The 132,223-nt window shown below is 38.1% G+C and overlaps 1 protein-coding gene and 1 pseudogene across 4 annotated transcripts; one reads left to right on the plus strand and one right to left on the minus strand.

The window, feature by feature from the left end:
• The first annotated feature begins 426 nt into the window (after positions 1–426).
• Positions 427–91,960, plus strand: SLC25A12 (solute carrier family 25 member 12). Of its 3 annotated transcripts, none has more exons than XM_081243068.1 (18): positions 427–508; positions 1,458–1,511; positions 19,189–19,331; positions 29,472–29,587; positions 37,686–37,825; positions 48,427–48,573; positions 50,732–50,870; positions 51,550–51,643; positions 53,475–53,559; positions 64,286–64,367; positions 65,651–65,809; positions 68,857–68,909; positions 69,156–69,236; positions 84,483–84,623; positions 86,673–86,811; positions 89,617–89,775; positions 89,875–89,979; positions 91,274–91,960. In XM_081243068.1, the coding sequence occupies exons 1-18, from the start codon at positions 497–499 to the stop codon at positions 91,507–91,509; spliced, it is 2,085 nt and encodes a 694-aa protein (XP_081099194.1). In that variant the 5' UTR covers positions 427–496; the 3' UTR covers positions 91,510–91,960. The 3 variants fall into 3 exon arrangements, with proteins under 3 accessions (XP_081099194.1, XP_081099195.1, XP_081099196.1); XM_081243069.1 differs by having other exon boundaries at positions 89,889–89,979; XM_081243070.1 differs by lacking the exons at positions 427–508; positions 1,458–1,511; positions 19,189–19,331 and adding an exon at positions 34,188–34,291 and having other exon boundaries at positions 29,547–29,587.
• LOC308621770 (small nuclear ribonucleoprotein E-like) lies at positions 59,990–61,192 on the minus strand (annotated as a pseudogene). The gene is made up of 2 exons: positions 60,311–61,192; positions 59,990–60,085 (listed from the first exon to the last, which is right to left on the minus strand). The product of its transcript is annotated as a small nuclear ribonucleoprotein E-like (transcript).
• Positions 91,961–132,223: the final 40,263 nt, after the last annotated feature.

Here is a 132,223-nt window from a genome sequence, read left to right on the forward strand (position 1 = left end):
TTTTATTGTCAGTATTTCCCTTTAGTTGTCATCAATTCACTTACTGTTATTCTTTTAAATGGGACGTGTTCTTTGATCCTTCGAAATCTTGCTCAATCTAGGCCCCAAGTGTTGCTCTAAGTCTCAGGAGAAAACGACTTTGGCTGAAGTCGGCTCCCAAAGCCACACCCACTAAGAGGCCTTAAGAGACCTGGGGCTTTCCTGGCGGATACTCAGCTGCCGGCAACCACGCGGCACGCCGGAATCCCACGGCTTGGTCCCCCAGTTTCCCTGGCGGGAGGTGCGTCCCCCTCCGCGCCGCGGGGTAGCTCTTTCTAGCCGAGACGCCGGGCCTTCTGCCGGCCCCGCCCGCCCCGGGCTCATTTGCATAGAGGCGCGCGCGGCGCCGGCGAGCGGGAGGGAGGGCGGGCGGGCGCGGCCGGGAAGGCGGCGCGCGCGTGCCCTGACAGCTCGGCCCTGCTCGCTCACTCGCTCGTCCCCGGCTTCTGAGCACAGCATGGCGGTCAAGGTGACTCTAACGTTATCTCTGCTGCTGCCTTTATTTCATAAGAGACATTCCGGGGACTGTGCCTGCAGCCCCTCACCTCTTCCTATTTACTTCTTTGCCTGGTTGTTAGATAGCGTGTCCTGGGGTTCCAGGGAGAGCCGTGCGGGGCTTGGACCGGAGGGAGAGGATGCCTGGCCGGGGGAGGGGAAGGAGGAGGGATTGTGAGTTGGAGGGGCTTGTAAGGACCACAGGTCGGTGAAGGAAGCGTAGTATCCTGCCCTGGGTACATGGGATTGTGAGCCAGGGGTTGGAGGGCATCAGAAAGGGAGTGGGAGGAAGTGGCATATATAGCCGGGGATGCCTAAGGCATCTGTGTACCGCGGTGGGGGAGGGGGTGGGTAACAGGATTTTGGGGCCTCTGGAGCCGGGGGCAGTGGTTGGCATTTGAGCTGCAGGTGGCAGGATGGCTAAAGAACTTAGAAACGTTGCAGCAGTTTTCATTATTTTAGGTTGGGTGGAGAAAGAGAGGGGCGTGGAGATAATTATATTCTGGATTGCTTTCCACGGGAAGAAAGGCCAGTAGGCCATGCGATTAATTTGGGAGTTTCAACTTTCCTGTTGTCTCTTACTCTTAATGGCCTCTTGATTTGAAGGTGGGTGGTTGCCAAATGTGTTGCCGGTGAATGTGGAGTAAGGTAGGGGATTGATTCTCATGGCCTTCCCTTTCCAGTCCAGGGGAAATCTATGTGGTAGATTTGCTATATTTTAGGCTCTTCACACCTGTCTTTCCACCTTATGGTCACAGAGCTCCAATTTGACAGTTGTTATCAGTATTAGTGCTTTTGGTTTGTTTTAAGCTAAATGCCCTTATAAAAGATAAGAGCATTGATTGCTGGCATTTGTGAACTGTAATCTCAAGAGATTGCCTGGTCTCTAGTGAAGCATTAACTGGCTTTTTTTTTTCTTACAGGTGCAGACAACCAAGCGAGGTGATCCTCACGAGTTAAGAAACATATTCCTACAGGTAAATTGGCTTACGTGCTGTGCTTTTTCTTGGTGGGGGAGATGTAAGTCTAGTACTTTTTAGGCCTTAACTTTCAGGAATGTTTACTTTCATGTATTCTTAAGAACATGACAATAGATAATATAGATTATAAGTCTCTTATTAAGTTTTTATAAAAAGATTTCCCTCACATTATTTTTTAAACATGACTTAAGACATGTAAAAAAAAAACACTAAAAAGAATTTCCAGCTTCTCTTAACCATTGTGACCAAAATAAAATTTCAAAACATATTGACACTCTTGTGCAATTGATAGGTATGATGATTAAAATTCTTTTTCTTTTCCTTGAAAGTTGTGTGTTTATAAAGTTTTCCTACTTCTAAGCAACTGTGTAATTTGTTACAGAGATAAGAATATTATAGCTGTTCTTAATTTGTGTGTGTTTTCTCCCTCTGTTTATTTATATTATATCCATGGGCATTGGGGGTTGTGTTACAAAATGTTACTGTTTGGGATTCTTGCAAGGATCCACCTTTACTTCTGCTAAGTTTTCAGGATCAGTGACTTGCTGTAGACTTCTAAAAAATTGGCTTAGTTTTTTTGTTTTGCTTTCTTTTCTTAAATTTCAAAAGTTCTGCATGCAGGAAATTGTACCTAAGTACATATAAAGGGAGACAAGCTAAGGTGTTCTACCAAATGTTGTGTTTTTCTCTGAAATCTTCTTTTAAGAACTTTCTATTCTGGGGCTGGTTCTTGTATAGAAACTTTGACCTTGGGCAGGTCCCTGCTGGGTATTAGTTTCCTCTGTAAAATGAGAGGTGATCTCCAAGGTTCCTTCCAACTGCAAAAGCCTATGATTCTATATTAGGAACAGACTCTAACATATACAGATCAGCCTGGAATAGATGACATTTTTATCTGAGACATGTGAGTTGCTTAAGCTATTGTTGGGGAGCACGCTTCACAGATGAACAATTAGTGAAAACGAGAATCTTAAATTTTATAAAATCTGATGAAGGGAAGCATCATTTCCAGAACAAAAGTAATTGTGATAGAAATGCTCTATTTATGGTTCAAAACCTTTATTCCTCACAGTTGTTCTTGAAAATAACCAAAAATATGTCAGTGTTAACCACACCATGTACTCAATTGTTTTATGAGGAGTTCCTGTGATATAGTTAATTTTATTTTCTAAATTAAGTAGGCATGGAAGAAATCATTTGAAATGCTGCAGGAGGTGATGAACAGAGCACTGACCCAGGTGTTAGGAACACTGGGTTCAGTTGCCAGCCCTGCCTCTATCTGGTTGTGGTACCTGGAAGCTAATTATCTGGCTTTCCTGGGCTTCATCTTCTCACGTGGGACTCATTGGGCCATAAGGGAATGTGAACTGAAGTCCTTTCAGCTTTAAAAATTCTATGGAAAAAATCTGTGATTCTGTATGGATTTGGTTTTGGGGGAGCGGGGAGAATGCAAATACAGAGAGAGAGCTGGGACTGTGCCTAGCTTTTTGAAAACTTTTAAATCTTATCTTTTTACACATTATTTTGATGATGCCCTTATTTTTTATACTGAAAATTTGTGGAATTTATAATTGCATGTTTAGCACTAACTGTAAAGCACTGACCCAAGAGTTATTGATAAGAGACAGAGGAGATAACTTACCGTCAAGTAGCTGAAGCAGCTTTAGTTGAATCAGTTTGAGGGCAGTTAGCAAGTAACATAGATTTTTAAATTTCTGTCTGAAATACTTCAAACTATAGTTACTTGAAACTGTAGGACATTATTTAGAAAGTTTTGTTTTAGATACATATGGTTTATAAATATTTTAGAGGTAATAGCAGGCAAAAATACATGCTAACTATGCATTTCTTTACAACTTAATGTTGCTACATATATTTACTAAGGATTATTTGTGTGCCATGTATACACTTGTATTTAGTTTAGTATATTGAATAATTACAGGGGAGGATTGAGCCAAGACTTGAATGGTAATAGACATGTGACTAGCTCCTCTTTGAGACGGGTTCCATCTCCGACAGTTTTCGGTAGAGGGAGTCAAGAATAATGAAGGCAAATGCATAGCCTCTGGTATGACAGTCAAGTTGGTTTGTCCAGATAATTGTGGTCATGTGATAATAATGACAGTGGCTATCATTTACTGATCATTCTGTAGTATGCTGGGTATTGACCTAGTCCTTTAAGGGTATTATATTAATTTTCTTTTAAAAAATATTTAATTGACGTAGTTGATTTACAGTATTTCAGGTAAGGGTATTTTATTAATTTTCATAACAACCTTAGGAGATAGCATTATTGTCCCTGTTAAACAGATGAAGTTAATTGGCTTGGTTAATGTCACTTAGCTCATAAGTGGTAGAGATTTGGATTCAAATCAAACTATAGAATCCATCTTCTTAACCCTTATACTCTGCCACTTGTGGGATCTTGAAATGGGATGACTTTTGAAAGCTAGAGGTATGTAAGGGTCTAACAGCAGCTGTGTTTGTTAAGAAGTTAAAGAAAAAAAAATCCGGTTACTTAGGTGATGAAAAAAAGTACCTTTACACTGTGACTACCTAGAACATTTGGCCAAGGAGTTTGGATTTGCAACAGTAGGAAGGCACTGTGGGTTTCTGAGTGGGCAAACTGATGTGGTGAATTCTGGCAGCTCTTTGTGTATGTTGGATAAAGTGTGGAGAGGTTGGAAGTAGGTAGAGAGATCAGTTAAGAGGCTATTGAAATAATTCATGTTGGAGATGATGACCTGGAGTGGCTGATGGCTGAGGAAATGGAATGGAAGGACAGTACCAGGGACTTTGGAAGGGATGAATCAATTGAATTTGGTATTAAATATGAAAGTAAAGGAAGGAGTAGTGAATCTGGCATTTTTAGAATACATGTTAATTTATAAGGCATCTATTTTGGGAATTTGGGGGGGGCGGTTTGAAGTTTGGTTGCTAAATAAATGTGTCCCAGTAAGTAAAAGTCAGATACAAATTTGTACAGGTGGTAGATGAATCCTTGGGTTAGGGGGATTACTTATAAAATAAAGAAGACAGGGAATAAGGGACTGATTTATAAGTGATATCCTCAATTGAAGTGGAAGGAGGAGGAGGGGAACTAGGGAAAATGATCCCATGGGAGTTTAGAGTTTCACAAAAAGAGTATAGTCAAAGACTAAAATCTAGATTATTCTGTTATTAGTATAATATGGTTTTGGTAGGATTTGGGGGTCACTTGAATTCAGGGTCATTTGAGCTACTTAAAGAGAAGATTTAATTTTGAATTTTAGAATGCAGCTGAAAGCTCTCTTTTGTAAAATTTAGATCTGTGGCATTAACTGTCTAAATTCACAAATAGTCGGTGTGGCTCAAAAAATCATTTGTTTTGTAAACAGCAAAATATTCCTGTTTGAAAGTGCTGTTGTATCTATGTTTAATGGAATGATGTGTGCAAGTTCATGAGAGTAAAGCATTATGGTTCTGAGTATAGAGAAATAGGTTTATTTTGTCTGTGTTCATTGTTTCTCAAATTTTGATGAGCTGTGTTTTCTATTAATTAAAAAAGAACAATAATATTCACTAGGATTCTGCTTTTTCCTGCCACCCAGGTTCATAAAATTGGAGCAAAGCTATGAATTCTTATGTGTTAGACAGCTATAATTTTACAACCAGCTGTCAAGCTAATATTTTACTGTTGCTACCCTTACAACTGTCATTTCTTGATTTATGCCTTCTTTTACCTCTCTCACCCACACACTATCATTTAACCAAATTTGCTACATCAGAGGTATACAGTAGCAAAAGGAGACAATAGAAACAATGAAGAGGGAGGTGAGGTGAGGACAACAGGAATGTCACAGGCTGTTTGTTATAAGCCTGACGAATTTCAAAATGAAGAGTTAATCTGGTTTAGTCTGTGCTTTGTGGCAAAGTAGGTTTATCAAAAAACTGTTTTAAGGGACTTCCCTGGCTGTCCAGTGGTTAGGACTTGGCGCTTTCACTGCTGTGGCCCCCGGTTCAATCGCTGGTTGGGAACTAAGATCCTGCAAGCTGCACAGTGGGGCCGAAAAAACCAAACCAGAACAAAACAAAAAACTGTTTTAAGTGAATGATTTTTCAAGATCTCCGTCTTTTTTTTTAAATAAATTTATTTATTTTATTTTATTTACTTTTGGCTGCATTGGATCTTCGTTGCTGTGCACGGGCTTTCTCTAGTTGTGGCGAGCGGGGGCTACTCTTCTTTGTGCTGCGCGGGCTTCTCATCGTTGTGGAGCACGGGCTCTAGGTGCGCGGTCTCAGTAGTTGTGGCATGTGGGCTCAGTAGTTGTGGCTTGTGGGCTCTAGAGCGCAGGCTCAGTAGTTGTGGCAGACAGGATTGCTCCACAGCACGTGGGATCTTCCCGGACCAGGGCTCGAACCCGTGTCCCCTGAATTGGCAGGCGGATTCTTAACCACTGTACCACGAGGGAAGCCCTCTGTCTTTTTTTTAGTTGATAGATTTTCTGTTGTTCATTTACCAATGTATTCTGTGATAAAAGCAATATATGTTGAGACTGTACCGTTATATATGCTAAACCAAATATTATTTTGATCCTGTTCTTTTTTTCATTATCACCAATGTAACAATGAAGATCATATCCCATATAAAATTATGAAAATGCATTTTTTCTATCTTGTTTATTTTACATTAGAAAGTAGGTATAGAAGATGCTGCTGCTAATGTAAAGCAAAGAGTGATTCTTCCTTAGGGTTTTTATGATAACATAAATTTTTGATTGAAAGAAATGTCCTTTATTCAGTAAATATTTGTTTATATATTACGTATTTATTTACTTTTGGCAGTAACCTGTGGCTGAGAAGGGAATTAAGCAGGGCTTTTAGCAGGAGACTTTTCTATTTTGTTGAAATATGAGTTAGGACTATGTTTTCCAAAGTGTAGAATGTGTACCACAGTATTACAGTTCTAATAAGATTATCAAGTATTGAAAGATGATAACATCTACTGAGGCCAAATGTGGAGAAAAAAGGTGCTCTCATACTGCATTTGTGGAAACAAAGACTCTTTGCAAAGCAGTTGGCAATGGTTTAAAATAAAAAGATACCACTTAAACAAGCAGTCCTACTTTTGGGATATTTATCCCAGAGAAATAAAAATACTCATAAAAATATATATGTACAAGGTTGTTAGTGGCAGCGCTCAATTGTCCCTCAAAAAATAGAAAAAAAAGGGGGGGGACAAATGCTATCAAAGGGAAGCGGTAGAAAAATTATGAAATAACCATAACATGGAAAATTATGCAGATACGAGAAAGAATGAGTTAGACTTATTCCAGCTGATTTAGAGGGATTTCCAGTGTACTATAAATGAGGAAAGAAAGATGTAAAAAAGCTTATGTAGAATGATTCTACTTTTCTAAACATTACTTCATATATGTTGTATGTATATTTAAACATATATATGTTTGATATAATTTAATGGGCATTAAGAAAGGTATGGAAGGATAGATAATGTTAACTTGGTTGGGGAAAGAATTCGGGCAAAATAAAAACAAAATTTCAATGTATATGTATTAAATTTTGAGCAAGTGAATAATTTAAAAAGTAAGAACTTAGTAATTCAGAACCTGAAGTTAAAAAAGGACTTCGCAGTGTAAATTGGGTTGTAGAACCCAGTAAGAGACACACAGAAGGAGATCTATAGTTTTCTTAGCCACACCGATTAACAGGTTTTCACCAGTTTTTCAGACTATAGGAATTGAAGATGATAACCTTTATCTTTAGTTTATAAAGTATTTGCCGTAAACTATGTAGAGTTCTCATTAATAAAAAAGTGTTAGGCATTAAGGGCATACTAGCAACATAGCGAAGACTTTATCCTTGAATCAACTAGACAGATTAAAAAATAATTGAAAAGATGAAAAAATGTGTTATGAAATGCCATCTATGTTCTACTACCAATCAATACATTTTTAATTGTCTTCTATGTGATAGGCCAGCCATATGTGTGGTTCTACCTTTGTAGATAAGATAGAGGAGTTTAGTGAAGGTAGGACCTCACATTCTAGGTAGGGGTGAGACAGACAATAACAAAGCCCACACACTGAGAAACAAATAAACCAAAACCAACTACAGATTGTGACAAGTCCAATAAATGGAATGATGGAAAAGGTGATTGTTTTTCAAGATGGTGGCTAGTGAAGGCCCCTGAGGAAGTGATATTAGGGCTGAGAACTGAAAGGTAGGTATAGAGAGTTCCGCAAGTGCAAGGGCCTAGATGTTGATAGGGTTTGGTATGTTCAACAAACAAAAATGAGGCCAATGTGCCTGAAGCATCAGTGAGTGAGGGGGTGCATGGCCAGTAAGAGATGAGGCTGAAGGAGCCACGCCAAGCAGGGCCTTGTTTGTAGGCCATGAAGAAGAGTTTGGATTCTTCTTATAAAGAGTGTCATGGAAACCGCTAAAGGTCCTTCACCTTGGAAGTGGAATGATTCAATTTATATTTTAAATACATTGTATTTAGATAGATCATATTGAAATGTAAACTTTCTCATACATTTCTGTACTTTCTCGCGGATGACTGCCTTGAGTAGACTGTGATTCTTTCAGTTCAATTTCCTCCTGTCCACAGCATTCTTAGAATATCTTGAGCTGGGCCTTGGTTGACTCCTTTTCATCCAGGAGGCAACAGAGTGTAGCTACATGGGCTTTGTAATCTAACCAGAACTTGAATCCTTATTTGATCCCTTTTTGCTATATGACCTTAGGTGTTTACATTACTTTTGGAGTCTGTTTCCTCATCTGTTTAAGAAAGAGTAACCATATCTAGCATGTAGGGGTGTTATAAAGATAAATAAGGTAATGTGTAAATAGTGCCTGACACATGGAGAATCTAGTAAAGCTTAGTTCTCTGTCCCCTTCCTTTTCTTCTGAGGTGAGGACTTTTCTTTCCTGAAAAGGATCTCAGTCCCTTGTGTTCCCCAGATAACTGTGCTGGACCTATAAAGTGACTAAGATGCTAGTAAGTGTTTATGATTATGTACATTTAATCAGTTAATTACTCACATTCTTCTTTTTTTTTTGGATGTGTTGGGTCTTCGTTGCTGTGTGCGGGCTTTTCTCTAGTTGCGGTGAGCGGGGACTACTCTTCGTTGTGGTGCGCAGGCTTTTCATTGCGGTGGCTTCTTTTTGTTGCGGAGCACATGCTCTAGGTGCGCCGGCTTCAGTAGTTGTAGCGCACAGGCTTAGTTGCTCCACGGCCTGTGGGATCGAACCCATGTCCCCTGCATTGGCAGGCGGATTCTTAACCACTGCACCACCAGGGAAGTCCTACTCACATCCTTGAGATATACATCTGAAGATCTTCACAAATCCCCACATTCAGAAATACCACCGTAAGAGGTAATTTCTCACAAGTCTGTAGGTTCTGAGAAGGGGTGCAGCCATGGTCTAAGACTGGGAGACTGTGGAAGATACATACATGCAGAGTTTTCTTTTGACCCTTCAGTTGCTCTTTCTGAATCAGAGAAGGAAAAATAGTCCAGCCAAGAAATACCAAGACGCAGATGTGAAAGAGAGACTTGTAATTCATTCTTTATGTGTGTAATTTAAAAAAAATCATCATCTCCCTGTTCTGTCCAGCTCTCTTTTACTTAGAGCTGCTGAAATTTCTGAAACATCGTTCACTGAAACCAGTGCCATGGCCAGTATTGGGCTTCTAGAACTGTGCTATTGTTTGCTTACTATTATGTCTTAGGCACTGTTTTAAGTGTTTTATACAAATCATATGCAATCCTCAGAACAACTCTGTAAGGTAGGTGCCATTAATATTCCCATTTTATAGATGAGAAAACTGAGCCCCAGAACAGTTAAGCAACCTCCTCAAGGTTGTATGGTAAATGGAAGAGACTTGCTTTATGTATGTTAATACAACATGCCTTTTTACTTAATATTGTATGGCAATACAGGTATGGTAATAAGTGTAGAATCATCTCATTGTTTTTTGGTAACCTTTTAAAAAGTCTTTTTTATTATGGAAAATTTCAAACATACGAATTTAAAGAAGGTAGCATAATGAATTGCTATGTACCCATCACTGATCTTCACCAACTATCATAGCTAATTTTGCTTCATCTATATTGCAGCTGCACTGGATTATTCTGAAGCAATTCCCAGACTTCCTGTCACTGCATGCATAAATACTTTAGTGTCTGTCTCTAAAAGATGATGACTCTGAAAAACCAACCAAACCACAATACGTTGTCACACCTAAAATTTTTCCTTAACCACATGGATTTCCATTCACTGTTGAAATTTCCATGCTTCTTTCATTTTTTTTTTTAAGATAACTTTTTTTTTTTTTTTTGGCTGCATTGGGTCTTCATTGCTGCCACACGGGCTTTCTCTAGTTGTGGCAAGCGGAGGCTGCTCTTCGTTGCAGTGCGTGGGCTTCTCATTGTGGTGCCTTCTCTTGTTGCAGAGCACGGGCTCTAGGTGAGCGGGCTTCAGTAGTTGTGGCACACAGGCTTCAGTAGTTGTGGCTTGCAGGCTCTAGAGCGCATGCTCAGTAGTTGTGGCACACGGGCTTAGTTGCTCCACAGCATGTGGGATCTTCCCAGACCAGGGCTCAAACCCGTGTCCCCTGCATTGGCAGGTGGATTCTTAACCACTGCTCCACCAGAGAAGTCCCTTGTTTGATTTTTTTTTAAGTTGCTTTTTTAAAATCAGGACCCAAGCCAGGTTCCTACATTGCATTTTGTTGATCTGTCTTTGCTCCCTACCAGGATAAAGGGCCTTCTTTCTCCATGGCAAAAATCTTGCTATTTAATCAAGGCTTACCAACAGTAAAGCATTCTGTACTCCTAGGAGCTGCACCTTGATTGTCAAACGTGATTTGCCCCGGCTTATAAGTATATACGCTCCTTGTATGTTCCCATGGTTACTTAGACCAAGAGATTGAAGTATTTATTTTAAAAACAATGCAAATTAATTATTCAACTTAATCTGCCCTGAGAAGCATTCTACTTCCAGTTATTGACTTGTCTGGGGTCATTATTTTATTTCCAAGGTTTTCGGCCATTTTTAGGGGTTGTTTTGATAGATTTAGTTTATTATGGTAGCTTTAGTTGATTTCAGTGATTAACGAGAATCTTACACCTCCTCATTCTAGAAATTGCATTGTTTAGTAGCTGACAGTAGGACTTGCTGTAATGGACAGTAAAAAATACATATATTAAAGCAAAAAGAGAATAGTATTTCATGAAGCAATCAGAGTGAGAAAGGCAGACTTCTGGAGAATTTTCTTTGCAAAATTAACTAGAAGGTTTTGTTTCTAGTATATGTGAAATATGCAACTGAAAGTGCTAATTAGATGTATAAAACTGCCTTTTCCTAATGCATTTGTAGATTTTAGTAAATATCAGAAACATTTTGTGTCACTAATTAAAATCTCTTTAAAAAAATTAATGTGGCTCAATAGAGTTGTTAAAATTTATGTGACCATATGTGTTAAAAAATTTTTTTCTCATTAAAATATTATTTATGATAGATGAATTCCACATTGTACTATTGTAACAGGGTTTGTGTTGTTGGATCTGTTGCGGTCTTTGCTTGTTGCATAGAGTGCTTGTGTAGTGAAAGGGCATGCATTCCTCACTAAATTTGGCTTCCATTAGGAGTAAGAGCAGTAATGATAGTGAAGGACAGCAAGAGGATTAGCTTCATATGCTCAGCTCTTGCCTTGGTACCTGTCTTTCTCCTCCACTGTTCATGTAATTCGTTTTTCTATATGGGAAATGCTCTACGTGATATTTGTAGTTACTGAACTTTGTGACGCTGTCGTTTGAGAATTACTGAAATCGCAAGGATGTTAAGATCTGAAAATGTCAGATCTTAATGTGTATCTTAATTGGAGCAGTCATGGAGGAACAGTGTGTTTTGACTCATATTACAGCCACATGTTGGCTGAGCAGAGATGAAGCTGCCTAGACCAGTCAGGACTGATTTTCTGGTAAACCCAAGAATAGTGGAAGTCAACCCCAAAGAAACCTTGGTTTGGATAAAGGTGAGGAGTTAGAAGAGTAACTCCTTCATGTTCGAGCAGAAGCAGAAAAATTCAATATGCAAGGAGGGAAACTGGGATCCTCTGCTTTTCTGTGTTTTCTAAGCATTTTAGAATAACTATGTCAATATGCATTAGCTTTACAATTTCCAAGTACTTTGGTGTTCAAGATCTCATTTTCTCCCTTACAAAAATACCTATCTTTCTGTAACTTCTTGTTAAAGAGACTCTGAGAAGCTATGTGTTTGCTCAAGAAATCTCTACTAGTTAACCACCCAGGCTTAGTCCCTGTTTTCTGACCTTAGTTTCAGTGTCCATCATGCCATCCTCTCTGAGCAACTTGAGGGCTGGAGCTAAGTTTTTTTGATCTCTACATCCCTAGTACCAGGCCTGATGCCCAGCACAAAGTTGGTGCTTGATAAATGTTTTAAAAATGAAAACAAAGTAACCTGAAAGATTTGATTTAAGCAGATTTTTGGCTTAATAAGTAGTGCTTCTAGATATATTACCTTGTTTTGGTATTACTGAAAAAAGAAAATCCTTTATCTTGACACACTGTATAATTTTTTTAAAAGTAACCAACTTTCTAGTCACAGCCTGTCAGAATTTTCCTTTATAATCTCTGGAAAATCTTTTAGAAATATCAAACATCAAATAAAATCTGTTTTTGAACTTAAACCATTTAAACAGGTAATTTAATATCATTTAGACTATTTGGGTTTACTCATTCATGTCATTGAATTTTAAGTTAACCTTTTTTTTTTCCTTAATGGAAATTTAAGGTTGTGTATAGACTACATAAAGTCTACTTTATAGTTAACCTGTGATGTAGGTTGCATACATTCTAAAGGTTACTTAAGGTTAAATTTGGTAAATTGCAAAGGAGTTACTGTTACCCACTTTACTACAGTCAAGTGAGGTCTTGATGTGTTGATCTGTAGGCTTGATAGGCAAAACATTTCTGGATAACATGATCTTATCACTTGGTGCTAGAGGTAGTTCAGTGCAAGTACAACATAAATCTGTATATGAAATCCTACTGTCTTTTATCAGCAATAATTTTGAATAAATGTATAAAGATTCTAATTTTTCATTAAGATCCATTTTCTTTCTCAAGCTTCAGAATGTCAAGGCTTTTTCAAACACATATGAACTGTACTCAAAGTAAATTCAAATATTTCTGGAAATGTCAAAGCTATGTGCACTTTTACATTAAAATACTTGCGTTATGTTAGGAAAAAGTTTAATCGAGAGAATAGACTACCTATTTTTATTCAGATACTGTCAGCTACTTCTTGTCTATGTCTTTCATGTGTCCTTGACTTCTTGCCCAAGAGGGATTTATGACTGCTTAAGAAACATATTTGAAATGGCAAATGATTAATTCTAAAGTTATTTGGAGTATGGATATAATATTTGGTTAATTTCATTTAAAGTCAGTTCAGTTTTTGAAATGATAGGAACAAAATAGGAATGATATTGTGGGACTTCCCTGGTGGCACAGTGGTTAAGAATCCGCCTGCCAATGCAGGGGACATGGGTTCAACCCCTGGTCTGGGAGGATCCCACATGCCACGGAGCAACTAAGCCAGTGAGCCACAACTGCTGAGCCCATGTGCCACAACTACTGAAGCCTGTGCACCTAGAGCCCGTGCTCTGCAACAAGAGAAGCCACCTCAGTGAGAAGCCCGTGCACCGCAACTAGAGAAAGCCTGCCTGCAGCAGTGAAGACCCAACACAGCCAAAAATAAATAAATTAATTAATTTTTTAAAAACTTAAAAAAAAAAAAAAGAAATGATATTGTGAAACTACTAAATTACTTTAATATATTAAAATTTTAGCAAAGTGTTAGCCTAGGAGATCCAAAACTTTTTTTTAAATTGCTTTTTATCGTTTTTAGTGTAAACATGAAAGTCATTTTGGTTAGCAGAAAGAGAAGGTCTCAATAAGGCCACTTAACCTTTTCCTATTTCTAGCTGTATGTGTTACTTTAGGCCATGTTTCCCTTTTTTTTTTTTTTTTTGTCTGTTTAAACATTATTATCCAGTCAATTAAAATAAATGTTGGAAGCAATGAAGTTATTTAAAATAAACAGCTCAGTCTTCTTTTAAAAAATACTTTTTGGTTTAAACGTTATCACCTGTTTTTGAGGTACCTGCTTTTCTTTGTTAACATAATACCTAAAATGTTTTAGTCTCTTGACTGACTGAGTAGATTCTAGTTTCAGTTCTAAATTCCCTCTTCTGTTTTGTCTGTTCAGGCAGCAGGCTCACTGACATTGCCAAGTAATTGTCTCTAATTTAATGAGTTAATTAGTTAACTGTCTCCTGCAGAAGTCAAGTACTGACTCCTTGTAGGTGAGAAGACTTGTGTTTTTTTCCTCTGAGCTATGCACTTTATCTTTCAGTTAAAATCAAGTTAAAATAGACTAGGAGAGTTGGGGAAAACACTAGCAAAATACCTCAGGGTAAGTGATTCTCCTGGCATCATTTATAACCTAAGATACTGGCAAAGCCTGTTCCAAGTACATGTCAACAAAAGCATTTGTTTTCCTTGTTGGCCACTGTGTCCTTGGTGATTTGTGCTAAGGCTGCCCTATTTCCTGATAGTTTTAAAGTCAAGAATGTTGTGAAATCCTGGTGATTCAGTAAGTGCAGTATACATTCTGTGTGTGTGTGTGTGTGTGTGTGTGTTTGTGTTCTGTGTATATAGTGGTGATAGTCCTGGCAATCAAATTCAGGTATTAGTATTAGATATTAGACACCTCTGTGACAAAAGAAATGAACAGTTAGTTGCTGTATTTTGTTAATACTAACTCTGAAATGTTTTCATATTGTTTCTTTTGAAAATTGACATCTGCTGATTAAAGAAAGCAACACTCAAATTGTGAAGTGAGAGAACAAAGATCACCATAACCCATCTCTTGTATTTTCTTATTTTATATTTAGTTCTTAATTCTTTTAAATTTCTCGTAAAAGTTGGCCCAGGATTCTTTGTCAAAGAATATGAACATTTCTTTGGTTCTTTATATATGACATGTATGTATATTTGTGTGTATGTACATATATATTGCTAAATCACTTTTTAAAATTTTATTTATTTATTTATTTATGGCTGTGTTGGGTCTTCACTGCTGCTCACAGGCTTTCTCTAGTTGCAGTGAGCGGGGGCTACTCTTTGTTGCGGTGCATGGGCTTCTCATTGTTGTGGCTTCTCTTGTTGTGGAGCACGGGCTCTAGGTGCACAGGCTTCAGTAGCTGTGGCACGTGGGCTCAGTAGTTGTGGCTCGCAGGCTCTAGAGCGTAAGCTTAGTAGTTGTGGCACATGGGCTTAGTTGCTCCACAGCATGTGGGATCTTCCTGGGCTAGGGCTCGAACCCGTGTCCCCTGTATTGGCAGGTGGATTCTTAACCACTGTGCCACCAGGGAAGCCCTAAATCACTTTTTAAAAGGCCTGAATTTGAAAAAGCAAGGTGTATAGAACAATGTAAACAGTATGTTATCATTTGTGTAAAAAAGAAATGGATAAGAATATTCATACATACATATTTGTATGTATATATATTGGCACATATATATATATCTTATATATAAAATTTACTTGTTTATGCACAAAACATCTCTGGAAGTATATGCAAGAAATTGATTGCCCCTGGAGTGAGGAATTGAGTGACTGGGGACAGAGGTGGGAGGAAGACTTTTCACTGTATATCCTTTTGAATTTTGAATGGTATGAACTGACAATATTAAAATCATAAATAAAACAAAAAGCCGCTAGCAGTGGGTGAAAGGTCCCCATTGTTTTTCATTTTCACTCCCGTTGCCTTGGTTCAGGCCTCAGTCTCTTTTACCTGGATCATTGCAGTAGCCACTGCTTGGTCTCCCTGCCCCCAGTCAGTTTCTCTCTTCTCTAGTCCATCTTTTACTTTGCCTCCAGAGAGAGCACAGGTCAGATCATGTCTCTCTCCTGTCGTAAAATTTTCAGTGGCTTCCCATGGCCAGGATAAAGTACAGACTATTCAGTTTAGCATTCCAAGTCTTCCACTATCTGGTCTTAAACTGCCTTTCAGCTTCACTTTCTTCTACATATCTTTGTATACCCTCTCTTTGTTACCATTTCTTTCCCCAACTAACTCCTCCTCCCCCCAAAAAGAAATAAATATATTTTAAAAATTTCTGTATTTGTTTGCTTTTTTTTTTTTAAGCCTGAAATACCCTTTCTCTCCATTTGCAGTTGAAATTAAATTTTACTTTCAAGGCCTATTCTAAACATTATTTTCTTTTCCCTCCCACCAATCCCTTCCCACCTATCCGCAAAATGAATCATTATTTTTGGTTCCCAGTGTATGTTTCTCATACCTTTGGCACTCATTCTAGTTAGTTGTTGACATGTCAGTCTCTTAAAATTCTATTTTTATACTTCCTTGTATTGATCCCTCTTTCCAGTTGCAGTAGTCTCCTTGACATTGTGCCTTTCCCCACTCCTGCCTGTCCTTAACTCTGGTGGTTTTCGTATCTTGGTAAACATGTCAGGGTACACATGTCAATGTATAGCATAACAATGTTATGCTGTACATTGAAGAACTTCAAGGAGGAGAAGAAGCAGTTGACTAGAATTAGTAGAATCCACTCACTATCACTATCAATGCCATTCAGTTTATTTTTTCTTTATCCTGTGTTTGCATGTGTATTGTTTTAAAATTCAAAGATTATTTAGTTTTCATTTTACAGATGCGTGTTTTATCTAGAGGCCTGGGAGGAGAATGGCATCGTTGAAGGACTCACAGCGAGTTAGTGGTAGAGCCAGGATATAAACCCAGGACCCTTTCAGGAATGACTTTTATAGCATGTAGACAGAACATGACTTTATTTTGGGGTGATATTAGTGAGGTGCTTTTGGTAGTACCAGCTAGTAAAAACGTGTCCACCTTTGGGCTGCTTCTTGTGCAGGCTGATAGAGCATTTGTTGTGATAGCCTTTATGGTATTTTTCAGAGTACAACAAAGGAAACATTTAAAAATTTAACTCTCTCCTTATTGAAAGAGCTAGTGGCTTGGTTTAGACAGATTCACAAATGAGGACATTTGAAATGCTTAACCAAAAAGCAGACCAACCGTCCTTTGCTCTTGTCCTTCTTATCTTCATCTTGTTTCCTAGAAGCAACCTCTTGTAACTTTTCTAGCTATTCATTTTGATATTTCCCTTCATATTTCTATTCTTTTTTTTTTTTTTTTGCAGTACACGGGCCTCTCACTGTTGTGGCCTCTCCCGTTGCGGAGCACAGGCTCCGGACACGCAGGCTCAGCGGCCATGGCTCACGGGCCCAGCTGCTCTGCGGCATGTGGGATCTTCCTGGACCGGGGCACGAACCCGTGTCCCCTGCATCAGCAGGCGGACTCTCAACCACTGTGCCACCAGGAAAGCCCCATATTTCTATACTGCTGTTTCTAGACACTATTGACTTTCTTTTATAGCAGTTGAGGACTTAGCTTCTTTATACTACTTCCTCCCCCATTCTTCTCCCTCCATTCTTATGAGCATATTTGTAATTGTTATTAAATTAATGTTTGGTATCTACATTATTATGACTAAGTTCTGTTTATTTTCAGCCAAGTCATGTATTATAATATTTTCTATTTTTATACAAAAGAAGTACTTATTTATAATTTACTTTTTTTATAGAGTTAAAAATTACCTAACTTTTCATTTACTTAGTGATTTGTGTACCTAGTACTAATTCATTAACAAATGTTTACTGAGTGTCTTCCATGTGCCAGGTATTTTTCTTGGTGCTTGGGGATACATCAGTGAACAAACTAGACAAAAATTCCTTCTTTTGTGTTATTTACAGTCTAGTTGGGAGATACAGTGAACATAATAAAGAAGTAAAATATATAGTATGTTAGAAGGTGATAGGTGCCAGGGGGAAAAAAAGCAGGGCACCCTAGGGGAATTGGGAACATGATATAGGCATGGGTGGTGATGCGAAATAGGCTGATGAAGAGTAGGTCTCATTGGGAGGAGGGCATTTGCGTAAAGCTTTAAGCTCCTCCCTGTTATTTTCCACATACCAAATGCCTTGGGTACCCTGACATTCCAGTTTCCCCAGTGGCTTGCCCTCTTGGAGCCCTCTGTCTGCCCCAGCCAGGAATGGCACTCCAGAGACCTGCAGCACAAATGTTGTACTGGGATTTCCCTTGGCCACTTTACGGGGTTTGATTATCTGTTTCCTGGATCCCCTGTCTTTCTCTTACTTGGTCCATGCTCTCTTTTTGATGGAGCGAATTATCTTGTAGCTTCCTGAGAAAGGGTACATAAAGGGAGAAAAAAAATCTTGAGAACCTGGCTATCTCAAAGTACTTTTAACCTACTCTTACAATTGGTTGAAAGTTTGACTCAGTTTAGAATTCTAGGTGAGAAATCATTTCTCTTAGAATTTTCAGTGCCTTACTGCAATGTCTTCAAGCTTCTACTGTTTCTGTTGGGAAACACTGAGGCGCATGATTCATAATTCTTTATATATGACCTGTTTTTTCTCTCTGAAAACTTTTAAGATTTTCTCTTTATCCTGATGTTCTGCAATTTTATGATGATGGGCCAGGCTCTGGTGTGGGTTTTTGTTTTGTTTGTTTGAATTTATTGTGCTTGGCACTAGTGGGCCCTCGTATTCCTCAATTCTGACAAATTTTCTGATGTTACTACTTTGATAGTTGACTGAAGTAGCTAAATTGATCAACTACAACCCAAAGATGAAGGCTTTGGTTGTTCATGTTTGGTCACACCATAGTACATAAAACCCTGAATGTATAAAGAGGCATTTATATGATAGGCAGGTATTATTATTATTTTATTCACTAAAATTATTGACGTAAAAGGCAGAATGTTTTTGTTTTTCCTCGCTCCTGGAACTTAGAATGAGTACCTATGATGGCAGGTCTTGTTTGCTATGCTGTTGTCATTCAAGGTTTGGCAGGTTGTGTCCCCATCCCCCCCCCCCCCCGACTCTTGCAGGCAGGAAGTCTCCAGATGTTATCTTCTCACTTTCCATCTTGCTCACTTGGCTGCCGTTTCAGCTTTCTTCGTCTTTCTCATATTTTTTCATATATATCTATACATACATTTGATTGACATAAAAGTCATTACATAAAATTTACCATTTGAAAGTATGCAAGTCAGTGTTTTTTAGTGTATTTACAATGTTGTATGACTATCACCACTATCTAATTCCAGACCATTTTTATCAACCCCAAAGAAAAACCCCCTACGTAAAGTGGTTACTCTCCATTCACCCCTCCTCCTAGTTCCTGGCAACTACTCTTTTCTCTGAAGCTCTGAATTTGCCTGTTGTGGACATTTCATATAAATGGGATCATGTGGTATGTGGCCTTTTGTGTGGTTTCTTTACCTTACAGTGTTTTCAAGGTTCATCCATATTGTAGCATGTATCAGTACCTTACTGACGTTCTTAACTCAGGCTCTGGGTGTTTGTTTTTTGACCATCCAGAGAAAAATCTGCATTTGTTATTCTTATTTTGATTATGATACTGGCCTTTAATTTACCTTTTCAGAAAACATTTCTTGGCTACAAAATGATATTGAATACTTTTAAGTATACATTATTTATTTATTTTTTAGTATGCCAGTACTGAGGTCAATGGAGAACATTACATGACCCCGGAAGACTTTGTCCAGCGCTATCTTGGACTGTATAATGATCCAAATAGCAATCCGAAGATTGTGCAGCTCTTGGCAGGAGTAGCTGATCAAACCAAGGATGGGTAAGAACCTTTATGCACTTTTTAAAAAAACTAATGTTCTTCCATATTATATTAAAAAATAGGAAAACCATGAATTTACCCATGACCATCTGGAATTTTAATATTAATAAAACATATCTTTTCTTAGAAGTTTATAAAAACTTATTGGCACTTATTTAGTGCCATTATCAAATATACTAGCATTTCTTTCTTTTTTTTCTTTTTTTGAAAAAAAATTACGTGCAAAAGCCGTATTTTATATTGAATAATCTGAGCAGAATGGTTTTCAGGTAACTGTCTTTCATTCATTCATTCATTCATTCATTCGGTAAATATTGAGTACCTACTATATTTTAGGCAGTGTTCTAAGTACTAGAATTCCATCAGTGAATAAATCACAGAAAACCAATAAACAAAATTTAAAAGTAAATTATGGGGCTTCCCTGGTGGCACAGTGGTTGAGAATCTGCCTGCTAATGCAGGGGACACGGGTTCGAGCCCTGGTCTGGGAGGATCCCACATGCCGCGGAGCGACTAGGCTCGTGAGCCACAACTACTGAGCCTGCGCGTCTGGAGCCTGTGCTCCACAACAAGAGAGGCCACAATAGTGAGAGGCCCGCGCACCGCAATGAAGAGTGGCCCCCGCTTGCCACAACTAGAGAAAGCCCTCACACAGAAACGAAGACCCAACACAGCAAAAGTAAATAAATAAATTAATAAACTCCTACCCCCAACATCTTCAAAATAATAATAATAAAAAAGAACTGTTAGTTGAAAATTGGTTAAGTTAAGGAATCACAAGAAAAGTATATATGCCTTAAAAAACGATTAAAAAAAACTAAATTATAACATTAGGTGGTTATAACTGCTATGAAGAAAAATAAATCAGGGAAGAATTTAGAGAGTGGTATTTATTCATTTATCTGTGTACTCATTTATCTGACAAATATTTATTGAACAACCACCATTTGCCAGGCACTGTTGGACATTAGAAATACAAACAAATTAAATGAGGTTCCTGACCATAAGAAGAAGCTCATGGCTTAGTGAGAAAGAGGATCAGTAAACAAAGAAAAAAAAGTAATACTTTGGGAATAAGGTGTTATAGTAGAACCATATGAAACATACAAAGGACACCCAAGAAAGCATGGTTAACTATGTTTTCTGTGGTCAGGAGAGCATCTTAGAAGAAGTGAAATCTGGCAAGACAAAAAGGAGCTTGCTAGTGGTTGGACAAATAGGGAGGAGAATTCCAGGAAAGGGAACAACAGTGGCATGAAACGTCAAGGGCCACTTGCATGTCTCTGCTACGTACACATTGAGGAGGTTGTGTTATAAGTACTTCGGTGCGGCTGTGGCATTACTTTGTTGTTGTCAGAGTAGCGGTTGGAGTGCAGCTGGGGAACCTCATGTGCTAAGCTTTGTATCCTGTAGGCTTGTGACTCTCAGACTTGGAGGTATTTTTAGCCTGGCAGTGTATACATGTGTGCAGTCACAGAAGTTACAAGGTGCATCTTACTAGAGTGTCAGTTTACTCAAATCAAGGGGAAACAGCATTTTTATATTAAAATCAAGTATGACTGTATTATGGAGGGAATGGAATATTTATATGCCTTGCTTTGTGAGCTCTAAGCTACAGCCCCAGGCCTCCAAGGGCCCAGTTTCTTTTTCCTACCTGTAGAGGTGCTTGTGTGAAAAACTTTGAAAAACTAGGCAAAACTAGTTTTAAGTCTTTAAACCTTATTTCTGTTATTACAAATACGATCAGATTTTAGAAAAATGGAAGGTTAGAGTAGGACAAGACTTGTGTGCAGTGAAATTCGTTTAGAAGGCTGTTGTATAGTTAAAGTAGAAGTGTTGGCTTCTAAGTTCTTTGAATCCTGGATTATTGTATTCATTTGTATTTTCTCACAGAATCTAGCACAGTGCATGAAATTTACTATGAGTACTTTATATCTTGGAAAGATTTTGTATAATTTATCAATGGCAGATATCGGGGAACTTGTATACATTTTGTGCCCTGTCTCTTAAAAAAAGTCAAATGAACTGCTGAGTTACTGTGGACCATTCAGTCATTGGGTCTCTCAATAGTGATTAGACAATAAGGCATATAATAATTAATCATATTTAATCAGAATTCCTTCTTCAAATTTATTAAAGCTCTTTTAGAAACTTTCATTAGAGTATTTATTGTCATTAATTTGGCCTGAGACTTGCTTTCAGATATCCATATCTTTTCAGATGCTTCCTTTTGTGACCGTCTGCTCTGATCCATCCTACTTGTCTATCTTATTTGAAGCTTCATGTGGTCCTGCCAGAATCAGTTGTGTTGTTAAAGTGTGGTCAAGTGGAATCAAGTGTTTAAGTTGCCAGAGTAGGATAAATCAAAAATGGGTTTGGCTAGTAAAGAATCTAATACTGTTGAATAGTGTTTACTTAAAAAAAAAAACCGAAAACTGTTTCTCTTTTGAAAAGGTAAATCTGTTCTATTTCAAATTTTAAAAACATCTTAAACTTCCTTTTTCCCCTCTCTCCTTGGAATAAATCAGATTGAGCTTGGGTAGGAAATCTGATTCATAGAGTTAGGTCATAAAAATTATAAATATATGTTTATGAAACATATAGATTATTTCTAAAAGCAGAGAAAGGTGGGATTTTCTAGAAACAGTGATTCTTTGTTCTTTTTTAAATTAATTAATTAATTAATTTTTTGGCTGCGTTGGGTCTTCGTTGCTGCGCATGGGCTTTTTCTAGTTGCAGCGAGTGAGGGCTACTCTTTGTTGCGGTGTGCCGGCTTCTCATTGTGGTGGCTTCTTTTGTTGCGGAGCACGGGCTCTAGGTGCGCGGGCTTCAGTTGTTGCAGCACACAGGCTCAGTAGTTGTGGCTTATGGGCTCTAGAGCGCAGGCTCAGTAGTTGTGGCACACAGGCTTAGTTGCTCTGCAGTATGTGGGATCTTCCCAGGCCAGGGCTCGAACCCGTGTCCCCTGCATCGGCAGGCGGATTCTTATCCACTGCGGCACCAGGGAAGCCCTAGAAACACAGTGATTCTTAACCTCCCATTCTTGGATAGTCTTCAGAGTTTCCTGAACTTGCTGAAATATAATGCAAAATGAGTGAATTTGTATCTGCATTTTTCTGGGGAGAAATCACAGGTTTTTCCAAAGGGTCTATGACTTCAAAAGTTATGAAGAACCTAGGGGCAAGATGGAAATAAAGACACAGACCTACTAGAGAATGGACTTGAGGATACGGGGAGGGGAAAGGGTAAGCTGGGACAAAGTGAGAGAGTGGCATGGACATATATACACTACCAAACATAAAATAGCTAGCTAGTGGCAAGCAGCCGCATAGCACAGGGAGATCAGCTTGGTGCTTTGTGACCACCTAGAGGGGTGGGATAGGGAGGGTGGGAGGGAGGGAGGGAGACACAAGAGGGAAGAGATATGGGAACATATGTATATGTATAACTGATTCACTTTGTTAAAAAGCAGAAACTAACATACCATTGTAAAGCAATTATACTCCAATAAAGATGTTAAAAAAAGTTAAATATCATTGTTAAAGTTTCTTTAATACATTTAAGAAAATCAGAGGCTTTGATAATGTTTAACTTATTCCAAGTAGCCAACCCTTCCTCATTTAACGTTTAAAGAAAATGAGCTCCAGAGAGGTTGATTGACTTCCCCAATAACACAAGATTAAGGTCTCTTAATTAAAAAAAACTATCTTTTCCCCATTGTTCTGTTTCCCACCCCTTTACCCAGGGCAATGATGAAAAGTTAGAATAGTTCAGTTGGTCCGTCTTTCTTCCAGCTCCAAGAGGTATTCCTTGATTCTATTATACTTTTTTTTGATGATGAGTCCTATAGATATATAACTTGAAACAGAATCACATAATATTGTTTATAATTACCCCAGACCAAATCTCAGTTAATAGAACTAGCATAAACAAGTTTGAGTGACTTAGTTAAGGGTATCGGAAAAGGCGGTTTGGGAGTGGTCCAATGTGGCCCCATGCTCTGCCCTTACCCTCCATGTTTTCTTAGCACGTAAACTGCCCCCTTTCTCTTCTTCCCCGCTCCCTTTCCTCCAACAGATAGTAAAATAAGCAGGAGTGTTTTGATACAGGTGCTTGCTATGGAGAGCCATGTAGAAACAGCATTGTATAGTATAAATTGCATGATGGGCTGTCTAAAAGTAAAAGCCATTAGCCAAGCATTATTTGTGAGATTGTGGCTTAAACTTTGAAGTTCTGGCTGTATAATGAAAAGCAAAATGATTTTGTGCATTAATTGCAGATCTCAGGGACCACTATTGTGTGATTTACTCTGAAATATTTAGACAGTTTCTTGTTTGAAACTGTAACTTCTAGAACCATAGTTTCTGTATTTAGCTCTAGTCAGAATTTCATCAGGAGGCCCTATTCTCCTATAATGGGGAAAACTCTAGTTTTCCTTCCTTTCTTTTTCACCAGTGTTTTCCTTTAATATTCTACATGCATATAGAAAAACGTTTAATGAAGAAATCTTGGTTGTTTTAAAAATTACAAAATTATCATATTAATATTTTGAAATTTTATTAGTTTCCGTTCAGTAAATTAAAAAGGAACTCTAGGAAAATTTTAAAACACATCAAATTAATAAAATATATTATTTCAAAGTTATAAAATGAATACATGTTCTTTGAAAAAAGTCAAACAGCAGGTAGGGTAAAAAGTGAAGGTGCCCCCTCATCCTCGTTAAAAGAAGACAAACTATGGGCTCCCCTGGTGGCACAGTGGTTAAGAATCCGCCTGCCAATGCTGGGGATATGGGTTCGAGCCGTGGTCCGGGAAGATCCCACATGCTGTGGAGCAACTAAGCCCATGCGCCACAACTACCGAACCTGCGCTCTAGAGCCCAAGAGCCACAACTACTGAAGCCCACGTGCCTAGAGCCCGTGCTCCACTACAAGAGAAGCCTCCGCAATGAGAAGCCCGTGTGCCACAACGAAGACAACAGCAACTAGAGAAAAGTCCACGCGCAGCAAAGAAGACCCAACGCAGCCAAAAATAAATTTAAAAGGAAAGAAAACAAAACAAACTATTTATCAAAGTGTGGAGTAAGCAACGGTTTCTTCACTCCACAGTTAGTGGCTTGTGGTTTGCCTTTGTTCTGCTGAAGTCTTGATCAGGTTCTTTTATAGATAGGAGAATCCATGGCAGAATAAAGGAAAAAGAGCTTTAAAAATTATTCTGGAACATGTTTGCTTTATCTTGCCAAATAAGCAGACTGTTTCTTGCTTTCTGAAAAGTATTGTTACATTACAATGTGGTATAAAATGCCTGTGGGCTAAAAATAGATAAGGAGCATATCAGAAAGAATAAGTGGCCTATCCCCACTCCCCATTTCCTCCCAATATTTTATTATGAAAAATTTCAAACATTCAGGAAAGTTGAAAGAATTTTACAGTGAACACCCCATATACCCACCACATGTATTCTACCATTAATATCTTTCTCTACTTCTTTTCATGCGTCTGTCCATCTATCTTTACATCAGTCCGTCTTATTTTTTTTACACATTTCAAGTAAATTGCGGACATTGATACACTTCTTAAATATTTCAGCATGCATATTATTAACTAGATTTTAGTATTTGTTTTGAGGTTTTTTTTCTTTAGATGTAACATTTACACACAGTGAAAAATATAAATATTAAAGGTACATTTCCTGAGTTTTGACAAACGTGCACACCTGGGAAACCCCATGTGACTTATTATTTTTTATTGTATTAAAATATATATAACATAAAATTTACCATTTTAGCCATTTTTAAGTGTACAGTGCAGTGGCATTAAGTACATTCACATTGTTGTGCTATCCATACTGAAACTCCATACCCATTAAACAAGTCCCCATTCTCCCCCAACACCCAGTTCCTGGTAACCACTATTCTACTTTCTGTCTCTATGAATTTGTTCTAGGTACTTCATATCAGTGGGACAATACAATATTTGCTCTTTTGCATCTGGCTTATTTCACTTAGCATAATGTTTTAAAGATTCATTCACGTTTCAGGATGTATCAGAATTTCATTCCTTTTTAAGGCTGAATAATACAAAATGACTTATTTTTAAGTTGCTTTTGTGTTTCTAAATTGACTTTTCTTTAAGTAAATCACTGTATAACAAAGGTAACTCTGAGTGTTGAGGGTTGGCTGAGTATTATAATAATGTTCTACTTGCTATAGATACCAGATACCCTTTCTATTTTTCAACTATAACTTTAAATTTGGGGTTGGGGGGCAGGATGGTGAACACTGGATTGAAGGCAGGAGTTGAGTCTTTGACGCAGCCCACTGGGTTGCTGAATGTCTTTGAACAGATCACTTCTTCAGATTTTCTAAGGGTCCTTCTGACTCTAAATTTCATGAATATATGATTTGCCTTTTTGAATATACTGGTAGATAAAAATGTAGATATTTAATAAAGTCCATAGAATTTATATTTTAAACAAAGTGGCACTTAGTTGGAAATCTACGCTGCAAGAGTCTCATATCTGCAGGGGCAGGTGTAGATAACTGGCAGGCCCTGGTCTCTCTGAAGAAGGCAGCTTCTGCTAGGCTCCAGGAAGCTGGTGCTACTTGGAACCAGAAACCTGTTGCCCAGGTTCATAATTTATCAAGAGAAACCAGAAAACTGGATATTTATGTGAAATCTTAGGATTTCCTAATGTTGGCACAAACCTAACTAAAAAAATAATGCTTTACATGCTAAAGAAAACATATGGGTGGGCCAAATTCAGTCTGCTAGCCAACTGTTTATGACCTTTGTTAGTTAAGGAAAAGGTCTTTGAAGTCTTCTCATAAATACAGAAAGTTTTACTACTGAGCATGAAATATGCTTTAAAGCTACATATTCTGTATTTCAGGGTAATTGTATTTTTGATGTCTAATTCCTGAGACTTGTTTTGGAAAAACCAAGATGCTGGGCATTGTTCTTCCCTCCTATAATCAGCCTAGCTACTTTTAATTTTTATTTTTAAAATTAATGTTATGAGAAGAAGAAATAATGCTAATTCTTTATTATAAATATAAAAATTTCAAATGTTTCTGAATTACATAATGTAGAAAGTGAAAGTCTACTCTAACTCATTTCCTAGATCACTATTGTATTTGTGTTATACATTCTCATTGATCTTTAGTTTTGTTCAGAGCTTAAAACCACATATTGTTCATTGCTTTTTAGGAGTGTGTGCATAGTCATGATGATACCTGATATATTGTTACTTCTTTGTTTTTTTACTACCCTAAAATTTGTGTACTGATCATCATACTTTTGAGTTTTACTATATTTTTTAGTAATGCATAAGGTGTGTTATAACATGTGGCCTGATAAACAGTTTCGATTGTTCCTCCCAGGATTCATTAGGCACTCAAGCTCCTAATTTCACCAAGGATTCTTCAGCGTGGGCACAGTGAGGGCATAGTCTTCAGTGCCCTGAATACTACCACCACAAAGCCTTTCTTTCCCTCAAAAAAGGGCAAAGGCATAGTGTACATCGTTGCTTTAGATATAACGTAATCTGTGTAATTTGAACATACTTAAAAGTGTTTTAAGTAATAGAAGATGTAACTTTGAATGTAAAATATGTCTTAGATGAATGAGGGCATAAAATGAAAAGTAAAATGTAGTCACTTTCTTAATACCATGTTGGAAAACAGGTATCTCTAAGAAGTCATGTATTCTAAATTGGGTTTATTCAAGAAGATTTATGAGTTCCTACCCTGAATCAAGCCTGTGCTCTGACAGGCCTACCTTCTAGCGGGGAATTGGACTTTAAACAATGAGTTACATAATTACTTTAACAAGAATTCTGTGAGGGGCACTAAAAAAGTACAGTACTGCTGTAAGGTGTGAAGGGGATGTGAAGTCATCTGGGGACTTTAAGATGATTCTCTTGAGGAAATGATATTTGAGATGAGCTATGTAAAGACTGGAGTTGGGGCTTCCCTGGTGGAGTAGTGGTTGAGAATCTGCCTGCCAATGCAGGGGACATGGGTTCGAGCCCTGGTCTGGGAAGATCCCACATGCTGCAGAGCAACTGGGCCCGTGAGCCACACAACTACTGAGCCTGTGCGTCTGGAGCCTGTGCTTTGCAACAAGAGAGGCCGCGATAGTGAGAGGCCCACGCACCGCAATGAAGAGTGGCCCCTGCTTGCTGCAACTAGAGAAAGCCCTCACACAGAAACGAAGACCCAACACAGCCATAAATGAATGAATGAATGAATGAATAAATAAATAAATAAATAAATACAGAAAGAAAGAAAGAGAACGAAAGAAAGAAGGAAAGAAAGAAAGGAAGAAAGAAAGACTGGGTGGAAATTAAATGGACAGAAGTTTGGAGATGGTGGGATCATTCCAAGGAAAATGAATTGCTGAATGATGGCCCTGAGTGGAAGGAGCATGTATTGTTTTAGGAGCTTAAAATGAATGGCCTGGAGTGCAGAGAGCAGGGAAGAGATATGGAGAAGTCAGATCCTGTGGGCCTAGAAGCTACATTAAGAATTAGGTCTGTTCCTTTGGATAGGGTGGCTGTAAATGTATTGTCCAAATCAGCCCATTTGAGATACTGTTATATGTATTTCTTGGATATATACTGTCACTTGGATACTAGTCACTATCAGTAGCAGCAACATGGTATGAAATATTTGCAGCAAGATTTGTTGTGGAAGATGACTCTAAACTAGCATATGCCTACTCCATAAGATCACTGAAGGCAATTTCAGTGTAGTTTTGGCCACTGGCTAATTTCACAACCTTGAGTATTATGGGATGAAATAAGTTTTAGTTTTCTTCCCTTTGGTTTTGAATTTTCCTTTAAAAATTTTATTATTGACATTTCAAACATATACAAAACAAAGAGTAGTATAATAAATGCAATATACTCATCGCCCACTTTTTTTTGAGGTTAGTTTGTGCTTTTATTTGCCAGTATAATTTAACCACAGTGGCCTGCAAACCTTTGTGACCTAAAAAGTACATTTTACATCACAATCCAACAAACACACACACATATATAATATGTATACATATATAAAAGTGAAATAAAAGTTTTGCCAAAAATGTCTACCCTGAGTGTTAATTCTTTTTTAAGACCTTTTTTTTTTAACCAAGGATGAACTTCACTGACACATCATAATCACCAAAGTCCCCAGTTCATCTTAGGGTTCACTTTAATGAAGTGAATACACCCACTTTTAATAATGATTAAGATAATTATTAAATTTGTTTCACTTATACCTCCATCCTCTGCAGTATTTTGAAGCAAATTCCAGGTGACATATTTCATCTGTAAATATCTCAGTGTGTATTTCTAGAAGATAAGAAAAATTACCAAAAGCGAAACAAAACCTCCTCAAAAACTTTGATGTCTTAATATCATCAAGCATTTGTGTTGTAACAGTATTTCCATTTCCTGATTTTCTTATAAACTAAAAAAAAAGGTTTTTTTACTTTGCTTTAATCAGAATCCAAATAAGATCTGTATCTTTGTAATTAATTGCTACATCTCTTAGGTCTTTAATGAGGTTCTCCTCCGTATCTTCTTTAAAAGTTCTTTTTTTTTTTCATATACAGAATGTTCACTGTAGTTTCCCACAGTCTGCATTTTTGCTGATTGTGTTTCTGTGGTAATGTTTAATTTGAGATGTTCCTTTGTCCTTTGTATTTTTCTGTAAATTGTTGATTACATCTAAAGCAGTGGTTCTCAGTGGGGCGGGTGCTATTGGCATCTAGTGGGCAGAGGCCAGTGATGCTGGTAATCATGATACAATGCACAGGAGGCCCCCCACAGCAAAGAGTTATCCAGCTTCAAATGGCACGATTGAGGGCCAAGCTTTAGAAACCCTGATCTAGAGACTTGATCAGATTCAGGTTCAATTATTTTCAGTCTAGTCTCTTTCTTCTTGCCATGTTAGAGGCTATTGATCATTACCCAGGTCCATTAATGAGTTAAGGGTTTACAAAATGGTAACATTCTATCATTCCTTCTTTCTTTCTTATCTGGAATACCACTATAAAGAGCCACCTCCCTTCATCAGTTATTTGGTTACCCTGAGCTACAATTCATACTGTAAAGGCAGCTTACCAGCCGATAATATTTTATATTTTATTCCAGGTTGATCTCCTATCAAGAGTTTTTGGCATTTGAATCTGTTTTATGTGCTCCAGATTCCATGTTCATGGTGGCTTTCCAATTGTTTGACAAGAGTGGAAATGGAGAGGTGACATTTGGTAAGAAAAAAAAAAGATTATATGTTTAAGTGAAGTTAGTGAGGCTGGTTCAGTTTTTAATTGCTAAATTTAGTAACTGCATATAGATTGCTGCTTATTTAAGAGCTAGTCAAAAAATGAAGTATTAATTTCCTAAAAAGATTTACATAGATAAAATTAAAATGGCTTTATTTTCTTTTAAGCATTAGACTATTGCAAAAAATTAAGGAATTTAGAAATGTTGTTGCTTCAACTCATTGACTCTCTGACACTTTCACATTCCTAAAGTAGGTGGTGTAAACTTACCTTGTTCTGGGCCAGCCTGGGCAACATTTTTTATGAAACATACTGAACAACATGGATTAATCATCTCATACCTTCAGGAATTTGGGGGTAGAGAGTTCAGAGCTTCTCTGGAGCATCTTTGGAAAATTGCTGCTATGTCATTTTAACACCTAAGAATGGAACTGAAGGAGGGAGTTAAGGCAAGAATAGTTAGCATTCTCTGAACCCCCATTTTAGATTTTTGGTTTTAGACAACAAGGCTAGAATATTAAAGTTGCCATTTGAATTGGATGTGAAAATCAATTTAAATCCTTTGGTAGGCACATAATCTAGCACATTGTGGATGTCTCAAAGCATACAAGCTAGGATTTCTATCTATAGCCATGTATTAGTTTTTTGAAGAGGCTTACTTGCAGAAATTAGTATGTGTTTAGTAAGAGTATCAGCTAATTTTTCCTGCAAGAGGCTTTTCAATAAAAATAATGTAGTGTTATCAAGGACCTAGAGCACTCCTCCCCTTTTTTTTTTTAATATTTGGATTTTTTTTATTGTGGTAAAACAACACCTAACATAAAGCTTAGCATCTTAACCATTTGTAAGCATACAGTTCAATAGTGTTAAGTATATTCACATTGTAATGAAACAGATCTCCAGAACTTTTTCATCTTGTAAAACTGAACTTGAACCCCTTTAGTGGTGTGAGTTGGAATCAATATGTGGTAGAGAAACTCTTGAAAATCAGGCTTCCCCTGAGCCACAGTGCTAAATATTTATTCACTGTAGTGTTGGTTATAAAACAAATATCCTCTAGTTAAACCCAAAGGAAGATGTATCGCTACTATGGTGAGAATGGTGAGAAAGTACAGGTATTTGAAAGGACCAGTGGTGCCTTTGCTGTCATCTTAGTGGGCACATGTTCTAGCTTGGCATTGATTGTTTCCTTCCTTCTGCCCACTGACCCAGTTGTCTTCTGTTATCAGAAGATTTTCCCAAATAAATACCTATGCAGAGCTCTTTAGGTGTCTGTGTTTATCTTGGCATTCTCTCTGCTTTGGAGCAAGCTCTGGCTATTCTGCCTCCTAAAGAATGTTGATTTTCCTCAGAAACACCTAGATTTTATAGTTTAAAGCATAAAGCCTTTATCATCTCATCATTTAGCATTAACCCTGTACTGCTGAGAATGCTGCATTTTCTATTTTCAATAGGTATCACGCATGCTCATATACCTTATTTCCAAATGTGATGCACAGATGCTTGGGAAATAACTTGATATAAATATCTGCCTTAGTGACAGATATGCCCGTGCTTCTGTTGTGTCCATTTCTTAAGAATTAGATTTCCCAAAACCAAATTCTATTTTTTGGGTCCCCTTTACCTTGGTATCATGATTCTTTGTGTCTCCTCCATTTGATTGCTTTTTCCAATTTCTATTTTAAAAATAAGTCACTCGAGTCAGTTTATTCAACAGACTAACAATAGAGACTCATGCCATTGTTGATTAGCAGATTAAAATGTGTAGGAAGTAGCTGAGTGGTTTATACACACATTATTTCATGCAAATGAAAGCTTGTAGTAATTAGACTCCAACTTTAGCATTTTATAGATTTAGCATTTTATAGATCTTTTGTTTTTCCCTCAGACTATGATTTATGAGTTAAAATTTCAAGAAAATATAATTAGGATTAAAATGAGAACAAATCAGTTTTAGTTTTTATAGCACCTGTTATGAACTGAAGAGCATATAAACCCTCCAGAATCCTTCATTCTGCTGCTCCATAATCTAGAGTTAGGAAGATTCTTATGGAATGAGATAAAATTGAGCTCCCTTTCGACATTGTTCCTGTGGTCCCTGGCCAACTGGATGGTTCTCTTGATGGTGCTCACCTATTTGCTGGGGACCTTGACCATTTCCCCTCCCTGCCCTACATCCCTAATTTTGAGGATTCATTTTTAGACAAACATTCTTAACTAAAATGAAAAGAATCATAATGAAGGAGAGAAATTTTAATTTTATATTCTTAAGAAAAGAAGAAAAGCATTGAAACTGTTACAGATGCCATTTAACAAAATTTCTAAGGCCCACTCATTTCAGGCTGTATTCGAGACTACAGAATTTCAACATAAGGAAATAATTAACTTGGAGTTTGTTTTAATAGGATTTTGGATCTGTGATAAAGGTCAGTTTTCATGTTTGTACTCACTTAATAAAATGAATTGTGCTTTTGTATTTATAGACGTATGTTTAGATAAAAGGAAAATTTAGATCCATTCTAACTCTAAATCCTTTTCACCAGGTGGCCATAGTTTGGAGCTTATTTAAAGTATAGATTTTTCTTGTGCACATCAGGAGAGAAAGGTGGGAGAGAATATTGGATGCAAGGTGTAATGGAGTGGGGAAAGACTATTACGCCGTCAGTATATCTCATGGACTATGATGATGATGTTATCTGTGTACTTGTGTATATTCTTATCTATGCTTTTTTCTTAGATATGCTTTTTATACACATCAAATTGTGTACTTAAATTGTGTGTATCTTTGCAAATATTTATATATATCAGTATTGAACAACATTTACTTGAATGCTGGACAAGTTTTTTTTTTTTAAATTAGAGATACCTCTGATCTGGGCAAGAGGACTTACATTGAGACCTTGGTCATCCATTTTAGAATGTACAAGCTCAAGAGAGGATTTTGGAGTTTTTAAAAGAGTGAATAAAATCATTAGTTGTTTCTTCTTTGGTGTTCTTTTAGTAAAACTTCTAATGCATGCTGTGGATGATTACTTAATGGTTTGTATATCTGTTTCTGCCTGGTGGCATGAGCCTTATAGGGGCCATTGCATGACTGGTGTGTGCTAGATATCGTGTAAACTTGCCTTGGTCTCACTGTTGTCCACTAGTGTACTGGATATTCTGCTCAATAGAATTAGATTGAGGTACCCTAGATAACCAGCTATTCTACATTGTGTTGTCAATAGTTGCCATGCATTTGTCCCAAGTTAAAAAAAAAAAAAGCCTATTGCTTTAACAAGGATGTAATCATTCTAAAACCCCAACAACACTCGTACCTATTAACTAATAAATGAATATAAAACATGTTATATATTCTAAATTTTCTATTAAAAATCTCATCAACATTGTGTTCCAAAGTGTTTGCCTGGGAATGGGAACTCTCTGAAGAAAACTTTTCCAGGGGCACATCTTTACCCCAACTGTAGAACCCTCAAAAAGTAGGAATTCCTTTTGATTTTGTACCGTGTTTGACCATCATTATGTATAACAAATAAAAATGTGTTCCATTTGTGCCTCTAAAACAGACTCCTTTTCCCTAAAGGGAATAATAATCTGATTGGGCTGTTTCAGGCATGACCACTGCTATTGTTAAAAAGATTTAGGAGATGGAAGTCTAGATATGAAAAATGTCATATCCTCTCAGTGGAAACAAAGCTATAGACCTGGCATAATATGAAATTCTAATGATAATAAATGCCTAGTTTAACTTGGTAAGAATGAGAGCTTCACTTGGGTGTTCAAATTAAATCAGGAATACTTTTTGAGACTGCTTTCAGATATCGCAGAGAAGGTCACATTAATATTCAAGGCTATAGAGTAGCTTAGAATTTGAGGTAAAAAGAGGACATGGTTTTACTTGTTTTTATGCCATTTGGTGATAGATTGTTGAAGCATCTAACTTCTATAGTAATAGATGCTCTTTAAATGTAAACTCATTTTTCCTGAGAAGTGAACCTTTACATATATTTGGCAGCAGGACTACTCTGTTGACTGATTGTACAGTAGTCCCTTTTGGAGGTAGGTAAAGGGTTAATAGAAATACTTTTCCCTCAGTAAAATAGAAGAGGTCACCCCGGAAACTAATGAGCCACCTGGAAATAGAACCTAGAAGTCTGGCCTGACATGCTGGGTTGGCTGGGACTCCTTCTACAAGCTCCTGTTGTTGATCTTTTTGTTGTTGTTTGTTTTCCTTTTTTTTCTTTTTTAGTTTCTTAGTTGTTCCTCTTCTTTCCCCCCAAGTTTTCCCTCACTGAGAAACTCTTTACTTCTGCAAGTCTTGCCACTGTTTTTGTTCAGTTATACAAAAGGATATTCATTGTTCCTGGTGGGAATCCTTCTAAAAGCCTCTCTGACTTTAAGAACTGTGCAGGTGAAACTCAGCTACTGAGGACATTTTTTTTTCCCTGACAATAAAAATGTTTGATCTCAAGCCTATAAGTTTGAAGGAGTGGCTCCTGCTGGGCTGGAATCCTTGAAATCAGGATGTCGTTGGGCTGATGGTAGGTGGGCTGTGTCACAGGGCTGATGGCTTGTATACCTACAGGAGGAGTTCTCTGGCCACACCGTTGGTACAGCAGCTCCTTCCAGGCTCATTCATGGAACAGGCATGGCGGCAGTCTTGGAGAAGAGTGCCAGCCCCGGTCAGAGGTAATTTTGTACTGCAGAAAGGTGAACAAGACCAGTAGGAAGCTCCCATAAGGACCAGGGGAGGGATGAGGGTGGATGAGATGGGGAGACACAGTGTGGGCTGCTGGGGAAATTAAAACCTCTGTTAAGACATATTTACATAATATATATGCTTCGATGTATTTCATCTAGTACAATCATCATAAGTGACTGATACAGCTAAACTGACTAATGTTATATGTCTGTGAACATTTTTACTTAATCACAGTTGTCACCATTACCTGCCCTCCTGACAAATCATTGTGCTCCTCTCCTTTAAGCAAAGAGAACATAATGGCAGGCTACTTTTGTATCTGGCCCCGATTCCCTTTTCGGAGGAATTATAAATCATCTCTTTCATGAGCCCATGCTCTGCAGGAAGTGAAAAAGTGGTCTTTTGTTTTCTATATGTCAGAAAACAAATGGATTCCTATTTCCCTTAGCAGTGCCAACCTAGTATAAAACACTCGATCATGTTCTTGTTGCCAATAAGATGTGACTATCATATCCCTTTCATCCAAGCCAGAACTGTGGCCACTGAAATAGCACTCCTTGGAGAGCTAAAGACCCTTGTTTGCCACTGGAAAGACGGGATTCTCTCTGGGGGGAAACTTGCTGTGTAGTTTCAGTTAGATATACTGGGTATATTTGAGATTATTGGTGCTCCCTTTCATGTCGTACAGAACCTGATAAAACTGGGTAAGATAAGAAGATCATCAGCTCTTTGGGCTATTGCCTCACACAAGTATAAGCTCTCCAGTTCTGGAGCTTTTGTATAACTTTTTTTTTTTTTTTTTTTTTTAGTAAACATATCCTGGTAAAAGTAAAGTGGTAATTATGAATTTGATTTCAAAACAATATTTGTACTAATTATTTCTGTAAGCTTCCTGATTTAGCCTTAGGCAGTTGGTAGTGGAAATAATAACAGAAGGGAAGTGGAATATCAAGAGGTGCCAAAGTAGGTTTGAAATTTTGTAGCCTGTGACATGGCTAAAATAATTAAAAGTGTCTGGGGGTAGTTAATAAACCACAGCATATAATAATGGTCATAATAAAACCATATACAAAGCTGTCAACTGACCGCTTTGGGTGAAGGGAGAAATGTTTAAACAAATATTCATGGAAAATGACACTTCTGTATTTGGGGAAATTATTATGAGTAATTTAAGCCATCATTTTAATTGTTTCAAAGGTATTGTAAGATTTTATTTAAAGGTTGCTAAGTAGTTTACAAAATAAGATTTTAGTTAAAAGTTTTTATTTTAGAACTATTTTTCTGAATGTAAATTATACATTGTAATTTTGGTTTATAAATATCCTTTTTGTGATAACAGAAGACAATTTTCATGGTTCATTAAATTTTCATAAGTTTGAAAGCTTTTTAATCTTTGGCTTTATTTGATATAGTTTTGTACTTGAGATTCTGATATTTTCCAGTCATACAAAGGGAATTCAGTTTTATTCCACTGTTATATAAAACTTATTTAGTTAGCAATACATATATTTCTTATCAAATAGTTGAGTTTTGGGAGTTGTGACCTTTAAAATAAAGGTTATAAAATAACTCATTCCCTTTAATAATTTATCTTAATGTTACTTAAATATATGTAGTAATTTAAGTTATCCTAATATGCTTTCCATTAATTTTTTCATAGTCCCTTAGTTTAACACTTAAAATAAGAAATCAAATTAATTAATTTGGAAAGAGAAGCAACTAATTAATTGAATTAGGAGGATCCTAAAAAAATCTTTGCTAACCGACCATAATACTTTTAACTCTAAATAGTTTTTTGCCATCCTTATTATTTTAATTATTTTGTAAACTTTAACATATCTTACAACTTGTTGAAGTTTCATATAGATTCAAGGGTAATCCTTTGTGTTGGTTAGGATCCCATGACTTGCTGTATTGCGTTAATTCTTTGTTTTCAGAAACAAAAACTCATATTTAATTTGTGTTTATGGAAGATGAAAATAATTGACATAATTTGAAAACTCTGAAATACTGTTGCTATTTAGGCCAGAAATAAATGCTACATTCCATTTGAAAGAAAAGATGAGAATCCCATCTCCCCAGTGACATCCAATGCCGCCTTCCAACTGACGAATCACTGTGACCTATTCAGAGCTGTCATGTTGAGTCCAGACTGGTAGGATTTCCAGTTCAGGATTCTTACACTCCCTCCTGCTCCCCCAGCATAACAATGCTTTTATCAAAAAAAAAAAGTATATTAAAACTAAAGGGAATCCATTAAACCATTTACAATATGAGATTTATATCTTACTCAAAGAATTTGCAGAAATTAGGTAAAATAGCATAGTTGGAGATTATAAAACATTAAGCTTGTATTTACTAATTCTTTAGTATAATTGATAGCTATAGATAGTAAAATCCTTTCACTAATATAATTGGCTTAAATTTGAAAATAATTTTGTTCTTAAGACATCAGTAAAACGGGCTTCCTGCTTTCTTAACTTTGTTAACGATTTTTTTTTTTTTTTTGGCATGAGCTTCTAAATTAGTCTATCCAGTCTATGCTTGTTAAAGTACCAGTCATTTGTGAATTGACTTTCATAGTAAGTGTAGAACGGTGAAAGAAAGCGAATGACTTTGTAGTGCATGAAGACAAGCTGTCAGAGGGTTTTGGTTGTATATTACACAGTGTGACTGGTTCCTATCTAAAAGCTAGTATACTGTGTTTAGTCCTTCTTTACTTAAAAGTGAATCACTAATTTCACTTATCTTAAAATATTTTAATAGCTGAGACTAATAATCATGGTTTTTATGGGGATCTTGAAGCTTTGTGTCAAGACCATATTTTTGACAATATCAGAAGCTTTTAATAAGGTGCTTGCTGCTGAGCTAATGATATGCTTTTGATAGTATTTCTTATACCTATCTTCAATAGACATATTCAGGCTAGTGTGAATGTAATAATCAAGCCTCAATCAAGCCATACTTAGTATGACAAATATTGCATTATACTGTAATTTAGGTATTCATGCTTCTGATAAAGGGCTTAATTCGACTCCTTGAGGAACTGGGAAAACACTATTGATTTTATACTGGAATGCAAAGTAGCAGCCATTTATAATGCAAGATATAAATCACTTCCTAATTAAAATTAAATCAAGAGAAATTAAAAATCTCATGGCCTTATATGTACTGGTACACAATCTTAACTGTAAAATTATATTTTGTATCAATTGTGCTCCTGTGCATGGGTTTCTGAGCACAAAAATTTTGCAGCTAATGTTAGTAGAAGCAGATAATATTGACTTAAAATTTCTCTTAATTTCTTTCTGTAGGAACATTGCAGTGGACTAAACTACTTATTCCAGATATAATTTATTTATTTTTGTTTTCCCTTTCAAGAAAATGTCAAAGAAATTTTTGGACAGACTACTATTCATCATCATATCCCTTTTAACTGGGACTGTGAATTTATCCGGCTGCATTTTGGGCATAATCGGAAGAAGCATCTTAACTACACAGAATTCACACAATTTCTTCAGGTGAGCTTAGTTTTTCATAACCAGCGTAAATATATACCATTCCTCCTCCATCTCCTTCCCTTTTAGCTTTATTAGGTTTATTACAAAAAATAGCAATCCTCTGTGGCATTTCACCCCCATTTTTCATTTCTCACTCCCAGAGGCAACTTGTTTAAATTTTCATAATTGTTTCTTTCGGTGTTTACTTTCATAGCTTTAAATAATAAACATGTGCTGGCACTTCTACTTTTTAATTTTTCACTTTTAGGTATTTTTTATTTAATTTGAACTATGGAAGATTAGGAGCTAGCTTTTTCACCTTTCCCTCTCTATCACAGACTTGGACATTTTCTCTCCCCTCCCTCCTTATAATTATGTCATGATTCTGCTTAGATTGGTAACCATATTTGAATCATCACAATTTTGTAAACACTGTGCATGACTGAAATGATTTTCTTAGCGATTCTAATTTTTATTATTTCATTTTCTGTATATTAATGCCAATTCATTCTCAGACTTGGCTTCAGTTACTAAAATCTCATTTTAATATGTTTAAAACAGAGTAGGTGTTTGGTCAATTTCATCCTCTTGGAGCAATCCAGAAGCTTGCTTTCTTTTTAAAAAAATTTGAGGTAAAATTCACTTAACATAAAATTAACCATGTGAAAGTGCACAGTTTAGTACATTCACAGTGTTGTGCAACAACCAGCTCTAATTATTATTATTATTTTAAAATTTATTTATTTATTTTGGGGCTGCGTTGGGTCTTTGTTGCCGCGCGCGGGCTCTCTCTAGTTGCGGCGAACGGGGACCACTCTTCATCGTGGTGCGCCGGCTTCTCATTGCGGTGGCTTCTCTTGTTGCGGTGCGCAGGCTCTGGGCGTGCGGGCTTCGGTAGTTGTGGCTCGCGGGCTTAGTAGTTGTGGCTCATGGGCTCAGTAGTTGTGGCTCACGGGCTCTAGAGTGCAGGCTCAGTAGTTGTGGCGCACGGGCTCAGTTGCTCCGCGGCATGTGGGATCTTCCTGGACCAGGGATCGACCCCGCGTCCCCTGCATTGGCAGGCGGATTCCTAACCACTGCGCCACCAGGGAAGTCCTACCAGCTCTAATTCTGAAACCTTTTCATTACCCCAGACGAAAACCCTGTACCAGTTAAACAGTCACACCCCATTCTTGCCTTTCCATAGCTCCTGAAACCACCAATTTACTTTCTATGGATTTACCTATTTTGGATATTTCATATCAGTGGAATTATACAATATGAATTTTTGTGTCTGGCTTTTTCTTAGCATAGTGTTTTCAAGGATTATCTGTGTGTAGCATATATTAGTCCTTCATTCGTTTTTATGGCTGAATAATATTCCATTGTATGGATATATCATATTTTGTCTATCCATTCATTAGTTGATGGACACTTGGGTTGTTCTTGCCTTTTGGCTGTCATGAATAGTGCTGCTATGAACATTGGTATACATGTATGCTTTTGAATACCTGTTTTCAAATCTTTTGAGTATATCCCTAAGGTGTGAGATTACTGGGTCATATGGTAATTTTAACTTTTTGAGGAACTGCCAGACTGTTTTCCACAGCCCCTACACCATTTTCTGGAACTGTCTGATACTGGACTTTGTACTTACTACATAGCTGTCAGCTTGTGATCTCCCTTCACCTTCATCCTGGGGAGTCCATCTGCTTTTCTGTTATGTTGAACCTCTCATTTGCTGGATTTCATCTCTTCCTTTATTACGGTTTGCTTCCTCTTTTTTAAAAATATTTATTTGATCTATTTATTTGTTTGGCTGTGTCAGGTCTTCGTTGCGGCACGTGGGAGTTTTCGTTGCGGCGCTCGTTGTGGCGCACAGGCTTCTCTTTAGTTGTGTAATGTGGGTTTTCTTGCTCTAGTTGTGGCACGGGGGGTCCAGAGTGCATGGGCTCTGTAGCCTGCGGCACACGGGCTCTCTGGTTGAGGCGTGCGTGCTCATTAGTCCCGGTGCGCGGGCTTAGTTGCCCCGTGGCATGTGGGATCTTTGTTCCCCGACCAGGGACTGAACCCACGTCACCTGCATTGGAAGGCGAATTCTTTGCCACTGTACCACGAGGGAAGTCCCTGCTCCCTCTTTTTGGTAGAATACTTACTGCAGGGGCTTCCTAAGGAAAGTAAAATAATTTTTTTGTGAGACTTGATATATGAAAACCTCTGCTCTATCATTACCTTTAGTTTGGCTGGGTATAGAATTTTAGTAATTTATTTTCCTCCTAATTTGAAAATATATCTCTTTTGTTTTCTAGCTTCCAGTGTTGCCACTGAGCAGTCCAGTACCATTCTAATCTTGATTCTGTTTTGAAACTTTTTTTTTTCCACTCTGGAGGGTTTTAAGATTTTTTTTCTTTTCAGCATTTTGAAATTTCATGATGATATTCCTTGATGTGAGTTTATTTTTATTCATTGTGCTGAGCATTCAGGGGCTCTTTTAATTCGAAAGCTTATGTACTTCAATTCTTGAAAATATTCTTTCTACTTTTCTTCTATTTTTTTCTTCCTGTCTATAACTAGTAAATGTAATAAATGTATGATCCTTTAGTTTTCTTTTCTCTCCTGTTTTCCTTCTGAACCTTCTATTGTTTCTTTTGTTATATTTCTAATTTTCAAGAGTTCTTTTTGGTTTTCTAAATATTTCTTTTAAAAATAGCATACTGTTCTTCTTTCATGGATGTAGTATTTTCTCTCACTTCTCCAAACATATTAGAGGCAGGGTTTTTTTTTTTTTTAATTTTCTTCTCCCTGCAAAGTGTCTGTTTCTGTCAAGTTACTTTCCTTCTCTTTGTTTGGGTCTCTCTTTTTCATGTTAGTAGCTCTTCTCCTATGTCTGATGGTTCTTGGTCCTCTGCTCATATTAAAATTAAGATTGAGGCTTATTGGGAGCTTTGGGTTCATGGCAGGATTTATTAACTGGACCTTACTGTAAAGTTCTCTGGCTGGGCTCTTTTTCCAGGGACTCTCTAATGCCTGTATGTTCAGGTCTTTTACTTTGGATTGGGGAATCAGAATAATCATTTGGCCACCCATCTGGAGTATTAGATCTGGCTTTTGATATTCTGGTTGCTGAGTAAGACAAAAGGGTTAGAGGTCTGCAGTATTCAGTATGGAGATGGACTTTCATTTAATTACCTGTTTTCATCTGTGCCTGGTCTCCCTTAGTCCGGAGATCCTCTGTTAGGCTCACCTAGTTGTCTTCCAGGGTTGGGAAAGGGCTAGTGGACTGGCTGTGGTGGAGTATAGCAGGTAACTAATTACTGTATAAACAGGCTTCCATCTAAGCCTCCTGTTCTCAGCTTCACCTTCACCATTATTTCTGAGGGTACTAGTATAGCCAATTCACAAGTCTTTGGCAAATTCTGTCATGTACATTGGATTGCTTTTTTGCTTTCCTCACTTCTAGTTTTCTTGGGCCTGCTAAGCCAGTTGTCATTTGCTCTTTTGCCCTCTAATCTTTTTTTTTTTTGTAAATTTATTTATTTATGGCCGATTTGGGTCTTTGTTGCTGCGCTTGGGCTTTCTCTACTTGTGGTGAGCAGGGGCTACTCTTCGTTGTGGTGTGTGGGCTTCTCCTTGCGGTGGCTTCTCTTGTTGAGAGCATGGGCTCTAGGTGTATGGGCTTCAGTAGTTGTGGCACACGGGCCCAGTAGTTGTGGCTCGCGGGCTCTAGAGCGCAGGCTCAGTAGTTGTGGTGCACGGGCTTAGTTGCTCTGCGGCATGTGGGATCTTCCAGACCAGGGCTCGAACCCATGTCCCCTGCATTGGCAGGTGGATTCTTAACCACTACACCACCAGGGAAGTCCCTCTAATCTTAAAAATGTAGTTGCTGTCTTCTTTTCTGTTCTCTTTGTCCTTGAGTTTCTGTATTGTTTTGTTTTTCATTCTTTAGTGTGATTTTTATTGAAGAGTAGAGTTTTGAAAGACAACAGAGCTAAATGTACTAGTTCAGTCTCATCCAAAGCCACAGTATTTCTGAACCCCTGCTATTTTCATCCCATAGTTAGATGAGATGCATTTCTAAAAACACAAGGTCTTTAGCTTTAACATAACTTCCTATATTTACCCTTTCCCTCAGTTCCCCTTTCCCACCCTTTCAATCTAGAGCAGATTTATTTTATTTTATCTTTTATTTATTAGAGTATTTTTATCTCTTTAGAATATCTTTATTTTATCTTTTATAGATCCAGAGTATTGTTTTTCTCATTAGCATGATCACAGTATCTATTCTACCCTGATGTTTTGATTATACTACATAAATGGAGAGCTCTATATGCAGAACGTTTTTCCTTTGGTTGCTTCTTTTTGAAGTCCTTGATTTTAATTTTTTATTTTGAAAGACTTCAAATATATTTAAAAATAGAATAGTATAATGAACCCCCATGTACCCATCAACTAGCTTCAACAATTATTAAATGTTGGCCAGTCTTTTTTTAATCTATACTCTCCACTCTGTTCCCTACTGGAGCATTTGGGAGCCAATCCCATACACTCTATAGTTTCATATGTGATACTTCAAATATATATCTTTAAAAGATACAGGGGAGTCCTTCAGCTTTTGACCTAATAGAAAATAGAAAATCTATTCTTCCAGCATTACTCTTGCATTACTCTTGTAGTGAGGATTCTGCTTTTCTTCAGTACTGAATGTCATTAACAAGGCTTAATCATGCCCATGGTTGCCACTGGATATTTCTGAGAGTCTAAGACGTGCATGGAAAAGACAAAGACATAACAAAGGCATAAATAGGGAGGAAAAAAGAGTGAGGAAGGGAAAGCCTATGTAAGATAGAGTGAAGCTCTCTGTGCTTCTGATGCTGCTTAGGAATATCTTTTCCTTGGAGAGCACTTTCAACCATATTTTAAGGCTGAAATAAAAATAAAAAATTCCTGCTTCATTTGAAGGGTGATGTGGTTGGAGCTGGGGTGATAGAAAGTTGGAGTATGTTAGGGAGAATGACTAAAGTAGACGAGGAGAAAATTTACAAATTGGAGATTGAACAACATGCTCCTAAGTAATCAACGGTTCATAGAAGGAATCAAAAGGAAAATCAAAAAATATCTTGAGACAAATGAAAATGGAAACACAGCATGCCAAAACTTAAAGGATGTAGCAAAAGCAGTTCTAAGAAGGAAGGTTATAGTGATAAACACCTACATTAAGACAAAAGAAAAATCTCAAACAATCTACCTTTATACCTAAAGGAACCTGAAAGAGAATAAACTAATAAGCCCAAAGTCAGTAGAAGGAAATAACAAAGATCAAAGGAGAAATAAATGAAATAGAGACTAGAAAGACAGTAGAAAAGATCAATGAAACCAAGAATGGGTTTTTTGAAAAAATAAACAAAACTGACAAACATTTAGATAGATTAAGAAAAAAAGAAGTCTCAAATAAAATCAGAAATGAAAGAGGAGACCTTACAACTGATAAAGTTCGTAAGAAACTACTATAAACAGTTATACACCAACAAATGAGAAAACCTAGAAGAAATGGATAAATTCCTAGACACATACAACCTACCAAGACTGAATCGTGAAGAAATGGAAACTCTGAACAGACGAGTTACTAGCAAGGAGATTGAATCAGTAAGCAAAAACCTCTCAATGAAGAAAAGTCCAGGACCAGATGGCTTCACTGATGAATACTACCAAACATTTTAAGAAGAATTAATATAAATCCTTCTCAAACTCTTCCAAAAAATAGGAGGGTATACTTCTTCCAAATTCATTGTACAAGATCAGTATTACCCTGATACCAAAGCCAGACAAGGGCACTACAAGAAAATTACAGGTCAGTATCCCTGATGAAGATAGATGCAGATATTCTCAATCAAATATTAGGAAACTGAATTCAGTAGTATACTAAAAGGATCATATACAATAATCAAGTGGGACTTAACTCCTGAGATGCAAGAATGATTCAACATATGCTAATACACCACATTAATACACTACAATGAAGGATAAAAATCATGATCATCTCAATAGATATAGATGCAGGAAAAGCATTTGACAAAATTCAAGATCCTTTCATGATAAAAACTCTTAAATTAGGTGTAGTTGGAATATACCTCAGCATAATAAAGGCTGTAGATGACAGGTCCACAGCTAACATCATACTCAATAGTGAAAAGCTGAAAGCTTTTCCTCTAAGATCAGGAACAAGTCAAGGATGTCCACTGTTGGGCTTCCCTGGTGGTGCAGTGGTTGAGAGTCCGCCTGCCGATGCAGGGGACACGGGTTCATGCCCCGGTCCGGGAAGATCCCACATGCCGCGGAGCGGCTGGGCCCGTGAGCCATGGCCACTGAGCCTGTGCGTCCGGAGCCTGTGCTCCGCAACGGGGAGAGGCCACAACAGCGAGAGGCCCGCGTACCGCAAAAAAAAAAAAAAAAAAGGATGTCCACTGTTGCCACTGTTATTCAAAAAATAATGGAAGTCCTGGGCTTCCCTGGTGGCGCAGTGGTTGAGAGTCCGCCTGCCGATGCAGGGGACATGGGTTCGTGCCCTGGTCCGGGAGGATCCCATGTGCCGCAGAGCAGCTGGGCCCGTGAGCCATGGCTGCTGAGCCTGCGCATCCGGAGCCTGTGCTCTGCAACGGGAGAGGCCACAACAGTGAGAGGCCCGCGTACAGCAAAAAAAAATAATAATAATAATAATGGAAGTCCTTAGAGCAATTAGACAAGAAAAAGAAATAAAAGGCTTCCAAGTTGGAACGAGAAAAATTAAAATTAAGTTAATTAAATTAATTAAAATTAAAATTATCCTTGCTTGTAGGGGACATAATATATGTAGAAAACCCTGAAGACTTTATGCTTACACAAAATACTGTTAGACCTAATAAATGACTTCAGGAAAATTGTCGGATATAAAATCAGTATACAAAAATGAGTTGCGGGCTTCCCTGGTGGCGCAGTGGTTGAGAGTCCGCCTGCCGATGCAGGGGACACGGGTTCGTGCCCCGGTCTGGGAAGATCCCACATGCCGCAGAGCGGCTAGGCCCGTGAGCCATGGCTGCTGAGCCTGCGCATCCGGAGCCTGTGCTCTGCAAGGGGAGAGGCCACAACAGTGAGAGGCCCGCCTACCGCAAAAAAAAAAAAAAAAAAAAAAAAAAAAAATGAGTTGCATTTCAGTACACTAACAAGAAACTATTGGAAAGAGAAATTAAGAAAACAATTTCATTTACAATAACATTAAAAAGAAGAAAACAGGAATAAATTTAAGGAAGTAAAAGATATGTAAACTGAAAACTATAAGACATTGATGAAAGAAATTGAAGACATAAATAAATAGAAAGATACTTTGTGTTCATGGATTGGAATAGTTAATATTGTTAAAATGTCCATACTACCCAAAGTGATCTATAGATTCATTGCAATCCCTATCAAACTTCCAGAGGCGTTTTTCACAGAAATAGAAAAAACAATCCTCACATTTGTATGGAACCACAAAAGACCCCAAATAGCCAAAGTAATCTTGAGAAAGAACAAAGCTGGAGGCATCATACTTCCTGAATTCAAACTATATTGCAAAGGTATAGTATTCAAAATAGTATGATATTGTCATAAAACAGACACATAGATCAGTGGAACAGAATAGAGAGCCCAGAAATAAACCCATGCATATATGGTCAATTAATTTTTGACAAAAGAGCCAAGAATACACAGTGGAGAAAGGGTAGTCTATTTAATAAATGGTATTGGGAAGACTGGACAGCCACAGGCAAAAGAATGAAACTGGACTCCTGTATTAAACCATACACAAAAATCAACTCAAAATGGATTAAAAACTTGAACGTAAGACCTGAAACTTTAAACTCCTAGAAGAAAACAGAGGGAGTAAGCTCCTTGACTTCAATCTTGACAATGATTTTTTGAATTTGACATCAAATTAAAAAATAAAATAAACAAAAGCAAAAATAAACAAATAGGACTACATCAAACTGAAAAGCTACACAGCAAAGGAAACCATCAACAAAAAGAAAAGGCAAGCTATGGAATGGGAGAAAATATTTTCAAACTACATATCTGATAAGGGGTTAATATCCAAAATATACAAGGAACTCATTCCACTCAGTAGCAAAACAAAACAAAACCCCCCCAAAACGCAATTAAAAAATGGGCAAGGGACCACAATAGACATTTTTCCGAAGAAGACATATAGATGGCCAACAGGTACATGAAAAGTTGCTTAGCATTGCTAATCATCTGGGAAATGCAAATCAAAACCACAATGAAATATCGCCTTGTACTCTTTAGGATGTCTGTTATTAAAAAGACCAAAGACAACAAATGCTGTCAAGGATGTGGAGGAAAGGGAACCCGTGTACACCGTTGATGGGAAAGTAAACTGGTACAGCTATTATGGAAAACAGTATGGAAGTTCCTCAGGAAGTTAAAGTAGAGCTACTGTGATCCAGCAATCCTACTTCTGAGTATATATCCAAAAGAAATAAAATCATCATCTCAAAGAGATTATATGTACTGCTGTGTTTACTTTTTTTTTGTACTCCTGTGTTTATTGCAGCATTATCACAGTAGCCAAGGTGTAGAAACAACCTAAGTGTCCATTGACAAAAGAATGGATAAAGAAAATGTGGTGTGTGTATATATGTGTGTGTGTGTGTGTGTATGTGTATATATATGTATGTATATACATATATTATTCCACACTCATACAATGGAATATTTTTCAACTTAAAAAAAAGGAAATTCTCTCGTTTGCAGCAACATGGATGAACTTGGAGGGCATTATGCTAAGTGAAATAAGCCAGACATAGAAAGACAAACACTCCATGGTATCACTTACATGTAGAATTAAAAAAAAGAAGAAGTTGTACATGTAGAAACAGAGTAGAATAGTGGCTAGTGGGTGGGAGAAATAGGAAGAGGCTGGGAAAAGGGCACAAACTTTGTTATAAGATAAATAAGATCTGAAGATCTAATGTATAACGTGCTGACGATATTACTGTATTGTATAATTGAAATTTGCTAAGAGAGTAGAACTTAAGTGCTCTCATCAAAAAAAAAAAAAGATAAATATGTGAGGTGATGGATGTGTTTAATTAACTCAATGCTGGGAGTCCTTGCACAATATATACATATATCAAATCATCACATTGTGCACTTTAAGTGTATTATAATTTTATTTGTCAATTATACTTTAATAAGTTGAAATTTTTAAAAAGCAGAAGGGGTTGGAAAGAAAACTTTGTCAAATCATGCTGGTTGTTTATTTTGTACTCTATCTTTCATACATTTTTACCAGTTGACTTCTAGTTTCTCTACTTCTATTGGTCTTTTCAAGACCAATAGAATATTTGAATATGTATAAATATTTCAAATTCAAATATTTACATGTGTGATGATGGATGTTAAAATGTTTAGATGTTTTCCACAATGTTGTTATTAAATTTTTTAAAAGTTAAGATTATTGAAAGATTTAGTAGGTTTGATATACTTGCCTCTAGCCTATCAACCTGCTAAGAAAAAATATTTTAAAAACTTGTTTTATTGTTAAATAGCATACAAATACAGAAAACCATATAAAACAAATGTATAACTTAATGAATTATGAGACAAACACCTGCTAAGGCAATTTTAATGTCTTTGAATTACTATTGAGATATAGAAAAATATAATTAATTAGTAAAAGGGTGAAACTTCTATCAAAAGCTATTTTAAATGTCAGAAAAGGGTAAATCAACATTGATTTGTAGGCTTTTATAAATGAATGGCAATGCAAATTGCCATTACAATATTTACAATATTAAATTACAATACTTAACTTTATCTGTGAATAATATTGATATATTTAGATAGGAATATTATTTCCAGAGTTGCAAATAGTGTGAAAATGACATCTAATAGCACTATTATTATGTTGTGATAACAGATTTATTTGGATTATGTCCTATGTCCTCAGGGCAGAAATGCTCTAAATTTTGACTTTTATATAGTCAGGGTATTACTGGCACCTTTTTTTTTGATATCACCTATTACAAAAGTCAGCTGCCCAGTAATTTAAAAGTTCAGAGATCTTCTGTATTGTTCTACAGTTTATGAGTATCACTCAAAGCCACACAGAGTGATAGCTGAACAGTATTTATGCAGTTTGTTATTCATAACTTTCACGTTAGAATTTCAAGCTTCAGTTGGTTGAATCTGCGGATGCGGAACCCTCGGATGTGGAGAGCCAGCTGTAATTCAGAAGTACTCTTGGATGATAAGAATGCCTTCAAGCAGGAGAGTTACTAGTTATTTTAAAGGTAGAACTTAAAGCTCTGAAAAGACACTCTGAAAAGTTTTCAGTGATGAAAACTTCTCAAGTAAACAAAGGTTGTTTTTCCTCCCTTTTCTTTATTGACATTCTGTGATTCACTTTTCCTGAGGAGTAACATGTAGTACATTTTCAGGAAAACGTGCTTTTTAAAAAGAAATGAAGAGTTTTGTTGTACATTCAGAGCTGTATATTGTTCATTTTTGTAGTAAATGCATGTAGGGGAAGGATGTCTATCCTTCTTTTCTAAAACATACACTCGGGATGTGCTTTAGTTAACCTAAGGCCCCATTTCTGACTTTCCCTCCAGGAACTACAGCTGGAACATGCAAGACAAGCCTTTGCACTGAAAGACAAAAGCAAAAGTGGCATGATTTCTGGTCTGGATTTCAGTGACATCATGGTTACCATTCGGTCTCACATGCTTACTCCCTTTGTGGAGGAGAACTTAGTTTCAGTAAGTAAAGACAACCACTTCAACTTTCTGTTTCCTTAAAGCTTCGAAACCATTGTCCTGGATTGCATCCCTGGGCCTATCTCACTCTCAACTATTCTAACTTTATGCTTGGTTGGTAGTAGGTAAACGGGTGTGTGTAAGGGAGGTGGGGGGGGTGATAGTGAATAGTCTTTCCCCAGATCATAGCTGCTTTTTTCAGCACCACCATCTTGCTCTCATGTATTTCCAAATTGTTTATTTCCATTTACAGAGTCCCCCTAAAGAAAACAGGGGAGTTTGTAGACAAGGGTGTGCAAATTACTTTTTCCAGTGGGCAGTACTTCTCTCAGACACTACTGCCTTCACCTTTGGCCTCTTTCCATCCCACCAGGCTCCCAAAGCCTTGCTATAAGGATGGCTCCTTCCTTTGTTGCCAGCAGGGTGCTGTTTGCTAGAGGGATCATCACTGGCCTCTACACTGTTTTAATAACCATGGCTGTGGCAGAAGGTATGGAGGACATATGTGGGCGTCAGCTTCTGTGGCTCACTCCTCTCTCTGCCCTTTCACCTGTGCATTCAGTCTGCATGGACCAGACAGTTTTTTGTTCTCTAAACTGCTAATCTCTGTAAAGCAATCATCTGGACCAATAGCAAACTGATGTCATCCACTTCCTCACAAAGAATGGTGAAACTGTCCTCACTTATCAGTTTTCTTGTTCATGTGTTGTACTTATGTATAAGTTTTTGATTGCTGCTTGTTTTAAATGGAGGGAAGCCAATGAGTGCTTTTGTTGTTTCAGCTGAAGATCATTATCCCTGATTCAGACCGGGGGTAGAAAGATCAACTTCTGTTCTTTTTCTTCAGTGAATTTGAACATGGAGCATGTCACTTTCTCCTACACATTTCACCTCCTTGACACCCATCTCCCACTCCCCTACCCTCACCTCGTACCCCAGCCAAAAAATGAAAGGAAGGAAAGAAAGAAAGGGAGAGAAGGAGGGAAGAAGGAAAGAGAATCCTAGAGAGAAGGACTTAGTGCCTTGGGGTGATGGGACCCATTTAATCTTTTCCAGTTGGGTTAGATAGACCTGTTACAGCCTCAGTTTACCAAATGCCATCTCAATTTCTGGAGGAATGTGTTAAATAATTTGAGTCTGGCTTTTGGGTCGCTGGTATCCAAATTCAGGCTAATACAAATATCATATATATTTAGGTTAATGCATGTGTGTGAGGGATGGTGGGGGTGGGAACATATGCCCTGCATTACCTATACTGTCCTTAATGTAGACCTTTATGATTAAGGTTGTCACACTGGTATTTCTATGAGTATTTCTTTTGAGTTTTTAATAGAGAATGTTTTTAATCATCTGGGTTCCTCTGCCTCTTGGCTTAGAAATTAGGCTTTTGCAAGCTATGAAAAATATTCACTTTTGAGTTTATGTCCAAGTGTTGGACAGAGGGAGAAATTACTTCCTCACCCTGTAGAGGTAATGAAGGCCATATTGTCCCCCATCCTTCCCCAGGCATGAGAGAGCCTCTTTAGTGCTATTCTACTAAAGACGTGATTTGTATCCCTAGATTTTCTCCACACCTTTTGGAGCTTTTGGTAGTTGTACCTTTTTGTGATAGAGATTCAGAACCTAGCACGGACTGTTTTATATCTTACTTATAACAATAAGCTTAAAAAGGAAAAGATTAGGAGAGCTGACATAGTGAAATAGTCTTAAAGTTTAAAGTTACCACTGGTTTTTGTATATGTGTGTGGGAAAAAAAGCAAGTTTAAAAAATGCTCCTCATATTGTACATTGAGGTTTGGATTATCCAGAACTAGCAGGAGTTCCATAGTTGAAGGTCTTGGAAATCCTGTTTAAATAATCATTGGTTTTGATCTGTGATAATTGTATTTGTTGTTTTTGACCTTATAGGTAGATGAACCATGAAGTCCAACTTCCAGATGTTGCTTTCTTCCTTAACACCTAAATTACATAGACTTCCTTGAGGGCATGAAACACACTGACAGTGTTTTAGCGCGATACCTTCCTTGTATTTATGGACTGGCTGTTAATCATTTTAGTAATGAAGACTCCTTTGGATCTTCTTTGAGAAAAGTTCAGTGTCCATAAATGTATTTTTTTGGTTTTGTTTGTTTGTTTAACTTTCTGTGTTGTCATTTCCTAGGCAGCTGGAGGAAGTATCTCACACCAGGTTAGCTTCTCGTACTTCAATGCATTTAACTCCTTACTGAATAACATGGAGCTTGTTCGTAAGATATATAGCACTCTAGCTGGCACAAGGAAAGATGTTGAAGTCACAAAGGGTAAGATTTTAAAAGTATACGTTGATTCGAATCTCAGCATTTTCACTTTATCTAGGGAATGAGGTTGGTCTAAGTTTACTACTCTGAAGCCAGATCTAGAAAGTATGTTACCATGTATGTATGCTTCACTTGGGCCATAATGGTCTCCAGAAATCCAGGTGGATTTAATGGGATGCTGAGGTCAGGAATGGAAAAGTGGCTTTGACAGTTTTGAAAAGAACCTTGGCCCAGTCTGTCAAACAGGTTAGTGGCAGCGGCTTGTTTGTATGAGGAAGGAGTTGCCACAGAAAGATGGGCAAGCCTACTCCTTTTGCTGAATTGTAGTGGGAAGTTTTAGGTGACTGGAGAAGAGCCAATTCTTTTGTCTTGTAACTCTGGAGACCAAATCAAATAAACAAGACAAGAGAGAGGATCCTAAAGAGATTGTTTTATCTCTGAAGTTAATTTATCTTTATCTGCTTTTATTTACTGTTTCGTCATCTTAACATTTTATCTTTTGCCAGCTTTCATACTTTTGTGGTTATTTCTATATAATTGAACTTAGATATTGAAATTCAGTTTTAGACTTTTAAAATAATACTGAAATGTTTTTAGCTTTCAAATAATAGTTGGTTAAGGTAGAAGTTTGTTATATGTTAAGAATCTTTTAAGATTTTAAAATATTTTCTTTTTCTTCCAGAGGAATTTGCCCAGAGTGCCATACGCTATGGACAAGTCACCCCACTAGAAATTGATATCCTGTACCAGCTTTCAGACTTATATAATGCTACAGGGTAACTATTCCAATAATTCTTCATGATATTTTTTAGGACAGTTATTTTAACGTGACGCAGTGGTGTTTTTTTAAACAATAGTTTATTCAGTATATACATTTCAAGAAAGAGAGACAGGCAGATATGAGAAACAGGGGAGGAAGGAGAGACAGATGAAGACAGACTAAAGGTAGGGAGAGATGGAGGGAGGGAAAGGGAAAGAGGACAAGAGGGGAAAAAGAGAGGAGGGGAAGAAAAAAGGGAGGGAAGAAATGGAGAGAGAGCGTAAAAAGAAAGGGAGTAAGGGGTTGAAAGGGAGTAAGGTGTGAGAGAGGGAAACGGGAAAGGAAGAAAAATGATAGGGGACGGGGAGAGGGAAGTGACAAAAAGTAAGAGGGACAGAAAAATTGATTTAATCTGGACTCTAGAGGTGTTAGGAATTTTTAGTGATTTGTGGACATTTGCCTAAATTTCTAAAATAAATTGAAGTACATGTTCAGGAATCTTATAATCTTTTTGATTCATTGTGAATGGGGATTTTACTAAACAGTATATACCATTTTGTGTTGGAGAGTATCATTTTCTTGAAATATGCCTGTGACATTATCATCATGGTTATCATCATAGTTAAGCTCAGATGTTTTATGCCTCTGTTTTATAGATTGAGAAAACCCAAAGCACATAGAATTTAATTTGCAAAGTCTCATGCAAATCCAGATGAAAAACTCTTGTCTTTGGGCACGCAGTAGGACCTGTGTGATCTGCTAAGTGATCAGATTTTATTAGTCACCTGTAATAGTTACTTAAGTGTAGGCATATCTGAAAAAAATGGGTTTTAACCCTAGAACTGAAGACTAATAGAAGTTGAGTGTACATAGATGATTTATTACCTTCATGCTACATAATGAATTGTTGAGCTGGAGATGATACTGGATAAGCCAGCCCGTCTTTGGTGATTGACATGAACTATCAGGCCATGTCTCAGCTCTAGAATTCACATTTTTAGTAAAGGTATTGTACCTCCATGATAATAAATGCTTTCAAAAAGTGCTTCTCAAAACTGGATCTGGGCTGCCCTGGTGGCGCAGTGGTTGAGAGTCCGCCTGCCGATGCAGGGGACACGGGTTCGTGCCCCGGTCTGGGAAGATCCCACATGCCGCGGAGCGGCTAGGCCCGTGAGCCATGGCTGCGGAGCCTGCGCATCCGGAGCCTGTGCTCTGCAAGGGGAGAGGCCACAACAGTGAGAGGCCTGCCTACCGCAAAAAAAAAAAAAAAAAAAAAAAAAAAAAAACTGGATCTGACGTGACGTACTAGCTAGTTCAGGGAATGTACTTATTTTAAAGTAAAAATTTTTTGAAACAGTAGTGCATTCGCGTAGTTCAAAACTCTTAAGAGTTTAAAAGAGCATGCCGTAAAAATGTCTCCCTTCTACCCTTCTCCCTTTTCCCCTTAAAGGCAACCGGTATTTATCACTTTTATTTTTATCCTTCTCAAGAGACTTTGCCCTTATGCAATAAATATGTATGCTATAGGAATATATTTAGTGTGTATGAACTGTCGATGTTTATACTTTGCTTCTGGCAAGAATTATTTCTTTAATTTTATTATCTGTCTTTGGAGTCATTAAATTTATGTACTCCACATTATTTCTTTAGAGTCTTTTGCTTTTTGTGTGGCAAGCAGCGCCTGAAGTTTTCTTTTTCTCTCACTAATATGATCTGTGTGAATAGAGAAATACTACTTTTAAACCATAGTTCTTTTTTACCCTCTTGTTTTCTGAAGAAGGATGATCTTAGTATGAGAAGTTTGTTGGTATCTAACAGTCCTTTCTTTCGTGTGTTTTTGCCTGAAGGCGCTTGACTTTGGCAGATATTGAGAGAATAGCCCCATTGGCTGAGGCGGCCTTACCTTTCAACCTGGCAGAACTTCAGAGACAGGTAGGAGGAGTCTCATAAACAGAATCACCTTCAAAAATGCTGAAGTAATATGTACATGACAGCCTCAGGCTCCTGAATCTATGAAAATTAAAAACTGCTTTACAGAAAGACTTAACTTAGCTCAAAGACTACCTTTATAGAACTTTTACCCCTACCCTCACAGAGTATTTTATGGAGCAACTAGATTTATGTTTGTGGTTTTTTTCTTCTAGCTTATTAAGATGAGGAAAATAAGAGTGTAGACATACATGGGCTTGGCTTTCCTCCCTCTAGGAGTAGCAGTTTTTTCCTTTTATTTGTCTAGTGACACTTAAAGATAAGTGTTAAGTTCATTTTGTATCATTAAACTGATATTTATAGGGTTTTTAAAATACAAAACATTCCTTTACTGAAATAAATCTTTCACTGAGAATGTGTCTTATAGATTACAACAATAATACAGGAAAACTATCTACTTAATGAACCAGAAGGAAAACCTTGATTATTATTACATGTTTGATAATATTAGTTTTTGTTTGAGTGATAAAAACAATAGCTCTGAGTCCTATAAAGTTAATGCAGTCTTATTTCTGGTTTCAAAAATACTGTCTTGGTAGGAAAATAAACCTCATGATATTACCTTGAATAGTGGAACGGAACAGTTTTTTAAAAATCTGATTTAAACTGAAGCCCTACTTCTGGAGCATTTGGAGGAAGCCTCAGTTGCAGCAATGGTCATATAGTTTTGGTGGGAGGGGGCGGTGGGGGTTATAGGAGGGCTAGTCCTTGTCTAATACACATGAGACCCGTGTCCCTCATGATTCTTTAGGAGACCGTGATGCCCTATGAGGCTAGGAGAGATGGAGAGGGTGTGGGGAGAGGGGGGATGAAGACAGGAGACAAGAAGAGAGAGAAAAAAGCTACATCGGCGTGCCATGGAAAGAGAGCAAGTCTGCTTTTTCTTTACTGCTACCGCACTGTTGAATAGCCACATGTGCCAGTGAAAGATGTAGGTATATAAGTGTGCTTCACTGTGGGAAGTTTCAGGAGCAAATCTTTCTTCTACTTGAACTCCATGGAATGATGATTCTGCCTCTGAAACAAATTAGAATTTCCAGCTTATCTTTGTATAATACACAAGAACTTTTGTAGTCAGGTAAGTAAATTGAAAATGTAAAATAATTGCTTTTATATCTACATTTTATGTTAATACTTTGCTTGGTGTGTAATAAAGCTTCCTGTAAATTAAAATATATCTGTAACCCACTGTGATTTAGCCTCTTCAGTAGCAAAAAACTCTTATCTGCTGACAACAAAGTTTCTTTTCATTACACGTTCTCAGATCCTTTAAAAAAATAGATGGATTTATTCCAATTCATTGATTTATAGCAAAATTTAATAAAATTATTTAAAATTTGAGATGTATTGAAATATTTAAAGAGTTCTTACTGAATTTAATTTCATATATTGTAGTACACATTTATAAAAATTTATTCTTGAAGTTTGAAAAATTGCATTTCAAAAGGAGATATTTTTTAGTGTTACAGGTCTATTAATAGAGCTTTCCTTGGGGGTGTCCTTAATATTTGTAACTGGGGAATATCTCATTTAGCTTATTAAAAACAATGTGATGAATTTAAAAACCCACTCATTTCCTCCTTTCTAAGCCTTTCTGCCACTCTTTTTTGTTTCACCTGCCTTTCTTGCCCCTAGCGATTTTCCTGGAGGCCATAAATGAAAGTTGCTTTTGTAATCTTTGGCGCCCTAAGTCTGCATCGCTCATATTTCTGATTCCTTAGGAAGGTGATGTAATTCTGATACTGTTGGAAATGGTTTTGAAGACAGATTCGAAGATGATTTGCCTTCAGTGGCAGCACTGGTGCTTTTTATGCTGGCATGGATGGCCTCAAACCTCTTGTCAGATACTTAGAAAATGGGCAGTGATAAAAACCACTACTAACTCTTCTTACCGTTTGTTTCTGATTGGCATCCAGGATGGTGGTAGAGTGCCTTCTCTGCCTTTTCTCTAACAGTAGGATGGCGCAGGGATCTGCAGTCTCCAGAGAGCATGTAGAGATCCTGGGTGTTCTTACATTGGTCTCAAAGGAGGAAGGTCAGAGACTGTATTATTTTTCCTTTCACATATCAGCTAGATTGGGTAGTCTTATTGCTGAGGGTTAGGAATAGAGAAATAAAGTGAAGATTTTAAATCTATTTTTTTCCTGTAAATTAGGGTAAAAACAACACCTGGGAAAATAAAACTCAAAGAAGTCATAAATAATTTTTAGAATTTCTTAGAAATAGATTTATGAAGATTATTTAAGAGGGATTCAAGTTAATATCCCTAGTTACATCCGTTGTAATTCTGACCTTTACTGTCCTTGGCATCTGGTACAAGTTTCTGTGGGCCTCACTTTCTCCTTTAGTAAAATTAGTACCTGCAGGTATTTCTAAGAATCCTTTTAAGTTCTTGCATTCTGCAAAAGTTATGTGAATCAATAGATTTTTTTCTTTTTCAAAAATTTTAATGTATCTTCCTTTTTCCTTGTAGCATTAAAAGCTATGTAAGGAATACAGTAGGCTAGGACCCAAGTAGAATAATATAAAAATATGCCTAAGTTATTATAGCAAACAAAGTAATAAACTTTCTGCAGTTTTCAGTCTAGAAACAGGTTTTTTCAGTTAACGTAGTTTAGATTTATGAGGCATTCTAAGGCAGCCATATAGACTTCAATTTTAGTGACTGACTTGTTTTTGAAAATTCTCTAAGCCACAGAATTACATTAATGCTAACCATAACTGTTTCCATGTCACTTCCAGAAGACATTTTTGATTCTCTTATTTTTTCTATACTACCACATATGAATACATGATTATTTACATTTTGTATGTAGAGTGTTCCTCTATAGGAATTTACTTGAAACTTAGATAAAAAATAGGAAGGAAGGCATGTTTTGTTGTTATCTCAATCTATGAAAGTTGTTACGAAAGCACATGTGCATGATGGAGAATCTGTGAGTTCAGAAATAGAAGAGGCAGACGTTAAGAACTTGGGGACGGATGATGTAACATCTTTCCTTTCTCAGTTTCCTCATTTATTAAGAAGAGCCAGTAGTATCCATCTCATAGGGTTATTGTTAGAATTACATGAGATAATGCACTTACACCTACTAAGCATGCAATAAATGTTAACTGCTATTACAGTTGTTGTTATTGTTGTTAAATATGAAAAAGCTATCTGAGCAAACTCCAAGTTGGGCTCAAATATAGACATGACACAACTCCTTCATCCACCTTCATCCACTTTCCTTAGGTGGAAGGGGATGGGAAGTGAGGAAGAATTATATCTTTGTATTTTCTTCTTTATTGCCTGAAATGTTTTGCTTTTAAAATTTTTGTGCTGGCTGAAATTCTACGTTGTATTTTTTTTAAATTATGACCGATGAATATCGTATAGAAAAAAAATTCCCACACCATACTGTACACAAAAGTACGTTCCAGTTGGGATGTTCTAAACTTGAGAGCTTAGAGAAGATAACATAGGAGATTATATTCATAATCGAGAGATAAGCAAAGATTTCACAAACAGGGCACAGAATACCTGTCATAAAGAAAACGATTAATAACTTGAACTTCATTAAATTTAAGAACCTTTGTTCATTAAAACATATCACTGAAAGGGTGAAAAGACAGGCTACACAAAAGGGAAAGATAAAGGATATCCAAATGGGGAAGAGGAGGGGAGGGGAGGGGAGGGGATGGGAAGTTAGTTCAGCATCATTAGTAAACAGAAAAAAATACACATTAAAACTACAATTAGTTGCTGTTTTATACTATCCAGATTGGCCAATATTATACTCTGACAATGGCAAGTGTTGTTTAGGAGGTGGAGGAATGGGAACTGTCAGAAACTTCTGGCATCACAACTTTGGAAACTATTTGGGAGTATCAACTACAATTGAAGAGACATATATCCTGTGACCTGACAATTCCTCTCCAAGGTGTAGTCCCTAACAGGAATAAGTACATATGTTGATTAAAAGGAATATGCAACAATGTATATAGCAGCATTATTTGCAGTAAGTGTCCATAGTAGAATGGGTAAATATGTTGTGGTATAGAGATGACCAATGAGAAAAATGGAAATTTTCAATTGGGTAAAATGGGTTAACTAAAAGGAGGTGGGTTGCAGAGAGAAGAGGATGTGACATTTTTGAAGCATAAAGTGCTTTGGAGGTTAAAGACCAATTCTATCTAGCCCAATGTGAGAATGGGTAGGCAACTTCTTTTTTTTTTCTTTACTGTATACTACATAATTGCTTTTTCAACTGTATGGGGTAAATTATCTATGATGGACCTGCTTGGGCATATAAATACTTTTTTCTTTTAAGTTTTGTTTCTATGGGAAATTACATTCAAGCTACAGACCACTCACACAAAGAACTTTTGGAATATAAGCTGGCTTGGGTTCTATCAGAACATTATTAGAATGATTTTTCTCTCTGTTTTCTATATAGTATTTCTTAGACAAATAGGAGTTTGTCTCTTTGTGTGTTTTGCATTCTAATGGACCTTCTTGAGAACTTTGTTTTCATGAGTAAAGATAAAGCGTTAAAATCCACTTACTAATTCTTTTCTTTTTTTTGGAACTTTTAACCTCTGTCATCTGCAATAGTTTTACCATAAATGGAAATCTATTCTCAAAAAGGAGGAGATTGGGTTTCTATACTAGTTTTATTTATGTATTTATTAGCCATTTACCTCATTTAAAGTATTAGAATTAAAGTCTTATTACAGTCTCTAACACAATTTAACCTCACCTCTCACTGAGAAAAAAGTATATATCATCACAGCTTTGGGTTTTAATCTTGTTTTATGAGGCCAAGAGTATGGAATTCAAATTCAGGCATATTAAATTCATAGATGTGATTTGCAGACAAAAGAATTTTATTTTCCCTAAGCTTATTTTGCTGTTACAGTCATACATTTTAGTTGATGTAAAGTCTAGCCTTCCCCTCTCCCGTCACAACCCATGCTCAGTATAAAAGACTTCAGCTTTTCCTTCCTTTTCTTCTGTCCATCAATAGCGTGCCATTTGGAAGAGGCAGTTCTCGTCGTTGGGTTGGCATACTCCATGAAGCGGCTTGATTTGGGCAGGGTGCCTGACTTGTTAACTGACATGATCTTGCCTTATCTAATTCTCATTTATAGGATAAGGTACATTTAACAACCAAGTAAAAGAACTTTCTCCTCTCTCAATGAGCTCTCGAGCCATTTCCTCATTTCCTATCATACACATACGCTTAGGGAGCAGGTGTAAAATCATTTAAGATTTTCAACTCTTATTTTGCTTTGAAAAACACTTAATTAATCTTGTTAAATATCACCTTCATGATCATAATCATAACCTTAAGGAAAAGAGTGCCTTTTCCTTTGGCCCATTTGCTCACGGTAGGTGATCTTCTTAGTGCTGAGATTTTCTTTCAGCCTAAATGCTAAAAAATTCAGTAAACAGTCATTAATAGAGATGACAGCTACAGTAGCATTCTACTTATGAATATTCATGAAATGAAATCCATAGCATTAATTATATTAATTTACATACCTGAATATAAGTGAACCATAAGTTATAGTGATAGCTAAGCCTAAAAAAAAAAACCCCTTAGTAACCGTATATTGTATTTTTTTAAAAAAAATAGAATGCAATTTAATAAGGGCAGAGATGGCATTTTCAAAAGGCATTTGGGTATTTATAGTTAGAGATGTTTTTAGCTAAGAATTAAAGACAGTATAATCCTACAGTTTTCACAGGATTTTGTAGGGCTTATAAACATTCTTTAAAGGAAGAGCATATAAAGAAAATATATGTGCTTGAACACAGGAGAAAGCTTTTGTATGAGTAAGGGAATTAGTGGTTACTTGATTCTTTCTTTAACTGAGGTATAGGTGATTTACAATATTACATTCCAGGTGTATAACATAGTGATTCAGTATTTTTATAGATTATACTCCATTAAATGTTATTATAAAATAATGACTATATTTCCATGTGCTGTACAATATATTCTTGTTGCTTATTTATTTTATACATAGTAGCTTGTGTCTCTTAATCACTTACCCTGCCTTTCTTTTTAGTTTTTTAAAAAATTTCATTGATGTGTAGTGGATTTACAACATTGCGTTTAATTTCTGCTGTACAGCAAAGTGACTGTTATACATATATATATTCTTTTTCATATTCTTTTCCATTATGGTTTATCACAGGATATTGAATATAGTTCCTTGTGCTATACAGTAGGACCTTGTTGTTTATCCATTTTTTAAAAATAAAAACAATCCCACAGCATTTATTGTCATCTGCTAATAACATAAAGGTGAGCAAAACAATATGAATAAATGCTTTAGAATTACACTTCTAACAAAGGACACCTAAACAAACTGCATTGCCTTGTCAACAATTTCTCACTTCATTGATCATTTCTAGTTGGAGACACTTTGGAGCAGAATAATGTTATCTCCTTTTAACATGATCCGACCCAGTTGTTTTCTTTTTTTTTTTTGCGGTACGCGGGCCTCTCACTGTTTTGGCCTCTCCTGTTGCGGAGCACAGGCTCCGGATGCGCAGGCTCAGCGGCCATGGCTCACGGGCCCAGCCGCTCCACGGCATGTGGGATCTTCCCACACTGGGGCATGAACCCGTGTCCCCTGCATTGGCAGGTGGACTCTCAACCACTGTGCCACCAGGGAAGCCTGACCCAGTTGTTCTCTTGACTTTGGTTTAGAATGAATCTCTTCTGCATCATCTAATACGAGGTTCATATACTCATCAAAACCAGTGATACAACCCTGTATCCGCATATTCACTTGCTCTTAAAGCCACACCTGAATCCGAGATATATTTTGCAAGTGTCTGAAGATGAGATTGATGGGCTGCACCATCCATCACCTTTTGCACCTTCTGGCCCTGGCCCTGGTACGCCATGGTGGAAGCTCACAAAGACCACACTATCCCACACACTCTATCTATCTGATATATAATAGTTTACATCCACTAATCCTAAACTCCCAGTTGTCCCCCCTCCCCACCCCCTGGCCCCCTTGGCAACCACAAGTCTGTTCTCTATATCTGTGAGTCTGTTTTTGTTTTGTAGATAATGTTCATTTGTTTCGGGGTGTTTGTTTGTTTGTTTTTTGCTGTGCCACACGGTGTGCAGAATCTTATTTTACTGACCAGGGATCAGACCTGTGCCCCCTACAGTGGAAGCATGGAGTCTTCACCACTGGACCACCAGGGAAGGCCCTGTGTCGTATTTTAGATTCCACATAACAGTGATACCATATGGCCCATACCCTTATCTTGCCCCTCCCCAATATTTGATTCATATTTGGGACCATAGCTCTTTTTAGTCAGTGAGTTTTAAATTTAACATATTCTTTTGAAAGAAGTCATGATTGAAAATAATTCATAATCTATGAGAATGGATTTATTTTCACCCAGTTTTGTGACTGAGAAACTTCGATTTCGGAAAAAAAGTTTTATGTGTGCATTTTTAGAAGTTAAAAACATATATACTATATAGGTAGTATAACAGCCGCATTGGTTATAAAAGATTTTAAAATCTAAGCCAAAATGCCATAACTTGAATTTCTTTAAAATATGGACTTGAGGACACGGGGAGGGGGGAAGGGTAAGCTGTGACAAAGTGAGAGAGCGGCATGGACATATATACACTACCAAACGTAAGGTAGATAGATAGTGGGAAGCAGCCGCATAGCACAGGGAGATCAGCTCGGTGCTTTGTGACCGCCTGGAGGGGTGGGATAGGGACGGTGGGAGAGAGGGAGACGCAAGAGGGAAGGGATATGGGAACATATGTATATGTATAACTGATTCACTTTGTTGTACAGCAGAAACTAACACACCATTGTAAAGCAATTATACTCCAATAAAGATGTAAAAAAAAAAATGTGATGTTGAACATCATCTTTACCTCAGAGATACAGATTGCGTTCGTTTTCAACTGGATTGTCTTTGAAACAGAGTATCAGAATTAACTCATTACCCTCATTGTGTTCAATCAATGTTTGAAAAACTAATGGAAGCATATTCAGTTAATATAATATTTTAAAGCGATACCGAGAAGGGTTTTGCATTAATAAATGCAAAATAAAATTTTAAAAAATCATTTTATTTCATCTCATTCTTTTATAATTTCTATTTTTGTATGTTTAGATGTATATTATATGTAATTTAATAATATATATTAGATTTTTATGTATATAATTAGTATAGTAAAACATGCATATAATTTATAAATGAAGTCATATATTGGAGTTAAGTGCTTACAATCTTTGCCTGGCAGGAGTGTTCAGTTATAATGGAGAATGCAGTGGAGTGACAAGGGCCATTGCTCTGCTTATTCCCTATTTCACAGTGAGACCTTTGGCAAGTCGCCTGTTCTGTCCATAGTGTGGCCCTCTTACCTTTGTATGTATAGTGGACTGACTGGCAAAATAGTACAGTGTGGTCTCACTGTGGGTAGAAATTGCTGAGAGTAAGCATCCTTCCATGGTCTCACAAGGGAATTTATTTACAGAAGACTGAAAAACACTGGACCCCTGAGGGCTGCATCAGGGCAACAGTCCTGAGTGCTTGGTCAAGTACTTTCGCCTTTTGGGGGACAACAAATCTCTAAACAGTCTAAAGTTAGTATTATTATCATAGTAATAAATGGAACAAAAAATATCTTTGTGGACGGCATATTTTTGCTGTTCTGTGAATGAGTCAAAATTAGGCTTATACTCAAGGTTTTGTTAAAATATTCTACTCTTTCCCTTATTAAATTTCAAATAAAATGTCAATATTAAATTGTTAATTGCTCACTTTTGTTACAGCATGTAGATCAAACATAATGGATGGCCATGCAGTTGCTTGGGCTAACTTGCTAGGAAAAAATGTATTCCCTACAAAATCATGATTATGTCTTTGTGCAGTTTTTCGCCTTTTTTTATGATGGTTTCTTCCATGTATTAAATTCAGTTTTGGATGTGTTAGATGTATGCTTTCACCTAATCTCATTATAATAAAGTTGGTATATTGGGACAGTTGACATTTATAAAATATGTAGTGATTTTGTTTGAAGTAATGGTGTTTGACTAATTGCCAGATTTTCCAAGGGTTTCTTATTGACTTTTCATCAAACATTACTTATTTTCCTTCACTATAGAATATATTGAACCACAACACTATGACAGGCATAATGAGCTTTTAAAGGTCCCTGCCTACGGAGATCACAATCAAACATTAAATATTTAGATATCACACGCTTTTGTTCAAAGAGAAATGATGCTTACTGTGGTGCAAAATTTACAAAACAAGAAGACAGATAAAACCTTTCTATAGGCTGCTTCCCAAATTGTTTATAAATATCTGGTTTTGCCATATTTAGCTTCCTTAATTGAACTCTGAAGAGATTGTACAAATGAAAGCAAATGAGAGTAGACTAGCTTACTTTTTTCTTTCCTTTAGATTTTAGGCAAGGAGTCCCTCTCCATTAAATTATTCTAAATTATTCTAGTGAGAGTATCTAAACATTTTTATTATGCTGTGTTTTGAAAGCTCATTCAAGTTGCTATTTTTCAAGTTTTATGATAAAGCAGTATTTTATTCCTTCATTTCAGACTGTTTATACACATAACTGTTATTTTCATAATGAAAATATTAAAGAACAAGACTGACACACTACTACAGACAGATTATTTCAAGTCCTTTATGCTGTGGGATACCAATGAAATAACATTCTGAACCACAATAGGTTTTTCCCATTAGCTTTATTTTCAACATAGATTTTATGTTAGAACTACAAATGTGGCTAGGACAGTGGTTCTCAACCTAACTACACAGCAGAATGATTTGAAGCCTTTTAAAAATTTATAAACCCCAGGCCTCAGGGATATATATTTTAAGGTCCCTCAGGTGTTTTCTTTGCGTAGGCAGAGTTGAGGAATACACAGGTCTAGGAGAGCAAATGCTCGGTAGCATAGGTGAGAAATACTAATCTATTGATAACCTCAGTGGTTGAGCTTCAAAGCCACAAATAAAGGGGCAAAGGCTCTGAACCCTTGAAATAGCAGCTATTGAAGTTTTTCAGTTTAGCCCCAAAGAGAAGTCCTTGACCTTGCTTTACATATAATCCTCACAATTCTAGTTATGTGATTTCTCCAGCCCTGACAGATGAGAAGCGGCAAAATCAAACTAGGAGGCTGTTGGTAAAAGAAGTAATAGTTGTCAAGCGTGGGAAGATAGTACAAACAGCTGCGTTAGATCTTGATGCAGAAATTGATGGACGTATGAATATGTTGACCTTCAGTCATTAGAGGTGGAAAATTATGATCAATATTATCTGATTTAGTAATCGTGATAGTTTTTATACATTTTAGAAAGATTTTAAAATTTTAAGTTGGTTAAAGAAGGGGGAAATGATTTTAAACCTGAAATATTTACTTACCTGAAAGATTCACTTCTGTAGAATGATAGTGTATTCCCAAGTAGTAGCAGATAAATGAGGCACTAATAGGCTCGTGCAAATGGTGGGAAAAAGCTACTCAGTCTATTTGGCCAGATATGGTTTTTAAATGCTAATAATAGAAGTATCTATTTCAAAATCTTAACACAGCCAAATTATAGTTTTTTTCATTCGCCATATGCTTTTCCAAAATTTTTTACATGTTTTCTTCTTCCCCACAGCAATCTCACAGTTTAGGCAGGCCTGTCTGGCTCCAGATTGCCGAGTCTGCTTACAGATTCACTCTGGGCTCAATTGCTGGAGGTGAGTGACATGTCTATGTGCTGTTTCAAGCTTGCGTTCATGTAATATTATCTCACTAGACCGGGACAGATCAGCAAAGGTTCAGTTCATTGTTCCCAAGGGTCACGACTGCAGGGCTTTCTGAAGTATTCTTTATTTTTACCTACGATCAGAGGACTTGTCATAGCACGGCCATGCCCCCTCTGGCTCCAGTCTGTCTTCAAGACAAAACCTCTGTAATCATGTGAAAGTCTTGGATGCGTGCTGCACTCCCCTTAATTATACTGGTTAAAGTCAGTACGAAGAAATGGAGAATAAGACTGTGTTTCTGGTGTTAGGAGTGAGGGCAGGTAAGAGATCAAGATTTGGGGTACAAATCCCAGAACCTTATGAAATAAAACAACCTCTCAAAGTGATTCGCTTTTGCTTTTCTGCTTGTTTCCCCCCCTACCTCATCTTTTACTGGCTGAAGAATATCTAGACTTGAAGGTTATTTGTTAAAATGAACCTCTCTTCCCTGCTCCTGGGCAAAATTTGAGAGGCTTTTTTTGCTTAAATCTCTCCATAGAAAATGTATAAAAAATCTGAAGTTGCTTTATTGAGAAGAACCTAGTAGTGTGATTAAAATACTTATGATTTTTCAAAAGAAGCCTAAACTGATGAAACTATTATTTTTACTTTTCAATCTGTTTTAGAAGTTGTAAAGCATGTTTTGGTTTTCAACAGTTGAAAAATATAATACTCTAATTCATGTTATAAATTTTTCAGTCCCTGAGAAATTCTAAAGCCTGGGCTTTTTTTTTTTTATAAACCGAATGCTGTAAGTAGGGGGAGGGTCATGTTGAGATTTGGTTCCAATATTATAGTTGTAACTAAGGTTAATTTACCAAAATGCTGTAGTAAACTAAATTTTAAAATTGCAGCCACCTATGTGTAGATATATAGTTATTTTAAGAGGTAACTTGTATAATATGTAGGCATTTAATGGAAAATATAAAGAAATGTGTTATATATAAGAGTTTAATGTTGTTAAAGGAAATTGAGTGTTGATTATCTAATGTTGGTGATGACTTGAAAATCCATTACAGTTGTTCTCTGAAGCAGCTGTCTTTATGGATCCCGGTGGTTGCTAGCCTGTGATCCTTCAGCTGTGGATGGAAGAAGGGAAAATTACGTAAAATCTCTTTTGCGAGGATATATACTGTGTTCTGTTTTCTAGTCCTTTGATTTAGAGATTTGTTGTCCTTACAGAGTCTCCGTTTAATTGTGCTCTCTTTTAAGCCTTACAATTGTTTCATTTGTAGCTGTGGGAGCCACCGCGGTGTACCCAATAGACCTGGTGAAGACCCGCATGCAGAATCAGCGTGGCACCGGCTCTGTTGTCGGGGAGCTGATGTACAAAAACAGCTTTGACTGTTTTAAGAAAGTCTTGCGTTATGAGGGCTTCTTTGGACTCTACCGGGGTGAGCAAGCAGATCTCAGCTGCTGAAGTTAGTGAGTTTATCTCACCAGCAGCAGGTTTCAGACTCAACTGATTGTGAAAATCAGTGCGCAGCCTTTTCAGACAGACTAGGGCTGTTTCTCTCTTTTTATTTCCTCCTTGCTCATTTCCCTTTTTACATTCTTGCTGGTAACTAGCAATATTAGTCTGCAGACAAGTTCTTTATTTCTTCTTCCTGCAATCTAAAGCCTGCGTTTTCCCCAGCATGGGTCTATGGTGGTCACCATGCTCTTACAAACTAAGGCACATGTCTGCAGGTGGAATACGAGGATGACAGCTAAGAAATAGAGAGCTTCTTTTCTCAAAGAATTAGAGAGGAGAAATATATCTCTCCTCTGTGAAATAGAAACCAGGCTGCCACTTGAAGGTGAGTGTACACTCTATCTGTTTGTTTCACCCGAAAGAAATATTGCACATTTTTGTCTCTTCCAAGGAGACCAGTGAGTCATCTGAAGGTTAAAAAAAAGAAAGAAAGAAAGAAAGAAAAGAAAACCTTTTTGCTCCAAGACTCATTCTTGCTCCTTTTCTCCCTGTAGCTCAGAGGCACTGAGTGGAAGCAGAGAGATTTTCTTTTGCAGGGAATGTTACCACCAACTCTAGGCTGAGCACACTGCTGTCGGCATCAGAGGCAGCAAGCCCCATGCAGAATCCTCCCCACCCCCATCGGCTTTGTAGGAACTTGTTCTCTTAGGAGAGGGAGACTTTCATGTACATGTTTTCACATTAGAATTTAGGGTTTCCTTTGGGAGGGAGATTAATTTTTTAATCCCTTTGGGCGCCACTTAGAATTCTTTGAAAAACTTTCTACATGCTCAATTCCAGGGCATTTATGTAATTTACTGTACTTGTTTGTTTGCACACACAGTCCCATTAATCCTGAGCTCATTCTGAGCTCTGCTGAACTGTTTGGCTTAGAACCTCTTCCTCGGAAAGAAAAACTGGGCCTGAGCAAAGCTTTATGCTCATGACCAGGAGGAAAAACACTTCTGATTGGCATTATGTGCAGATACTCAAGTGAAAATGTAGTTCTAATATACTTATACTTGAAGGAGAGGGTCCTGAGGATGTTCATTTTGGGCATTGTCTATAGAACAAGAGAAGAGAGTTGTTCTGGAATCAAACTAGGCTCAATACCCTGCCCCTGAGAAAGAATGTGATGAATTTTATTCAGATATGCAGAACTCTAGCCCGTCTGAATTCTAGCTGTACGACATTTACTCCATGGGAAGAGGTGTGCATTGTTAGAATGCAGATCTGTGCATGTGAGTGCTTGTTTTAGACAATATTAAACACTGCATATCTAGATTTTATTTAATAGGGAATCTGAGGGTTAAGTGGCACTACGGTGGTTTTCTTCTTTGACATCTCCGGTCTTTCTTTGTTGAGTAAGAATCTTTCTTCTTCCTTGGTATACTTTAAAAGAGAAGGAACCTAGACATACACCACACAGTTTAGCCTTCTCAATGGATGGATGCTTACAGAAGATTTCATTTGGGAGAGACATCATGTTAATTAAATGGGTCCAATATAGCAAGTTGGGGGTGGAGGGTGTGAAGGGATCATTAGCTTGATTCAGAATGTGAGCTGATAAAATCAGTCCTTTAAGTGAGAGATTGTAGGAGTCCTGTACCTGAACACTGTGATTGTTGAGATTGTCATATATTGCTTAGAAGTGGTCCATTATTTTGTCAGATGATTGACAAAATTATTGACAGATTAGCCTCAATTTCTTTATAGTCAACAATGATAAAATGACATAAATCAGTACTTTATTAAAATTCCGTGAGCCTTATTGAGGCAAGTAGTAAAACAAACACACATGCTGACACCGTTGTATGGGAGTCAGATTAAAAGTAATAGGGCCTGATAATCATGAGAGTTAGAAAGTTAAGACTGCCATCTGCTGATTTATTCTTTTAAATCAGTTTGCTACCCATTAAAGGTGTGTGCACATTTGTGTTTGTCACTGATAATTCAGTTTGACTGACAGTAGGCTGTATGTACGATTACTTGCTGGCTCTCAACTTGTAGAAAATCACTCAGCAGTATCCTCAAAGTAGGCTTAAGATCAGCAGCAAGCATGCAAACACATACATAACTTCCCCTTGGCTGGGTGATTTAAAGGATATAGTATGTTTATTGTTAGCATCTTTAAAAGATGTATGCAAAAAATGTATTTTAACGATTTGGATAATCTGTGTGCTTTAGAAAGTTGAGCCCTATGAATAGCTACAGATGTTGAGTTGTTTATATATTTTTTCTTTTGCAGCCAGCCTGGAAAATTTAACTTTCTAAGAATAATGATTTCCTTTGTTTTAGGAGAAATCTTTTGAAAGGTCTTAAGTTTGACATATATTAGCAAATAGGCTAACAATGGGCTGTTTTTGCTTGTAGAAGATACCCATTAAATGTTACTTAAAACTGCATTTTTCTTTGCAGTTTTGGCTTTCTTTTAAATAAATGAGTACCGAATTCTGGGTTTCTGTAAAGAGAAAATGATGGGAGTGGTTTTCTGTAATAGCCAAGCCACTGTATGCTATTACGCAGGTAGCATCATTTGTGGCAAAATCTGGGTCTACTTAACAGGACACTTTGCAGAGCTTTTCCAAGCATACAACATTGGCTTCTCTAAAGTGTCTGTGTATGTTAGTATGTTGTTGGTTGTAAAGGGAGGTAATCTGGTTTCACTGCTATTGGCAGTGTTCTGGGAGTAGACAAGATCCATGTGTTCCATTCCTTCCTCATACTTTTTGGGAAGTGTTAGATAACCAGGCTTTAAAGAAGGCATGCTTAAGAAAAGGATTTATAGGCTCAAGAAGTATAACATTGTTTTCACATGAATAATTATTATATACATATGCATAGTTTTTAGGATAAGCCACTTTTCCCATTTTAATAAAAACCCTAAAATGTTTGATGGGTAAATAATATGGGGAAAGCCACCTTGTTGGGCTTGTGTATTCACGTCTAGTACATCTATACTGCTAACAATTCTCTCTGTTTACCTAGGTCTGATACCACAACTTATAGGGGTTGCTCCAGAAAAGGCCATTAAACTGACTGTAAGTTTCTTTCTCATTGAATTTATGTCATTTGTTTAGATTATCATTAAGCCAAAAGTGAAAACTTATGCTGGTAAGACTAGCACACTATCAAGGCACTTGTAAAATTTTAAACTTATTTGTAGTCATTTGCTAATTTTAAATTTTATATGAGACAAATATTTTGCTGATTTGGGAAAACCAGTAATGTACCACTAAAGGTAATGATTGGGAATTCTGGTTAACTGATGTTGTCTTTCTAATTAGGTCAATGATTTTGTCCGGGACAAATTTACCAGGAGAGATGGCTCCATTCCACTTTTAGCAGAAATCCTTGCTGGAGGTTGTGTAAGTATTAATACTGATGATTTCTCATGGCAAATATGTTCCTTAGGATTTTTGCACACTGGATAAACTATCTGAGTGACATGCCCCCTGAACTCAAGGGACTCTAAGCAGATTTTCTCAGTGATAATAAGGAATGATTTTTAAAATTTCATTGCATAATCTCACTGGTTTTGAGGCAGAAAAGAGGTATTTTTGTAGAGGTAGTATTCTTAGAAGCTCCTAAAACTTTACCTTTTACACTTTTTAGAGTTCTAATTCTGTTTCTTTTTAAATACCACAGAAAACAGAATAGTGGATAAAGTTACCCTATATTTATATTGACTGGAACTTTAAAATAAGTGTGAGGTGACTGATTAATTGGACCCTTGTATTTTAGGTGTAGGATTGAGTAAGCCATTGTGGTATAATTATAATTTTCCTCCTTTTAGGGACCAGAGCAAACAACCATAACTATGTTGAAGCTATTGACAATTCTGAACTCAGAGATTCTGTCTTTAAAGTGTGAGCATGACATTGGATTTAGACTAATTCTCAAATCTAAGTTTGCAGCTCAACTCATCTTATTTGTGGTGTTCCTTTCACATTTGGTAGTACATGATTTTTTTAAAGATTTATTTAGTCCATTTTGTCCCTGAAACCCTTAATGACTTCCAGTTGACTTGGCTGACAGTCTTGGCTAAACCCTCCTCAGTTGCTTGTGGAACCTGAGGTGATGAGGTCAGTGACCTTTGCAGCTTTTAATTCAGAGGAGATTCCCTGAGGGTCAGAGAGAGAGGGTGCTCTGGATTCTCCTTCATGATATTTGTCAGCCTGGCACATACCTGGGTCCTCATCTTTCTGCAACCAAAGTTCTTATGGAAGAGGTAGCTTGGCGCATTCTCTTTGTGTGTGTGTGCGTGCGCGCACAGGTGTGTACTTATGTGCATTTGCCGCTATACCTGCACACATGCCCAAGTGCATTCTCAGGGAGAAAACTCATGTCTTTGGCTAACTTTTTTCATGGAGGACAAATAATGGACATAGACTAAGACCTTTGCTTAGTTCTTACTGTTGTTTCTCCTCTTCCTTTGCCCCAATTAGATGCTGTAAGTGTTTTTCTTCTAATGAAAGAACCATTGCGTATCATAAATATTCTTTTTCTCAGTGGTTTTAGTTTTAATTTGGTTAAGAAATTTCCTAACTCAGCTTTGCCGCAACACTGTGTACATTTGTCAGAAATCTTCCAAGTCATGCTCTCTGTGTTCCATGTAGCTAATTATTTGTTTCCATTTGTGATATCCAGAGGTTTTTGCCCATGAGCCTGACTTGTTCTCTTGTCTGACATGTGACCTAAATGGTTAAATTATAATCAGGTATTTGGTTCCTTTGTTCTTCCTAGGTATTGACCCTGTTTCTAGGTTTGAACTTTGGGAATTTCTCTTGAAGTCTGGGGTGCCTCGAGGGTTGTGCTGACAGTCTAAATCTCTTCCTTAAGAGATTTATTTCTGGAAGCTTTGACTCATTTCTGGACGCTTCGATGGATTGTCTAGCTGGAAATTGACAGCGTGAAAAATAGGCAGGTTGGGCTATAGGAGGATGATTAGGTGGTATGCAGTTCTTCACCACAAACACTTTCTGCTTCCCTCTTTCCTTTACATATCTTCATTTCAGGGAGGAAAGAAAATGTAAATTATTGAGTTTCTACTGATGAATTCAATCACACTACAGTATAAATGATTGTTAAAGCACAATCTGCTACTTCTCCCGAAAGTGTACATATTTCAACAGAGAGTAACCTTAAACAAAAAGGATGAGTCTCTGCTGATAGAATATCAGGCACCATGGAATATAGGAATACTCTTTTTGCTGAATGAAACATGGTAAGCAGCCACCAGATAAACACTAGGAAGAGTGGCTGCCCGTGAGGCTGATCAGGAGAACCCAACCCTCAGGATCCTGGGTACGGGTGGTGATAGAATGTGGAGTGTCCTGTGGGTGTTTGGCTGAATGCTGTCAGTGCCACCAGGTGAGAGGAGTGCAGCTGTTTTTCCAAACATCACTCAATTTTAAAGATGTATTGGGTTGGCCAAAAAGTCCCTTCGGTTTTAAAGTAAAAATAAAAGACACGTTTTTCATTTTCACCAAGAACTTTGTTGAACAATGAATTCACCCTTTTGTCCCACTACCTTCTGCCATTTTTCAGGCAACTTCATGATTCCATCTTCCCAAAACTTTTTATCTTTTTGAGCAAAGAACTGTTCCAGGTGCCTTTTACAGTCTTACAGAGAATTGAAATTTTTTCCATTAAGAGAATTTTATAAAGACCTAAATAAATGGAAAGCTGAAGGTGCAATGTCTGGTGAATACGGCGGATGAATCAGAACTTCCCAGCCAAGCTGTACCAGTTTTTGCCTGGTCATCAAAGAAACATATGGTCTTGCATTATCCTGTTGGAAGATTATGCCTTTTCTGTTGACTAATTCTAGATGCTTTTTGTCGAGTGCTGCTTTCAGTTGGTCTAATTGGGAGCAGTACTTATTGGAATTAATCGTTTGGTTTTCCAGAAGGAGCTCATAATAGAGGACTCCCTTCCAATCCCACCATATATACAACATCACCTTCTTTGGATGAAGACTGGCGTTTGGTGTGGTTGGTGGTGGTTCATTTCGCTTGCCCCACAATCTCTTCCATTCCACATTATTGTACAGTATCCACTTTTCATCACCCATCACAATTTGTGTTAAAAATGAACGTTTTCATTACGTTTAAGTAGAGAACTGCATGCGGAAATACGGTTAAGAAGGTTTTTTTCGCTTAACTTACATGGAACCCAAGCATCAAAGCGATTAACATAACCAAGCTGGTGCAAATGATTTTCAGTGCTTGATTTGGTTATTTTTAGTATGTCAGCTATCTCCTGCATGGTATAATGTTGATTGTTCTCAGTGTCTCGATTTGATCTTATCCACTTCAACTGCTCTACCCGACCATGGAGCATCGTCCAGAGAGAAATCTCCAGCACGAAACTTTGCAAACCACTTTTGACACGTTCAATCAGTCACAGCACCTTCTTCATACACTGCACAAATCTTTTTTTGTGTTTCAGTTACGTTTTTACCTTTCTTGAAATAATAAATAAAGCATAATAGGCCGAAAATGTTGCTTTTTTTCTTCCATCTTCAATATTAAAATGCCTACACAAAAGTTCACCAATTTTGATAAGTCTTTTTTTAAATGCACGCTGATACGACAGCTGTCACTTACAATCTAACAAAATTATTTTGAGTGACGTTAAAGGCAACTAAGTGCTACTAGAGCCATCTTATGGAGAAAACTGAACGAACATTTTTGCCAACCCAATACCTAATGTGTTGACCTAATGCAGATTAATTCAGAAGAAATGGCTCAAACTGAGCAGTTAGTATTGACTTTATAGATTTTTTTTTCCATAGCAGAAGAATCAGCTAGGACTAGGGTCTTGAGTTCCCTACATATGGGAGGGAAATTCTACTGCTCTGAAAATGACTGTGCCGTCCTTTAGGAAATATGATGTACACTAACTAGATCATTGAGGTGACCAAGAAATGAAAATATCCAGTCCTTAAGCACTATGTGTTTTTTTGTTGTTTGTTTTATTTTGTGATCTTTTTTTAAAAGTATGTGATATTAGATATATGTAAAAGAGAACACATTATATAAACAAAAAGTTATAATAAAATGAGCATCCATGAGCCTACCACTCAGCTTAACTACAGTATTACTATTATCATTGATGCTGGTTTTTGCTTTTACTGTAGCTCTAATCTGCTAGAATGCTAATGAGCTGTAGGGACTTTTCTTACTGGGCTGAACATTTTATAGGCATTCTGTCATTATTATTCCCAATTGGAGTTGAAGAAAATAAAACCTGAGAGAGATCTAGCACTTAGTGAATGGCAAAGTTGAGAGTCAAACCACGTTTGTCTCCAAATCTCTATTAACTCATATTTGGTATGTTTTCATTCATTCTTTCTTCCATTTATTCATTCTCATCCAACAAGCTGTCAAGGCTGAGAAGGATTTAGAGTTTCTTCCTGTGCAAGGAACTAGACTTAGGAAATGTTTATATCTCATAGAAAAAGGGTAGTTCTGACCATTCTCACCAGATAAAACCTAATCTTGTATCTAATCATATTCCACTGTGGTAGTTTGAAAGTAGAATTCCTTATCGTTATTTGCTTCATTTCTACATGTCACCAAAGAAAATATGTGCTTATGATTATAATTCATTGTAATAATAGCTACCGTTTCTTGAGCCTCTTGCACTGGACTGAACACTTTATAGGCATTATCTCATTATTATTCCTAGCTAGAGTCGAAGAAACTAAAAGCTCAGTGAAATCAAGCACTTAGTAAATGGAAAAATTGAGATTCAAGCCCCTTCTGTCTCTAATCTAGATTCTTTCATACTTATTTTATGTTTCCATTCATTCAGTCTTTCATTCATTCTCTCATTCATCAAATGCTTGCTATGTTTCAGGAAAAAATTTTAAAATAACAGCTTTATTGAGATAGAGTTCACATATCATACAATTCCCCACACTTAAAGTGTACAATTCAGCAGTTCTGAGTGTATTCACAGAGCTGTGCAACTATCACCATAGTCAATTTTAGAACATTCCCATCCCCAAAAGAAACCTAGTACCCTTTAGCTATTGCCTTCCAATTTTCCCGCCCTCTCCCCATCAAGTCTTAGGCTACTACTCGTAAACTTTCTGTCTTTATAGATTCACCATTTCTGGACATTTCATATAAATGGAATCAAACAATATATGGCCTTTTGTGTCTGGCTTCTTTCACTTAGTGTAACGTTTTCAAGGTTTATTCATGTTGTAGTATGTATCAGTATTTCAGGCCTTTTTTATTGCTGAATAATATTTCATTATATAGATAATACCACATTTTTTTTATCCATTCATCAATTGTTGAACACGTGGGTTGTTTCCACCTTTTGGCTGTTATGAATAATGCTGCTATGAACATTCATGTAAGAAGTTTTGTGGACATACGTTTTCATTTCTCTTGTGTATATACCTAGGAGAGGAATTGGTGGGTCATATGGTAACTCTAACTAGTACTTTGAGGAACTGCCAGATTGTTTTCCAAAGTGGCTGCACCATTTTACAATCCTACCAGCAATGTATGGGGGTTCTGATTTCTCCACATTCTTGCCAATACTTATTATTATGTCTTTTCGTTATAGCCATCCTAGTGGTATGAAGTGGTATCTTACTGTGATCTAATGACTGACAGTGTTGAGCATCTTTTCATGAATGTACTGGCATTTGTTTATCTTTGGAGAACAATGTGTTCAGAATATTTGCCCATGTTTTAGCTGGGTTGTTCGTCTTTTTTTTTTTTTTGCGGTACGCGGGCCTCTCACTGCTGTGGCCTCTCCCGTTACGGAGCACAGGCTCCGGACGCGCAGGCTCAGCGGCCATGGCTCACGGGCCTAGCTGCTTCGCGGCATGTGGGATCTTCCTGGACCGGGGCACGAACCCGCGTCCCCTGCATCGGCAGGCGGACTCTCAACCACTGTGCCACCAGGGAAGCCCTGTTCGTCTTTTATTATTGAATTGTAAGAGTTCTATATGTATTTAGGGTATTCTGTATACACACAAGAGTTCTGTATATATTTAGTGTACCTTACCAGATACGTGATTTGCAAATATTTTTCACTTTCTTGACTGTGTCCTTTGAAGAACTGGACTTTGATTTTAATGAAGTCCAACTTATCTATATTTTCTCTTGTTGCTTGTGCTTTTTGTGTCCTATCTAAGAAGTCATTGCCTAATCCAAGATCATGAAGATTTATACCTCTATTTTCTTCTAAGGGTTTTATAGTTTTAGATCTTACATTTAGGTCTTTGATCTTTCACACAAATTTTTAACCTTAATTTTTTCCAGTGTTTTGCTTTGAGCAGAGATATTACCAAATGAAAGTTTTATTTTTCATTGTCAACATTTCGGTATGTTTCCTCCTAATGCTTTTATAGACGTGCTTTTGTGCATGTACAGACATAAACACACACACACACACACACACACGTGTGCACGCACATTATATATATTTTTTAACATCTTTATTGGAGTATAATTGCTTTACAGTGGTGTGTTAGTTTCTGCTTTATAACAAAGTGAATCAGTTATACATATACATATATCCCCATATCCCCTCCCTCTTGCGTCTCCCTCCCACCCTCCCTATCCCACCCCTCTAGGTGGTCACAAAGCACCGAGCTGATGTCCCTGTGCTATGTGGCTGCTTCCCACTAGCTATCTATTTTACATTTGGTAGTGTATATATGTCCATGCCACTCTCTCACTTCGTCACAGCTCACCCTTCCCCCTCCCCATATCCTCAAGTCCATTCTCTACATCTGCGTCTTTATTCCTGTCCTGCCTCTACGTTCTTCAGAACCTTTTTTTTTTTTAGATTCCATGTATATGTGTTAGCATATGGTATTTGTTTTTCTCTTTCTGACTTAACTTCACTCTGTACGACAGACTCTAGGTCCATCCACCTCACTACAAATAACTCAATTTCATTTCTTTTTATGGCTGAGTAATATTCCATTGTATACGTGTGCCACATCTTCCTTATCCATTCATCTGCTGATGGACACTTAGGATGCTTCCATGTCCTGGCTATTGTAAATAGTGCTGCAGTGAACATTGTGGTACATGTCTCTTTTTGAATTGTGGTTTTCTCAGGGTATATGCCCAGTAGTGGGATTGCTGGGTCATATGGTAGTTCTGTTTTTAGTTTTTTAAGGAAGCTTCATACTGTTCTCCATAGTGGCTGTATCAATTTACCTTCCCACCAACAGTGCAAGAGTGTTCCCTTTTCTCCACACCCTCTCCAGCATTTATTGTTTGTAGATTTTTTGATGATGGCCATTCTGACTGGTGTGAGGTGATACCTCATTGTGGTTTTGATTTGCATTTCTCTAATGATTAGTGATGTTGAACATTCTTTCACGTGTTTGTGGGCAGTCTGTATATCTTCTTTGGAGAAATGTCTATTTAGGTCTTCTGCCCATTTTTGGATTGGGTTGTTTTTTTGTTATTGAGCTGCATGAGCTGCTTATAAATTTTGTAGATTAATCCTTTGTCAGTTGCTTCATTTGCAAATATTTTCTCCCATTCTGAGGGTTGTCTTTTGGTCTTGTTTATGGTTTCCTTTGCTGTGCGAAAGCTTTTAAGTTTCATTAGGTCCCATGTGTTTATTTTTGTCTTTATTTCCATTTCTCTAGGAGGTGGGTCAAAAAGGATCTTGCTGTGATTTATGTCACAGAGTGTTCTGCCTATGTTTTCCTCTAAGAGTTTTACAGTGTCTGGCCTTACATTTAGGTCTGTAATCCATTTTGAGTTTATTTTTGTGTATGGTGTTAGGAAATATTCTAATTTCATTCTTTTACATGGAGCTGTCCAGTTTTCCTGACACCACTTACTGAAGAGGCTGTCTTTTCTCCATTGTATATTCTTTCCTCCTTTATCATAGATAAGGTGACCATATCATGCACATTATTTTTTAAACCAGATGGAAGTTTTGTTGGCTCTGACTTCCTGATTAGAAATGCTCTCACTTTCTAAGGGCAGCAGAAAATCACAGCAGAGCTTCTCACTTTGGAAATAGATATAACCTTTGGGAACAGAATTATAAACAGAGTGTGTGTTTTCAAATTTTAAATCTTCATTGGGAACATTAACCAAACTTATTTTATATCTATATTAAAATCTTCTCAAAAAAGACTTAATAGTTCAGAATTTATGATTTAGATGTGATATGATTTTTTTGTTGTTGTATCTGTAACTCGAACTTTAGATTTAATAATTTCTCCACCCTTCTTTAGGTGGGGATGAGATAAGAGTGTATGCATTTGGATACAGTTACTCAGTAAATATCTGTTATGGATGCTTATGAGCATCCTCCCTTTATATATGTATAAATGTATACATATATGTTACACATACATATATTACATGTCCATATCAAACATAAATATAATTGAGTATTTAGGGCTTGCCTAGTGGCGCAGTGGTTAAGAATCCCCCTGCCAATGCAGGGGACACGGATTCGATCCCTGGTCCAGGAAGATCCCACATGCTGTGGAGCAACTAAGCCCGTGCACCACAACTACTGAGCCTGTGCTCTAGAGCCCACGAGCTGCATCTACTGAAGCCCACGTGCTCTAGAGCCCATGCTCCGCTACAAGAGAAGCCACCACAATGAGAAGACCGCGCACCGTAATGAAGAGTAGCCCCTGCTCGCCGCAACTAGAGAAAGCCTGTGGGTAGCAACAAAGACCCAAGACAGCCAAAAATAATAAATGAAAATAAATAAATTTATTTAAAAAAATATATATATATATAAAATTGAGTGTTTAATTATGGTATCTGTTGTGTGCAGGAATAATACCAATACTTTGTTGTCAACTTAGAATTTTTCTAGTTACTTTAACATGCACTATTACCACCTCCTATAAAATGGGTAGATGAGAAACAGAAGCTCAGACAGGCTAACTCTCATCCCAAATCACACAGCTAATATATGCTGCAGTTTTCATGTACACCCAAATATTTTGATTTTAAAGAAAAGACCAACTCCTTTTGTTCTATAATGCTCTTAGGGAATCAAATCAAGGCCTTCTCCATGTGTCAAAATAAATCTAGATGAGCCCATTCAAATTTGTAGTGGCTTTTCTTTCTTTTTTTAAAATATTACATAGATATATATCATAGAAATTTAGCATATATCTGAATATATATACATATATATGTTATTTAGGTATAATTAATGTATTAAAAAAACTTAGCTGTCAGCTTAATGAGTTTTAACAATTGTATACACCCATGAAATCATGAGTGAGATAAAGAACATTTCACCCTAGAAAATTAATTCATGCCTCTTTCCAGTCAATCATTCCTCCCCTCCCCCAGGCAGCCACTATTCTGATTTCTGTCAACAGTTTTGTTCCTTCTTGGATTTCATATCAACAACGTGCACGAAATGCATTCTTTTATGGTCGGCCTCTTTTGCTTAACAGAGTGTTTTCAAGGGTCATCCTTGTTATTGTGTGGGTATCAGTATTGAGTTTTTTGTTTATTTGTTTTTGATTTTACTGAGCATTATTCCATGGTATGAATTAACTACAATTTGCTTGTCCATTCTTCTATTGATGGACATTTGGGTTGTTTCCAGTTTTTATCTATTATAAATAAGGTTGTTATAAACATTCTTGTACAAATATTTTTGTCAACATATGTTTTCATTTTTCTTGGGTGACTTAGACTAGGGTAGCTGTATGTTCAATTTAAAAGAAACTGCCTGTTGGTTCTTTGAAGTGGGTGGACCATTTTACAGTCTCATCAGCAGTGTACAAATATTCCAGTTACTCCACATCCTCAACAATGTTTGATATTTTTAGTCTTTTTGTTTTAGTCATTCTGCTTGGTGTGAAGTGATATCTTGCTGTGGTTTTAATTTGCATTTCCCTGATGCCTAAAGGTATTGAGCATCCTTTCATGTGTTTATTGGCTTTTTACATCTTTTTCAGTGAAGTATCTGTTCCAGTCTTCTGCCTATTTTTATAAGGTTATTCATATTTTGTTATTGATTTGTAGGAGTTCTTTATAAATCATGGATACAGTCCTTTGTCAGGTGTATGTGTTATGAATATTTTTCCCAGGCTGTGACTTGCCTATTAATTATCTTAATAGTCTCTGTGTTGGTTTTATAAAAGAAAAAGATGATGTAGAGTTTTTTAGACACATTCATAAACCTAAGTGGGAAAAAATTTAATGTCTTTCTGAGTCAGCAAAGCAGGAAGTTTAAAAGTCTAAAGGGACTGACCTACATGTATTTTTTTAATAATCTCTCTGGTTTTTATGTTGTTAAATTTAGCCAGAGCACTTACCTGACTGATCACATTACCTCTTTCAGGGAGTAGATACTTCTGAATGGATAAGTCATAAAACTCAAAATGTATTTATTGCTCAACCAAGGACTGATGTAACCCCATTATGCTGCAGGTGTTTTCATAGCCCTGTATGAACATACCTCCTGGAGAACAAATCCCTTCCCTTGGTATTTTGCTTTCAATCTGCATAGCGCTCTCACCTTAGGTTAGTGCACAAGAACTCTGTGAGGTTGTTGGAATCTCTGTTGTCATATTAGGAAAACAAGGAATGGAAAGGTTATGACCTATCTAAGGTTACAAAGCTAACAACCATATAGATCAACAGCCTTCCAAACCTGGAATCTTTCTACTCTTCTGTCTTTGGCCTATATGTGCACATGGGCACACACACACACCCATACCCATGCCCATATAGGTGCAGCAAGAGGTCCACTTGTTAGTTGGAGCATTTACTAATCCTGGGAGCCACAATTGGTAGCTAGCCAGCTCCCTAAGCCATGTCTTTCTTGGCAAGCTGAGCTTGCACATCTCTGTAAAGAGCTGTTTGGAAATAGTTTCTCCAGCTCCCATTCCCAGGAACCAGTGTGGTCTTAACTTTATGCTTGCATACTTACATGAACACACATACATACGCACACACATTAAACGTCCATATATATTTATGTCATAGTTGCGTATCATCATGCTTTAACCTGAAATTTTATTTATCTTGGTGTCTATTATTTCAGATCACTAGCTTTAATTGGTTAGATTTTTTTGATGTTCATATATGTATATGTTGATAAGCCTTTTAAAAGTTTTGGATCCACAGATAACAAGTGCTAACTAGTTTTTAAAAATTCATTTAAAGTGTATGAATTACCAAGTTTACCATGGGGAAGAATGTGTGAGAGAGGACCTAGTCTGTAAAAAGAGCCATTGTTTCTAAGGCCAGTTCTGTTTCTTATTTGTGGTGCTCGTGGGGGGGTTGTTTTTTGTTTTTGAATAGTTAATACATCCATATGATTCAGAATTTAAAAGATATAATAGCATATGCTTTGCAAATTCTTTCTCCTAGCTATTTATTTCTCCTTCCAGGGGAGCAACCAATGTTTTCATCTCTAAAGCTATTCTGCTTTTGATAAACTTAGGTAAATTTTGATATATTTGTAATCAATGGGTACCTAATACTTTATGTTCTGTTTATGTCACTTGGCATGATTTATTACCTAATCTTATTGCCTGATTAAGAGCATATAATTATTTCTACTTAACTGTTTACTTATGGGCATTTAAAATTTTTTTTCTGTTTAATTTTATTGCTTTTTAGAATAGCAAACGTTAGCATATTTGTAAAAATACAGGTACTTTTTTATTGAAAAGTTACTATATATTTCACAATTTAACATTTCTGAAATTCTGTATATTAAGTGATTATATTTACTGTAAGTAGTGTTTTTTCCCTGTGGAAAGCTGTTATTAAATTCAGGCTATCACTTAACAATTAGTAGCATCTTAATATAGAGGAGAAATGATACTTTCCTGGTGTTTGTTTCTCAGAGGGGAAGAAGTTAAGGATGTGATAACGTCATAATCCTTGTTCTTTGTCACTACATTTCTTACCAGAGTGACTGAATTAATTGCAGATCTTATTCCCCCTGCCCCCTGTTCCCAGTTTAATGTGTATGAGAGTGGTTAACCTCAGCGTTTAAAAAAGGACAATCTGTATTTGCCTTGTATGTTTTCCTTCAAGTGTTATAAAATATCCAAAGTTTTAAACAAATTAGATAGCAATCTTTATTACTCAGTGTTTCTGTATTACTGAAGTCAGGTTCAGCTGCTCGCCTCTTGAAAGCCAGTACCTTGAGAGGCAAGTGTTGGTTGGAAAAGGAAAGGTTGCTTCAGGAGGCCAGCAGTCTGGGCAGAAGGCAGACTCGTGTCCAAAAACCACCTTCAAATATTCTGCTCAACCATGAAAGTTTTTAAAGGGTGAATCATTTGGGGAGGGGGTCAGAGTCTTCCTTATCTTCCACTGTGTACCTTTCTTCTGATTGGTTGGTGGTGAGATAACCAGGCAGTATTCCAGGAATCCTGTGCTCAACCTGAAGTTACCATGCTCCACCTGGGTAGGGGCCTTAGTTCCTGCAGAAGAACTCAAAGGTATTTTGTTACGTATATTCCTTGAGGAGGCATCAGGAACCTGCCCCATGGCTGCAGTATTGTTTCTTGATTGCTCCTGCTTTGTTTCTGTGTTCCCTCCCTTCCCTGAAAAGCAACTGTTTGAATCTGCCCTTTGGAACTAAGGGAAGGTCAAGGAGGCTGAATGAAGCCTACAAACTAGAAACAGGGGACCCAGAAAGGATTTTTACCTAGGAGTGCCCCATGGGGTCTTGTTCCATTTCATCTGGAATAGTATTTATCTACATATTCCTAGGTCTATCATAAAGTTCTTAAAAATGATTATTAATTTTTAAAGCATACACAGACGGTGAAATTAGTAGAAATTTTCTCCTTCAATCATAGTAGACTACATACATAGGTGTGAAACAAACTCACGGTGTGTGCCTTGATCGTAGTGTCATTGTTTCATTGTTTACACACTCATTTTTCATATTTCATATATATATATATGTTTAGTTTTGTGGTTGTTTCCATTGAGTTGCTGGGACTTAGTATATGTGCTGGGTAACAGATCTTCGAAGCATGCAGTGGTTAATGTGTTTGTGTTTCCTTCTTTTAGTTGTACTGTTTTAACTGAAAGCCTATTACATGTACCCGTAGAAAGAAATTTGAAGAGCTGTTAAAGAAATACAAACCTCAGTAAACTGGCAGTTATTTCCAAAAGGGTCTGTGAGAGAGCGAGGAGGAGGAGGGAGCTGTGGCTGGGGGGAGTGCTAGTTGGAGTATTCCTGCTCTGCAGGATGTTATAATTTACTAATGGTTAAAAACATGAAAGAACCTTGTATTTATTTAAACATAACATCCACGTTTAATGAGTAGCGCCCAGGGGTTGACATCATCTGGTGGTGGCAGATTTGGGGGATTATAATAAAAATTGGTTCTTTTTAAAATTTAATCTGCTTTAGTTTAGAACATAAAGTGCGTTTTCCCAAAGATAGCCTTTGCAACAAATATTTGAACAAGAGATTTCAGGGAAGTAGTAAACTTTTTCGATTTGTTTGGTCTTTAATGCTAGCTATGGGGAGCAATTACTTGGATTATCATTTTGACATAATTTTTCTCCCAGCAATCCTTTTGAAAGTATTGTTTGCTTTGATTGAAACATTGAAATACTTCCTCCTGCCGGCAGTGCCCTAGATTAAAAGAGAGAGAAACACAGGCAAACCAACACGTAAAATTGGGTCAGTCATCATTCAGGGGCCTGTGTGCCAGTGGTCTGGATTGTGTCGAGTTGGGAGTCGCAGGAAGTCCACAGAGAGACAGCAAATTGCTGCACCCTCTGTGCTTGGTGGACAAAAAGAGGATTAGGGCCCTGAGGAATCCAAGACAGCAAGCGGTTCACAAAGAGGGAAGGAATCTTGTGTCACTGTTGGCAGTTGTGGATGTTGATAGGAATAAGGGATCAGAATTGGAGCAAGAGTATTTAGTTGGTTTATAGCCCCTGGCCAGTTAGGAGAATGGGCTGGGACTTGTTGCTCCCCCTTGGAAAAGGGGGTCTGGGAGGGCTGTGGGTTTTAGAAAAATTGAACGGGAATGTGGGTGAAGGTAGAGTAATGAAGTGGCATTGAATGTTGCTCGTGAGTATTTTTTTTTATAACTTTTTGTTTTAATTTTTATAAATTTATTTTATTTATTTTTGGCTGCGTTGGGTTTTCATTGCCGCACATGGGCTTTCTCTAGTTGCGGTGAGCACGGGCTGTTCTTCGTTGTGGTGGGCAGGCTTCTCATTGTGTTGGCTTCTCTTGTTGCGGAGCACGGGCTCTAGGCGCATGGGCTTTAGTAGTTGTGGCACGTGGGCTCAGCAGTTGTGGCTCGTGGGCTCTAGAGCACAGGCTCAGTAGTTGTGGCGCATGGGCTCAGCTGCTCTGCGGCATGTAGGATCCTCCTGGACCAGGGCTCGAACCCGTGTCCCCTGCATTGGCAGGCGGATTCTTAACCACTGCGCCACCAGGGAAGCCCCTGCTTGTGAGTTCTATGGGTGTTGTTTGTAGTCCACCCATACCTGTGGAATTAGAATCACCAGTGAGGTACCTGTTTCCTGTTTCACATGTGACACGCTATTACAGTGAAGTTATGATTATATAATGTAATATGATTATACGAATGTGGTTCTGATTATATAATGTAAACAGCTACACTTGAGATGAAGATGTGCAAATGAGATTTTTTTCACTTCATGAATGGAGATGTATATATATTTATATTTTTAAATTTTTATTTATTTTTATATATCCCTATGTGCACACGTACACTTAAACACTTTTTTTCTTTCTCACAGAAACCAAAAGAAGAGTTGGTAGCAGTTTTGTTAAACATTCCCCCCAACTAGTTAACAGATTTCAGGTGCAAATACACTTTCATTCGCCAAATTCAAATATCTCTGTCAGTCACCCACCCACCGCTAGCGAGTGTGGAGTGTGGCTTTGATTTGCCCTCTCATTCTCATGGTAACTAGATGTTCCATCTCCCAGCTCTGTCTTTGAACAGTGTTTCTGGTTTGGTCTTGAAATGATACTGCAATTGTCCTTCCAAATTATCTTCTTTTGTGGGTGTAGTTGTAGATCTGTCTCAGAGTTTTGTTCAGGATAGTACACTTTAGAATTTGAACTAGAGGAGACTTTCCCCTTTGACTTAAGCCACCTCTGTGGGGCAGAAACACCTCTGTGTTAATTGCTCTGCAGTCCAGTGAAGCAGAAGCAGGTGGTTGAGCTGAGGAGAACGCTTGCTAAGAAGAGGAAAGGAACTGTTGTAGGTCCGAATTTTAGCTCCAGCTTGGTAAAAGATACCAATCAATCTTCTACCATCTCCTTCCCTTTCACTGGCTCTCCTGCTGCCACATATGGCTTCACTTCTGTTTTCCAAATGAGTTTATTAGTTCTGCCATTTTGCATATGGCTGGGTTAACCCTGGAAAGACTGCTCTGGGAAACACTCTTGACCTTTCAAGTAGAAACAAAGCTTGAGACAGAGTTTCGGGCCATCCCTGTGAGCCCCTCCAGCACAGGCCAAAGCATCGGACTCTCATTCCCCCATGAAGAGGGAAGCGTCAAGTGGTACAATGTGGAGGCATCTCCGGAGTTTTCTTGCCTGTACTTCCAGTGGGGCTGATTTGGAAATCTGCTCTCTCTCTCCTTTCTTGCCTGCAGGCTGGCGGCTCTCAGGTCATCTTTACTAACCCTCTGGAGATAGTCAAGATTCGCCTGCAGGTAGCTGGAGAGATCACCACAGGACCCAGGGTCAGTGCCCTGAATGTGCTCCGGGACCTGGGACTCTTTGGTCTGTACAAGGTGGGTAGATTCCCTTGGGTTATCTCAGTAGAGAGGTTGTAATGTACTCAATAGAAATGTGAAAAAATGTGGAACCAGACTTCTCCCCCGCCAAATGGAAAAGGAATCTTGTCCAGCAGGGTAGTCCCTGGAGTTGAAAATCAAACAAAAAGGAAAAACCAGGACACTTCTATTAGAGGCAGTGGGATATACAAACACGCTCTCCTGTTGTCATCTTCAGGCCTTTATGAAGCTGCCAGCAGGGAGGCCAGCCCTGCAGACCCGCTGGCTGCAGGCTCACAGCCTTTTATTTGACGGTGGGTTTGGGAAGTTTCTTTGGTGTTCTTTTTTGGGCTGGTTTAGGACTTCAAAATAGTCTTACGTTTATTTTGAGTCTGAGTTATCTCTATTGTTATCTTCCCAGTAGGAGCTTCTCTTTGTCTTAATAATTTGACCACAGTGAAACAGTAGTAGGGTTTCGTAGGATTCAGGTCTTTAAGAAGTTAAGTGGTGGGATTTGTCAATAATGAATTCCATTTAAAAACACAAAACCAAACCAGACCAGGGTGTGCTGTACTTCAGCAAAATGCCAGTCAACAGATTCCTTCCCCACAGGTGTACTTACTCCCATCACTACAGATCAGATGTAATGGAGCAGAAGCTATTATTTTTCTTAAACAAGGAAGAATATTTCTTTCTATTCTTTTGCCTGGTATAAAGGCAGTATACGTAAATTTAGCTTTTATAGACAATGTGTTTCCACAGCATCTGATTTATTTATAGATCCATCACAGTAGAAATGTATAAATTGGCTTCTGTAGCTACAAATTGGAAATCAGAAATTCTCTAGATTAGAATCACACAGCTACAAGGCTCTTAGGAGACCAGTAAACCAATGATGCCTATCCTGAGAGAGTTTTGTACATATTCCCTCCCCTCCGCCCCCAACTTCCATCCTTTTTGGAATTCCCTTTGAGAGCTGATTTTTTTTTTTTTTTTTTTGCGGTGGGCCTCTCACTGCTGTGGCCTCTCCCGTTGCGGAGCACAGGCTCTGGACGCACAGGCTCAGCGGCCATGGCTCACGGGCCCAGCCGCTCCGTGGCATGTGGGATCCTCCCGGACCGGGGCACGAACCCATGTCCCCTGCATCGGCAGGCGGACTCTCAACCACTGTGCCACCAGGGAAGCCCGAGAGCTGATTTTATTAAAGTTGTTTCTCTCTGTATCATCTTTCAGAGAGTCCCAGGAATTTTTTTTTTTTAAATGTTTGAGTTTGTCTTTTAAAAACAGAGCCATCGGGGAAACAAGTACCAAAGATGGAGTTTTTGCCTGGCTAGCTAAAGCCTGGGGAGTAGGACAGTGGGGTTGAGGAAGGTGTTCATTGCAACCTCAGTCACTGAGACAAGCTGTACCTGGCTGGATTTCTACTCCCAGGGAGATTTCCTGCTGAAGTATTTTGTCTGGGTTTCCCCCGTCCTCTGCTGTTTAGGACATGGGGAATGAGGAGGGAAGATTGGTAGTTTCTTTTTCCGCTTCCCTAAAATAGTCACTTTCCTTTTCCACTGCTCCTGTCCATAGCTTCTTACCTGGTACTTCAGGGACTCAAAGCTGAGGTGGGTTGAATTGGTAATTTGTTAGTTTTTGGGGCTGCCTTTGCTGGTTGCTTTGAAATCAAGCTATTAATATTGGGTTTCTAAGTCTATTCCCACCCACACGCCCTCCCCCTGGCACTCACCAAAGCCAAACAGAACAAGCAGCCTAGAGATTTGAGCATTGAATTTTTATTAACCTTAAAATCTGAATCTATACTGGAAATGCCAAAAAATTCTTAGTTGTCAGAATACCATCATTACCCAGTTAACTAACTCTAGGACTCCTGGGTCCACCAGTGTTTCTCAAACTTTGAGCAATGTCTCTATTTCCCTGTGCCTGGCTGGTTCTCCCGTTTCCCTTCCACATCAGTCCCAGTGCTGTTTGAGGGACATCTCAGGCTTGTCACCCTGGATCCCTCGTGGGCATTCACACCTTGTTTACACAACTGTTTTGCACTGTTTCCTCACTGTGTGACAGGGTGCCAAAGCGTGCTTCCTCCGAGACATTCCCTTCTCTGCAATCTATTTTCCTGTTTATGCTCACTGCAAACTACTTCTGGCTGATGAAAACGGACACGTGGGAGGTATATATCTCCTTACAGCTGGAGCCATGGCAGGTAACTACAATTTTTTTTTTAAACCAAAAGGGTCCCCGCCTCCCCCTACATTCTCTTTAAGAAGTACAAAATCTGTATGTGCTTTCCCCCTTTATTTCTGGAAAGGTTATTGTTTGTATCTGACTTAGTTTAAATATGATCGCTTTTTCTCCTTTGCGAGGTGTGCTGTAATTCTGATGAGAGTTAATTACATTTGCATAATGTGGATAAACAGCTTAATGCCGCGTAGCAACTCAGAGCCAATTTAGCTCTGCCCATCTCAATTGGGCTTTCATCAGTAACATGTTTCTTAGCCTCCTCTACCCCTGAAACCTTGGGTGCAGCCAAGCTAAGCATTAAGGTGGAAAAATTCTTCATCAAACCAGTTGCTTTGTTGTACCTCATCCTGATGCACAGGTCTAAGCATGCTCTCACTTTCTAATTCTGTATATTGGAATCAACACGATTTGGCTCAAAATTGAGTTTGCTTCAGGAAGCTGCTCCTGTTCCTTCTGCCATCGTCCTCATGAGACCAAAGTGAGCCGTACTTCCCCAGCACACCACCTTGCACTCCGTTGGCATCTCTTCTCTGTCGCTTAACACTTTTTGTCTTTTATTAATGGTGGTTTGCATAAGTTTTACCCTCTGTACTGGACTGGAAGCTCCTTGAGGGCAGGGGTTTCATTCTGTTCATCCTTGCCTTCCCTACATGGCCAACATAGTAATAATAGGAGCTCAGTAAATGTTAACAGAACGAATGAAAATCTTCATCTGGTCTAAGATACCAGATTAAGCACAGAAGAGATTCCATCTGAAAGAGGAGCCCAACAAGTGCAGGAAGGTACTAAGACGCTTCCTCCTGATCTCACGCTCCAGCCTTCCTCTTGAGCTGTGAGGGAGCTGACTCGGGATAGCAGGGGAGGATCAGGCGTCCTTTATTGCACCAGCCCTCAGATGTGACAGAAGAAGGAAAGGGCGCATGTTTGCTCCCCATTACAGCTGATCAGGGAGAGAAACGGGCAAGGTGAATGAACACAAACCCAGGGCTGTCCCCAGGTGCTTAGGGTGGCTCTTACCACTTGGCTCCTGGCACTGCCGTGTGGCTCACTGGGTACCTTCTCCTCTGGTTTGCTGGCTAAGCACAGCAGGATAGCCCGAGCACTCCCTGGAGTGTGGTGTGTGGCCCTTGCTTCCAGGGGTGTTGGGTGGGCATGTTACTCTTCTCATCCACGATGACAGGGAATGACTTGTGATGATCAAGAAACTCTTCCAGGGAGCCTTGAGCCCTTATTTGGGGCAGTCACTTGCAGTTATAATTTGAAAGCCAGTAAAGCTGCCTGCTCAGTCTTGGCACCGAGTGTTCATCCAGTTCCTTTTGGGTGTTCACCAAAGCCTCCCCATTTTATTTATTTTTATTTTATTTTATTTATTTATTTTTTGTTTGTTTGTTTGTTTTAACATCTTTATTGGAGTATAATTGCTTTACAGTGGTGTGTTAGTTTCTGCTTTATAACAAAGTGAATCAGTTATACATATACATATGTTCCCATATCTCTTCCCTCTTGCGTCTCCCTCCCTCCCACCCTCCCTATCCCACCCCTCTAGGTGGTCACAAAGCACCGAGCTGATCTCCCTGTGCTATGCAAGCCTCCCCATTTTAAGTGAGGGCCAGCAAATCTTCCCCCCAGTCTTTCCTCTCTGCTGTCCAGGCAGCAGCAAAGAACAGTCTAATCATGGACAGGCATTTTGCCAGTGGTTGATGGAACCAAGTAAACATTTTCATGGAACTGTCAGCACCAGCTTCTTGCCCACAGACATTCGATGTCAGTTTTCAGAATGAGAGATGAATTGTTCTAATTTTTACCTGTAAAGCTTTGCTGGCAGGCACTGAGAACATTCAGAATTCAGAACATTCCAAAGGCGGCAGTTCTGTCTGAACAATGTAGAGGGCTCTGGGGGGGGGATGTTTGCATCGTCTCTAACAGAACCCCCGCCCCCCAGAGTCTCAGCTCCATCTGCCTAGTGACCATTCGGTGATATTCAGGCCAAATTGAATTTCTTCCCCCTGAGGAAGATCACCTTGCTCCTTTGTTCCCTGTTTTGTTTTATAAGTCAAAGGTGTGGTTGTGAAATCCATCTCGTGTGTCCTGCTGCTGATGAATCTTAACATGGCCCCGGGGAGCTGGGGCACAGGGGACGGATGGCAAGGCCTTTTGATGATCAGTTCCATTACGTTCCTTAACTGCTTGCCTGGCCTGCTCTGCTTCAGTTGTAATGACTTCTGTCATGTAAGCATGTCTGAAAGGGGCACAGTCAGCTCTCAGGTTAGCCCCTCAAACGGGTGAGTGGATATATGAGTGTTGATATGCACCTTGCACAGTAAGGTGACAGGAATCAGCAAAAAACACTACAGCTTGGTATCAGATATATTTAGCAGCTCATTAAATTGGCAATATCCTCATTTTTTCTATTATACATGAAAATACTGTATCTTATTTCAGAAAAGAAAGGAGGTAAAATAATTGAAACCTAAAGGAGAACACTTGGGGATTGTCCTAGTAACACTGCTGCATTTTTTCCCTCTCACAGTTCTTCAGGATCATGCAATATAGAGTGATTCTCCTAATTCAGAAAGAAAAAAAAAGAGCTTTGCTCTGACCCCATTGAAGCAGCTAATAGGCTTATAGATCCTTTTTTCCATTAGCGCCCAGGTATCTATTTAAGAAGCCTCCAGTTAAAGCTGCTAATTGTATTGTTAGTTTTAGCAGTATGTCTATCCTTTGTTAAGGCACTTTGGATGAATTAAATGTGCCTTTCTCCTGAAAGGTGTGCCTGCCGCTTCTCTGGTGACCCCTGCTGATGTCATCAAGACAAGACTGCAGGTGGCCGCCCGCGCTGGCCAAACGACCTACAGTGGTGTCATCGACTGTTTCAGGAAGATACTCCGGGAAGAAGGGCCCTCTGCATTTTGGAAAGGGACCGCAGGTAGGGGCTGGGGCCATGTGGAAAGGCTGGCATTGGGGTCCTGGTCCCATTACCCACTGGTTGTCTTTGCCATAGTCATCCTGCTGTTAACTGCCCCAGTCTTTCTCTTTCAGCTCGAGTGTTTCGATCCTCTCCCCAGTTTGGTGTTACTTTGGTCACCTATGAACTTCTCCAGCGGTGGTTTTACATTGATTTTGGAGGCCTGTAAGTGCAGCTTTTCAACTCCCTTACAAAGAAAGCACCAAAACCCAAAACAGGTCTTTGTTCAGCCTACTAAGGCAGTTTTGGAACAGAAACTGACAGGACAGAGGATCCTGTAGGACCAACACATTTAAAACAGACAGTGGACTTGAGAAGCTTCAGTGTCGGAGGAGTAAGACCTTGGCAGGGTGACATCGTACAAGTATTAAGCAGCTACTTGGGGAAAGTTTAGGGAGGTAGCAAATTAAAATGTAATGTGAATAACTGTCTTCTAAGCGTAAGCAGATACTGAGCTTCATGGATTTAGCTCCTTATTTGGATTTTATTATATATGGCCTTTTCTCCAGAAGTAATATAAATTTGTATTAGTTACACTTCTGTAAACTCTCTAAGACTAAGTCAAGCCCTTTCACACCCCCAAGATTTCATTATTCACCATAATTTATTATTCGATAGGTATAGACATTCTTAGAACTGATTTACTGCAAAAAAAAAAAATTCAAAGAGAGGTTATGCCCATGGACAAAATCACTGGTGACATTTAGGCCAGAAATTGAGCCTTTTGAAGCTTAGTACTTGAAGCTTGTGCTGTGGACAAGAGGAATCACTTGAATTTGCTGGCGAAGGTTGTACCCAAAGGAAGCAATTACCAGCTTTTCAGCAGAAGATCAAATTCTGTATCTGAGTCTTTTCCTCATAAACCTGTGAACCCCTTTCCTGCTCAGAAGCCAAGTAGGGAATTAGCTGTTGAACCAAGAAGTAGAGGGACTTAACACAAAGAAAGTAAGAACAGTAGTCTCACAATTCCAGGCTTTTCTATACTTTTACATCCTGGAAAAGTAAGAATTATATCTATTTAGGTAATTTTAGTAATAACCTTCGTGAGTCTATTACATAAAAAGCTTTTAAAATTATGTCAAAATCAAAGAAAGATGTAAATTTTCTATGATTAATTTATGCTTAGTGTAAAAAAATTGGGAAAACAGAAAAATAGAAAAGAGAAAATCATCCATATTCCTACTTCCCAGAGTGGTAATATTTGAGTGTATTTTTTCTGGTCTCTTTTCTGTGGTTCTATATATGTATATGAAATTGAGGCCATTTCTCTTCTTAATCAAATATGTGAATGTGTTGCTTTCAAAGTAGCTGTAAATAATGACTAACGCAGCATAAATGACAAGGAACTCATTGGACAGACACTCTTCTTTGAGGCACGTGGGTCAGATTGAAAGTGTTCAGTAGTTTTCCATCTTTATCAGTCTCGAGCCCACTAACCATTGGCTTTCCCTATCAACAGCAAACCCTCTGGCTCAGAACCAACACCTAAGTCGCGCATCGCAGACCTTCCTCCTGCCAATCCCGACCACATCGGCGGATACAGACTCGCCACAGCCACTTTTGCTGGCATCGAAAACAAGTTTGGCCTTTATCTCCCCAAATTTAAACCTCCTAGTGTTGCTGTGGTTCAGCCAAAGGTGGCGGCGGCAGCTCAGTGATGAGACAACCATCGAGTGCGGCAAAATGGCGCCCTAGAGAGAGGCCTAGGAGAGCAGCCCCGTAACGCATCCAGTCAGCTGCATGGTGCTGACTGAGCTGAGGGGTCAAACTATTCTTTCTATATGACATATACATATATTTGTTTATAAACTAATCATTTGCCCAGGAAAAAAAAATACAATGCAGTTTGAATCTTAGTTTTATGTGTTGAAATGTTTTCTAAGCCTTGGCATGAATTACTGTCCTAGACTGCTTTGCACAGCTTGCACTTATAGTGACTGTACATATTGTACATCTTTGTACAGAGACATCTTGGCACCTCATCCCGACAAATCACATTTATAGAATGTAATGCAGTTCTGAGTGGCTTGAAATGTACAGAATGTTTTGAAAGTGCTTTATTAAGAATCACATGAAAATAAATGTATTAAAATTAAATTCATTCTCTTATTGGTGACTTAACTGAAATAAAGCATTCAGTATTGGATGTATTTAATTCCTAGCTTGTTTTCCATTCTGGAATAAAAAGGTATTTGCTGATAAGAGGCGTAATGAGGCAAAGTGCTGAGACCATCGAAGAAGAGACCCTTTGGAACAGATGCATGCCAGTGGATGCCGGAGGACCAGGTTAATGACTTGTGTGTATGCTGATATGTTTCCATTTATATTTCATGTGTGTATAGATTCTCCTGTGTTCATCAATCAAAAGGCATTTCCTAGACAGCTCCTCTCCTGCCCGTGTGCATATGGAAACAGGGATGTCTCCAGCATTACTGGCTTAGTTTTGCCTTCCTCTGACACAGCAAGGCAAGGGCCTAGCTTTCAAAAGAGTAAAGAATACTTTGGCAATTTTCATTCATATGGATATGATTCCAATCAAAAATAAAATGCACACCAAAATGTATGCATGGAGTTGGATTTTCCTTCATAAAGGTACCAATAGTACTTTTTATTTTGATTCACTACCAATTCCCAATAACTAATGATCAGGTTTCCCTCTTTCCCACTTTTATAGGACATCATTTGATTTGGAAAGGGCTGTGGTGGAGTGAGAGGAGTGCAGAAGAAAGAGAAAAGCTCTATCTCATAATTCGGTGGGGTCTAGGCTCTTTGTTATGAATCCAAATACAAACTTATTCCAAAAGTCACTCACCAAGGGTGTGATTGCTAATTTAGATCTAAACATGCATCTTGACAGCCACATCAACACTTTGCTCTGGTTGTGATTTGATGTATAGCATCAGAATTTATTTACTTTAGCAAAGTGCTTTGGGAAAACATTATTGCTATTGCCAATGAGCCGGCATATGAGAATGTATGCAAATATTTTCAAGGGGTGAGCCTGGAGCTGGACCAAGTCACTTAATATCCTACACATGGTTCATCAATTGATGGCTGACAGCCCTGTAACACACCATAGGCTCCCTCGAGGCCCTCCAGGAACAAAAGAATTCGCTTCGAAAGCAAGTTATTTCCAAATGTATTCAGCTGTTCTCATTGGAATGGAATAAATAGCAACACAGTTGTTTTGCTATTACCACTGGTTAAAAGTAAGCAAGAAGTCCATGGATATGTTCTTACAAAAGATTCAGGACAAAAAAAAAAAAAAAAATATATATATATATATATATAGAGAGAGAGAGAGAGAAAGAGAGAGAAAGAGAGAGAGAAAGAGAGAGAGAGAGAGAGAGAGAGAGAGAGAGATGTGAAAGTACCCTCTTTACCCTGCTTCTCCCTTTAACCTCCCTGCCCCAGAGGTAATCACTGCTAACAGGTTAGAGTATAAATTTGTAGTCTGTTTTTCATACATATATATGTGTATAAATGTATGTACATATTTATATTTTAAAAACAGGATTATGCTATGTATGTGTTGTTCTGTGACTTGCTTTTGTTCACTTGAAGTCTTTAAGATCTTTCCAGGTCAGTTCACAAAGATTAATTTTTAACAGCTGCATAGTATTCCAGTGTATGGGTTAAATGTCAATAAGGGAGTTTTCACAAAAACTCCCTTATTGACATTTATTCATTTTTTTCACTATTGCAAGCAATGCTGCAGTGAACAGTAAACATCTTTGTACACGTATTTTGAGTACATGGTGCTAGTATTTCATTAGGATGGGTATTTCAAATTGGAATTGGTACTTCACGAGATAATGGGTTTTACATTTTTATATATATTGTCACATTGTTCTTCAAAAAGTCTTTACTAATTTACTTTCCTTCTGACAGCATATGCAGAAGGCCTATTTCTCTGCAACTGCAGCAAAAAATGGATATTGTCAGTCTTTTACATTTTAGGCAAATCGTGATAGGTGTTTTAGTTTTCATTTTACTAATTACTAGTGAGGTCAAATGTCTTTCCATATTTACTATCTGTGTATCTTATTACTATAGTGTGATATACAGAAAATACATGAAACATCTATGTGTATATGTATACACAGACACACACATAGATATTTTTTAAACAGACAGTCATAAAGTGAACACCCATATAACTACCCAGGTCAAGAAAGAGAACATTTCTAATACCTTAGAAGTTCCCCCACAGGATCCTCCCATTATAACCCCTGCTGTCGTCTTTAACACACCATCCCTGCTCTTCATTTCTTTGCTTTCCTTTATAGTTTTACCACCCACATATACATTCCTAAACACACTATTTAGTTCCTGTTTTTGAAATTTATGTGAATCAAATTATACTGTATACTTTTGCTTCCTTTTCTAAACATTATAAGATTCATCCCTATAAGTTGCTATATAAGCTATGATTTGCTTATTCCATTGTATGAATATATTACAATTTATTTTGCCATTTTACTCTGGACATCTGGGTTGTTTCCAGTTTGGGTATATTACAGACAGTGCTGCTCTGGATATTTTGTATGTGTGTTTTGGAGTATGCATTTTTAAAAGGATATATACCTAAGAGCAGAACCACAGAGGCACAAGGTTTATAAGATTCAACTTAGCTAGATCATGCCAAACTGTTTCCCAGAGATGCTCGTACTGATTTACATTCCTTCAAGAGTTTATTGGCTCTTTTAAGTTTTACCGATCTGTCGAGTGTATAATGTTATCTTGTGATTTTAATTAGCATTTTCCTTATATCAAATGAAGCTGACGCCTTTTATATGTTCATATATATTGCCACATTGTTCTTCAAAAAGACTTTACTAATTTACTTTCCACCGCATAGCATGTGAGAATGCCTATAAGTTTATTGGCTATTTGGATTTCATCTTTGGTGAGTGAAATGTGTGTTCAGGTTTTGTCCATTTTTCTTAATAATTGGCAGGGGGTTCTTTATATGTTCTGGATACTATTCCTTTATGAGTGGTGTTACAAAATCTTTTCCCAGTTTGTGGCTTGTCTTTTCACAATGTTTTGATTAACGTTTTAATTTTAATATGTTCAAATACATCAATTTTCCCTATGGTAGCATGCTTTATATTTCACTTAAAATTTTTTTCTCTCTCCAGGTTATGAATATGGCTGATATTTTCTTCTTAAATGCTTTATTAGTTTTGCCTCTCACAGAAGTTTCATCCTACTTGGAACTGTCTTTGGCATGTGGTATGAGGTAATTTATTATTATTATTTTTTGCTTCTTTATATGGTTAGTCTGTTGTCCCAGCACCATTGGTTGAAAAAAACCTTCCTTTTCCTACTGCTTTGAAGTACTTTCTCTGTTAAATATTAAGCATTGATATATGCAAAGATTTATTTCTGGACTTTTAATTTTGTTTTATTGGTCTTCTCCTGTGCTGTATACACTCTATTCATTACTATATCTTTTTTAAAAGTTTTGATATATAGTATAGCAAGTCCTTTCACCTTGTTCTTCAAGAGCTCGTGGCTCTTCTTGGTTCTTTGTTCTTCCATATCCATTTTAAAAACAGCTTGTCAGTTTCCTGCCCAAAACTAAAAAAACAAACCAAACACATTGAGATTTTGATTGGAGTTGCCATGATTCTGCAGGGCATTTGGAGAGAATTAATGTTATTCTATTGGACCTTCTAATCCATGAACATGTTTTATCACTTATTTAAGTCTTTTTAATGTCTTTTTTTTAAACATCTTTATTGGAGTATAATTGCTTTACAATGGTATGTTAGTTTCTGCTGTATAAGAAAGTGAATCAGCTATACATATACATATGTCCCCATATCCCCTCCCTCTTGCACCTCCCTCCCACCCTCCCTATCCCACCCCTCTAGGTGGACACAAAGCACCGAGCTGATCTCCCTGTGCTATGCGGCTGCTTCCCACTAGCTATCTCTTTTACATTTGATAGTGTATATATGTCCATGCCACTCTCTCACTTCGTCCCAGCTTACCCTTCCCCCTCCCCGTGTCCTCAAGTCCATTCTCTACATCTGCATCTTTATTCCTGTCCTGCCCCTAGGTTCATTAGAACCTTTCTGTTTTTTTTAGATTCCATATATATGTGTTAGCATATGGTATTTGTTTTTCTCTTTCTGACTTACTTCACTCTGTATGACAGACTTCAGGTCCATCCACCTCATTAAAAATAACTCAATTTCATTTCTTTTTATGGTCGAGTAATATTCCATTGTATATATGTGCCACATCTTCTTTATCCATTCATCTGTCGATGGACACTTAGGATGCTTCCATGTCCTGCCTATTGTAAATAGTGCTCCCATGAACATTGTGGTACATGTCTCTTTTTTTTTTTTTTTTTTTGCGGTACGCGGGCTTCTCACTGTTGTGGCCTCTCCCATTGCGGAGCACAGGCTCCGGACGCGCAGGCTCAGCGGCCATGGCTCACGGGCCTAGCCGCTCCGTGGCATGTGGGATCTTCCCGGTCCGGGGCACGAACCCGTGTGCCCTGCATCGGCAGGTGGACTCTCAACCACTGCGCCACCAGGGAAGCCCCATGTCTCTTTTTGAATTGTGGTTTTCTCAAGGTATATGCCCAGTAGTGGGATTGCTGGGTCATATGGTAGTTCTATTTTTAGTTTTTTAAGGAACCTTCATACTGTCTTCCTTAGTGGCTGTATCAATTTACATTCCCACCAACAGTGCCAGAGGGTTCCCTTTTCTCCACACCCTCTCCAGCATTTATTGTTTGTAGATTTTTTGATGATGGCCATTCTGACTGGTGTGAGGTGATACCTCATTGTGGTTTTGATTTGCATTTCTCTAATGATTTGTGATGTTGAGCAACCTTTCATGTGTTTCTTGGCAATCTGTATGTCTTCTTTGGAGGAATGTCTAGGTCTTCTGCCCATTTTTGGATTCGGTTGTTTGCTTTTTTGATATTGAGCTGCATGAGCTGCTTGTATATTTTGGAGATTAATCCTTTCTCAGTTGCTCAGTTTCCAAATATTTTCTCACATTCTGAGGGTTTCTTTTCATCTTTTTTATGATTTCCTTTGCTGTGTAAAAGCTTTTAAATTTCATTAGGTCCCATTTATATATTTTTGCTTTAATTTCCATTTCTCTAGGAGGTGGGTCAAAAAGGATCCTGCTGTGATGTATGTCATAGTGTTCTGCCTATGATTTCCTCTAAGAGTTTTATAGTGTCTGGCCTTACATTTAGGTCTTTAATCCATTTTGAGTTTATTTTTGTAGATGATGTTAGGAAGTGTTCTAATTTCATTCTTTTACATGTAGTTGTCCAGTTTTCCCAGCACCACTTATTGAAGAGGCTGTCTTTTCTCCATTGTATATTATTGCCTCCTTTATCAAAAATAAGGTGACCATACGTGCGTGGGTTTATCTCTGGGCTTTCTATCCTGTTCCATTGATCTATATTTCTGTTTTTGTGCCAGTACCATACTGTCTTGATTACTGTAGCTTTGTAATATAGTCCGAAGTCAGGCAGCCTGATTCCTCCAGCTCCGTTTTTCTTTCTCAAGATTGCTTTGGCTATTCGGGCTCTTTTGTGTTTCCATACAAATTGTGACATTTTTTGTTCTAGTTTTGTGGAAAATGCCATTGGTAGCTTGATAGGGATTGCATTGAATCTATAGATTGCTTTGGGTAATATAGTCATTTTCACAATGTTGATTCTTCCAATCCAAGAACATGGTATATCTCTCCATCTGTTTGTATCGTCTTTAATTTCTTTCATTAGTCTCTGCATACAGGTCTTTTGTCTCCTTAGGAAGGTTTATTCCTAGGCCTTTTATTCCTTTTGTTGCCGTGGTAAATGGGATTGTTTCCTTAATTTCTCTTTCAGATTTTTCATCGTTAGTGTATAGGAATGCAAGAGATTTCTGTGCATTAATTTTGTATCCTGCTACTTTACCACATTCGTTGATTAGCTCTAGTAGTTTCCTGGTGGCATCTTTAGGATTCTCTATGTATAGTATCATGTAATCTGCAAACAGTGACAGCTTTGATTCTTCTTTTCCAATTTGGATTCCTTTTGTTTCTTTTTCTTCTCTGATGGCTGTGGCTAATACTTCCAAAAGTATGTTGAATAATAGTAGTGAGAGTGAGCAGCCTTGTCTTGTTCCTGATCTTAGAGGAAATGGTTTCAGTTTTTCACCATTGAGAATGATGTTGGCTGTGGGTTTGTCATATATGGCCTTTATAATGTTGAGGTAGGTTCCCTCTATGCCCACTTTCTGGAGAGTTTTTATCATAAATGGGTGTTAAATATTGTCGAAAGGTTTTTCTGCATCTATTGAGATCATCATATGGTTTGTTAATATGGTGTATCACATTGAATGATTTGTTTATATTGAAGAATCTTTGCATTCCTGGGATAAACCCCACTTGATCATGGTGTATGATCCTTCTAATGTGCTGTTGGATTCTGTTTGCTAGTGTTTTGTTGAGGATTTTTGCATGTATGTTCATCAGTGATATTGGTCTGTAGTTTTCTTTTTTTGTGGCATCTTTGTCTGGTTTTGGTGTCAGGGTGATGGTGGCCTCGTAGAGTGAGTTTGGGAGTGTTCCTCCCTCTGCTATATTTTGGAAGAGTTTGAGAAGGATAGATGTTAGCTCTTCCCTAAATGTTTGATAGAATTTGCCTGTGAAGCCATCTGGTCCTGGGCTTTTGTTTGTTGGAAGATTTTAAATCATAGTTTCAATTTCATTGCTTGTGATTGGTCTGTTCATACTTTCTATTTCTTCCTGGTTCAGTCTTGGAAGGTTGTAATTTTCTAAGAATTTGTCATTACTTCCAGGTTGTCCATTTTATTGGCATATAGTTGCTTGTAGTAATCACTCATGATCCTTTGTATTTCTGCAGTGTCAGTTACTTCTTTTTCATTTCTAATTCTGTTGATTTGAGTCTTCTCCCTTTTTTTCTTCATGAGTCTGGCTAATGGTTTATCAATTTTGTTTACCTTTGCCAAGAACCAGCTTTTAGTTCTATTGATCTTTGCTATTGTTTCCTTCATTTCTTTTTCATTTATTTATGATCTGATCTTTATGCTTTCTTTCCTTCTGGTAACTTTGGGGTTTTTTTGTTCTTTCTCTAATTGCTTTATCTGTAAGGTTAGGTTGTTTATTTGAGATTTTTCTTGTTTCTAGAGGTAGGATTGTATTGGTATAAACTTCCCTCTTAGAACTGCTTTTGCTGCATCCCATAGGTTTTGGGTTGTCGTGTTTTCATTGTCATTTGTTTCTAGGTATTTTTTGATTTCCTCTTTGATTTCTTCAGTGATCTCTTGGTTATTTAGTAGCATATTGTTTAGCCACCATGTGTATGTATATTTTACAGGTTTTTTTTCTTGCAGTTGATATCTAGTTTCATAATGTTGTGGTCAGAAAAGATACTTGATACGACTTCAATTTTCTTAAATTTACCGAGGCTTGATTTGTGACCCAAGGTATGATCTATCCTGGAGAATGTTCTATGAGCACATGAGAAGAAAGTGTATTCTGTTGTTTTGGGATGGAACGTCCATAAATATCAATTAAGTCTATCTGGTCTAATGTGTCTTATTTATTGATTGATTGATTTTTAATGAATGGGCAGCTTTTCTTTTTTTTAATATAAATTTATTTATTTACTTATTTTTGGCCGCATTGGGTCTTCGTTGCTGCGCACGGGCTTTCTCTAGTTGTGGTGAGCGGGGCTACTCTTTGTTATGGTGCATGGGCTTCTCATTGCAGTGGCTTCTCTTGTTGTGGAGCATCGGCTCTAGGCACACGGGCTTCAGTAGTTGTGGCTCTCAGGCTCTAGAGTGCAGGCTCAGTAGTTGTGGCGTATGGGCTTAATTGCTCCGTGGCATGTGGGGTCTTCCCAGACCAGGGCTTGAACCTGTGTCCCCTGCATTGGCAGGTGGATTCTTAACCACTGTGCCACCAGGGAAGTCCCTAGTGTGTCTTTTAAAGCTTGCGTTTCCTTATTGATTTTCATTTTGGATGATCTGTCCATTGGTGAAAGTGGAGTGTTAAAGTCCCCTACTATTATTGTGTTACTTTCAATTTCCCCTTTTATGGCTGTTAGCATTTGCCTTATATATTGAGGTGTTCCTATGTTGGGTGCATAAATATTTACAATTGTTATATCTTCTTTTTGGATTGATGCCTTGATCATTATGTAGTGTCCTTCTTTGTCTCTTGTAATAGTCATTATTTTAAAGTCTATTTTCTCTGAAAAGGGAAATGCTACTCCAGCTTTCTTTTGATTTCCATTTGCATGGAATATCTTTTTCTATCCCCACACTTTCAGTCTGTATGTGTCCCTAGGTATGAAGTGGGTCTCTTGTAGACAGCAAATATATGGGTCTTGTTTTTGTATCCATTCAGCCAGTCTGGGTCTTTTGGTTGGAGCATTTAATCCATTTACATTTAAGGTAATTATCGATATGTATGTTCCTATTACCATTTTCTTAATTGTTCTGGGTTTTTTTTTTTTTTTGCGGTACGCGGGCCTCTCACTGTTGTGGCCTCTCCCATTGCGGAGCACAGGCTCCGGACGCGCAGGCCCAGCGGCCATGGCTCATGGGCCCAGCCGCTCTGCGGCATGTGGGATCCTCCCGGACCGGTGCACTAACCCGTGTCCCCTGCATTGGCAGGTGGACTCTCAACCACTGCGCTACCAGGGAAGCCCTTGGGTTTGTTTTTGTAGGTCTTTTCTTTCTCTTGTGTTTCCTGCCTAGAGAAGTTCCTTTAGCATTTGTTGTAAAGCTGGTTTGGTGGTGCTGAATTCTCTTAGCTTTTGCTTGTCTGTAAAGGTTTTAATTTCTCCATCGAATCTGAATGAGATCCTTGCTGGGCAGAGTAATCTTGGTTGTAGGTTTTTCCCTTTCATCACTTTAAATATGTCCTGCCACTCCCTTCTGGCTTGCAGAGTTTCTGCTGAAAGATCAGCTGTTAACTTTATGGGGTTTCCCTTGTATGTTATTTGTTGCTTTTCCCTTGCTGCTTTTAATATTTTTCCTTTGAATTTAATTTTTGATAGTTTGATTAATATGTGTCTTGGTGTGTTTCTCCTTGGATTTATCCTGTATGGGACTCTCTGCCCTTCCTGGACTTGACTATTTCCTTTACCATGTTAGGGAAGTTTTCAACTATAATCTCTTCAAATATTTTCTCAGACCCTTTCTTTTTCTGTTCTTCTTCTGGGACCCCTATAATTCGAATGTTGGCGTGTCTAATATTGTCCCAGAGGTCTCTGAGACTGTCCTCAATTGTTTTCATTCTTTTTTCTTTATTCTGCTCCTCGGTAGTTATTTCCACTATTTTATCTTCCAGGGCACTTATCTGTTCTTCTGCCTCAGTTATTCTGCTACTGATTCCTTCTAGGGTATTTTAAATTTCATTTATTGTGTTGTTCATCACTGTTTGTTTGCTCTTTAGTTCTTCTAGGTCCCTGTTAAAAACGTTTCTTGTATTTTCTCCATTCTATTTCCAAGATTTTGGATCATCTTTACTATCATTACTCTAAATTCTTTTAATGGTAGACTGCCTATTTCCTCTTCATTTGTTTGGTCTGGTGGGTTTTTACCTTGCTCCTTCATCTGCTGCATATTTTCTGTTTTCTCATTGTGTTTAACTTACTGTGTTTGGGGTCTCCTTTTCGCAGGCTGCAGGTTCCTGGTATTTTTAGTGTCTGTCCCCCGTGGGTGAGGTTGGTTTAGTGGCTTGTATAGGTTTCCTGGTGGAGGGGACTGGAGCCTGTGTTCTGGTGGGTGGGACTGTATCTTGTCCTTCTGGTGGGCAGGGCCACATCCAGTGGTGTGTTTTGGAGTGTCTGTGAACTTAGTATGACTTTAGGCAGCCTCTCTGATAATTGGTGGGGTTGTGCTCCTGTCTTGCTAGTTGTTTGGCATCAGGCATCCAGCACTGGAGCTTGCTGGCCGTTGGGTGTAGCTGGGCCTTAGTGTTGAGATGAAGATCTCTGGGAGAGCTCTCGCCAATTGATATTAAGTGGGGCTGGGAGGTTTCTGGTGGTCCAGTGTCCTGGACTCAGCCCTCCCACCTCAGAGGCTCAGGCCCAACACCCAGCCAGAGCACCAAGACCACAGGGCTCAGAAGAAAAGGAAGAAAGATTAAAAAAAAAAATACAAAAACGGACAGACAGAGCCCTAGGACAAATGGTAAAAACAAACCTGTACAGACAAAACCACACAAAGAAACATACACACACACACTCACAAAGAGAGAAAAAGGAAAAAATATATATAATATATAAATTTTAAAAAAACTGGGAGAAACAAATCAATAGACAAATCCACTAACGATAATAAGCTCTAAATACTAAACCAAGGTAAACATAAAACCAGAAACAAATTAGACACAGAAAGCAAACCCCAAGTCTACAGTTGCTCCCAAAGTCCACCGCCTCAATTTTGGGAACATTCATGGTCTATTCAGGTATTCTTCAGATGCAGGTTTATCAAGTTGATCGTGGGGATTTAATCTGCTGCTCCTGAGGTTGCACGGAGAAATTTCCCTTTCTCTTCTTTGTTCGCACAGCTCCTGCGGTTCAGCTTTGGTTTTGGTCCCACCTCTGGGTGTAGACTGCCCTCAGGAGTCAATTCACTGCCCAGACAGGAGGGGGTTAAAGCAGCAGCTGATTAGTGCTCTCTTGCTCACTCAGGCCAGGGGAGGGAGTACAGTAGTCATAGTTGGAATGCTGGGTGATCTTGAGGTGGCAGAGGCAGGCTTGACATTGCAACACCCCGAGGCACGCCGTGTGTTCTCTTGGGGAAGTTGTCCCTGGATCACGGGACCCTGGCAGTGGTACGCTGCACAGGCTCCTGGCGGGGGCACGGGAGGTGTGGATAGTGACCTGCGCTTGCACACAGGATTCTTGGTGGCAGCGGCCACAGCATTGGAGGTTCATGCCCGTCTCTGGGTTCCGAGCTGATAGCCGCGGCTCGCGCCTGTCTCTGGAGCTCACTTGTGCAGTGCTCTGCCTTCTGTGGGCACACTGGGAGGAATCCCCTTGCCTTGCACACCCCGAAACAAAGGTCTCTTGCCTCTCTGGCAGGCCCAGACTTTTTCCCGGACTCTCTCTGGGTAGCTGTGGCACACTAGCCCCCTTCAGGCTGTGTTCATGCAGCCAACCCCAGTCCTCTCCTTGGGATCTGACCTCTGAAGCCTAAGCCTCAACTCCCAGCCCCTGCCCGCCCTGACGGGTGAGCAGACAAACCTCTCAGGCTGGTGAGTGCTGGTCAGCACCGATCCTTTGCATAGGAATCTCTCTGCCCTCCGCACCCCTGTTGCTGCGCTCTCCTTCATGGCTCTGAAGCTTCCCTCCTGCCCACCCCCCATCCCTCCCAGTGAAGGGGTTTCCTAGTGTGTGGAAACTTTGCATCTTTCACAGCTCCCTCCCAGAGGTGTGAGTCCTGTCCCTATTCTTTTGTCTCTGTTTTTTCTTTTTTCTTTTGCCCTACCCAGGTACGTGGAGATTTTCTTGCCTTTTGGGAAGTCTGAGGTCTTCTGCCAGCATTCAGTAGGTGTTCTGTAGGAGTTGTTCCACATGTAGATGTAGTTTTGATGTATTTGTGGGGAGGAAGGTGATCTCCATGTCTTACTCCTCCGCCATCTTGAAGGTCTCCTCCCCACTTTTTATTTAAAAAAATTTTAAACCTACAGAAAAGTTTGAAGAGGTAAAATGAACTTTTTGGATACCTTTCAACTAGGTTCCCTTATTTACATTTTTCCATATTTGCTTTATCTTTTTTTTTTTTTTTTTTTTTTGCGGTACGCGGGCCTCTCACTGCTGTGCCTCTCCCGTTGCGGAGCACAGGCTCCGGACGCGCAAGCTCAGCGGCCACGGCTCACGGGCCCAGCCGCTCCGCGGCATGTGGGATCCTCCCGGATCGGGGCACGAACCCGCGTCCCCTGCATCGGCAGGCGGACTCTCAACCACTGCGCCACCAGGGAAGCCCTGCTTTATCTTTATAAATACATATTTGTTTTTGCTGAACCATTTGAAAGTATGTTGCAGACATCATAGTACTTCATCCCTAAATATTTTCACGTGTATCTCATAAGAATGAGGACATGCTGTACCTGAACAATACCATTATCACACATAAAAATTCAACAATAATTTCATAGTATCATCTAATAGTCAAAATTCAAACTTCCTCAACAACACCAGAAATGTCTTTGTTTTTTCCGATGCAAAATCTAATCAAGAATGATGCATTATACTTGATTGCTGTGTACATTTAGTCTTTAATTCTGGAATAATCCCTTGCTTGTTTGTCCTTAACATTGTAAGTCATTGTCTTACATAATGTCCCACATTTTATATCTGATTATTTCATTGTGGTGTTGTCTAACTTGTTCCAGTACTATAAATGGGAAGTTAGCTTAGTGGTAAAGTTAATTTTTCTTTTTAACAGCTCTATTGAGGTATTCTTTACAGAGCTCTTTAACCATCACCACAATCCAATTTTAATATTGAATATATTTCCATCACCTCCCCCAAAGTACAATATATCATTTTATATTTCTACTTTATATAGTCCAATAATGTATGAATTTACAGTTTTTCCACATTCTCAGCGACACTTTATTATTGTCTGTCTTATTCAATGGGTGTGAAGTGATACTACATTTTGGTTTCAATTTGCATTTCCCCAGTGACTGAAGATGTTGGCATCTTTTCATGTGCTTGTAGATATTTGTGTTTAAGTCTTCAACCTATTTTTTTTTTTTTTGCGGTACGCAGGCCTCTCACTGTTGTGGCCTCTTCCGTTGCGGAGCACAGGCTCCGGACGTGCAGGCTGAGTGGCTGTGGCTCACGGGCCCAGCCCCTCTGCGGCATGTGGGATCTTCCCGGACCGGGGCACGAGCCCGTGTCCCCTGCATCGGCAGGCGGACTCTCAACCACTGCGCCACCAGGGAAGCCCCTTCAACCTATTTTTAAATTGGGGTTTGCCCTTTTATTATTGAGTTTTAAGAGTTCTTTATACATTCTGGATATGAGTTCTATATCAGATTTGCAATTATTTTCTCCTAGTCCATTTTCTTAATGGTGTCTTTTGAAACACAGAAGTTTTAAATTTTGATTAAGTCCAATTTATCAAGTTTTAAATTTTATGGATCATGCTTTTAGTATCATCTAAAAACTCTGCCTAAACCAAGGTCATCAAGATTTTCTCCTGTGTTTTCTTTGAAAATTTTATCTTTAGCTCTTACATTTAGATCTATGATCTATTTTGAGCTAATTTTTTGTATGGTGTGAAGGGTCTAAATTTATCTTTTTGCATGTGGCTGTCTAATTGTCTCAGCACCATTTGTTGGAAAGATTATCCTTCCCCCAATGAATTGCTTTGGTGCTTTTGTCAAAAATGAATTGACCATACATGTAAGGGTTTATTTATAAATTCTCAGTTCTGTTCCATTCATCTATATGAGTATACTTATGCCAGCACCACATTGCCTTCATTACTGTAGCTTCGTATTAAGTTTTAAAATAGGAAAGTGTAAATGTTCCAGCTTTTTTTTTCAAATTTGTTTTGGCTGGATCTTTTGCACTTCTATATAAATTTTAGATTAGCTTATCAGTTTCTTCAGAAAAGCCAGTTGGTATTCTGATAGGGATTTTGTTGAATCTATAAATCAATTTCGGGTGAATTGCCTTCTTAACAATCTTGTCTTTCAATTCATGAACTTGGAATCTCCCTCTACTTATTTAGATCTTTTAAAATTTCATGTTTCATAATTTTAGTATTTTCAGTTTTATAGTTTTATAGTTCTCAGTGAACAGGTCTGGTACTTCTTTTGTTACATTTATTCCTAAGGATTTTATTGTTTATGATATTTTAATGAATGGAATTGTTTTCTTAAGTTTATTTTCAGATTGTTCACTGTTAGTATATAGAAATATGACTGATTTGTCTACATTGATCTTATATCCTACAACCTTGCTGAACTCGCTTATTAGTTTTGATAGTTGGGTTTTGTTTCCTATGTCTCAATTCTTTTGGTTGTCATTGTTCCTGTCTTCCTCCTTTACTCCTTTCTTTTGTGTAAAATAAGTATGTTGTAGTGTGCCATTTTAATTCCTTTCTTTGTTTTTACTATTTTAGAAAACACTTAATTTTTTTCCAGAGCAGTTTTAGATTCACAGCAAAATTAGGAAGTCCAGAGATTTCCCATATACCCCCTGTCCCCACACATGCACAGCCTCCCCCATTATCAGCATCCCCCACCAGAGTGGTACCTTTGTTACACTCGATGTGAACCTACATTGATACATCTTTATCACCCAAAGTCCGTAATTTACATTAGGGTTCACTCTTGATATTGTACATTCTGTGGGTTTGGACAAATGTATAATGACATGCATCCACCATTATGGTACCATACAGAGTATTTTTACTGCCCTAAAAGACTTCTGTGCTCCACGTATTCATATGTCCCCTCCCCTCAACACCTGGCAGCCACTGATGTTTTTGTTTCCATAGTTTTGCCTTTTCCAGAATGTCAAATAGTTAGAATCATAGTGTGTCAGATTGGCTTCATTTACTTAGTAATATGCAATTAAGATTCCTCCCTGTCTTTTTGTGGCTTGAGCACTTTTTTTTTTTTTTTAAGCACTGAATAATATTCCACTGTCTGGATGTACCACAGTTTATTGATCCATTCACCTACTAAAGGACATCTTGGTTGCCTTCAAGTTTTGGCAATTATGAATAAAGCGGCTATAAATATCCATGTGTAGGTTTATGTATGGACAGAAGTTTTTAGCTCCTTTGAATAAATAACAAGGAGCATTATTGCTGGATCGTATGGTAAGGGTATGTTTAGTTTTGTACACTAAACTGTCTTCCAAAGTGGCTGTACCATTTTGTGTTCCTACCATCAATGAATGAGAGTTATTTTTGCCCCACTCTCTCATCAGCATTTGGTGTTGTCAGTATTCCAGATTTTGGCCATTGTAATAGGTATGTAGTGGTATCTCATTGTTTTAATTTGCATTCTCCTGATAACACGTGATGTGGAACTTCTTTTCATATGCTTATTTGCCATCTGTATATCTTCTTTGGTGAGGTATTTATTGAGATTTTTGGCTCATTTTTTAATTGGATTGTTTTCTTATCATTGAGTTTTAAGAGTTCTTTGTATATTTTGGATAACAGTCCTTTGTCAGTTGTGGCTTCTGCAAATATTTTTTTTTCCCATTCTGTGGCTTGTCTTCTCATTCTCTTGACATTGTGTTTCAGAGAGCAGAAGTTTTTAATTTTAATAAAATCCAACTTAATTATTTCTTTCATGGATTGTGTCTTTGGTGTTATATCTAAAAAGTCACCACCATACCTAAGGTCACCTAGGTTTTCTCCTGTGTTACCTTCTAGGAGTTTTATATTTTTGTGTTTTATGTTTAGGTCTATGATCTATTTTGAATTTCTTTTTGTGAAGGCTATAAGGTCTCTGCCTAGATTCATTTTTTTGCATGTGGATACTCAATTGTTCCAGCACCATTTGTTGAAAACACTATCTTTGCTCCATTGTATTGCTTTTGCTCCTTTGTCAAAGATCTAGTTGACTATACTTATGTGGGTCTATTTCTGGGCTCTATTCTATTCTATTGACCTGTTTGTCTATTCTTTTGCCAATATTACACTGTCTTGATTACTTTATAACTTTGTAGTAAGTCTTGAAGTCAGTCCTCTTTGTTCTTCTTCAGCACTATGTTAGCTATTTTTCTTCTGCCTTTCCATATAAACTTTAGCATCAGTTTGACAATGTCCACAAAATGACTTACTGGGATTTTGATGGGGATTACATTGAATCTATCAATCAAAGTAGGTAGAGCTGATGTCTTGATAATATAGTCTTATCCATGAATGTGGAATATCTATTTATTTAGTTCTGTGATCTTGTTTATCAGTTTTGTAGTTTTCCTTTTATAGATCTTATACATATTTTCTTAAACTTATACCTTAATATTTCATTTTGGAGTGCTAATATAAATGATATTTTGTTTTTAATTTCAAATTGTGTGGAATATGGGAAAGGAATTGACCTTTGTACATTAACTTTGTATCCTTCAACCTTGTTGTAGTCAGTTATTAGGTCCAGGAGATTTGTTGTTGTTGTTGTTTTTGTCAACTTCTTTCAGATTTTCTACATAGACAATCATGTCATCTGCAAACAAACAAGTGTTATTTTTTCTTCCCAATCTGTATACCTTTCCTTTTCTTGTCTTATTGCATGAGCTAGCACTTCTAGTACAGTGTTGAAAAAGAGTGCTGAGAGGGGGCATCCTTGCCTTCTTCCTCCTAGTGGAAAGCTCTTCCTCTTCCATCTTAATGGGAAAGCTTCATGTTTCTCACCATTAAGTATGATGTTAGTGTAGGGTTTTTTGTAGATTTTTTTTTTTTATCAAGGTGAGAAAGTTCCCCTCTCTTCTTAGTTTGCAGAGAGTTTTTCTCATGAATGAGTGTTAGATTTTTTCAAATGCTTTTTCTGCATCTATTGATGTGATCATGTGATTTTTCTTTTTAAGCTTTGATCTTATGGATTACATTGATTTTCAAATGTTGAACCAGTCTTGCCTTGGATAAATCCCAATTTGTTGTCGTGTATAATTCTTTTTATACATTGTTAAATTTGATTTTTTTTTTTTTTTTTTTGCGGTACGCGGGCCTCTCACTGTTGTGGCCTCTCCCATTGCGGAGCACAGGCTACGGACACGCAGGCTCAGTGGCCATGGCTCACGGGCCCAGCCGCTCCGCGGCATGTGGGATCTTCCTGGACCGGGGCACGAACCTGTGTCCCCTGCATCAGCAGGTAGACTCCCAACCACTGTGCCACCAGGGAAGCCCCCTAATGTTTTTTTTTGTTTGTTTTTGTTTTTTTGGGTTTTTTTTTGTGGTACATGGGCCTCTCACTGTCATGGCCTCTCCCGTTGCGGAGCACAGGTTCTGGATGTGCAGGCTCAGCGGCCATGGCTCACGGGCCCAGCCGTTCCGTGGCATGTGGGATCTTCCCGGACTGGGGCACGAACCCGTGTCCCCTGCATCGGCAGGCGGACTCTCAACCACTGCGCCACCAGGGAAGCCCCCCCTAATGTTTTTTACTGAGGATTTTTGCATCTATATTTAAGAGAGATGTTGGTCTATAGTTTTCTTGTAATGTCTTTGTCTGACTTTGGTATTAGGGTAATGCTGTCCTCATAGAATGAGTTAGGAAATACTCCTTCTTCTTGTATCCTCTGAAAGAGATTGTAGAAAATTAGTATGAGTTCTTCCTTAAATGTCTGGTAGAATTCACCAGTGAACCCTTCTGGGCCTGGGGCTTTCTTTTTCGGAGGGTTACTAGTTATTGATTCAGTTTCTTTGATATAATCCTATTCAGATGATCTGTTTCTTTTGTGAGTTTTGGCAAATTGTGTCTTTCAAGGAATTAGTCTGTTTCATCTAGGTTTCATCATCAAATGTGTGGGCATAGAGTTGTTCACAGTATTCCTTTATTGTCCTTTTAATGTCCTTGGGATATCTAGTGATGTTCTTTCATCTCTGTTATTAGTAATTAATAATTTTTCTCTTTCTTTCTTAACCTGGCTAGAAATTTGTCAATTTTATTGACCTTTTTAAAGAAATAGCTTTTGGTTTCATTGATTTTTTTTCCTTTTTCCTGTTTTTAATTTCATTAATTTCTGCTCTACTTTTTATTATTTCTTTTCTGATGCTTACTTCAGATTTAATTGGCACTTCTTTCTCTAGTTTTCTAAGGTAGAAACTTAGATGGCTAATTTTAGATCTTTCTTCCTTTCTAATATATTCACTCAATGCTATAAATTTCCCTCTGAACACTGCTTTGCTGCATCCCACAAATTTTGATAAGTTGTGTTTTAATTCAAAATATTTTAAAATTTCTCTTGAGACTTCTTTGGCCCATGTGTTACTTGAAGTATGTTGTTTAATTTCCATGTATTATGGGATTTTCCAGTTGCCTTTCTGTTATTGATTTCTAGTTTAATTAGATCATGGTCTGAGGGAAGGCATTATATGATTTCTATCTGTTAAAATTTGTTAACATATATATTATAGCCCAGAATGTGGTCTGTCTTGGTGAATGTTCAGTGTGAGCTTGAGAACAATGTGTATTCTCTTGCTGTTGGATATAGTGTATAGATATTGATTAGATCCAGTTGACTGATGGTGCTGTTGAGTTTAACTGTGTCCTTACTGATTTTCTGCCTACTGAATCTGTCCACTTCTGAGAGAGGAGTATTGAAGTTTCCAACTCTGATGATTGATTCATCTTTTTTTAAAAAAATAAATTTAATTATTTATATTTTAATTTTGGCTGCAGCGGGTCTTCATTACTGTGTGTGGGCTTCTCTTTGCTGTGGTGCACAGGCTTCTCATTGCAGTGGCTTCTCTTGTTGTGGAGCACAGGCTCTAGGCACATGGGTTTCAGCAGTTGTGGCATGTGGGCTCAATAGTTGTGGCTCTTGGGCTCTAGAACACGGGCTCAGTAGTTGTGGTGCATGGGCTTAGTTGCTCTGCAGCATCTGATTCATCTTTTTTCCTTGCATTTCTATCAGTTTTGCCTCACATAGTTTGATGCTGTGTTGTTAGGTGCATAATATTTATGATTATTATGTTTTTTTTTGAGAATTGACCCCGCTATCATTATGTAATACACTTCTTAATCCCTGATAACTTTTCTTGCTTTGAAGTCTGCTCTGAAATTAATATGGCTACTCCTACTTTCTTTTTAAATTTATTTATTTATTTATTTATTTATTTATTTTTGGCTGAGTTGGGTCTTCATTTCTGTGCACGGGCCTCTCACTATCGTGGCCTCTCTTGTTGTGGAGCACAGGCTCCAGACGCGCAGGCTCAGTAGTTGTGGTGCACGGGCTTAGTTGCTCTGCGGCATGTGGGATCTTCCCAGACCAGGGCTCGAACCCATGTCCCCTGCATTGGCAGGCCGATTCTCAACCACTGCGCCACCAGGGAAGCCCCCTACTTTCTTTTTTTTTTTTTTTTTGCTGTACGCGGGCCTCTCACTGCTGTGGCCTCTCCCGTTGCGGAGCACAGGCTCCGGACACACAGGCTCCGCGGCCATGGCTCGCGGGCCCAGCCGCTCCGCGGCATGTGGGATCCTCCGGGATCGGGGCACGAACCCGTGTCCCCTGCATCGGCAGGCGGACTCTTAACCACTGCGCCACCAGGGAAGCCCCCCCTACTTTCTTTTGATTAGTGTTAGTATGGTATATTTTTCTCCACCCATTTACTTTTTTTTTTGGCTGCACCGTGTATCTTGCAGGATCCTCGTTCCCTGACCAGAGATTGAACCTGTGCCCTTGGCAGTGAAAGTGCAGAGTCCTAACCACTGGATCTCCAGGGAATTCCCTCCACCTGTTTACTTTTAATCCATATATGTCTTAATATTTAAAGTGGAGTTGTTTCTTATTTATTGATATTAAAGTGGTTTTCATATAGTTGGGTCTTATTTTTTGATCCAGTGTGACAAACTCTCTTTTCATTGGTGCATTCAGACCACTGATGCTTGAAGTGATTATTGATCTGCTTGGATTAATACCTACCATATTTGTTACTGTTTTCTAATTCTTGCTCTTTCTATTTGTTCCTATCTTCATCCTCCATCTCCATTCTTTTTCTGCCTTTTTTGGCTTTACTTGAGCATTTTATATGATTCCATCTTCTCTCCTTTCTTAGCATTTCAGTTATACTTCTTTTTCTTTATTTTTTAAAAAATTTTAAACTCTTTTAGTTGTTGCCCTAGTGTTTGTAGTATAAATTTACAGCTAATCTAGTGAGAGTATTTTATGATTGCAGAATAATCCTAATTCCTCCCTTTTGTTTGTTATCATTGCTGTCATGCATTTCACTTGTACATAAGCATGCATAGCATGTATATCTATATGTGTGTTATATATACATGTATCTGAATACAGTGTTGCTGTTATTTTGAACAAACATCTATTAGATCAATTAAGAATAATAAATAAAAATAAGTAAGAAAAATAAAGATTTTTCACTTATTCTTTCTCAGATGTACTTCCTTTCTTTATGTAGATCAGTTTCTGACCTGTATCACTTTTTTTTCTCTCTCTCTCTAAAGAACGTCTTTTAACATTTCTGGCAAGGCATGTCTACTGACAACAAATTACCTCAATTTTTGTTTGTCTGAGAAAAACTTTTTCTCCCTTTTTTTTTTGCAGACTATTAAATTATTTTTTATTGAGGTATAGTTGATTTACAATATTATATTAGTTTCAGGTGTATAACAGTGATTCAAAATTTTTATAGATTATACACCATTTATAGTTATAAAATATTGGCTATATTCCCTGTGCTGTAGTTTATGTCCTTGTAGCTTATTTAGTTTGTGCCTCTTAACCTCCTACCCCTATCTTTCCCCCTCCTTCTTCCCTCTCCCCACTAGTTACCACTAGTTCTCTATATCTGTGGGTCTGCTTTTTGTTATATTAAATAGTTTATTTTTTAGATTCTGCATATAACTGATAACATACAGTATTTGTCTTTCTCTGACTTATTTCAGTAAGCATAATACCCTCCAGGTCCATCCATGTTGTTACAGATGGCATTCTTTTTTATGGCTGAGTACTGTTCCACTGTAGGTGTTTTTGTATGTGTGTGTGTGTGTTTATGTATGTATGTATACATACCACATCTTCTTTATCTATTTGTCTGTTGATGGACACTTAGGTTGCTTCCTAATGCTGCTATGAACATTGGGTAAGTATATCCTTTTGAATTAGTGTTTTCATTTTCTTCAGATATATACCCAGGAGTGGAATTGCTGGATCATATGGTAGTCCTATTTTTAGTTTTATGAGGAACCCCCATACTGTTTTCCACAGTGGCTGTACCAATTTACATTCCCACCAACATTGTACAAGGTTTCCGTTTACTCCACATCCTCACCAACATTCGTTATTTGTGTTTTTTGTTGGTAGCCATTCTGATCAGTATGAGGTGATACCTGAGGATGGTTTTGATTTGTATTTCTCTGATTAGTGATGTTGAGCATTTTTTCATGAGCCTATGGGCTATTTATATGTCTTCTTTAGAAAAAGGTCTTCTGCCCATTTTTTAATTGGGTTATTTTTTGAAATTGAGTTGTATGAGCTGTATGTATATATCTATATATTTATAGATACAGATATTGATATTAGCCCCCTTATTGGTCATATCATTTGCAAATATTTTTTCCCATTCAGTATGTTGTCTTTTCACTTTGTTGATCATTTCCTTTGCTGTGAAAGAGCTTTTAAGTTTGAGGACCCATTTGTTTATTTTTGCTTTTGTTTCCTTTGCCTTAGGAGACTGATGCAAAAAATATTGCTATAATTTATGTCAAAGTGTGTTTCTGCCTATGTCTTCTTCTAGAAGTTTTATGGGTTTTGGCCTTATGTTTAGTTCTTTAATCACTTTTGGGTTCATTTTTGTATATGGTGTGAGAAAATGTTCTATTTCATTCTTTTGCATGTAGCTGTCCAGTTTTCCCAGAAGCACTTATTGAAGAGGCTGTCTTTTCTCCATTGTATATTCTTGCCTCCTTTGTTGTAGATTAATTGACCATAGGTGCATGGGTTTATTTCTGAGTTCTCTATTCTCTTCCATTGATCTATGTATCTGCTTTTGTGCCAGTATCCTACTTTGATTACTGTAGCTTTGTAGTGTAGTCTGAAGTCAGGGAGCATGATTCCTCCAGCTTTGTTCTTCTTTCTCAAAACCGTTTTGGCTATTTGGGGTCTTTTTTGTGTTTCTATACAAATTTTAAGATTATTTTTTCTAGTTCTGTGAAAAATGCCATTGGTATTTTGACAGGGATTGCACTGAATCTGTAGATTGCCTTGGGTAGTATGGCCATTTTAACAATGTTAATTCTTCCAATCCAAGAACACGGTTTATCTTTCCATCTGTTTGTGTCATCTTCAGTTTCTTTCATCAGTGTCTTACAAGTTTTCTACAGGTCTTTTACCTCCTTAGGTAGGTTTATTGCTAGGTAATTTATTCTTTTTGATGTTATGGGATTGTTCCCTTAACTTCCCTTTCTGATAGTTTGTTGTTAGTGTATAGACATGCAACAGATTTCTGTGTATTAATTTTATATTCTACAACTTTACTGAATTCATTGATTAGCTCTAATAGTTTTTTGGTGTATCTTTAGGATTTTCTATGTATAATATCATGTCATCTGCAGAGTGTCAGTTTTGCTTTTCTCTTTCCAATTTAGATCTCCTTTATTTTTTTCCTTGTCCAATTGCTGTGGCTAGGACTTCCAATACTATGTTGAATAAGAGTGGTGAGAGGGGGCATCCTTGTCTTGCTCCTGATCTTAGAGGAAATGCTTTCAGCTTTTCACCATTGCGTATGATGTTATCTGTGGGCCTGTCATATATGTCCTTTATTATGTTGCGGTATGTTCCCTCTATACCCACTTTCTGGAGAGTTTATACTATAAATGAATGTTGAATTTTGTTAAAAACTTTAATACATCTATTGAGATGATCATATGGTTTTTAGTCTTCAGTTTGTTGATGTGGTGTATCATATGGATTGATTTGCAGATACTGAACTGTCCTTGCATCCCTGGGATAAATCCCACTTGATCATGGGGTCTGATCCTTTTAATGTATTGTTGGATTCAGTTTGCTAATATTTTGTTGAAGATTTTTGCATCTATGTTCATCAGTGATACTGACATGTAATTTTCTGTGTGTGTGTGCGTGTGTGGTATTTTTGTCTGGTTGTGGTGTTAGGGTGATGCTGGCCTCATAGAATGAGTTCATAAGTGTTCCTTCACCTGTGAAGCAAATCTGGTCCTCAACTTTTATCTCTTGGGAGGGTTCTTTTGTTTGTTTTTAATTACTGATTCAGTTTCATTACTGGTAATTGGTCTCTTCATATTTTCTATTTCTTCCTGGTTCAGTCTTGGGAGATTGTACATTTCTAGGAATTTGTCCATCCCTTCTAGGTTGTCCGTTTTATTGGCATATAATTGTTCAGTAATCTCTTATGATCCTTTGTATTATGTGGTGTTGATTGTAACTTCTCCTTTTTCATTTCTAATTTTATTGGTTTGGCCCCCCTCCTTTTTTTTCTTGAGTCTGGCTAAAGGTTTATCAATTTTGTTTATCTTTTCAAAGAACCAGCTCTTAGTTTCCTTCATCTTTATTTTTTAAAGCTTTATTTCATTTATACCTGCCCTGATCTTTCTTCCTTCCTTCTATTTCGGTTTTATTCTTTTTACCTAGTTCCTTTAGGTGTAAGGTTAGGTTGTTTGTTTGAGGTAAGCTTGTATCACTATAAACTTTCCTCTTAGAACTGTTTTTCTTGTGTCCCATAGGTTTTTGGATCATTGTGTTTTCATTTGTCTTCAGGTATTTTTTTAATTCTTTGATTTCTTCAGTGATCCATTGGTTATATAGTTGCATATTGTTTAGCCTTCAAATGTTTCTGTTTTTTAGCGGGGTTTTTTTTTTTTCTCATAGTTGATTTCTAGTCTCATAGCATTGTGGTTGGAAAAGATGCTTGATATGATTTCAATTTTCTTAAGTTTACCAAGGCTTGTTTTGTGGCCTAGCCTGGAATCAGTCTCTCCTGGAGAATGTTCCATGTGCACTTGAATGTGTATTCTGTTGCTTTTGGATGGAATGTTCTCTCTCTATATATCCATTAAGTCCATCTAGTCTAATGTGTCATTTAAGGCCAGTGTTTGTATATTGATTTTGTCTGGATGATCTGTCCATTGATGTAAGTAGGGTGTTAAAATTCCCTACTATTATTGTGTTACTATAAATTTCTCGCTTTATGTCTGTTAATATTTGCATTATGTATTTAGGTGATCCTATTTTGGGTGCATATATGTTAACAATTGTTATATATTCTTCTTGGATTGATCCCTTGATCTGTGTCCCCAGAGTGAGCTCCAGTTGCCACCTTCCTCTCCAAGACTCTCCAAGATCAACAGGTAGGTCTGAACCAGGCTCCTTTCAAATGACTGCTTCTGCCCTGGGTCCCAGAGTATGTGAGATTGTGTGTGTACACTTTGAGAATGGAGCCTCTATTTCTCATAGCTTCTGGATCTCCTGAAATTAAAGCCCTACTAGTCTTCAAAGCCAAATGTTCTGGGGTTTCATCTTCCTGGTGCAGAACCCCTGGGCTGGGGAATCTCATGTGTGGGCTCAGACCCTCACTGAGGGAGAGCCTCTGCAATAGTAATTATTCTTCCCATTTCTGGGTCACCCACCTGGGAGTATGTGTCTTGACTATACCACGACTCCACCCTTCCTACCTGTTTTGTTGTGGTTCCTTCTTTATATCTTTAGTTGTAGATCTTTTCTGGTAGGTTCTGGTCTTTTTCATTGATAGTTCTGTAAATAGTTGTAATTTTGGTGTGCCTGTGAGAGAAGCTCAGGGTCTTTCTACTCCAACATCTTGTAACTCCTCGTCCACTTTTTTTAAAAATCTTTTTTTTAAAGGTTACATACTGGGCTTCCCTGGTGGCGCAGTGGTTGGGAGTCCGCCTGCCGATGCAGGGGATACGGGTTCGCGCCCCGGTCCGGGAGGATCCCACATGCCACGGAGAGGCTGGGCCCGTGAGCCATGGCCGCTGGGCCTGCATGTCCAGAGCCTGTGCCCCGCAACGGGAGAGGCCACAACGGTAGCCCGTGTACCGTAAAAATAAATAAAATAAAATAAAATAAAGGTTACATACTGCGTGATTCCATTTACTTGATATTCTTTTTTTTTAAATATATTTATTTTTGGCTGTGTTGGGTCTTTGTTGCTGTGCATGGGATTTCTCTAGTTGCAGTGAGCAGGGGCTACTCTTTGTTGTGGTGCGCAGGCTTCTCATTGAAGTGGCTTCTCTTGTTGCAGAGCACAGGCTCCAGGCATGTGGGCTTCAGGAGTTGCAGCACATGGGCTCAGTAGTTGTGGCTTGCAGGCTCTAGAGCACCGGCTCAGTAGTTGTGGCACACAGGCTTAGTTGCTCCGCGGCATGTGGGATCTTCCCAGACCAGGGCTCGAACCCTTGTCCCCTGCATTGGCAGGCAGATTCTCAACCACTGCACCACAAGGGAAGCCCCACTTTTTTTTAAAATGAATTTATTTATTCATTTATCTTTGGCTGTGTTGGATCTTCATTGCTACATGCAGACTTTGTCTAGTTGCAGCGAGCGGGGGCTACTATTTGTGGCAGTGTGCGGGCTTCTCATTGCAGTGGCTTCTCTTGTTGCCGAGCAAGGTCTCTAGGCACATGGGTTCCCCTGGAGTTTTAAACTCAAGAGTTGTCCACACTGACCCTCCAGCAATTTGTCAATTATGATTCAGATTTCCCTACCCCCAGCATTGGTTCCCACAGAGGTTACTGCTCCAGTATGTTGTGGTTTTCTGTATATGCCTGTCAGTCTCTCCAATTTTGGAGACAGTACTTTGTCCTGTGACCTTACTTTACTTCCCTTACAGATCTAGGAGGAGTTACTTTCAGTTTGTTAGCTGTTTACTCACTGTTATGATGGACTGGCAGTGTATAACCTTCTTACATGCAGGACTGGAAACTGGAAGTCTAGAATTCTTGGGTCAAAGCAATTTGCTTTGTCATCATAATTATCAAAGAGGCCTGATGACAACAGTGTTAACTTGTACATAACCTGTTTTTTGGCACCTGGCAGCTTTTAGGATTTGTTAATCATTGTTATTTTGAAATTTTGCCTTTTAAAAATTCATCTGGTTCTGTGCTATATGGAGATGAACCCTTTAATCCTAAGACTTTTCAGACAAAAAAGAAAAAAGAATCCATTCTACTCTGTCTCTCTACATTCTTTTATCTCCTGTTTAGTCATATATTGGAATATTTGGCCCTATCCCTGTGTCTTTTAGCTTTCCTTGATACTTTCTCCATCTGTACTTCTAGGTTGTGTAATGAGAGTCTTGCCAGATCATCCTGCTCACAGCTTTGCTCTTAAGTTGTATCCCTCTACCATTCAGCCTGTCTTTCTTTTGTTTTTATTTAATGGCTATATCTTATTCTATGCCCTTGGGATATCAAATACACTTATTGTCCTCTTCTGTGGATTTTTTTTTCAAAGTTTTTCTTTGGGCCTTTCTTGAAGTATTTTGGCAATTCATAGTTGTAATTTGTTTAGTTGCTTATTTAGTATCTGATTTTTGTATTTGAGAGCCCCTTTTTATGGATCTTGTTCTGTTTATCAAAGACAGTGATGAGAGAGGTAGGCTGTGCTGCCAGGTAAGGATAGATCAGTATTTTGATTCTGGGTATAGGCTTCTCTTTTCTTCTTGACGGTAAGCAAGTACCTGGGGAGCACTGCCCTACTTCTCCAGCTCCACTGGCTTCACCCACTGTTATGTTATAGGCTGGGTACAGAAACCCCATCAACCCCCAACTTGGCCCATGTTTGGAGGATGGGACTTGTTTAGTTATTCTCAGTCAGCTCCCTAATGACTCACCCTGCCCAGCATCCATGGGCACCCTCCTGCTTTTTTGCATCTGTTGATTCTGGGTTCCAAACCATTCCTCCCTTTGCAGTAGTCTACCTGTTCTGTGTTGTGATTTTCTCTTGTTTTATTTGCCACTAACTTTGATCCCATGGGCTCTCTACCTTTTTGGCATTCCTCAAAATTTCAGTTCCATTGCTAGCCCTCTCATTTTTCAGTGCCGTAGCAGATTTTCTTGTTCTACTCTAGCACCTTATGGAATTTAGGATTGATTCCACCTGCCATCTTGATCCAATCTCACTATTACCATGTTAAGCAACAGAACAAAAACTTCTGTAGCCTTCCTTTTGTTCCAGTTAATTTTCTTGAAAAGAACTAGTGTTGCAGTGGCTCCTGGGCTGGTCCTATAGTTACAAAATGTGCTGTACCACTAGCCATTCATGAAAAGTATTATTTACAAGGAATTATTGAAATATCAGCTGTTTACTCTGCTTCCTAGTATGCACAATTTTGTGATGAACCTATTGATACTCAAAAGCATATCCTAGCAGTGAACACTCTTGGGGTCATAAAATAGTATTCAGTAATAACCAATTTTACTTGCAATGAAAGAAAGATTAGAGACAATAGAACTATCTTAAAAACTATCAGTTGGTCAGCATCATGGCAGAGTAAGACATTCCTCCTTTTTGTCCCTCCCATTTAAACAATGAATTAGACATCCATCCACAAACAAAAGCACTGCTGTGGGAACAAGCACCATATGTCAAGGGACCCAGAAGGAGTCTCACTGACCTGTTAATCCAGTAACGGGCTGTGGAACAAGCAACACTGTCCCAAACCCTCTTGTCCACTCAGTCAGAAAAAAACCCTGGAGAGTGCTGACCTGGGCAGATACACATGGTTAGGAGAAAATTTACAGAAATCCAGACTTTCCAAGGGGAGATTTCAGCCCACCATCAGAGAAGGAAAATCAAACAAACAAAAAAAACCCCCAAGTCTCGTTGGCAGTTTGAGGGACTTTCCCAGTACTGCCCCCCCACCTCCAAGGCAACACTGCAAGGGGCTGAACTATCCAGCGGTGGCAACCTCTGTTGGGAAAAAAGGGAGCAGTGAGTGAGTGCCCAACTACCCCAGTGATGTAGAACACAGCAGGAGAAACCTGTTTCTCTCCAGCAGTACCCAAAGTACTGAGGCAGGACCTCGTATGACTAGGGGGTTAACAGGAAAGAGGCAGATAAGAATATCGAAAGGCATTAAAGGATTGCAGTTTCTGCTGACAGCATTCAGGAGTTTAGCAGGAAGTCTACCCACAAGACTCTGGGAGTGCCTCACCCAAGGATCAACCTACTGGATCCATGGGCATCCCCAATGCCCCAGATGCTAAACTCATATCTCCCCCACTCTGTGGTCAGCTCCTTATGCACTCTTGGGGTGCAGCTGCAAGAGCAAGTCCAGTGAACACTATCAGAAAAAAAGACCAGGATAGGTGGGCAAGGGAGAAACCACAAACTTGAGGTATAGCGCCACCTTCTGGAAAACAAAAGAGACTTCCGGCAGCCAGTCTGGTGAGTGGTAAGAACCAGATAAGACATAAACGCTTAAGAATTCTAACCTACCTAAGGAGACAAAAGACCTGTATACAGAAAACTATAAGACACTGATGAAGGAAATTAAAGATGATACAAACAGATGGAGAGAGACACCATGTTCTTGGACTGGAAGAATCAACATTGTGAAAATGACTGTACTACCCAAAGCAATCTACAGATTCAATGCAATCCCTATCAAACTACCAATGGCATTTTTCACAGAACTAGAACAAAAAATGTCACAATTTGTATGGAAACACAAAAGATCCTGAATAGCCAAAGCAATCTCGAGAAAGAAAAACAGAGCTCGAGGAATCAGGCTCCCTGACTTCAGACTATACTACAAAGCTACAGTAATCAAGACAGTATGGTGGGCTTCCCTGGTGGCGCAGTGGTTGAGAGTCTGCCTGCCGATGCAGGGGACACGGGTTCATGCCCCAGACCGGGAAGATCCCATATGCCACAGAGCGGCTGGGCCCGTGAGCCATGGCCGCTGAGCCTGCGCGTCCGGAGGCTGTGCTCCGCAACGGGAGAGGCCACAACAGTGAGAGGCCCGCATATCGCAAAACAAAAAAACAAAAAACAAAAAACACAGCATGGTACTGGCACAAAAACAGAAATATAGATCAATGGAACAGGATAGAAAGCCCAGAGATAAACCCACACACATATGGTCACCTTATCTTTGAAAAAGGAGGCAAGAATATACACTGGAGAAAAGCCAACCTCTTCAATAAGTGGTGCTGGGAAAACTGGACAGGTACATGTAAAAGTATGAAATTAGAGCACTCCCTAACACCATACACAAAAGTAAACTCAAAATGGATTAAAGACCTAAATGTAAGGCCAGACACTATAAAACTCTTAGAGGAAAACATAGGCAGAACACTATGACATAAATCACAACAAGATTCTTTTTGACCCACCTCCTAGAGAAACGGAAATAAAAACAAAAATAAATGGAACTTAATGAAACTTAAAAGCTTCTGCACAGCAAAGGAAAACATAAACACGATGAAAAGACAACCCTCAGAATGGGAGAAAACATTTGCAAATGAAGCAACGGACAAAGGACTAATCTCCAAAATTTACAAGCAGCTCAATATGAAAAAAACAAACAACCCAATCCAAAAATGGGCAGAAGACCTAAATAGACATTTCTCCAAAGAAGATATACAGAGAGCCAAGAAACACATGAAAGAATGCTCAACATTACTAATCATTAGAGAAATGTAAATCAAGACTACAATGAGGTATCACACCAATCAGAATGGCCATCATCAAAAAATCTACAAACAATAAGTGCTGGAGAGGGTGTGGAGAAAAGGGAACCCTCTTGCACTGCTGGTGGGAATGTAAATTGATACAGCCACTATGGAGAACAGTATGGAGGGTCCTTAAAAAACTAAAAATAGAACTACCGTATGACCCAGCAATCCCACTCCTGGGCAAATACCCTGAGAAAACCATAATTCAAAAAGAGACATGTACCACAATGTTCACTGCAGCACTATTTACAATAGCCAGGACATGGAAGCAACCTAAGTGTCCACTGACAGATGAATGGATAAAGAAGATGCGGCACATATATACAATGGAATATTACTCAGCCATAAAAAGAAACAAAATTGAGTTGTAGTGAGGTGGGTGGACCTAGAGTCTGTCATACAGGGTGAAGTAAGTCAGAAAGAGAAAAACAAATAACGTATGCTAACACATATATATGGAATCTAAAAAAAAATGGTTATGAAGAACCTAGGGGCAGGATGACACAGATGTAGAGAATGGACTTGACACAGGGAGAGGAAAAGGTAAGCTGGTACGAAGTAAGAGAGTGGCATGGACATATATACACTACCAAATGTAAAACAGATAGCTAGTGGGAAGCAGCCACATGGCACAGGGTGATCAGCTCGGTGCTTTTGTGACCACCAAGAGGGGTGGGATAGGGAGGGTGGGAGGGAGATGCAAGAGGGAGGAGATATGGGGATATATGTATATGTATAGCTGATTCATTTTGTTATAAAGCAGAAACTAACACCATTGTAAAGCAATTATACTCCAATAAAGATGTTTAAAAAAATAAAGCTTAAGAATTCTGCCACAAGAGGGGGCAAGAAGAGTGCCGCAGGTATTCCTATACAAAGGCAAAGAAATCTCCAGATATAACAGCTCCAAATAACAGTATACCCCCCATCTGAAGCCAAACAGTAAAGATTTAATTAATTAAGATGTCAGCTACTTCAAATGTGAAAGCAGCAATACCAAACTATAAGGAACATGAAAAATCAAGGAAACATGTCATCACCAAAAGAATAATTTTCCAATAACTAAGCTCAAAGGTATGGAATTTTGTGATCTAGCTGATAAAGAATCAAAATAGCTGTTTTGAAGAAATTCAATTACAAGAAAATTCAATGAAATCAGGGAAAGAGGTACATGAACAAGATGAGATATTTACCCAAGGGATAGATACTATAAAAAAGAACTAAATTCTGGAGCTGGAGGAATTCGATGAAAGAAATGAAAAATGCAACAGAGAGCATCTGCAGCAGAGTGAAGCAAATGGAAGACAGGATACGTGACTTAGAGGACAGGAATTTTGAAATAATAGAGCAGAACAAAGATAAATGAATCAAAAGAGTAAAGAAAGCCACTGTTATCTGTAGGATTCCATCAAAAGAACAAATATATGAATAATCAATGTTCCAGAAGGAGTAGAGAGGGAGAAGGGGAGAGAAAATTTATTTAAAGAAATAATAGTTGAGCAGAAACCTGGGGAGAGATTTGGATATCCAAGTTCATGAAGCTAACAAGTCACCCTATGATCTCAATGGAAAAAGACCTTCTTTAAGACATTATAATGAATCTGTCAAAAAATCAGAATTCTAAAAGCCAGGAAAAAAAGATTGTAACCTACAAAGAAACCCCCATTAGGCTATTAGTGGAAATACAAAACAATCAGAAAACAAGGAATAAGATGGCATTAGTAAGCCTTGACATATCAATAACTAAATATAAATGGATTGAATTCACCAAACAAGAGGTACAAAGTAGCTAGATGGATTGAAAAAAAAAAAGATCCAACCATATGCTGCCTACAAGAGACTCAGTTCAGCTTGAAGGACACACAGGCTTAAAGTTGCAGGATATACAGATATAAAATCAACATACAGAATCAGCTGCATTTATATATACCAGTAAGAAAACATCTGAAAAGAAATAAAATTACCCCATTTACAATAGCATCAAAAACAATGAAACATTTAGGAATAAATTTAACAAAGGAAGTGAAAGATCTATACAATGAAAACTACAGGACTTTGATGAAAGAAATTGAAGAAGTCACAAACAAATGGAAAGATATCCTGTGCTCACAAACTGGAAGAATTAATACTGTTAAAATGTCCATATTACCCAAAGCCATCTATAGATTCAATGCAATCCCTATCAAAATTCCTATGGCATTTTTCACAGAAATAGAAGAAACGATCCTAATATTCATATGGGATCAAAAAAGACCCCAAAGAGCCAAAGCAATCCTGAGAAAGAAAAAAGCCAGAGGCATTACACTTCCTGATTTCAAACTATACTACAAAACTATAGTAATTCAAACAGTATGGTACTGGCATAAAAACAGACACATAGACCAGTGGAAAAGAATAGAGAGCCCAGAAATAACCCCCTGCATAAAGAGTCAACTAATATTTGACAAGGGAGCCAAGGACACTGAGTGGGGAAAGAACAGTCTCTTCAACAAATGGTGTTGGGAAAACTGGATAACCACATGCAGAAAAATGAAATTGGACCCCTGTCTTACACCACTCACAAAAATTAACTCAAAATAGATTAAAAACTTAAAAAGAAGACCTGACCCCATAAAACTCCTAGAAGAAAACATACAGAAGAAGCTCCTTGATAATGATCTGTGCAATATTTTGGACATGACACCAAAAGCACAAGCAACAAAAGAAAAATCAACAAGTGGGACTACATCAAACTAAAAAGCTTCTGCAAAGCAAAATATCAAAAAAAAGGCAACATATGGAATGGGAGACAGTGTTTGCAAACCATATATCAAATAAGAGATTAATATCCAAAATATATAAAGAAATCATACAACTTAATAACAAAAACTCAAATAATCTGACTAAAAGATGGATGTAGGAACCAAATACACAGTTTTCCAAAGACATCCAGATGGCCAACAGGTACATGACAAGGTGCTCAACATCACTAATCATCAGGGAAACGCAAATCAAAACCTCATACCTGTTAGAATGGGTGTCATCAAGAAGACAAAAGAGGGACTTCCCTGGTGGCACAGTGGTTAGGAGTCTGCCTGCCAATGCAGGGGACACGAGTTTGAGCCCTGGTCCAGGAAGATACCACATTCCATGGAGCAACTAAGCCTATGCGTCACAACTACTGAGCCTGCACTCTAGAGCCTGCAAGCCACAACTACCGAAGCCCACATGCCTAGAGCCCGTGCTCTGCAACAAGAGAAGCCACCGCAATGAGAAGTCCATGCACTGCAATGAAGAGCAGCCCCCACTCGCCACAACTAGAAAAAGCCCGCGTGCAGCAACTAAGACCCAACGCAGCCAAAAATAAATAAATTTATGGAAAAAAAAGACAAAAGTGTTGTGAGCATGTGAGGATAAGGGAACCCTTGTACACTGTTGGTGGGAACGTAAATTGGTACAGCTACTATAGAAAACGCTACAACAATTCCTCAAAAAATTAAAAATAGAACTACCATACGACCCAGCAATTCCACCTCTGGGTATATATATCCAGAGAAATGAAAACAGGACACTGAAGAGACATATACACTCCTATGTTTACTGCTGCGTTATTCACAATAGCCAAGAGATGGAAACAACCTAAATGTCCATCAACAGATGAATGGATAACATATATATTATCTTTTATATATATATATATATATATATATATAGCTTTATACACACAATGGAGTATTATTCAGCCATGAGAAAGGAGGAAATCCTGCCATTTGTGACAACATGTAGCTAATCCTACACCTCTATCATGCTACACCTATTTATGTATTGCAATACATAAACATATCAAATCAACACATTGTACACCTTAAACTTACACAATTTATATGTTAATTATACCTCAATAAAAATAAAAATTTTAAAACCTACTCTGTTGACTTTAGGAAAAGGCCCAGCACTGCCCTTAGCTGCCTCATTTGAGAGGGCCTCTTAAATCAAGAATTCTACGTCTAGGTCCTCCTGTAGCTGTGTCCCCATCTGCAGGGCCAATAGGATATGACCATATGGAGCCCATTTCGTTCCATTCGAGGTCATGTTCAAGGCACCGGGGACTCAAATTTCCTGCCTAGACAGCTCAGCTTCCATGGCCTCCATGAGCCTCTCCAGTCAGGCCCATTTTCCCAAAAACACACCCTAATATCTAAGGGTGGCCAAGAGGTGGCTATTTGCAGGGGGATAAAACTTAGGCATGTAGGCTGAAGAATCCACAAATGTTCCTTAGTGGCTCGTAAGAGATGGAGCAGTGGAAGAGAGGAATGGGCTGTGGGCTGGCTGTCTCCTGGCTGCCACCTTCTGACATGGAATTCTGAGAAGTCTGAGAATTCTGAAATCCAAGCTGTCTGTGCATGTTGTTGTGAACATAATTTAATATCTTGTTAGCTTGATTTTATTATGTAAAAATATTTTCACCTATTGCCTCAGGCCCTGAAAATGTTAGGGGAGGACCTAGGAAGGAGAAAGGTAGTGATTGCTAAGTGGATTTCAGGCAGAGTCCTTGTTAATAGAGATGCCACAAGGAAGTCCTGATCAGTTGTAGGTTAAGTCACTTACAGCTACCATCTTTAGCCAGTGGACACTTACATTCCATATCTAATTTGTTTCTTCCTGAAGTTTGAGTCAACCAGGACAACAGAAAGTTCTAGAATCACTTTGTAGGTTCCTAGAAGCCAGAAGACTAATCCTAATTCCTCTGTTTCTTACAGAGTTACAACACCTTATGGTCTTCTATGCCTGTGGCACTGTATGTAGGCTTATCTGAGTAAAAAACTGACTTGCTGACTAAGATCATAAAGGCAGTGTAGTATAGTGTTTAAGAACACAACTCTATCATCAGACTGCTTAGGTGCAGTTCCTAGATTGTGAGTCAATTAATGTCCCTAAGCACAGTGACAATATGCTGGACCTGGTTTGCACCAGCTCAATGAGAGCCCATTATATGTTTATCTTCCCAACTCCATGTCCAGTGACATCACACTGGTAGTCTGCTATTGGCCATGGTGGAAGCATTTACACCACAGAAATTGGTTCAAATTAGTTTCTGTTTTTTAACTTAGTAATTACAATAGTTCCCACATTATAGGGGAGCTAGGATGAGAATGTGTGTGTGCGAGTGTGTGTGTATGTGTATGTATATGTGTGTGTGTATAATCATGTAGCAAATGCTCAATAAGTGCTACCAGTTATTAATACATGGTCAGAAGGTACTAAGGCCAGAGTTTATAAGGCAGAGGAAACAAACTTTGGAAACAAGAGACATACACTTCCATTACATATAAAGTGTTGGTACAAGATCTTTGAGTACATCTTTCCAATCCTATTCCTTTGAAACTTATTTCATACTGGTTTTGTGGTCTTTCTCAGTAGAGGAAGCAGAAGAAAAAAAAAAAGCTTAGACAGGAATCCTAATTGGTCAAGCCTTTTGTGGTAAAGCAGAAGTGTCAGCAGAGATCTGTGAATTTGTAAAAGCTTGTTTTTAACCTCTAACAGCCAAGAGATAGAGCCTATCAACTTGTAGGAGCTACTGAAGAGCAGCAGTAAGTGAACCTGTTGAAAGTTATCATCACCTCTCACTACAGCAATGCCTCATATTTGTACAGTGCTTCATTTTCACATATATTCTGGGTTATTTCCATAACAGCCCTGTGAAGTGGTAGATGTGGAAATAAGCTTACAGAGATGAAGCCGTTTGCTCAAAGGTATGGTTCACTGAGTTTCAACACAAGTTGACTCTAAGTCTAAGATGCTTTGAACTAGAAATACCACCTCAGCACCGCCATGTTTTGAAGGGGTTTATCTACAAACCAAACATTAGGATTTAGTAGTCAGTTGTTTCCTCCCAGTTGATACAATCCCAGCCAAAGCATGATATCTTGATATTCAATTAGCCTCTTAGGGCTTTTAATCTCTATGGATGTATTATTCTAGTTGTTCTCACGTAACACGGATACAATAGCAGCATCCATTTTACAACAGTTGATGAAGGTCCAGACAAATGAAGGACTTGCCTAAAATAAGGAGCAGGAAAACCCAGGGGTAACCTTCTACGGATCACACTGTACTCCTTATCTGATTTTCAGCACAAAATACAAAAGTCCTTTTCCTCACCTGATACACATTCTCTCTCCTTAAAGCTCCTGAGTTTCCGAAGGGCTAAGGCCATTTCTTTTGCCTTGGAAGACGAAGGGCCCTCCAAATCCATCTAATGACCCTCAATGTACTGACAAATTCAGGAGTGTATCAAACATTACTAGAAATGAGGCCCATTAAGAAGGGCCTAGTTGGAACTTCCCTAGTGGCGCAGTGGTTAAGAATCCACCTGCCGATGCAGGGGACATGGGTTCGATTCCTGGTCCGGGAAGATCCCACGTGCCGCAGAGCAACTAAGCCCATGCGCCACAACTACTGCACCTGCACTCTAGATCCCGAGCCACAACTACTGAAGCCTACGCATCTAGAGCCTGTGCTCCGCGACAAGAGAAGTCCCCACAATAAGAAGCCCGCGCACCACAACGAAGAGTAGCTCCTGCTCGGCGCAACTAGAGAAAGCCCGTGCACAGCAACGGGCCCAACACAGCCAAAAGTAAATAAATAAAATATAAATAAATTTATTTTAAAAAAAAAGAAGGGCCTAGTCATTTTACCAAGTTTCTTGCTCAATTAGTATTCATTAACAAGTCAGGTTTTGACTTATTTCTGGAAGTCATATTTTGGATACAATGGGACAGCAGATATCTGCTAATCTAGATATGAGTTAGATAAAAGCTATTCCTGCAGGACTAATTTTAGGGCTTCCTCTACACCTGGCAACCAAACACAGATCCTCAAGGACTGAAGCTCTTCTTTCTAGTGACCATCTTCCTAAAATGAGCCTGTCTTATTTCCAAGGGGACTGACCCTAGGGAAGATGGATGGGTACTTCCTAAGTTGTAACAGTTGAGTAACTACTGTTCCCATGATTTCCGTGGAAGTGACTGATTCCAGTTCTACTACTATGTAGCTGGATCAAGTTTGTTTTCTCATTAATTTGAAAAAGGGGTTCCACCTCCCCTTTTCTAAGGCTCCAGATATTGCAATCCACGTATGTAACTAACATAAGAGCAAGAGCTGAGTATCAGCTGGAAACTGAGTGGGTCATTTTTTTCTACTATAGCATAATTTGTAATTCTACCATAGAGTGCAGTGATAGAAAGTACTCCTAGGAAAAGTATTATTAAGGACAATATTTCTCCCTCAGTTCACTGCTACTCCTAAACATCTGAGAGTTCAAGTTGTGACGTGATTTCTTAAAATTAAAAAAATTTTTTCTTGAACACCAAGCCACCTAATCCTTAGATTAACTCTTGTTACATTGCACAGATGGCTACATAAAATGGTCTCTCTCCATTCTTATATTCTTAAAAAAAAAAAAGAATCCCTTATTTGTGTGGTACTTCATAATATACAAGTCTTCACATATATAATATCTCATGTAACCTTCACAGAAAGCAAATATTTTCATCACTTAACATGAGAATACTGATCCCAGAAATAGAACTTGGGACCTTTGAGCCCAGTATTCTTTTTTTTCATATACCAAGCCACCCTTAAGTATAAAAGATTTTGATCCAAAGCATTTGTTTGTTCAGAAAAAATGTCTTTTATCTACTACAAAAATTCATAAAAGATAAAATTACTCACCATCAAAGCCTTACTGGTGGTACACTGATTTCCGGAGTCACAGAGTTGGGTCTCAGCATGTTCAGCACCACGTGGGCGTGTTCCACACCTACACAATCACTGCCCCACAGCTTTCCAACCAAATCAAGTGCATTACAAGAGAGGCAGGATAATACATTACCACAGACCTGAATAAACGACCTCACAAAGTGAAACAGACTTTTCTGAAAGCTTACCTGAGTGCAAGCTGATTCCATCCTCTGACTGGGAACTGGTAATGGAATATTAAGAAGCCAAAACTGAGATTCCTGCTATGAAACTAACAACACAAAATACTGTAATTTTAGAAAAGTTTGTAAAAGATTACTGATTGGCTATGTTCAAACTATCAGTGGCTGGAAGCTACACACTGAAAACTTAAATACCAGAAATCCATTTGAACTTTAAGAAGTTTGGGGACTGTGAACATGGCAGGCAGAAAGAGAATCTATACATCTAAATTCCAAGAAAAGGTCTGAGAGCACTGGCCTATTATTGAGAAAAGCATTACAATGTGATGACTATTCAAAGTCTTCCAGTTGGCATTCTGGTTAGGATTGTAGGATCTTTCTCTAAAACGTGTTTCTTATATGTGAAAAGGATTTTAAAATTATAATATATTAAGTGCAAGCAAATTATTACCTTCTTAGGGCATTAAAGTTGATTAGTTAAAAGAATGTTAATTGTAATCCTCTACTTCAAAAGAAATAATGAACATGGCTGTTCTTTTCTTCTTGCCTTTGGGGCAACTTTCCTATTCTTTGGTAGCACTAGAGGCCCCCAGAACCTGTAAACCAGATCTCTAAGTAAATAATTTCCTAGCATTTTTTAATGAATCAAAAATAAGATCCCCACTGGGACTTCCCTGGCGGTCCAGTGGTTATGACTCCGTGCCTCCAATGCACGGAGCGTGGGTTCGATCCCTGGTCGGGGAACTAAGATCCCAAATGCCTCGTAACCAAAAAAAAAAAAAGAGAGAGATTCTCAGGTATTTTTCCCAAACTTGTAAGGTCCCTAGTTGCCTAGCAATCAGCAAGATAATAGCAGGAAAGCAAGAACTCATTTCTTGCCTCTATCTTGGGGCGGGGTGGGGGTGGGGGAATCTCAACGGGAATCCCATCGCTAAACCATCAAATGAGGCAAAGCCAATGGCTTTTTACCTAGACTTATGCCCAAGATTCAGGCATAATACCACCACCTCGTGCGCTATGTCATGTTTGAAACAACTTGGTTCTCACAGCCACTGAGCAGCTGGAGCTATAATCAGAGCTCCATTCTCTCCAATGTACTTAATTGTACACTGTTTTCTAATTATAAAATATCACAATGCCAATGTTGAAATACCAGGATTGTGGGAAAGACATTTAAAAAGCATTGCCCGACAAAATGGAAAGATGAAAAATTGTACACTTCACAGATTTTCATTCACTCATTCAAGCACCTTCCTTTCCATGTGGATCAAGTGGTAGAGGTTACAGTCTATCAGTACTAGCACAGAACAGAATGAATCAACGTTCTTACAATATGGAAAGACTAGGACCATCCCTAACACTACTTTCCTTTAGTTCCTCCTCCTAAATTTTAAGTCATCCATTCCTTCAATATGCAATATCTCAGCATCATTGCAACAATATTTTATATCAAGAGATTTTCTAAACTTTGTAGGGAACTGGATCAATAAACCGGAATATGGCTTCTACCAATGAATTTTAATTTTTTTGGCTTAAATGATACCAAAAAATGGTTATTTCTGAGGTTTACTGCAAGTTAATTATTGTCTGCAAAACTGAGTATTCCTCCTCTACACAAACGATGGTAACCAATAATCTTTAACGTCTCATTCAAAAAGAAAACAACCAAACAATAAACACAAAACAAGAAATTAGCCAGAAAGCTATGGCTTGTTTCCCACTCAGAAAAAAACTATAACAGGTAACAAATAAGGTACAATTTCTTTAAGTGGATTTTTTTTTTAAATTATAAGGTTTTCATTTCTAAAAGAGTGAAGAGCTGCAATACTTTTCTAGTCAGCTTAATCTGTCAGAAGATTTCATATCAATATTGACAGCCTCAGTACTTTCTTTTTTGCTATTACATAGTCAACTTTTAAAAGGCAATTCCTCACATTAAATTCATGTGTTCTTAAAAACGTAGACTAAAGTTAAATGGGCAAAGATTAAGGTCCACACTGCATTTTTGGGGAGGGGAGGGAAAGTTGTTTCCAAAAAGCAAAAACTCTTTGGTGAGAAGTATTTTACAAACACTTACCAACTTTATTCTTTCACAATTGGATACATCAACTTGAATCCCATGAGCATCTGGATTTGCCACATCTCATGATTTCCAACCTTAATCATAATTATGTTTTCTCTTTTTCTAGTCATTTATATAAATGGTGGGCAAGAATGCAGTAACTATTTTAGTGATTACATGAATTCTATACTAAGACAGTGTGACCCTGCTAAATTGAATTTTTGGCTCACAGACATTACTACCATGAGATAACTTATTTATTTGCCTGCTGATATTAAAAAAAAAATCTTTGGTATACAATAGGCAACTATGAAGTGTCAACATATGAAAACTGAATATGTAAAAATAGAGAACTGCCTGAAGTAATTACAATCAATAATTTTAGAGCTGGAAGGAAATTTAGAAATCATCTAATCCTAACTTAATTCCTAGATAATAAAAAAGTCAGATGGAAAGACCTGGTTGGCTAAAATCACACTTCCCATGAGTGCCAGAGCTAGAATTAGAGTTTGGGTCTAATATTCCAGGTCAATTATCCCTCACACTATACAATACTCATAGTTAAGAATAAATTACTTAAAAATTCATTTCCCAACAGATCTTTGTTAGATTAAGAAAATCAAACCAAACAAAAATGTTCAAAATCTGGCATCTACTCTTCCTTCCTAGTTCATGTTGTTGAATAAATGACAGTTAAACTTTGGAAAGACAAAAGGTCAGGATCAAGGAAATGGACAATTTAAAGTGGATAAATTCAGTATCTGAGCATAATCCTTTTCTCTAGTCCTGAAACAGGTTGACTGCAACACAAATTCTTAGATATCTGCCACTTACCTTTCAGGCCTATAGACAGGGTTGTAGTAACAGATCTCAAGATGTGGAGTTGATTCAATGACAAAATGCATTTGAACACTTTCCTTCATGGCTACTGCAACCACAAAATCAATTTCTCTCAAAGGAGGTTTCAGTCTCAGAGAGCTCATATATAATCTCAATCAGTGAAAATAATAGGCAGCTTTCTGGTTTTTCTTTA

This window comes from Mesoplodon bidens (genome assembly GCF_964165515.1).
Source record: "Mesoplodon bidens genome assembly, chromosome: 8".
Lineage (NCBI taxonomy): Eukaryota > Metazoa > Chordata > Mammalia > Artiodactyla > Ziphiidae > Mesoplodon > Mesoplodon bidens.

Bases quoted from the DNA above. Each gene is read 5' to 3' on its own strand.
- SLC25A12 (XM_081243068.1), top strand. The intron at 69,237-84,482 runs GTAAGTATTAAT...TCTTGCCTGCAG, and splicing joins AAATCCTTGCTGGAGGTTGT to GCTGGCGGCTCTCAGGTCAT. The intron at 86,812-89,616 runs GTAACTACAATT...TTCTCCTGAAAG, and splicing joins TACAGCTGGAGCCATGGCAG to GTGTGCCTGCCGCTTCTCTG.